Below are 138,863 nucleotides of genomic sequence, written 5' to 3'. Positions count from 1 at the left end.
ACGCTGTGTCCCGGACTCCTGTTCGATGCACTTGGGTCTCGTTTTATGACCAGCTTAGAATTTTCCTCTCAGAGCCTCTGGGAAAGGCTGTCTTTCTGCTGACTTGGGAGCCATAATCCCACATAATAAAAGGCTAATATGCAAATCAACCAAACAGCGGAAGGACTGGTCGCTATGACACTCACTGACCAGGAAGGGGCAGATGCTCAATGCAGGAGCTGCCCCCTGGTGGTCAGTGCACTCCCACAGGGGGAGTGCCACTGTCAGAAGCAGGGCTCATGGCTGGCAAGTGCAGTGGTGGTGACAGGAGCCTCTCCTGCCTCCGTGGCAGCGCTAAGGAGCAGTGAGCCAAACAGGCAGTAAGGAGTGAGGTGTCCTGGACTGTGAGAGGGATGTCCGACTGATGGCTTAGGCCCGCTCCCTATGGGCCTAAGCCATCAGTTGGACATCCCCCAAGGGCTTCTGGAGTGCGAGAGGGCACAGGCCAGGCTGAGGGAACCCCCTCCCCAACCCCCCTGAGTGCATGAATTTCATGCACCGGGCCTCTAGTTACTGTATAAACTCGAGAAGACCTTGGGATTTTACTGGGGCCCATAAAAGGTAGAGGCAGGCACTGGCATGGAGGGCCTGGGGTCAAGGAAAATGCCCTTTTCACTTGGAGACTAATGGAGCCCTTGGCTCAGGCACCTAAGTGGGGAGGAAATACTGACCCTGAACATCTGAGGTTAGAGGCCGAGCGCGCGGGATTCAGGCACTTGGAGAGGCAAGAGGAGGCTACGCACACGCTTGGCTCAGTGGAAAGGGGTAGTCCCGGCCGCACTGCCCATGCCCTGCGGTCAGAAGGCCTGGGGCCGAGGGGGCACTCTGCCTCCTGCTAGAGGAACGTAGGACATGGCCCAGCCCCCAGTCTGCCGGCGTGGATCTGGGTGAGCCCTTTGGGAAAGGGCTGACTAAGGGGGCAGGGAGAAACTACAGTTTAATGAGCACCTACTCTGTGCTCGGCCCTGCACGCGGATCGTGGCCAACCAGTTAAGCATGATTTGCCTCCTCTGCTCAGATAAGCAAGCAGAGGCTCAGCTAGGATGGGCTCTCCGCCCCAGATCCCACAGCTGGGCAGGGCGTGGGGGTTGTGGGATGTTTGGGGAGTCATGTGCCTCTCCCCCTCCCCCCAGGAGGGCCCCATTATCACAGGCAATCCTCGCTGGGGCTTAAGAAGTGTGGATTGGGGCGGCTCTGTGATTAGCCTAATTACATTGTTTACCTCTGCCCAGGTGTGAAGGGGACAAACAGGTGACAGGTGTCCCGTGCCCCCCACCTCCACCCCCACCCCACCCCACCCCAGCCCCACCCCACCCCAGCCCCACCCCCACCCCCACCCCACCCCCACCCCAGCCCCACCCCACCCCACCCCCACCCCCACCCCCACCCCAGCCCCAGCCCAGCCACAGCCCCACCCCCACCCCAGCCCCAGCCCCAGCCCAGCCCCAGCCCGGTTAAGCTGGCTTTGCTGTTAGCTGTGGAACTAACCCTATTTGGGCATCTCATTCAGCCCCTAATGGAAGCAGCCGCCTCTGCAGGGACGGGAAGTGAAAAAGGAAGGAAAGATTATACTGAGAATTGTATTAGGGAAGGGCTCTCGGGCCCATTCATAGTCCATCCATCTGTCCATCTATCCGTCCAGCCATTTGTTATCTCTTCAGCCATCTAGCCGGGTATGTGTCCATCCGTTCACCCACCCACCCCTTATCCATCCGCCCGTCCACCCACCATCCCTCCATCCCTGACCCACCTACTCTCCACCCACTTTCTGTCCCTCCACCTCTCCACCCACCATCCTCCCTCCCGGCAGGCTGGTGTGGGAGCGCTCCCCACTGACGTCTGAGGGCGCTGGGGGCCGCCCCGGGCTCTGCCACGTCCCTGCTGTGTGATTCTGGGCAACCGAAGCGACGCCTCTGTGCTTCCCTGCAGAGCAGAGCGGCAGCGCCTTCAGCAGGAGGGCGAGCGGCCTGCACGTGGCGAGGCTCAGACGAGCCCAGACAGTGCTCGCTGCACACCTGGCACCCGGTCCCCGTGGGTTTCCGCCCTCTGCCCTGCCCAGGACGCGGGCGCTCTGGCCCGGCGGGTGCGAGGCCCTCCCTGGAGCTTCGCCTCCGTGGCGCTCGCCGCCTGGCTGTGGCACAGAACCTGGCGGGACTCGGTGCCGGGCAGGCCTCCCTTACCCAGCCCGGATGTGTGTTTTGCTTGGCCAGCCGTGTGTTGACTTTTTAAAAGTAAGACTTTCTTTTTTAGGGCAGTTTTAGGTTCACAGCAAAACGGAGCAGAACGTACAGAGGTTTCCCACATGCCCGCTGCCACCCCCAGGCAGGTGTCCCCCACTATCAACAGCGCCCCCCCCCCCCGCCCCAGTGCTGCACTCATTACAACCAGTGAACTGACATGGACGTCATCTTGGTGGAGCACGTTCTGTGAGCTTGGCCGAATACGGCCCTTATGACACGTGAGGAAACTGAGGCACAGAGCAGCTACGTAAGGCGTCCGGGGTCATCCAGACAAGAGCCCGCGGTCAGGATCTGGGCCCGCGCGGGCGGCTCTTGAGCACTAAGCTCTGCATCTCGCAGGGGTGGCGGCAGAGACCAGGCCGGGAAAGGCTCGGTAACAATCCGAGACAAGCCACAGGGCAGCAGAGCCAGTAACCGGGAGGCCAGAGGGTGCGGGGAGCTCGGAGGAGAGGGGGCGCCACTCCGGGCTCTCCAAAGTGCCTGGCGTGGTGTGGCCGCCCGGGCGGTGCCGGGACACGGGCAGGCTTCCTGGGGGCAGCGTCCACCTGCTGTGCCTGAGCGTTGGGAAGAGCCCGAGAACTGCTCCGTGGCCAGGGCACGGGTCCCCTTGGACTCTCCTAGACTCGACAGGCCGCTCCTTGGACCCTGGGGCCTGGTCCCGCCCACCGGCAGACGCACAGGGTCTGCTGCCCCGCGAGTGCTGGTCGCTGGGAGAGGCAGGCGTCTCCCTGAGGGTCTCTGAGCAGATCGGGCTCACAGCACCGAGGGCAGCTCCCCGGGGTGGCCCGGCAGGGCGCTGGCCGGCAGGAGCAGCCAGGGCCGTGTCTGCGGCTGCACAGGAGCCAGGGACAAACACTCACGGGCTGTGAGCCTGGGGAACCTGCCTGGGAACCTGGGCCCTGGGACCAGAGTCTACACCCGGCAGCAGTGAGCTCTTCCGGGAGCCCCCAGCCTTAGCAAGGGAGAAGCGGGGGCCCAGGGAGAAGGCCAGCCTGGCCACACCGCTGTCTTAGAGCGCGGGGCCAGGAGAGAGTGAGACGCGCCCACTCGGCTGCGTGGCGGAGAGGGATGGGCCGGCCGGAGAGCCGCCCGCAGAATCCAAACAGGGGGCCGGAGGGGGCACTGGCCCGACCCCGACGGAGGCGGTTCTCTCTGACGGAGGTCCCGCCCGCGCTGGAGGCTGGAACCCGAGTGACGGTTTGGAGGGTTCCCATTGTGCTTTGTGCAGCTGCATGTGCGGGTGCCCTTCGACCTCATCCGGAAGCTCCTCCGGGCGTCCCTGGCTCAGGTGACCCCGGCCTCCTGGCTCTCAGCGCTGGGCGCTGGGAAGGTGGCAGCCTCGAGAGGAAACAGGGACTTCTGCAGAGTTACCGCCTGGCGGGGCCTGGGTGCTGGAGAAGGAGTAATAGTCATGCTAATGGAGCTGATATTATTATTTTTAAAAATATATTTTTTATTGATTTCAGAGAGGAAGGGAGAGGGAGAGAGAGAGAAACATCAATGATGAGAGAGAATCATGGGTCGGCTGCCTCCTGCACGCCCCACACTGGGGATGGAGCCCGAAACCTGGGCCTGTGCCCTGACTGACATGACTTCCTGGTTCATAGTTCGTCGTTCAATTACTGAGCCATGCTGGCCAGACAATGCTGATAATTATGATCTAACTAGAGGCCCAGTGCATGAAATTCATGCACCAGTAGGGTCCCTAGGCCTGGTTGGCGATCAGGGTGTCTATGGGGCAACTGGCAGGGCAATCCCCCCCCCCACACACACACCCGCCTTGGCTGGCCTGGGGCCTGGGGGCTGGGGACAGCTCCTGCGTTGAGCATCTGCCCCCTGGTGGTCAATGCATGTCATAGCGACCGGTCGTTCCGCCAATTGTTCCCCCTTCGGTTGAGTTGCATATTAGGCTTTTATTATATAGGATAATTATTATTGTGTGACTGTGTTCCACACACGCAGGTCTGTGCCAGCCCTCAGTTCCCCGTCCCTCCGGAAGCAGGGATCTGACACAGGCAGAGGGAGGGTGTGCTGGCGCCCCTCCCATCTGCAAAGTGGCTGCCTCCGCTGGGGAGCCGGTCTTGCCTCTGCCTCATGGGCCCCCCTCCTCCGTTTTCCACCATTTGTCTTCCGGACTTCCTGTAGGCGGCGATGGTGGAAGCTGTTTCTGCAGCCCCTGAGGCAGAGGCTGGGCTGAGGGACACCCCCCCCCCACACACACACACACACACCAGGTCACGCAGGGATCTCAGTGTGTTGGCGGTAAGGGACCTCCCATTTGCTCTGCGGCCCTGGGCAGTGACACCTCGGTCCCAGTCCCTGCAGTGACCTGGGGGGCCAGATGCCTCTGATGCCTGTGTGCACGCCTGCTCTGTGAAGCCCCCACAGGCACTTCTGACGTCCATGTGGCTTTTGTCTTCAAGCCTTTTTAGTGCCTTTTCCAGCCCAACGCATAAATGTGTCGGGAAGAGCAACTTGAAAAGTTCCTTGTTATAAACTGCAGGACACCCCAGTTGCCCTGAGCAATGTTTCCCAGGGGGAGGGGGCGGGGGCGGCTGCAGAGGGGGGCCTCCGGGCCGCCGGCTGCCTGTCTGTCTGCTGGCCCCTGGGGAGGCAGCGAGATGCCCGGGGGCCTGTGAACTGGGCTGCAAGGTGAGGGCCAGCCCAGGTCCCGCCTGGCCGGCCGGGAAGGTCTCCATCCCCGGGGGCAGGGGGAGGGCAGCAGGACCGCCCTTCTGCTGTGTCAGGTCCGGTCCCCCTGTGCTGCTCTGTCCTCCGTCCTGGCTGACAGATGCAGTCAGGGAGCTGGGGACCGAGGGCCTTTAGGTGCTTTAGGATGCGAAGGCGGCCCAGGAAGTCTGCCAGAGGCCTCTCATCTGCGGCCAGAGCTCTCTCCCGCCGGCCTTTTCCAGGCTCTTGGTTAGAAGCTCTGGATTGGGTCCACCGGCCCCTCCTGAGGCTCCCGCCCCAGCACCAGGACCCGGCCATAGGCGCTGCTCTGGCGCCCCCAAGTGGCCAGTGCGGTGAGTGCAGGGGGTCCTCGGCTCTTCCTGAGTTCTTCCTCGCGCTGAAACATAATGAGGGAACAGCCGTTTTCTCATCTATAAAACAGGAAGTGAAACTCAGGGATTCTGTTCAGTCTCTACGCACAAGGACCACGGTGGGTCTTGGTGACGCGGGGAAATGCTTCTGTTGAGCCCTAGGTGAGGATGTGGGACACAAACCCAGATTTCATCCACTGCGATGGAAATTACATGCGTTTTCGTTAGCATCACTTAATACATGTGTCATTTCTATGGGATATTATGGAAATGCAGTACATAGTGCAAGCATCTATACATATAAAAGCCTAAGCAGCAGGCCAACAGGCCGACCGTGGCATGCACTGACCACCACAGACGCCCAACGCACAGGCATGGCAACATGGAACAGACTGATGAATCTCAGAGGGAAGGCGGGAGGGGGAGGGCGGGAAGAGATTCACAGAAGATCTTACATGCATACTAGAAGCCCAGTGCACGGATTTGTGGGGTCCCTTGGCCTGGCCTGCGGGGATCGAGCCAAAACCAGTTCTCCGACATCCCCCGAGGGGTCCCGGATTGCGAGAGGGCACAGGCCAGACTAAGGGACACACCGGTGCATGGATTTTCAGAGGGCACAGGCCAGGCCGAGGGACCCACCGGTGCACGGATTTTTGGAGGGTGCAGGCCAGGCTGGGGGACCCACCGGTGCACGGATTTTTGGAGGGTGCAGGCCAGGCCGGGGGACCCACCGGTGCACGGATTTTCAGAGGGCACAGGCCAGGCTGAGGGCCTCGAGTGTAATGTAGTGTTCACACCCAGAGAGGTGGGCAGCAAGGACCACAGTGGTCAGGGCAGCAAGGACGGGGGATTTGGAACCAAAGGCTTTTAACTCTGAACTTGCCCTCAGGCAAGGTTGCTGGCAGGACGGCAGTGAGCTCCCCGTCCTGGGGCCTTTGCTCGCCAGGGGCCCTGCCCCGGCCTCGGCTGCAATTAGAATCACCTGAGAAGGTTTTTATGCATCCTGATGCCCAGGCCCCGCCCAGACCCATTACCTCAGAACGTCCGGCGTGTGTCCCACTGAGCGTGGACCCACGGCGACCAGAACGCCAGGCAGGAGAGCAGGCGTCCTACAGAAGCGTGGCTGCCCCTGACCGGAGGGCGCCAGTGTGGGCGTTTTCCTGGGGCTTCTGGCTCAGAGCTCCACTGGGCTCTGCGGATGCGTGTGTGTGCGTGTGTGCGCCATGTGCACACGTGGGAAGCACTGGAAGGCCATGCGTGAGTACTCACTGGCCATCAGCGTGTGCAGCATGTGTGTGTGTGTGCACGTCACTGCTGGGTCACCCAGAAGGCGCGCATCATATCCAGGCGCCGGTGAAGGGGGGGCAGCGGAGGGAGTGAGCAGATGGACAGACAGGCCAAGGCCTGGAAAGGCAATGCTTTCAAGCTGCAACCAGAACGACGCAGGAACAAGCTGCTTCACTTCCCAGCGCGCACGTGCGTTTTCTGATATTTCACAAACAGAGCCTTTTCGTTTACATGCCACCGGGGAGCAGGGCGTCTCCACGAGCTCTTCCATGCTTCGGGCCTGACCGGTGGCCTGTGACCCTGGCACACGCGGTGCTAGCACAGGCCTGAGCGTGCAGTGTGCACGTGATGGGTAGTCATGGGGCTGCCGGTACACTTGCACGTGGGTGTGCACGTGGGTGCAGGCAGGTGCGGGGCTCCATGTATCGCCGTGTGAACCTGGACACACACAGGGCTCTGCTGGCATTTCCGTGGTGTGTGTGCTGTAGGTACACACCTTTCGGCCCACAGAGAAGGGAGCTTTCATAACTCAGCCGCCATCTCTCACATGCAGTGCAGAGGGCAAACCCTGAATTCTGTAGAGTGCAAGGTCATACGCTTTTTAAAAATATTTATTTTTTATTGATTTCAGAGAGAGCTAGAAGCATCAGTGATGAGAGATTCAAGCCCCCCACTGGGGATCGAGCCCCCAACCCAGGCATGTGCCCTGACCCGGAGTCAAACCTGCGACCACCTGGCTCATGGGTTGACGCTCAACCACTGAGCCGCGCCAGCCGGGCTGCACGATCATCTTCCAAAGCGAAGTGTGTTCCTGACGCCTCACGGCTCAGGCTTGTCTGCGCCTTCCGTTGTCCGCAGCCTCATCCCTGGTCCAAACTCAGAGGCCAGTGAGCACGCACACGATGGGGAACCTGAAGCTGACCCGGTAGGTGGGAGCCAGCGCCCCCTCCTGCCTGAGGCCGGCACTCCAGACGGGTGGGACTGGGAATGTCTGAGACTTTGGAATGACCATAGCTAAGTGAAAGCGAGGCTACAGAACAGCCCAGCAGGTGCTTCCAGTGCGGCCAGCTGGTCACAAGGCCTGCGGAGGGGCGCGAGGGGAGCATTCGAGAGTGTTGTCACAGCCGCTAGGGTACCGCCTTCCCACCGCCTCGGGCCTTGCTGCGATGGTGCCTCTTCGCGCCCCCGGCTGATGGGTTCTGCCTCCTGCAGACAGACTGGGGAAAGGAGGGGAGAGCCGCTCCCTCGGGCACCACCTAGAAAAATACAGACTGTGAGATGCCCACCTGGCCAGGACAGTCATGTGACCTGCCCCAAGGCCCCTGGCCAGGGCGTCGAGGACAGGGCGCCCTTCTCTGGACCTGGCCGTGCTTGGCCACGCCCTCCCCCCCTCCATCCCGCTGTCCTGCCCACCTGGGTCCCCAGCCCGCGGGGAGCAGGAGCAGGAGCAGGCGCTCACTACCCTTTCAGGGTGTCTGCACCCCGGAACTGTCTGCTGTTTGTGTTCAGCCTGAGCAGGTCCCCGTTACAACGAAGCTTCCTGTGTCGAGTCAGCAGCACCTTCCGGAAGGGCTGGATGGTCGCTATCTTCGCTTTCAGGCCAGACGGCCTCTGCAGGGATGGCTTAGCCGCCGCTGTGGCGCGGAAGCCGCCTCGGGCCACCCGTCCGCGGGCGCGGCTGCTCTCCGCTTTATTCACGGGAACGAGAGTTGCATCTGGCCCCGGGACCCCGCGCGTTCAACCAGCTCCACGTAGCAGGCCTCTGCCCAGCGCATCCATTTCTGCTTCCTTTGGGAAAACAAGTCTCCCCTCTAAAGACTACCCTTCCTACCTGGCCGGTGTGGCTCAGTGGTTGGTGTCGACCTGTGACCCATGAGGTCATGGCTTTATCCCCAGTGTGGGGCGTGCAGGAGGCAGCCACCCAATGATTCTCTCTCATCGTGGATGTTTCCATCTCTCTCTCCCTCTCCTTCCTCTCTGAAATCAATAAATATATATATATATTTTTAAAAAGGATCACCCTTCCCCATGTCCAGTGTATGGTATTTGTGAAGCTGGCCTTCAGCTGCCCACTTGGCCAAGTTAATCAGTGTGTGCTTCCCTCTCACCAGCACCTCAAATGCTAGTTTGTTCAAGGACAAGCACCTGACCCAATGGCGGCCACTGAGGGTTGGGGTCTTGGTTCAACGCCAGGGGAAGAGACACAGGCCCTGAGGCCGTGAGGGCTGGAGCTGGGGCAGCAATCCCGCTTCTCGAGGGAGAAACCCTGTGGGCACTGGAGCGAAGGTGGAAGGCAGCGAGAGACCGTGGGAGATGCCTTCTCCCTGGTGACATCATGGAGCCCCTGGATCAAGCCTCACCTGAAGCTCAGCCAACCTTGGACTTTGCAGTTAAGAGAGCCAATAAATTCCCTTTATGGTTTAAGCTCTTTGACCTCGGTTTGCTGTTACTCGCAGCCCACCTCCCTCACCGATAAATCATCCCGTGCTCTCAGGGGCCTCTGCCGGCCAGCCTCCCGCGCGACCAGGGCCTCCGCAGGCGTGCGGTGCTTGGAGGTTGCCTCGGAGATGCTGGACACAGCCCCTGACGCCCTCTGCTCTCCAGGGCGGCCTGCGCACGGCCTCTCCTGGGCCCCAGGGCCGGAGCCAAGGCTCTGCCTTTGGCCTCCAACCAGGGCTGAACTTGGCCGTAGCCGCTGGGAAGCCTGGATTCTCTCTCCAGCCTGTGAACTCGAAAATGTTCCATAACGGAAACATCTGGGCGCTCCTCGGCCCCAGGGTGCACCCCTCACACTGCCGTAAGTCACCGCGGCGCGCCAGGGTTTTATTGGGGCTATGAGTTATGGATATGGCCCGGGCTGTGCACTTTTCATTATTTTTTTCCCCTGCTGCAATCAAGCCACAAATCATACTTGAGAAATGGGAGGGTGACCACATTAGTCCGGATTCGCTCATAACAGGCCGACCCTGGGAAAGTCACCCGGGAGGGGCGGTGTCCGTCAGTCCCGGAGCTCGGCCGGGAGACGACCGCGTCTCCTCGCCCAGGTCGCAGCTCATGGCCTCGTGCTCCGGAGGCTCCCGCCGCCTGGCCCTCATGTGACCCAGGCGGTGCTTTCTTTTGGCCTCAGGAAAGGAGAAGGGCCCCGCGGAGAACGGCGGGCGGGTCCTGCCCCTTGACCGTCAGACTGAGGAGCAGTGACCTCCCCTACGTGATCGATGAGGGGGATGGGACGGACCGGAGCTCTGAGATGCTGGGGTAAGAGGGACTGTACCCTGCTGAGGTGTGATTCCTTACCTTCTTAAATTAGCTTTTTAAAATAGATATTGATTTCAGAGAGGAAGGGAGAGGGAGAGAGAGAAACATCAGTGAGAGAGAGTCATTGATCAGCTGTCTCCTGCACGCCCCTCACTGGGGATCAAGCCCGCAACCCAGGCATGAGCCCTGACTAGGAATCCAACTCTAACCTCCTGGTTCATAGGTCGACACGCAACCACTGAGCAACACTGGCTGGGCTAAATTAGCCTTTTTATTGAAATACTAGAGACCCGGTGCACAAAATTTGTGCACGAGGGGGTGGGGGTGTGGGGGGTTGTCCTTCAGCCCGGCCTGCATCCTCTCGCACTCCGGGACCCCTCAAGTGGGGTCCCTAGGCCTGGCTGGTGATCAGGGCCTATCAGGGCTTTCCTTCCTCCAGCTGCCGACAGCTGGCCCCGCCCCTGCCCCTGCCACTGCTTGCCATCTGTGAGGCGCTGCCCCCCCTCCCCTGCCACTGGTCACCTCCCTCTGTGGGCAACAGGTGTGGGGTGCAATCTCTTGGCTGGCCTGGGCCTCCCGCTGTTGGGTGATTGCTGGCCAGCCCTCACACCCGCCACAGCATCGACTCCTGACCAATCGCCCTGCTGGCTGATGGCCTGGGCCTCCCTCTTTGGGGAAATTGATTGTGTTGTACCCCAACCAACTGCATTGCACCTGCCTTGCCTGGCCTGGCGCCAGTGTGTCATAGCGTGGTCATCCAGAAGGTCGTCCGGACGGTTGTTCTGCTGTTCAGTCATTCGGTCGATTTGCATATTATGCTTTTATTATTATAGACTAGAGGCCCAGTGCACAAATTTGTGCATGGAGGGGCGAGGGGGTGGGGGGCCGCGGGATGTTAGCTGGCCTGGGGGGAGGGACCAGGGGAGCTTGGCCGACTGTGGGAGGTTGGCTGTGGGAGCGCACTGACCACCAGGGGGCAGCTCCTGCATTGAGTGTCTGCCCCTGGTAGTCAGTGTGTGTCATAGAGACTGGTTGACTGGTCATTCGGTCGTAATGGTCACTAAGGTTTGTAGATATACTAGAGGCCCGGTACACGAATTTGTGCATCGGTGGATTCCCTCTGGGTGGCCTACAGGGATGGGGCTGAAACCCTCAGTCCAAAGCCGCCTGCAGCTCCTACCTGCTGCTCCCGCTCATCCCAGCCCCATGTGCCTGCCTCGGGCTCACGCCCAATTGGTCCCGATCAGGAGAGGCTTGCGCTGCCACAGCAGCACTCCCCATCTATGAGCTCTGTGTCTGGTGCCCTCCCAAGGGGAGTGGCTTGCGGATCAGGCTGAAACCGGCTCTCCAACATCCCCTGAGGAGTCCCAGATTGCGAGAGGGTGCAGGCCAGACTGACGGGCCCCATCGGTGCACAATCGGGCCCGGGAGGGACCACAGGAGGGCTCCAGGGTGTGTCCGGCCCAACTCACTCAGTCCCGATCGGCCGGACCCCAGCAGCAAGCTAACCTACCAGTCAAGCATCTGTCCCCTGGTGGTCAGTGCACGTCATAGTGAGAGGTTGAGCAGCCTTAGCATATCATTAGCATATTATGCTTTGATTGGTTGTTCGGTTGTTCTGCTGTTCAGTCTATTTGCATATTACCCTTTTATTATATAGGATAGTGTACACACAGTAAAAGTGCAAGGTTTGCTGAACTATCAGCCCAGATCAATGCGAGGATCGGCACGACAGAGAAGAGTGGGGCGGGCTTTTGGCCTTTGAGGAGCTCAGCGTGAGGCAAAGAGAAGGATGCACCAGTAGCTCACAATCTCTCTAACCAACACAGAGTCGAGGCACAGGGTCCAGCACACTGCTCTCCAGCAGGACACACTGTGGTATCTACTGCTGCTCCCAGGAGCCACCTCTCTCCCCCCCAGGCGTGTGGCTGAGCTTCCTGCCCCTGTGCAGTCGGGTGGGTCAGGTGACTGGTTCTGGCCAGTGTGAGTGGACATAACCCTTGTCACTCGTGGACGAAAGATCGAATTGCTGGCCCGAGATTCTCCAAAGCTGCCTTTCCCTCTCTGATGACCAGTGACGACAACTGGGATGGGGCCACAGGAGGGCTTGACTCCTGTCCTCACTCTCCCCTCCCCCACAGCCCTGACCCTGTCCTCACTCTCCCCTCCCCCACAGCCCTGACCCTGTCCTCACTCTCCCCTCCCCCACAGCCCTGACCCTGTCCTCACTCTCCCCTCCCCCACAGCCCTGACCCTGTCCTCACTCTCTCCCCTCCCCCACAGCCCTGACCCTGTCCTCACTCTCTCCCCTCCCCCACAGCCCTGACCCTGTCCTCACTCTCCCCTCCCCCACAGCCCTGACCCTGTCCTCACTCTCCCCTCCCCCACAGCCCTGACCCTGTCCTCACTCTCTCCCCTCCCCCACAGCCCTGACCCTGTCCTCACTCTCCCCTCCCCCACAGCCCTGACCCTGTCCTCACTCTCCCCTCCCCCACAGCCCTGACCCTGTCCTCACTCTCTCCCCTCCCCCACAGCCCTGACCCTGTCCTCACTCTCCCCTCCCCCACAGCCCTGACCCTGTCCTCACTCTCCCCTCCCCCACAGCCCTGACCCTGTCCTCACTCTCCCCTCCCCCACAGCCCTGACCCTGTCCTCACTCTCCCCTCCCCCACAGCCCTGACCCTGTCCTCACTCTCCCCTCCCCCACAGCCCTGACCCTGTCCTCACTCTCTCCCCTGCCCCTCTTCACTCCCCCACTGAAACCCTTCAGTGACTCTCTGTGGTTCATAACTGGGCTTTTCAAGCAAGGCAGCATATTGCTGTGGTGGCATGGACTGCCTCTAAAGGCAGACGGTCTGTGCTTGAATCTCTGCTGTGCCACTAGCCATCTGTGTGTCCCTGAGCAAGTTACTCAACCTCTCTGTGCCTCAGCTACTTCACTGATAAAAGTGGGGAGAATGAGACTAATGGGTGATGACGTCACCTACCCCGAGGATTGTGGTGAATATGAAATGAGTCAGTATGTTGCTCAGCTCAGTGCATTCCTGTACCCGCAGCTGCAGTAATGAACACTCCGATGTGTAGCAGCTGGAGATGACTGTTATTTCATCAGCATCGCTCACATACTGGGGGATTGACTGGGCTCAGCAGGGCGGTTCTCTGGGTCTCTCCCGAGGTTTTAGTCTGATGCTGGAGGGGGCTGGAATCCTCTCTTGCCTTCCTCTCTCATCTGCCTGGCAGGTGATGCCGGCTGCCGCCGGGGCCTCAGCTGGGGCTGCTGGGGCTGCTGGGGCTGCTGGGGCTGCTGGGGCTGCTGGGGCTGCTGGGGCTGGCGGCTGGGGCCTCGGCCGGGGCTGCTGGGGCTGCTGAGGCTGCTGGGGCTGCCGGCTGGGGTCTCGGCTGGGGCTGCTGGGGCTGCTGGGGCTGCTGGGGCTGCCGGCTGGGGTCTCGGCTGGGGCTGCTGGGGCTGCTGAGGCTGCTGGGGCTGCCGGCTGGGGTCTCGGCCAGGGCTGCAGGCCGCCTCAGCCACCCCGCACCGGCTTCCTCACAGCCAGTGGCCGGGTTCTGAGACTAGAAGCCCAGAGAACCGGGTGGAAGCCGCATCAGCTTTTGGCATTGGAAGTCACGTGATGGCACTTCTGCAGCAGTCAGAAGCCTTTCCGGATTCAGGGGGATGGAGATAGATGCCCGGGGCGGAGGGAGGACTGCTCAGGTCGCACTGCCAGGAGTGAATGTGAGGCAGAAGCTTCTATTTGGCATCTCGGGAATCCGATCTTCCACACAGGGCCCCAAAGTAGCAAGTGCTCAAGTGTGAGGTGCTGTTCTTACTGTTGTTGTTAGTTTTCTTTAATTTTAGAAATCATGTTATTAATAAATTATTTTTTTCCATAAAGATACACATGCACAATCTTTGGAAATACGCATCTAAATATCAGATTTTATTTGGATTTATGGACTATGTTCTGTGGTTTAGATTTTTTTTTTAATTTTTAATTTTTTTTGCTGCAAACAGCTTTATTGTTTCCATTTGGTCCAATGCATGGGAGAGGGCTCTAAGGTGGTTAAAATAATGGCTAGTAGTTTCGGGAAGAGGCGCAGGCAAAAAGCCAGACACCAGGGGATGCAGAGGGGCCCCTCAGAGGCCTCTGGGCTCCACAGGCTCCTAGTCCTGCTTGAGGGTGAGCCTTTCGAAGAGATCCTCGCCCCGCCCCGCCCAGCCCGGGCCGCAGCCTGCGGAGGTGAGTCAGGTGTCGCCCCTCTTCTTGCTGAGTCTCACCTGCTCATCCGGGACGTGGCTCTCCCGGAAGCCACGGAGCTGAGAGTCTGCGGGGGGAGCGCAGTGCATGTGGACCCACAAGGGCCTGGCGCAGGTGCCTCTCCAAGGCCAGGGAGGCCTCCCTGGGGCCCGAGTTCCACCCGCCCCCCCATCTTGGGAAGGCGTCAGCGAGTCGGCGCCCCGTGCTCTCCTCGTCACCGTGTGGAAGAAGTGGCCCACGCCCTCCAGAGCCACGTTGTCAAGGTCGACATAGAAGCCCCGAGAGAGGCAGGTGCGGATGCTGCAGGCGCAGCTTGTTGTTGTTTTATGAATACGACACTACGACCTTCATTTGGAAGCTCAGTGTGTGAAAGAGATAAAGGCAGAGCACTGGGGGTCGGGCCGGGGCGGGGGAGGGGAGGTGGCACAGAGGGCCTTGCACCAGCCCCGAGGAAGCTCCTCGAAGTTGCAAGGCCCTGCGGAGCCCGGCGGAAAGCCACTGGGTGGTGCGGATCAGAGTTCTAGGTCGTAAGCAAAGCGCGCACCCTAGAAAGAGAAGAGGGGGCTGTGAGAGGAAGTGGGCAGCTGACAGCATCTGCAGGAGGGTCGGGGTGCAGGCGCGGAGGCTCATGGCAGGAGCAATGTGGCCACATGTCTCCCGGGGGCGGGCCCAGTCCCAGAACAGACAAAAAGCGGGGCAATGCTGGGCACTGATTCCCCCTCTCTCATCATTACCACTGGCTTCCAAACAAAGCCTCCCACGGCTGCATCTGATTGGTGGATCAAGGTCATGTGGTTGTGCCCTAGCTGCAAGGGAGGCTGGGAAAGAGACTTGCTGGCTTTTACCTTGGGAAGACTAGGATTCCTAAGGGGGACATTCTTAAACTTAGCGGGAGTGTTCAACCGTTCTGGGACGTTAAGGAGCCCCCCACTCCCCTGCCCACACACACACCCTACATCCTCCCTATCCACGTTGGCTCTTCTCCAGGCCCATGAACTTTCTGGCAGCTCTTCATGCCCCACGCCCTCTCAAGGCTCCTTGACCTTGTTTCCTGCAGATCTCTGACCTCGCTCCCACCAGAGCTTTTCCCGCTGCCTCCCCCTGCCTCCCTGTTTGGGCCCGGAGTGCCTTCAGCAGCCACGGGGCCAGCTGCTCTGGTGGCTTTTCATGTCTGCGTCCCCCCTGGCCTGAGTTTCTGGGACGGGGCCGTATATTTCCAGCGCTGACTGCAGCGCAGCAGCGAGCTGACTGCCGTGCACGTGTGTGAAGGACAGAACGAATGCATAGCCCGCGGCTCTGGTTCACGCCGCCCCAGCAAAGGCATCGGAGGCCCTTGCTGCTCGGACATCTGAGGCTTCTACCTGCGCCCACACTCACAGGCAGATTTTCTCCCCGCCCCCAAAGAAAACGGATTCTGGGGGTTCTTTCCACCTCGGGTAATCCTGGAGGCTAGAACCAAAGGGGAAGAGCTGGCAGGAAAGGGCTGCTCTCCGGGGAGTGGCGACCCCGCCTTCTGGCCGAGCAGGGAGCGGGGTGCAGGCGCCCTCACGGGGTTCCTCGCGACCCCCTCCGCCCAGGAGAAAGGCCGCGCGCTGCAGGGCGAGGGCTCCGCGTGCACTAAGCGGGGGATTCAACGCGAGGCCCCAACATCTGCGTGATGAGCTGAGAGTCTTTCCCACGAAGCTGCCACGCAGGTTCTTTCGTCAACGTTGTCTTCACATTTAAGGGCAAGTGGCAGTGTTTACAGCACAGAAAGGAGAGAAGGCAATGGACCCCCGGCCCGGCCGGCTCCCCTGCAGCCCCCCCCCGACTTTCCCTCCCTCAGCCCTCGCTGCCGGGCTGGGCCGAGGCCAACCAGACTGCTCGATGGGAGCAAAGGCTTCTGGGATGGTTCCAGAGCCAGTTCCAGCTCAGGTGGGGTCAGGGCCAAAGAGCAAAGGTCGGCCTTTAAGGGGAAAACACATACAGTGCGTGTGCGTGTGCGTGTGCATGCGAGTATGTGTGTGTGTGTGTGTGTGTGTGTGTGTTCTTATAAACTGTTCTGTAATTCCTCCATTGGTACGCGCCTATGCAGTCATTCCCCAAATACAGAAGCACCTAGAGTCAGAGAGCTGTAGATCCCTTTACCGCCCCTGCCCCTGCCGTCCCCACTCCCCCCTGTTTCTGCACAGGGATGTGCCCTTGCAGCAGGAGGGCTCCTTGGGGGTAACCCCGAAGCTTCTGGATCCCCTCCCAGCGGCAGTCCCCTGTCTCCCCCGGTGTGGTCTCGGGCCCGTCCCGCCTCAGCTGCCCTGACCCTGGATAAATCGACCTCCTCTGCCGGCTGTAGCTCACAGAGCAAGGCCTTTGCTTACTTCCCTGGTGTCACAGTGAGAACATGGCACTCCACCCAGAGGCGAACGTCTCTGCACCCCCACTCCAGAGCAGGCCCCGGGGGTGGGTGCCCCTCCCCTCTCCTCAGCCAGAGCCTCCCGGCCTCACCAGGCGTCCTGCCTGCCTGGGGCCGAGGGCAGAGTGGGGGAGGCGGGCGGGGAAGGTGCCCTGGGTGGGCAGTGTGGTCGGGCCCAGGGTGACACCCAACCCACTGAGCCACACCAGCAGGGCCTGCTCCTCTCTTCGGCAGCAGCCTGGTTTCTCCAGCAAAAGTGGAGGCGTTCAGAGCGCCGGCCACGCTGATAAATTACCTACTTGGAGCTAAAGGTGCTTGCAGCACGGCAAATTCGAGGAGCACCCTGACCCGCCTCCTTTCTCTTAAAAGCAGACGAGCGAGCCGTAGGAAGGGGCCTCTCTGCACCGAAGAGAGCGAGGCACTAAGGTCCCCGAGAGCGAGGCGCTGAGGCCCCCGAGAGCGAGGCGCCGAGGTCCCCGAGATCGAGGCGCCGAGGCCCCCGAGAGCGAGGCGCTGAGGCCCAGAGCCTCCTGCACACACGGCCCCGGGAAGGGCTCTCCTCGTCCGCTCGCTCCTCCGCCCGGGCCCTGCTCAGGGCCGCCCGCCCTCTGTCCTGGCTGGTGCGTCAGGGGCACCGTGGCCTTGGGCACCTCTGTCACAGAGCTGCCAGCTGCTGAGCTCCGAGACTTTTAACCGCCTTTCGGATGCTCGCTCAGGTTTCCTTGCTACATTGTTCCATCTACAAAGGCCTGACTTCATGTCCCCCTCGCCCCCCGAAATGACGTCTGTGTCTCCCCTGTATAGAGGCTTGCCGCGGGTGAAGGCGGAGAGCCGCGAGGGCAGCCAGAGAGGCCCGGCTCCCCTTCCTGGCCCGGTGGTGGCGACCTCGGCGACACTCCACCACGAAAGGGAAGGTGGGGTGCCATGTTCTGTTCCTCCCAACTTTCTAAAATATTTCAGAGAATCAGCCTCCACGGTTCCCAAGCGCCTTCGCCGCGGCGTCCTGACGGCGGTGCCGGTCAGTGGTCAGTGACTGTCGCTGCGCGAGCAGGGCAGCTCCTGCGAACACCCGGCCCTCGGCCCGCGCACATCGTCACCAACGATAGGATTCGGGGCTCGCGATGAGTATTGCTCCTCCGCTCCCCTTGGGAGGAATAAGTGTGTGTCCCCAGGTCTGCGGGTGAGACGGGGATGACACGACAGGCGGAGGCCGGGTCCGAGTATAGAGGACCCTGCACGCCACGTGCCTAACATTTAACAGTTGTGGCGCCCTCCCTCCAGGGGGGACGTCCTGCCTGCCCTCCCTTCCCCTCCCTCCTCCCCTCCCCCTCCTCCCCTCCCCCTCCTCCCCTTCCTCCCCTCCCCCTCCCCCCTCCCTCCCCTCCCCCTCCTCCCCTCTCCCTCCCCAGGCACGTTGCCCTGAGCGTCCTCACTGCCCGCTCCACCGGCCCTCCCTTGGCCTCCTAACTCACCTCCTCAGCCTTCCTCCTTGAAGTCCTTTTTCTACCTCTGAGATTTGCCCCATAAATGTTCTCTTAACAACAACAACAACAAACGTTATAAACCAAACTTATAAACCACTAAATAGCACATATTCTATCCTGCCTGTTCAAATATGCCCGTACAAGGACAAAACACATCACCTATACAGCTATGGTGTTTTATGATTAAAAGTTGGCAAAATATCTCAGAAAGATCTGAGCGACTAGAGGGCCCGTGTGTGTGTTCTGAAGACGGGCGTCTGGGTTGGATGCTGATGCAAGAGGCAAAGACAAAACCCTTAAACTGCCGTGTGCTTAGTTCCAAACTGTCTTTGTTCCCTCGCTCATTCCTTCAGTTCAGCAAAATCGGTGATTCTATTGCTATGACCAGCTTATCACACAGTATTTCCTACTGACAGTAATGAGCTAAAGTACTAAAAAATAAACGTAACTCAATCCGAAGCATACAAAACGTGAGTGTGCTTTCGGAATGATGTAATGAGAACGCGTAGAGGACAGAAAATGAAAGGCTGTTCATGATTTCCACTCGTGGCTTTTTCTTCTGAAATGTTTACAATGATCTTTTATTCAGGGCGGAATGCAAATGACCATCCATGCAAAATTTTAAATTATAATTGCTCAAATATGGCACAATTCATTTCATTTAAAACGTCGTATTATGAAATACTTCGGTAAGTGGAAAACCCTTTGCAATGCCAGCATGATTGGCGACGTGCAAAATCCATCTTAAGCTTCATGTGGGTTTGTCTAGACCTGTGTCATGCAAATTGGGGAGCACTGGGAAGTGTGTAAAACGGAGAATATTCTGCAGCCGCCACGGACAATGCTCGGGAACGTCGTGCTGACCCGGGAGCACCGCCCGCAGCATAGATTGTAACACGGAAAGGAGCGGAGGGCGACGGCTGGTACTCCCGAAAAGGGTGCTTCGCTGGGCCAGGCCTGCGGCACGCTTGCTGCCGAGAGGACAGGTGGACGCATGCGCCTTCCCTCCGGCCAGGCGCTCAGACCCCCCACCTTCAGAGGCGGCTCCGCTCCAAGGCCAGCAGGGACGCAGCCGCAACCCTTCCCAGCATCTGGACACACAGTCCCCTGTTTGACGCCACGGAGCGAAGAGCGCAGAGGCACCTTTCTGTCTCCTGGGGCCTGCGCACGTTCACCGAGAGAGCAGACGTTTAGGCTCGCACCCCGCACCCACCCCGGAGTCTGGGGCCTGCCTGGGTGTTCCTTCATATCTGCAGCTGTGTGTGCTTGCTCACGTGTGTGCAAGTGTATATGTACATGTGTGTATGTGTGTCTTGATGTCTGCAACTTACTTCCAAATGGATTGGCAAAGCCCGGCCGGTGTGGCTCAGTGGTTGAGCGTCAGCCTATGAACCAGGAGGTCAGGGTTCGATTCCCGGTCAAGGCACTTGCCCCGTTGCAGGCTCGGTCCGCATGGGGGGCATGCAGGTGGCTGTAAAGGCATCACTAGTCATTATGGGGGGATGGGTGTGGTGGGCACCCCTCTTCTAGGTAGCTGACTACAGGGCATGGGGGGGCGCGTTAAACTGTAGACTGTCCTCGGGTCTTCTGTCCTGAGGATGCCTCTGCGTCGCTCACTGTCGAACCGGCGTTGTCACGGTCCCGGTGCCTGCCTCCAGCACACGTGCCAGTGGGAATCATGGTGTCATCTCAGCGTCCCGCCAGGAGGCTTTGGAATCAAGGTCATCCTGGCTCTGAAGCTCCTCCTCCTGCTGACTCTACGCCCACGTCCTGAGGGTGGGCAGCGTAGGGTGGGTGGGTCTCTGAGCCGGAAGCCCCATTAGGCCCCCCAGCCCTATTGCAGCCCACAGCCCCTGCTGGGTCATCACCACACCTCCTGGCGTCTGGCTGGTACTTCTCACGCGAAGTCGGAGGTTTAGGTGGATATAAACGTCTCCATCTGGGCAGAGGCCTTTATGGCCTTCCCCATTAGAAGGAAGCTGTGCTCGGCCAGCGTGGCCCAGTGGTTGAGCATCAACCTATGAACCAGGAGGTCAGGGTTCGATTCCCGGTCAAGGCACTTGCCCCGTTGCAGGTTCTGATCCCTAGTGGGGGGCGTGCAGGAGGCACCCAATCAATGATTCTCTCTCATCATTGATGTTTCTATCTTTCTCTTCCTCTCTGAAATCAATCCTCTATATTAAAACCCTAATATGCAAATAGACCGAGCAGCAGAATGACCAGTTGCTATGATGCGCACTGACCAGCAGGGGGCAGACACTCAACACAGGAGCTGCTCCCTGGTGGTCAGTGCACTCCCACAGGGGGAGCACCACTCAGCCAGAAGCCGGGCTCATGGCTGGCGAGCGCAGCAGTGGTGGCAGGAGCCTCTCCCGCCTCTGTGGCAGCGCTAAGGATGTCCGACTGCTGGCTTAGACCCACTCCCCACAGGGAGCAGGACTAAACCATCAGTCGGGCATCCCCCAAGGGCTCCCGGACTGCGAGAGGGTGCAGGCCGGCCTGAGGGACACCCCCCACCCCTGAGTGCACAAATTTCATGCGCTGGGCCTCTAGTAAAAATATATTTTTTAAAAAAGGAAGGAAGCTGTAAGTGCACTCTTCATGGGAATTTCATCCAAGATAAGAAGATCAAAACCACACTGGACATTCAGGAGGTATTTGATGGCTTTAGTTAGAAAAACAGTCCCTTAGCTGAAATGGAATTAGAGTTGGCCTTTAAACACACCGGCGTTCGTTTTTCTGAAGAAACATCTCCCAGTGCTGCAGCATACAAGCCTCCGCGCAGCAGGGAAATTGTGACGAATGGCCTGGACCTTCCCGGCATGAGAGCCAGAGGCATCTGGGGTCACATCATTGTTTCCGACGCGCGGAAGCCTAGAAAAACCACTTGCGTTGTTGGAAGGGTCTTAGCTGAGGTCTTGCCTGGCAAACCCCAGCAAACCAGTTATGAAAGAGAGTGTCCCTTCTCCCTCTTGTTTAGAACTGTTTTATTTTTTTAAATATATTTTATTGATTTTTTACAGAGAGGAAGGGAGAGGGAAAGGGATAGAGAGTGAGAAACATCGATGAGAGAGAAACATTGATCAGCTGCCTCCTGCACATCCCTACTGGGGATGTGCCTGCAACCAAGGTACATGCCCTCGACCGGAATCGAACCCGGGACCATTGAGTCTGCAGGCAGATGCTCTATCCATTGAGCCAAACCAGTTAGGGCTAGAACTGTTTTATTTCTGAAGAGGTAGCATTCCATGGTTCAAAGTTCACAATGGATAAAGAAATACAGTGAAACCCTCCTTCACACCTCGCCCAGCACCCGGTCCCTTTCCCAGAGACGGACGCATAGTAAGCAACTGGAACGTTTCCCCCAGAACTACTTTACTCACACCTTGTTCTTTCCGGGTACTTAACAACATAACGGGGAGATTTCCCCAGATCCGTTCCCCAAAAGTCACGAAGAGTTTACTCATCCTTTGTGTCTGCATCATATTCATTGTATGCACGGACTGTTGTTTATGTAGACTGTCATTTGTCGATGGGTATTCATTTTTTACACTGAAATCTGTAATGTCTGTGAAGTTGATCCTGGTGTGTGCTGTGAAGGCAATAGTCAGGATAAGCAGGTGTGTGCTGCAGTAACAAAGAAATCCAAGTCCCAGTCGTTGAGGCCAATCAAAGCTAATTCTTACTCATACTGCAGGTTTATTTGGGGTTGGCTGGGGACTCCAGGCCTCCGGCTGACAGAGCACGCTGTTGGGAACACCGGGGGGGCTCACTGTAGCAGGAACCCAGAGTCACAGGGACTCCCCCCTGGCTGTGCAGGGCGTCCTCTTGGGAGGGAAATGCTTGTGCTCACATTTCGTGGATGAAAGCAAATCACATGGTTGGAAGGAGAGGAAAAGTGGGAAATGTTTGAACAGAACCAGCGATTATTACAAAAACGTGGGATCCAACTTTTTAGCTCCAGATGGCGACTTTGTGGTCTTGGCTCAATTTAATGACAAATCCACGTTTTCTCCATTAATTTGAAATACCTTCTTTATCAGAGTCCAAATTCCATTAGGTATCTGGGACTATTTGCAGATTTTCTATTTTGTTCCGTTGATTAGTCTGTCTGTTCACATACCATATGGTTTTAGTTATATGTTCTATAATTAATAATTATACTTTTATCATTGGAGTTGGAAATGTTATAATATGTTTTCCTATCTGGTGAGGCGAGTCCTCCCCACACCTTCCTTATTTTTTCATAACTTTAACAACATTCTTTGAAGCAGGGCGTCCCTTGGGGGTGAGGACGACGGAGCCCCAACGTGCTAGGGCGTCTGCATGCACGACTCCGGAGACCAGGTTTGGTGATGCAGATCCGTTTTATTGTGGAACTACAGGGGTATATATAGCATGAGGGGACCAATCAGAGGAGACACGTTGCTACAGGCGACCAATGGCTGAAAGGCTGGGGTACTGTGCACGTGGCTCTAGGAGTTCGTTCAGGCGGCGTTGCTACTTCCTGGTGTGCCGAGGAAGCGTGTCATGGTGGAGGTGCTCACACCATTGCATCAGCCGCAGCGCTGGGACACACTTCCCGAGCTCGACATATAATTCTTGCTTATTTATTTCTTCATATGGATTTTAGAATCTTGCCGAGTCCCTGTTAAAGTCATACCTCAGCGTGGGAAGGGCTGACACCCTTAGGGGCCGAGTCCTCCTGTTGGAGTCCCTGGTGCATCTTCCCATTTGTCTGAGTCGCCTTCATGTTCCTCAGCAGCTGTGACGCGCCCTCCTCCATCTGCAGCTCGCACTTTTCTCAAGTGCGTCCCCGACTAACCTGTGGGTCATAACTTCGGCTACTGCGCGGAAAGGAGCCCTCCTCCCTTCCCCCTCGCTCTCCTCCCTCCCCCTCCCCTTCCTCTCCCTTCTGTGCCACATGGAAGCTGTTGGCTTCTCCAACCCCCTTTGGAATCATTAAACTGGGGCAGAGGCCTCGCAGGGCAGGACCGAGGCGAGCACAGGCTGGGCTGGAGCTGCGCACAGCGTTGTGTCTCCCTTCCCCGACGTGTGTGGTCACGGGACAGTGAAGGTGAGCGCTGCAGGGAGGTTGGGTGGCAACATGGCGCAGGTTGATATCAAGGGAAAACTGTGCTTGGAAACTCGCAGCTGAAGGCACCTCCCGCGTGGCCCTCCCTGGCCTAACGCTGAGCCCCCAGCTGACCGCCCTGTCCGGTGTTGTCGGCATAAAGCTGAGTCCAGGCGAGAGCCGTGGGGCCAGAGGAGGCTGGAGGAGGGCGAGCAGGGGGCTGAACCCGGCTGCACACTGGAGTCCTCAGCGACCTGCAGGCCAGCGGTCAGACACCCCCGGGGAGTCAGGCCCGGAGGCAACACTGGCTACGGCTTTTCCAGATGGGGCTGCTGTGCAGCCAGGGGCGGCCACCCTGTGCATTCTCCTCTCCCCAGCAGGCGAGGGGAGAGCGGGAAGGGAGAGGAGGTGAGTCCTGGTGGAGCTGAGACCAGAACTGGAGCAGGAACCCAGAGGCTGGGGCGGTGCCCTGAGTGCCTTCGGGTCGCAACTCAGTGCCCTGTCCAGCAGCCCACGGAGGAGGCACCATATTACCCTTTATTACGGGGGGTGGGGGGGTGAAGCCAATAGCAACTTGCCCTACGCTAGGCAGCTAAAAGGGGCAGGAGAGAGAGAGAGAGAGAGAGAGAGAGAAAACCCAGGGCTGCCTGACTCAGAACCCTTATCCCCTTCAGCCGAGACCCTGGGACATCACCAGCCACTTTCCCTTCCTGGGGAAATAATAAAATTATAGAATTTGATGTCATTAGGAATTGTTTACATTTTAAGTATTTTTAGCAGCGTAACCTCTTTCTCGGTGGAAATCTTACTTCAACAGCAGGAGCAGAACCGCCCCATTGCAGCAGGACAGGAACCCCAGAGCGCCACCTGCCAGCCCTTCACCGCCCTCGCCCGCTGGTCCCTCTGCCCCTGGCCCTGCCCTCCCCGCTCAGAGAAGCGCTGTTTGAAAAGCACAGGAGAACCGCGCGAGGACCGCCTCCTGCGGGAACATGTGAGGAACAGCGGAAAGGAAGGAGCGAGAGGAGTTTATCGTCTGCTCATTCCTCCGTGACACCGCGCTGGCCTCCGCCTCTTGGCCATGTGCACAGGCTGCCGTGGGCATGGCGTGCAGGCCTCGCTCCCAGATCTTGGTTTTAACTCTTTGGGTAAATATACCCAGAGTGGGATTGCTGGGCCCAATGCTAATTCTATTTAAAAAAAAATTTTTTTTATTGATTTCAGAGATGGAGAGAGGGATAGAAACATCAATGATGAGCGGGAATCATGGATCGGCTGCCTCCTGCACGCCCCACACTGGGGATGGAGCCCACAACCAGGGCATGTGCCCTGACCAGGAATCGAACCGTGAGCTCCTGGTTCATAGGTTGACGCTCAGCCCCTGAGCCATGCCGGCCGGGCTCTATTTTTAAATTATTGAGAGTCCTCCATACTGTTCTCCATGGCGGCTGCACCACTCAGCGTCCTGGCCAGCAGGGCACGGGGTTCCGATGGCTCCACATTCGTGCCAACACTTCCCTTTTGCTTTCTTGCTGGGGTCCAACCCCAGCAGGTCCAGGGGTCCCCAAAGGTGTGGACGGAGTCGGCGAAGAAGGAATGTCACAGAGACAGCGTTCAGTTTATCAGCAGCCTAGCCAGGATCTCTAGCCAAGTTCTGGTCAGGATCTCCAGCGAAGTTCTGGTTAGGATCTCCAGCCAGGTTCTGTGTCCATGTTCTCTTGCTAGGTTCTCCAGCCAGGTTCTCCAGGTTCTTCAGCCAGGTTCTGTAGCCATGTTCCCTCGCTAGGTTCTCCAGCCAGGTTCTTTCTGTCCAGGATCTTCAGCCAGGTTCAGTCACCAGGTTCTAGTCAGGTTCTCTTGCCATGTTCTATCCAGGTTCTGTAGCCAGGTTCTGTCTCTAGGTTCTGTGGCCAGTTTCTGTCCAGGATCTTTTGCCATGTTCTCTCCAGCGAAGTTCTTCTGTCTCTAGGTTCTGTGTAGATTCTGTGTCTAGGTTCTGTGTCCTGTTGTTACATCTGTATTTATACCAGTTGATTCCAATCCTATCAATCTCTATTCCAAAGGTTAGGGCATTTCTTATCTCCATCCCAGGGAGTAAAGATTATGTAGCTTAAGCATGATTGTTCGTAGTTAAAGTGATTAATTACCCGCCTGGCACTTAGTTAAGGGGTTTCATTCCCTCCCTAACTTCAGGGGAAAATCCCTACTAGGGGAAACAACCTTTCTCAGAGAGGTGACCTTGGTTAAAACACATAGTGCCAAGAAGGTGAGCAAACATATTAAGAACAGTATGCCATATATGCCAGGTCCCTTGAAACAGCAAGGATGGACCAGTGTCCGGCACTTTCTGATGGGTGACCCTAACAGATGTGAGTGATGCCTCCTGTGGCTCTGGTGTGCATTCCCTGACGGTTAGCGGCACTGAGCACCTTCTCAGGTATCTGTTGGCCATTTGTGTGTCTTCTTTGGAGAAATGTCAACTCGAGTCCTTTGTCCATTTTTTAACAATAGAGCTAGTTGTGTGTGGGTTGTGGAGTTGTAGGAGTTCCCTCTATATTTTGGATGTTAACGTCTTATCAGATACATGGATTGCAAAAGTTGTCTCCTATTCTGTAGGGCTTCTGCGTGCTTTCTACACACAGTGGAGTATTAGTCAGCCTTAAAGAAGGAGGTGTGGGATATGTGGCCTGTGGTTGGCCCTGGAGGACACGCTGTGGAGTAAAGTCAGCCGGACAAAGACCGTACGTCCACTCCTATGAGGTCCCTGAAACAGCCAAGCTCAGCAAAGCCAGGAAAGGAGGGGGATTGCCAGGGCTGGGGAGGGAGAGGAGGAGGGGGATGGGGGCTACCAGGCTGGGGAGGGGGAGGGGGATGGGGTTGCCAGGGCTGGGGAGGGGGAGGGGGATGGGGGCTGCCAGGCTGGGGAGGAGGAGGGGGAGGGGTTGCCAGTGCTGGGGAGGGAGAGGGGGAATTGTGATTCAAGGGTTACACTTTAGTCACCCAAAATGAAAAGGTCCTGGGTTCTGTGTGCATGTTGTTCCTCTAGAGCAGTGGTTCTCAACCTTCTGGCCCTTTAAATACAGTTCCTCATGTTGTGACCCAACCATAAAATTATTTTCGTTGCTACTTCATAACTGTCATGTTGCTACTGTTATGAATCGTCATGTAAATATCTGATATGCAGGATGGTCTTAGGCGACCCCTGTGAAAGGGTCGTTCGACTGCCAAAGGGGTCGTGACCCACAGGTTGAGAACCGCTGCTCTAGAGCAAGCGTGTCAAACTCGCGGCCCACGGGCAGCATGCGGCCCACAATGAATATTTTTGCGGCCCCGGCAATATAACGGTCTGCAAGAAACGTTTTAATAAAAATTTCGTAACTTAATTTTTACAATATCCTGTTATACATAATTATTAATAACGAACTACAACGTTCGCTAATGGCTGATTGCTATCAGCGTGTTGCATTCATCTCCCTCATGCGCAGGCGCACCATTTCTCTCCACTAACACCAGCAGCGCGTATTTCAACAGCCGATGGCCACGTCATTAGTCTTGGACTGACTTGTTTGGTGTGCGCAACAGGAAATATTTCGCTTTCGGAGAACAAGAAAAATAGGTTTATTTGTGTGACGCTTATTAATTTGTGCAGTTATTCCGTGTCTGGTAAGTTAATGTTCAAGAAAAAATATTAATTTTTATTAAAATGTTCTATTATTTTATGTTAACGCTGACACATTTATTTCAGCCCTTTGTATTCAGCATGTCTCTATCGAAATAAACCTACGTTTCTATGAAAATTGAAGCCTTTGGTTTTTTGTGGCCACAGACACTTAAACCTTGTTTATTTGGCCCGTGTGAGCCTTTGAGTTTGACATGCTTGCTCTAGGTAATAATACAGAATTGTACACTTAAAAACATGTTTAAAAGCCCTAGCTGGTTTGGCTCAATGGCTAGAGCGTCGGCCTGTGGACGGAAGGGTCCCAGGTTCGATTCCTGGTCAAGGGCACGTACTTCCGTTGCAGGCTATATCCCTCGCCCTGGTCAGGGCGGGTGCAGGAGGCAACCAATCGCTGTGTCTCTCTCACATCCGTGTGTCTCTCTCCGTCTTTCCCTCCCCCTTCCACTCTCTCTAAAAATCAATGGAGGAAATATCCTCTGGTGAGGAGGAACAGCAACAACAACAAAACGTGAGTTAAAGGGGAGGCGCCCCTGAATGATTTACTGCAGGAAAGGGGGGCAGGGAGGGATTCAGCGGGGTCCCGGCCTTCGCTGCGTTTCCTCCCAGCTTCGCCGGGCCTTCGTGTGTTGGGTTTGCAGCCCCAGGTCCGGCAGGCAGGCCCTGCTCAGGGACGCCTGGCTGCAAGGGCTCACCCTCGGGCTCTCAGGTCCCCCACGGCCTCGCCACGAGCAGATGGGCATCTGGGGTGGGTGTGGACCCACCATCTTGGACCACTTTTCCCGGCCACCCCTCCCCCCGGCGCAGGGCAGTCAGAGCGGACGCCAAGCCTGGTTTGGGGAGATTTTCTCCAGAGGCCCGTCCTGGTCCCCCCTCCTCCTGGTCCCGGCAGCGGCCAGGGGACCTCTAGCCCCGCTGAGTGACGGCCGGGGCCGGGCCAAGGCGCCTCTGGAAGCAATTTCTCCTCTGCCTGGGCCTGTGGAATGTTCTCCGCCTTGCTCTGCGGCCTTCCCCGGGCTCTGCTCTCCCTCCTGCCCCGGCCTGCTGCGTGTGTGTGCGTGTGTGTGTGCACGTGTGTGTGCGCGTGTGCGTGTGCGCGCGCGAGAGAGAGAGAGAGAGAGAGAGAGAGAGAGAGAGAGAGAGAGAAAGGCTGAGTCTGTGCTAACACCTCTCTCCTCGACCTCCATCTCTCTGTCCTCTGCTCTGCTCTCCTGTGGGGACAGCAGCCCAGGTCTGCTAGGGCCCCAGCCAGCACCCCGACCGCCCAGCCCGGCCCAGGCAGCCAGCACCCCGACCGCCCAGCCCGGCCCGGGCACCCAGCACCCCGACCGCCCAGCCCGGCCCGGGCACCCAGCACCCCGACCGCCCAGCCCGGCCCGGGCACCCAGCACCCCGACCGCCAGCCCGGCCCGGGCACCCAGCACTCCGACCGCCAGCCCAGCCCAGGCGCTGCCTCGGGCCCTGAAAGACGGCTTAGGTGCGGTTCCTTCTGCTGTCGGAGAGACAGACACTAAAGCCAGGAGGGTGGGCGCAGGGCTCCGTGGATGTGGGGGACACACTGAGGGCTTTGGGGCAGACGTGGCTTCCATTCGGGGACTCAGGGGGGACGTTCCTGAGCCTCCGTCCTTATCACATCCCGGGAGCCCCTCGCTCGCAGGGCAGCAGAAAGGACTGGACGGAGATGTCAGCTTCGGAAACAGCGCCTCGCGGGCTCAGCGTCGTCATAGGCCCCACTTTACAGCCACAACTGCTGGGGGTCGCACAGCTGGAGGCTGCCCCGAGCTGCCACCGAGGACCCCGGCCCCCGGGGTCTTCCCGCAGGGCCACCCGCCTTCCCCTTCCTCCTCCGGCTAAATCTGTCTTAGTCCCCCTTCACAGCCGCGATTGCCGCATCGCCCCGCTGAGCCCGCGGCACCGTGAGCTCCGCCAGGGAGGGGCTGTGGGCCCGTGTGGGCAGGACCATCGGACCCAGCGGGACCCGCGCCGCTGCCCGGCCTGCTCGCCAGGGGCTGACACGTCTTCGAGCTTCATTGTCGCAGGACTGTGGGTCTCAGGATCGAGAGCCACGTCGCCAGACCAGGCGGCCAGAGGCCCCCACGGCGGTGGGAATGTGGATGCCTGAGGGTCATCTGAGGATGGAGGCAGGTGGTGACAGCTCAGAGGGACAAGCAGCAGGAGCCCCTGACACCCAAAAAGGGGGGCACTGAGCAGGACACCAGCACGCCACTCCCTCCAGAGGCCGGGGGTGCCTGGGCCCTGAGAAGGGCCACTCAGGGAAGGGTGGGAACGGCCGGAAATGGGGTCCCCAGAAGGACAGATGGGCAGCCATTGCCTCCTCGCTGGGCCCACCAGGAGCAAAGCACCAGAGGAGGCCGCTTTCCATCTGCGTCCAGCGACGGGCACGCTGTCAGTTAAGCTATAAAACCAGCTGCCGATGGAGTTCGTCCTAGGAAAACAATTCAAAACTCTAGACCCGGAGGTCCTGTCACAGTGCAGTCGCCTGCTCCTGAAAACCAGCAGAATGCCACAGGCGGCGAGTGTCATGTCAGTGCGGAGTCCGGACCAACCACGCTGGCGTGAGAGAGAAGATAAAGACAAGGGTAAGTCGCAAGTCCATGTATGTTCGCCATAACGTTTATGGTTCTTGTCTTCATCGCAGCAAAGTCACTGGCATTGTCATCGTCACTCACATCCGTTGGCAGAAATGGCCTAAAGGATGAGTCTTGCGGTTTCAGTAAATTGTGGTCAAACATTTCGGAAGCGGTGGGCCCTCCCGTGCGGTAAGCGGCTTCGTAGCTGCCACCTTCTCTCTGCGGGACAGTCTCACGTGTGCCTGGGATTTCAATGCCAGTCACACCCCAGGGCTCCTGGTTGAACCAAGGCGCCCAGCCCCTTGCCTTGGGGCCCGTCCTAGGGACCTGCAGCCCGCCCTCCACTCTGCCCAGCTGCCTCCCGGGCCCTCTACATGCTCCGTTTATCCAATGATGTTGGCTGCTTGGTTGTACTTTTTAAATCTGCACGTGTTGTCAACATTAAAAGATGCAAACACTTTTTACATAAAAACATGACACCTTAGTTTCTCTCAAAACGCACACAGCCAGCAACCTTTAGACACTTTTCTGCAAGGTAACATCCACCTGAGGCTGGCAGGAGCTCAAGCTGTGGGGGTGGGGTCCCCAATAGTCAACCATCCCTTCTTCTAAACTAGGAGAACCCCCGATTTGGGCCTGGGCACATGGTCACCCAAGACAGAAACAACATTGCTCTGCCTCTCTTGCAGCTAGGTGCACCATGTGACTAGATTCTGGCCAATAGGAGATGAGCTGGAGAGATGTGTGTGATCTGCGGGTTGTACCTCTAAAGTGTTTGCTCTCCCTTTCCCTGTGCCCCTTCCTGTGGTCTGGAAGGTGGAGAGGCTGGCCCGTGGTCTTCAAACATCCAGAAGAAGACACGCCCTCAGATGGCAGTCCCACCGTGCAGGAGAGCCTGGCTCCCCAATGCCTGGGTGAGCTGAGCCACGTGCCCACTCACACTCACGGAGGTCACGGTTTGCATGTCTATGTCATCTAAGCCACTGCCACAGGCAGGCCACCACCGGGCGCCCCATAGATGGAGCCCCTCTCCAGTTCACCACAGTCCCCACCCCTCCCTTTGTCTCCCCAGCTCCACGGCCTGTGGGTACCTGCTACTGAACCTGTGCTGTTATTCCCCCCTAATCTCCGCCTACTGCCCACCTGGCCCCTTAGGCATTTGAGCTGGGGACTCCCACTGTCAATCCTCAAAAGATAACATTAAGACACCCATTTTCCAGGACTTTGGGGCTGCTCACCTCTCTTTTTAGGGGTCATTCTCTGTGACTCTGGGGCTCCCCTTCTGGAGAGGCCAACCTTACCGCCGCCCTGGTGCTCTGTTGGGCACCTTCTCGCATGAGGAGAGATCAGTATGTTTTCTCTCTGGCAGCAAATGTGAAGTGAAGGTTAAATGAGATCACGCGGGGCAGCCCCTGGGCCGGCCTCAGCCAGGCTCCTGTGTCTGCCTGCTGCTCCCCGTGGGCATCGAGAGGGAATCCGGGTGGGATTTGGTCCTGGGTGGGTCTGGCCCCAAAGCCTGTGACTCCCTCCCGTGCAGCTGGAGACGCAGGGCCAGGAGCCAGGCGACAGCCTAGGTCCCGGTCGCCATGACTGACATGGAGCAGAGCCGAGAATGGGCCCAAGCGCCTGTGTTCAGGACACTTATTTCCCCCAAAAAGCTCATGAGTAGGCGGCCCTAAACCCAGCTTCGTCAGCGGCTTCGAGCGGTATTGCCCAGCCTGCTCAGCCCCGCGGAGCACTGGGGCCGGGGCCACGCCCGCCTGCTGCCCACGCCAGCCTCGCCCTCCCTGGGTCACGGGCAGAGCAGCTGCACCTGCTCCAGGTGGGCACTGGCCAGGTTGGCATCCGGGGCCTGGGGAGGAGGGCCGGACCGCAGGCCCAGCCCAGACCCGCTGAGTCCAAACCGGCGGGTTGTTTCTCACAGCTGCCAGGGGATTCGTGCACGCAGCACGCTGGAGAATCAGCGATGTAGCCACATGGATGGAAATGGAAGGAGTCCGGGCTTCGAAATTAAACAACCTGAATCCCAGCCGCGCTACCTGCTCGCCGAGTGACCTTGGGCCTGTGTCCTAAGTCCCAAGCCTCAGCCGCACGAAGGGAGACGCAGTATTCCATCGGTGAGACCATCCGAAGGCCACACAGAATCACACCGAACACTTGTCTTATTAGGTGGATGTGGGAATTAATTTTAAAATGAGTTCAAACACACGGTGCCCCTGGCACATAGCAGCTGTTCACTCAGGGCACAGCCTGCTCCCCGCCCTCCCCTCACCCCATGGGCCCCACGAAACCCACACACAGAACCCGGTGTCGTCGTCTCAGAACCAGGGTTCTGCAACAGGAGCTCCCGGCCTATGGGCCGGGGGCGATTTCGCGGCTGCACGAAGCCTGTCCCAGGGGACCTGCCGCCGCCACCCTGCCGAGTTGAGACAGTCCCATTGCCCTTCCAGACGAAGAAGGGACCGCCGCCTCCCCCCCGCCCCCCCCCCCCACCGCGCCCCGTGACATGGCAAGACCTGATGTGCTGGAAACCAAGATCAACAGTAATTAATATAAATGCGGGGAGACGTCCATCAGTCCATCAGAAAGCTGACCTGGACTCTTTTGATATTCACAGGGTGAGTATTTGCATTTTATTACCTCCTAGCGATTCAATGGCCTAAAGCAAACTCCCCCAACCTGACAATCTTACTGTTCACTAAACGATCACCATGGATATGTCTGTTTGCATCCCTAAAAGACAGTTGTGTGTGCTAGTAAATAAAAGCAGACCAAACGGAGATTTAGAGGAACTTGACTATACAGCTGAGCTTTCCCTGGCTTCCCCCCCTAATTTCAAAATCATTATTTCTTGTCTTGTGTGTTAATTTGTGCGGCAGCTCTTTCTCTGAGCCTTTGAACCCGGCAGCCACGCTGGCCGTGGCCTTTCACACGGATGCTGACTCGGCCCGCTCTCGGGGTCACCCGGCGCAGCACCCCAGCGGGTTCACAACCCGCCCCAGGAGAAGCATGCTCCCCGTGTCCGTGTGGAAGGTCATCACCAGGAAGGGCCGGTTGAACTCCGTGTCTGGAGCGGGCGAGGCGTGGAGGTCGTGGTCGGGGCGGGGCCCCCGCGTGAGCTGGATGCTGGTGGCGGCAGCCACCTCTGTGCCCCCCTCATCCAGAGTCATCGCAGCCTTGTGTGCAACCTGCAAGGAAAATTCTGGAATCGCCAACTGACCCCATAAGGAGGGATCAACCAGACCTTTATTTTTATTTTTTTAAATATGTTTTTATTGATATCAGAGAGGGAGGGAGATGGAGAGAGATAGAACCATCAATGATGAGAGAGAATCACTGGTTGGCTGCCTCCTGCACACCCCACACTGGGGATGAGCCTGCAACCTGGGCCTGTGCCCTGACCAGGAATTGAACCAGGTCCTCCTGGCTCATAGGTCGATGCTCAACCACTGAGCCACACCGGCTGGGCTCTCGGTCCCACGGGCCCACGATCAGGAGGGAGCCCAGAGCGTCCTCCGCAGTCCAGCCCTGATGGTGTGGACCCACCCGGCCTTCCCTGTCTGGGCTGTCACCCAAGGGCAGGGGTGGGGCCTGACCCCCGGCCCCGGTGCCTGTGGGGCGGGTGTGCACGAATGGGGGCACACGCGGAGCACAGATGGCGGTGTGCCGAGCTGTGGAAAACAGCCGCTCCGCGTGTGAGGAGGTGCGGGCGCCTTCCTCCCACAGCGGCCCACAGGCACGGAGACCCCCCGCTGACCCGGACCCCAGGTTACCTTCGAGAGGTTCAGTCCGGGCTCAGGGAGGCCTCCGCCCACAGCCGCCCCTGGCAGCAGCAGCTCCAGCCTGGCGCTGCTGGAGATGGAGAACTTGGGGAAGTAGAAATCGAGTTCTCTGCGGGGACAGATGGTTTGCTGCTGAGACCCCAGAAGCGGCTGCATGTGTCCCAGGTGACTCCGCAGGCTCCAGCCTCGGCCCCAAAGCGGCTCCAGGCCTGCAGCTTCTCACCCCATCGCCCTCTGGTCTCCCTGCCCTCCCAGCCCCTCCTCTCCATTCAACATCTGTCCAGGGCCCTCCGTCCTCCATTCAACATCCGTCCAGGGCCCTCCGTCCTCCATTCAACATCCGTCCAGGGCCCTCCGTCCTCCATTCAACATCCGTCCAGGGCCCTCCGTCCCCCATTCAACATCTGTCCAGGGCCCACTGTCCCCCATTCAACATCTGTCCAGGGCCCTCCGTCCCCCATTCAACATCTGTCCAGGGCCCTCCGTCCCCCATTCAACATCTGTCCAGGGCCCACTGTCCTCCATTCAACATCTGTCCAGGGCCCTCCATCCTCCATTCAACATCTGTCCAGGGCCCTCTGTCCCCCATTCAACATCTGTCCAGGGCCCTCCGTCCCCCATTCAACATCTGTCCAGGGCCCTCCATCCTCCATTCAACATCTGTCCAGGGCCCTCTGTCCTCCATTCAACATCCGCCCAGGGCCCACTGTCCTCCATTCAACATCTGTCCAGGGCCCTCCGTCCCCCATTCAACATCTGTCCAGGGCCCTCTGTCCTCCATTCAACATCTGTCCAGGGCCCTCCGTCCCCCATTCAACATCTGTCCAGGGCCCTCCGTCCCCCATTCAACATCTGTCCAGGGCCCTCAGTCCCCCATTCAACATCTGTCCAGGGCCCTCCGTCCCCCATTCAACATCTGTCCAGGGCCCTCTGTCCTCCATTCAACATCCGCCCAGGGCCCACTGTCCTCCATTCAACATCTGTCCAGGGCCCTCCGTCCCCCATTCAACATCTGTCCAGGGCCCTCTGTCCCCCATTCAACATCTGTCCAGGGCCCTCCGTCCCCCATTCAACATCTGTCCAGGGCCCACTGTCCTCCATTCAACATCTGTCCAGGGCCCACTGTCCTCCATTCAACATCTGTCCAGGGCCCTCCGTCCCCCATTCAACATCTGTCCAGGGCCCACTGTCCTCCATTCAACATCTGTCCAGGGCCCTCCATCCTCCATTCAACATCTGTCCAGGGCCCTCTGTCCTCCATTCAACATCCGCCCAGGGCCCACTGTCCTCCATTCAACATCTGTCCAGGGCCCTCCGTCCTCCATTCAACATCTGTCCAGGGCCCACTGTCCTCCATTCAACATCTGTCCAGGGCCCTCCGTCCCCCATTCAACATCTGTCCAGGGCCCTCCGTCCCCCATTCAACATCTGTCCAGGGCCCTCCGTCCCCCATTCAACATCTGTCCAGGGCCCTCCGTCCCCCATTCAACATCTGTCCAGGGCCCTCCGTCCCCCATTCAACATCTGTCCAGGGCCCTCTGTCCTCCATTCAACATCCGCCCAGGGCCCACTGTCCTCCATTCAACATCTGTCCAGGGCCCTCCGTCCTCCATTCAACATCTGTCCAGGGCCCTCCGTCCCCCATTCAACATCCGCCCAGGGCCCTCCGTCCTCCATTCAACATCTGTCCAGGGCCCTCCGTCCCCCATTCAACATCTGTCCAGGGCCCTCCGTCCTCCATTCAACATCTGTCCAGGGCCCTCTGTCCTCCATTCAACATCCGCCCAGGGCCCACTGTCCTCCATTCAACATCTGTCCAGGGCCCTCCGTCCCCCATTCAACATCTGTCCAGGGCCCTCCATCCTCCATTCAACATCTGTCCAGGGCCCTCCGTCCCCCATTCAACATCTGTCCAGGGCCCTCCATCCTCCATTCAACATCTGTCCAGGGCCCTCTGTCCTCCATTCAACATCCGCCCAGGGCCCACTGTCCTCCATTCAACATCTGTCCAGGGCCCTCCGTCCTCCATTCAACATCTGTCCAGGGCCCACTGTCCTCCATTCAACATCTGTCCAGGGCCCTCCGTCCCCCATTCAACATCTGTCCAGGGCCCTCCGTCCCCCATTCAACATCTGTCCAGGGCCCTCCGTCCCCCATTCAACATCTGTCCAGGGCCCACTGTCCTCCATTCAACATCTGTCCAGGGCCCTCCGTCCCCCATTCAACATCTGTCCAGGGCCCACTGTCCTCCATTCAACATCTGCCCAGGGCCCTCCGTCCCCCATTCAACATCTGTCCAGGGCCCACTGTCCTCCATTCAACATCTGTCCAGGGCCCTCCGTCCCCCATTCAACATCTGTCCAGGGCCCACTGTCCTCCATTCAACATCCGTCCAGGGCCCTCCATCCTCATCCATTCAACATCTGTCCAGGGCCCACTGTCCTCCATTCAACATCTGTCCTGGACCTGCCATCCTCCATTCAACATCTGTCCAGGGCCCATTGTCCTCCATTCAACATCTGTCCAGGGCCCACTGTCCTCCATTCAACATCTGACCTGGGCCCTCCATCCTCATCCATTCAACATCTGTCCTGGGCCCTCTTTCCTGCCCCCACTGCTTAAGGGCTGGAACTCTGTGCATCATGGGGTCACTCAGGTTGGCACCAGAGCTGAGATTAGAACCAGCCTCCAGACACCAACTGACCAGGCCCCATCCTGACACTTACAGGGAGGCCAAGGACAGTGCCCTGGGGGGACAGTGCCCTGGGGGGGACATTGCCCTGGGGGGCAGTGCCCTGGGGGGGACAGTGCCCTGGGGGGGACATTGCCCTGGGGGGCAGTGCCCTGGGGGACAGTGCCCTGGGGTGAGGACAGTGCCCTGGGGGGACAGTGCCATGGGGGACAGTGCGCTGGGGGGGCAGTGCCCTGGGGGACAGTGCCCTGGGGGGGCAGTGCCCTGGGGGGACAGTGCCCTGGGGGGCAGTGCCCTGGGGGACAGTGCGCTGGGGGGACCATCACTGAGGGGCACTGACTGAGCGAGGAGCTGAGTCCCCGGCCCTGCTGTGCGCGCTACCTGGTCCTGAGCTGACTGTCCCACTTGATCAGCGTCTCGGGCAGCAGGGCGTCCTCCAGCTGCCGCAGCCGGCCCCGCCGGGGGAAGACGAAGAAGGTGGTGGCGCTGGCGGCGTGCTCCATCTGCAGCACTGTGCACTGCAGCTCGGGGTCGTGCAGAAAGCGGTGGCGAGCCTTCTGCCGCATCATGGGCACCTGCACGGCCCTGTGCTCGTCCACAAAGAACTCCTTCAGGCTGGTGGCTCTCGGGTCAAAGGGTCGCGCCCACCCGGCTGAGGGGACGAGAACAGCGAGGTTGCCGTGCAGAGAATGGAGAATGGGCTCCGGGCCACCCATCGGGCAGCGACTGGGTGGGGGGTCCACAGTGGACGCCAAGCCCAGCCCCGTGACCGCCTCTTGGCCTGTCCCTCGTTCCCTGTGCAGCCCGGGGGCCGAGCCCTCGCCTGCCCTGCGCTTGCGTCTCCTGTTTGGGACACGGGGTAAGTGCTGTCTCAGCGACAGAGCAGTGCCCGCCAGTGAGGGCAGCTTTGCTCTCTGGTCTCCTTACTCTCTTTGGGGTGGTTAATTAAAAAAATGGTTTCAAAATATATTCTTATTGATTTCAGAGAGAAAGGGGGAGGAAGAGAGATAGAACCATCAATGATGAGAGAGAATCCTTGATCGGCTGCCTCCTGCACGCCCCCTACTGGGGATTGAGCCCGCAACCCTGGCATGTGCCCTTGGCCGGAATCAAACCCAGGCCCCTTTAGTCCGCAGGCCGACGCTCTATTCACTGAGCCACACCAGCTGGGGCCAGAGGTGGTTAAGTTTAAAGGAAAAAAAAATCCATCATGTGGCACCAGCTGCTCTAAAATGTGTGTGGCTCCGAGGGCTCGGCTCAGCCTGGCCGGCAGGCCTAAGGCAAGGCCCTGACACGGCCTCAGTCTTACCGTCTCTCAAGTGGACACAATAAAGCCGCCTTGTCGGGCTGTGGAGAGAATTCAGTAAAAATCAGACACGCGCAGTGACTGGCATGACAGTATTCAGAGTGTGTGTGTGTGCAAACAGGCTTGCATACACCAGGCGAGAACTATTCCCAGGATGTAGCTGAGTCATGCGTTAGGGGCTCAGGCCAATCACTTCTTCTTTTAAAACCGATCTGTCTCCTCATGTGTGAAAAGGAAACATGAGCCATAGCCTCTGTGCTTCATCCAGGTGAGACGGTCAGATGAGAGTGGGTGTGACTTCCCTGGAGCCCCACAAAGCACTCACTGTGCAAGGACGAGAAGGACCGGACTCATCCGCTGAGTGAAGGAGTGTGATTAAGGAGCGAGGCACGTGATTGCATCGCTCTCCTGGGAAAATAAAGGCTCTCCCCGCGCCGGGGCTCTCCCCGCTCTCATCCATGCCTCCTGGACCTGCCCGAGGAAGGGGCTCATGCTCCGTGACTCAGCGCTGCCCACAGTTACTAACGTGGAGATCACAGCCCTCCTGCAGCAGCCTCCCCGCGGGGGGAGGACGGGGACCGCCCTCAAATGCAGGGTCTTGGGTCCCTGACTGACCTGCCCCCTAAATCAGAATCTTCTGGGGACAAGCGCAAGATACCTGCATTGTAAGCGAGTTCCCCAGGGAGTGCTATGCACACTAAAGTTGGAAAAATCCTTCTTTGAAAAAACTCAACAGTAGTATTAAAATGTGACGGGTGATGAGTTCCCCGTCACTGGGGGTATGCAAGCAGAAGCATCAAGGATTCCTGGAGCTCCTACATCTCAGTCAGCAGGGGAGGCTCTGGAGGCTGTGAGGAGCGGGGCTGTGGTGTGACTGGGGCCCCGAGGGAGGGTCCTGGGATAGACCCCTCTTACCTCTGAGGAGCAGGTGACTCACCAGGACCTCCGCGGTGGCATCGCTGAGTCCCTCCACCCAGGCGCCAAGCTGCCCCCGAGTCTGCTTCTCTACGTACTCCCGGATGCCGTGCTGGGCTCCCGCCGGGTCCTGGGCAGCCCCCGGGCCCAGGCCGCTGAACCTGCGCTGGCCCAGCGTCAGGAGGAGCTGGGGGCCCTGCACGGGGAGCCTGCGCAGCAGGTCCCGGAAGCCCTCCTGGATCTCGGCCTCGGAAACCAGGGTGAGGTTGAAGCCCAGGCCCTCCAGGAGGTGGGCCCTGCTGGCGGCGGGCGCTTCGAGGAAGAGCGTGGCCAAGGCCCAGGAGATGCTCACGGGGGAGAAGAGGACGTTCTCTCCGGGGGCCTCCGAGGCCAGCTGTCGGTAGAGGTCGAAGGCAAAGTCTATGTTGCTCACGGAGAGCTTGTGGCAGGGCAGGGCCGGCCCGGGAGGGACGTCCAGGGGGCCGGGGTCCATGGGGCCAGAATCCTCCTGGTTGGCCAGGGCCAGGCAATGGCCCACAGTCAGGAGCGCAGGGACCAGCAGCCACCACCGGGGGGCCTCCATCCTCTGGAGTCCTTGGTCAAGATTCTAGAAGCAGGGGTGCGGGAGGACAACAACAACAACAACGGTAATAGTAATCCTATCTAATAAAAGACAAAAAGGGTAATTAACCGTACCTCCGCTACGCTTCCCATTGGCTAATTAGGGCGATATGCAAATTAACTGCCAACAAAGATGGTGGTTAATTTGCATACGTAGGCACAATGATGGGAGGTGAAAGAGAAAGGACGGAAGAACAGTGATCGGAAACCCAGGCAGCAGGCAAGAGCCAGGTGATCGCCATTGGAAAGCCGGGCTGCAGGCAAGGTGGCATCCCCGGGGGCCCAGAGGTGCCGCCTGGCCTGCACCCTGTGGTCACCATGGTGATCGGAGGGAGAGAGAGCCGCATCGGGGCCGGAGAGCCGGGGCACAGGTGAGGCGGCACCCCGGCACCCCAGCACCTGACATGCAAAGGTCGGGATGAAATGACTTTTCCCAACCACATCTGCAAATATCCTGGGGAAGGCATCACTGAAGAGTTCACAACAACTCCCTAACTTGGCAAGGAAGAAAACATTGGCAAGAGAAACAATCCCTTACATCAAAGTTAAGGTCCCTCTGGGTAAAAAAGAATATTTCCAACATAAAGGAGGGAGCAGGCAAAATAATAGGTTCTCATGACTTCCACTGAAGTCTGAGCATATGACAGAGTCAAAACGAACATACAAGTTAAAACAGACAGTGGACATTCAAATGACCCGCATCAACTGTCAATGTTTGTCCCAATAGCAGCAATGCTTATGCGATAATATAGTTTAACAAACATACAAAACAAGTCACCTCATGATAAGAGAGGTTCAGCTTCTAAAGTAAATTGAATATGTTCTTTAAAAATTCTCATGTCCTCCCCTCTGACTATAATTCTTAATTTTCCAATCAGAAAATTACCCCAGGTGATCCAGTAACATGTAGAACTCCAGTAACCTAACTTACTTAAAAAAACAAACATCCCAACCATTTTTAAAATATTTAAATTGATATTTTAGGGTTAAAATTATAGAAGATACTTAGATCCAAATATATTTTCTGAATAGAAAATATTTCAGTTTTTGATTAAAAAAAACATTAAAAAATATATAAGTGACACATTTTCCCAAGGAACTCTGAATTAGTACCTTTCCCTCTAACTTTCTTCAAATTAAGAGAATCTATGGAGTTCCCTATACTGCACAAGTTTTAATGAAAGAAAATAAGACTTTCTAAGAGCATCAAATACATGTTTTCTTATTTACAAACATATATACTCTCCTCTCTCTCTCTCTCTCTCTCTCTCTCTTTCTCTCTCTCTCATATATTCTTACTGATTCAGAGAGGAAGAGAGAGGGAGAGAGATAGAAGCATCAATGATGAGAGAGAATCATTGATCGGCTGCCTCCTACACGCCCCGTACTGGGGATCAAGCCCACAACCCGGGCATGTGGCCTGACCTGGAATCAAACTGTGACCTCCTGGTTCATAGGTTGATGCTAAACCACTGAGTCACACCGGCCGGGCTCAATTCTTATTTATAAATTCATTCCAAGGACATATACAGCTTGAAAAGCTCTGGAAGTAGTTTCAAAAAAACTAGCTTTCAAGTAACAAGAAAACAGCTATAGAAGAAAGTTTAAATTAAAAGAAAAAAATTGTTTTAATTTATTCAAGAGTGGGAACACCCTCCATGAAAATGTGTGCCTTGACTGTGGATGGCTGGGTGGCCTTATCACACCTTAGGAATTCAAATGCTTTCTACAATGAAAAGAGAGTTTCATCTCATTTCTCTCCCAGGGTAGATGTCTGTCAACAGAAGGTGGACATCAATAAAAGGAGGGGCTTGCACAATTAATCCAGAAAGTCAGCAATCTATGAATAATCCAGAACCCAGTATTTATCTCCTCTGCCTCACACCCTCCCTCCCAGCCAGTGAGCAAGATAATTACCCTCAAGTCAAGCTAAGTGCCCCCCAGTCACAGAGGCCCAATGCTGACATACAAAGCATACAAATAATTCTCACTCTGGCATAAAAGTGACAACTTTCTTGGAAGAAAAGCAGATACTGTAAATTTCTCAAAGTCTTCCTGAAACATTTTTTAAAGTAATTTTTAGTTCTTTAGAAAAAATGCATACATGGCAAACCATCTGTAATAAAAGGCCCATTCTATAAAATTTTACCTGGTCCTACTCATACCTGCAATCATAACCATATTTACAGACAAATATATCTATACTAATAAAAGAGTAATATGCTAATTGGACTGGGAGACCTTCCAGGAGACCTTCCCGATGTTCTTCTGGACAAAGCCATGGTGGCGGGGCCGAGGTAGAGGCGGTTAGAGGCCAAGAGGGGAGGGCAGTTGTGGGTGATCAGGCTGGTGGGGGGCGGGGCTGTTGGGGGTAAGCAGACCAGCAGGGGGGCCAGTTGGGGGCAAGCAGGCCACCAGTGGGAGTCAGTTGGAGGTGATCAGGACAGCAGGGCGGGGGGGGGGGGCAGTTTGGAGTGAGCAGGCCAGCAGGGGGACAGTTGGGGATGAGCACGCTGGCGGGGGGGGGGCATTTGGGGGCGAGCAGGCAGGCACCAGGGGGGGCAGGCCAGCAGGCAGAGTGGTTAGAGGCAATCAGGCAGGCAGGTAGGCAGGTGAGCGGTTAGGAGCCAGCAGTCCCAGATTGCGAGAGGGCTCCCCCCTAGTGATTCTGACTCAGCAGATTCCTGGGGCCCCCAGACTTTATGTTAGTGAGGGCCAGAGCGGGCCCCAGGGGCGCACCCGGGTGTGGGTAGGAATAGCCACCGTCACACCCCTGCCCTGCCTCTGGCTCTCCCATGGGACCCTGGGCAGCCCGAGCCTTTTAACCCGAGTCCCCTTGTCTGTAAGGGGGGAAGAACGGGAGCTCAGCCCCGAGGGTAAAACCGGCTCCATTTTGTCTATCAGCAGGGAACACTGGTGAATATCTTGGCTTTAATGAAAAGTTCATTCCCTTGTTCATTCATTCATTCGTTCATTCATTCATCCATTCACCACACAAACATCGGCTGGAAGCCTGTCGGGACTTGAGCTGGGCGCTGGGGAAGCGGATGGATGGGACACGGGTGCCCGGGCTCACGGGGGACAGGCACGCGGAATTCACTCGGAACAGTGTGCGGGCAGGTCCCCCAGACCATAGAGCTTTCGAGCTGCCTGGATGCCATGATCCAATCCGAGCGCTGCACAGATGGGGAAACCGAGGCCCAGAGAGACGCTGGCTCGTTCACTTGCCGACTCATTCAGCAAACATGCATCCGGGGCCCTGTCCGGAAGAAGCTCACCAGCCACCGGGAGAGACGCAGTGCAGGGCTGGTGACAGCTCCCTGAGCCATGGCAGTGGGAGGGGAGCCTGCAGGAGGCAGGGAGCTCCTGGAGGGCTCCCCGGAGGAGGGAGCCCTGACCTGAGACTGGAAATGAGTCAGGAGAAGGGTTTCAGCAGAGGGAAGAGCGTGCTCAAGGCCATGGAGGCAGAGTGAGCCAGCGCCACTCCAAGCTGCTGTCTGTACAGACAGCTCTGGGAGCAGGAGGGGTGCATGTGTGTGTACATGTGTGTTCACATGTGTGCCTGCTCCTGTGTGTGCCTGCTCCTGTGTGACTCGTGAGGTGACCTGTGGCAGGTCCACCACGCTGGCTGGGGGCCGTGGCTCCCGCTCCAGCCCCACCCGCAGTTCCCACTCACCTGAACCTGCCAAAGAGCTGAGGGGCTCCGCAGTCGTGGCCCAGGACACAGAAGCCTGTCGTGGGAGGACGGAGGCTGGACTGTGGGACTAGCAGGCTGTCCCGAGGCTGCCCGTGGTCCACGTCGCCCGCAGCACCCGGCAGGAGGCAAACTGCCCGCCCGCGTTCAGGCTGTGCGAGGTCCACGAGGGGCAGAGCTTGGCGGGCGGGCCTGGTGCCCGGGGGCTCAGTCCATCACTGTTTGCAGCCTGCCCCTCCCCCAGGCTCGGTTCCTCCTCTGCCCCTCCCACTCCAGGTGGCCAGGAAGTTCAATGTAGTGACGCCCGTGGGCTTCGAATCCAGGGAGAGGCTGAGTTCACTGGGGCCGCCTGCAGCCGCTCCGGCTCCATTCCTGCCGGACACGCTCTGCGGCCACCCACCCCGTGCCCACGCCGTGCGCCCCCGGTCTGGCCTCCCGGGGGTGTGGGCTCCGACTCTTGAACAGCGTCTTTCAAATCGCAACGCCCAGCTCTCGGGACGTCAGCAGGCCCGGCCACTCAGAGCGGCATAAACAAAGGTTAATGTGTGCCCAGCAGAGAGAGTGTTTGCGAAACCTTTCAGCCCAAACACCTTCTCCGTCCTGGCGGGTGGCGGGAAGGGACAAAGGGGGCCTGGCGACAGGGCGAGGGGCAGGTGGGCGTGGGCTCATGGGTGGGAGCAGGCTTCCTTCCTCCCGGGTTTGCTCATTCCGACTTCATTTTTCTTCTCCGCACCCACCGCCTGGACCTAAACACCCACACAGCCACTTCTTCTTTTTCAAATCCTCACCCGAGGACATTTTTCTTGATTTTAGAGAGACAAGAAGGAAGAGAGAGAGAAAGAAATATCGAGAGAAATATGAGAGAGGAACATCAATTGGTTGTCCCCTATACACACCCCAACCGGAGATCAAACCCGCAACCTAGACTCGAACCCACAACCCTTTTGGCATACGGACAACGCTCCAACCAACGGAGCCATTGGCCGGGGCTGCCCCTACTGCTGCCTCAGGATTTTCAATTCTTTCTCTTGATATTCAGTCAAGGGAGCAGACAGGGGAGTCCGTCATCCACCACCCACTCATTCATCCAGTGCTGGGACTAAGGCACAGCCCTGCTCTCAGGGACTTTCCTGTCCGCTCCAGGTTTGGTGACGGGAGAATTCTAACGGGTAATGGAGAGGATGCCCTGGCGAAGCCCACGTCCCCATCGGCAGCTTCCGTCCCATGTCACCAACTTGAGGACAGGATCACTCCCTGCCCCAACCCCGTCCCCTTGGGAATGTTCTGAAGCAAATCCTAAACACCCCTTCATCTGTAAGAGTTTTAAAACATCCTAGCCACAATAGTATATGTCACATCCTACAAAACCAGTAAACTCCTTAAAATCAGTGCTCAGGTCATTGTTTCCCTAATTGGTTCCCCAATTTATTTATTATTTTTTTAAAAATATTTTTATTGATTTCAGAGAGAAAGGGAGAGGGAGAGAGATAGATGAGAAACATTGATCAGCTGGCTTCTGCACGCCCCCGACTGGGGATCAAGCCTGCAACCGGGCATGTACCCTGACGGGGAATCGAACCGTGACCTCCTGGTTCATAGGTGGACGCTCAACCACTGAGCCACGCCGGCCAGGCCCCAATTTATTTTTACACTTGGTTTGTTTAAATGATGATCCAAACCAGGTGTACACATAGCACTTATTAATACAGCAGGCGCCCCCCTATCCACGGGGACACGTCCAAGGCCCCCCCTGGAGCCGGAAGCCACAGTACTGACCCCATGCTGTGTTTTCTCCTGCGCATCCCACCGGTGATGGAGTTCGCTGATAAATTAATCAATAACTAATGATGGAAGAGAGCGAGGAGGCCCATGGGCTGTCCTAAAAGTGGCGTGAGCGTGGTCTCCTCCGTGCCTCAGTGGCCGGCCGCACCCCCCCTCCCGTGCCGACGGTGCAGGGTGGCAGCGAGCCGGCGCACTGCTCTCCCCTCTCACTTTCACGGTGGGAGAGTCCTTCTCCCTCAGGTCTTAGCGTGACTGTTTCCTTCTTACGTTGAGAGCTTTCACTTTCCCCTCAAGGAGGGACTTGGGGTTCTCCCTGGCACCTCCGAATTGCCCAAGTCATGGAAGTGAGAGGACCTGGCACTGGGGTGCAGGGAGCCGCCGCTGCAGCCCAGGCCCCACTCGCTCACGCCCTGGCCCCTCCTGGCCCCTTGGTTACCTTCTGCAGGTCCTGGGGGGACACCTTCCCCTCGGCCCCTCCCGGCCCCCCACTCGCTGGAGAGCTGCCTGTAAACGACCCCTCGGAGGAGCATGCCCTTCTCTGCACACCTGGGACTGGGGGTGGGGCCTCGACGGCTCACTTGCCCACCCCGGGGCGTCCTGCTGCTCCCTCCAGCCTCGACCTCCCTCCTGACTCCTGACAACGTCCTGTCTGTCTCCCAGGAACTGAGGGCGCGGCTGTGTCCAGACCTGACATGTCACTTCCCTCCGCACACTGCTCCCCGGTCCGTCTCGGGGAAGCTGTCCTCGCCAGGAGCCACACCCACATGGGTTGTCCTCCTTCCTCCCCTCACGCCTCACACCGGCTCCCCACAGCCTTCGAGCGTCCCCTCTCCCTCGTCAGCGGCCCCATCTCTGCCTCAGTGCGGCCCACAGCCCCGTCCGGGCCCCGGGCCCTTCCACGCAGCAGCCGCAGCCTCTTTCTCCGACGCAAGTCTGCTCACTCCCACTCTCTGTCTGAACTCCGTTAAAGCTGCCTGCGGCTCTAAGTAGCCATGGCGGCATCCTTACTGAGCTGCCCGGCCCCGAGCGCCCAGCGGCTCCACGGGGGCCCCTGCCGCCCCTCAGGCCTCCATCCGGCCCTACTCCAGGCCTGCCCAATTCTTTCGGTTTCTTAAAAATCCTCCCATCACTCTTTCTCTTGCCTGGAACATTCTCCTCGCTGTTCACTTACCCATCCTCTACTCTCCCTCTGATCGCAGGGCAGAAGCCTCCTCCTCCAGGGAGCCCTCCGTGGCTTCCCCGGCGGAGTTGGGTGCTCTCGAGTCTCAGCTTCCAGAGCCTCGTCTCACCACCTGTCTTGCCCATCACAGTCCGAGTCCGGGGAGAGTCGTCACTGTGGAAATCGTTCAGGGCAGAATCGCTTTGTGGTTTAGAGTGTGTGTGTGACGCCGAGCAAGTTGGGAGAGCATCCTGCCCGCCATCATCACCCGCTGTGCGGCCTGGGGGAGCTCTCTGAGCCTCTGCTCCTCGGTCTCCTCATCCATACAATGGGAGCAAGACCAGCATCTACTTCACAGGCCCCCACAGGGGCTGGGTGAGGCCTGGCAGCTGGATCTCAAGCCCGTGTTCGATGTTGGTGACCTCATCACAATGCCTGGTGACCCCTGGGGCCCAGAGCTTCCGCCCTCCCCGCATCGTGACGGGTGATGGCTTTTACTGCTGTGGGTGCTCACGCTCCGCTGCCCCCCGACCTTCGTTCTGTTTGCCGGGGGGCCCTCTGGCAGGGGCAGGGCTCAGGACCTCACTTCTGAAACGTGGCCACTCTCCCCGGGTTGGGGTGCTGCATGTCTCTGGTGTGGGGGGCTGGGCGGGAGATTCTAGGACAAGAAGGGCCTGGCTCAGCTGCAGGAGCCAGGGGTCTGGCTGTGCCAGGTGAGGTCAGGTCTGGAGCCCCCACAGGGTGGCCACGTGGGCAGACCTTGGGGAGGGAGAGTGACACCGGGACTGGGACCAGCGAGCCTTCGGGAGGCGACACCCGGCAGCAGGTCCCTCCTGGCCCTGGGCCTGAGGTCCAGGCTGGCTTGTCCGGGCCGGGCTGCTGGGGGTGAAGGCAGAGCCCAGGGCCTGGCAGGGGGCGGAGCCTACTTGGCAGCCTGGGGTCCCCGGGTTCTTCTGTCTCTCAGAGCAGCGGTCGCCAACCTTTCGAATCTCAGGGAGCACCAGGGGTCCGCGGAGCACCGGTTGGCGACCGCTATCTTAGTGTATCTTCACCGCAGTCGCCCGTAGCCATGGTTACTGCCTAGCACCTCTTACCTGCTCTGCTGGGCGCTGCGCAGTAGCCCAGACCTGTCACCCCTTCACCAGGGAAAATCCCAAGGGAAAGGACTCTCACTGCGGACGGCCACAGCGCGTGGGGTCGGGCAGATCCAGGAAAGGCACAGGGACACGCTGAGCCGAGGCCCCTGGTTTACTGCTGTCGGAGGTCACGGAGCCTCGGAGGCACGCGTGGGAGCCACCAGCAGTCACGGGCGCTTCCCCAGGAGGGGCAGGCAGGGCGAGGCCCAGCAGCCCACGGTGCACGGGGCCAGGCTGCCCCGGACACAGGTGCCTCCACGGCCAGGGCACGGGGGGGAGGGAGCCCTAGGCTGCCCTGGGGGTGGCCACTTTGCGGCAGAAGAGGATGCTCTGGGTGCCTTCGGAGAGGATGGCGAACAGGAAGGGCCTGTTGAACGTCATGAGAGAAGCCCGTGGGATTGATTCTCACGGATTTACGCATCTTTCTGACTCCCGTGGCGGCGGCGGCTTCGGGCCCGTCTCGGCCATGTCCATCAGGCTCTTGTGCGCCACCTGTGAGGACCGGGGCCGCCCCGAGACGGTGAGCAGGAGGCCGCAGCCCGCCCGCCCACGGGGCTCTCGGGGGCTGGCATTTACCCACCGCTGACTGCCACGCTGCCGCCAACCTGCTCAGCTGGTCCGCTCCTCCCGGCACCCTGGTGTGCGGAGCCCTGATGCGCACATGTGCACGTGAGGCTCGGGGCTGGGAGGGGCCTGCTGGGTGCAGGGCAGGGCCACCCTGGGTGGGTCCCCCACCTGAGCCCAGAGACGGTGCTGCCCCCACGCCCCCTCTTGTGGGGGACACTCAGGAGGGCGTTTCCCACAGGCTCCTGGGCAGGCAGCTGGTGCAGAGCGTTCGGACCCACAGACAGCGGGCCCTGCATCAGCATCCCTCCTGCCCCAGCCCCATGTCCTTGGGCTTCGGCGATGTCGCAGGGGGTGTGAATTCACATCCCTGGGCCCTGCAGCTGCCCCACCCCCACCCCTGCACTTGACCTTCCATTGCCACACCCTTTGGGAGGTGAGGTGCAGATGAGGGTGGAGGGCTTCCCAGCAGCTCCCCATTCTCTGACTACTCTGCTTCTAGGCACGCAGTGCAGGGTCCCCGGGATCTCCCATCTCTTCGTGCCCCTTCATCACAATCGCCCCCGAGCCGTGGGGCAGGGGCACTGGGCAAGACCTCTCCCCCCATTTACCGGTGGAAAAGCTGAGGGGACAGGCCTCGAGCCATGGGCTCTGCAGCCAGTAAGGGGAGGAGCATGGGGGTGTCCTCTGCTGATTGCACCCCAGGATCTCCCCTATGCCCGGCTCTGTCCCATGAGACTGCAGGGAGGGGCCCGCCCGTGCCTCAGCACCCAGCTCCTGGGGGCGACTGGGCATGAGGAGGGCGGCTCTGTGTGGGGATGGGAGACTCCCTGGCCTCTGCCCGGCCTGGCTGTTCCCAGCTCCACGCGGAGGCCGATGTCCACGCTGTCGACTCACCTGAGAGGCCGCCAGGGTCTCGGCGCCTGTGATCCCCGCAAGGTCGGCCTTCTTGCTGAAGACCCTCCTCACGCCAGCCGGGGAGGACGCCTTCCAGGTGACGGAGGCTGGAGAGGGAGGGGAGGACGCCTTCCAGGTGACGGAGGCTGGAGAGGGAGGGGAGGACGCCTTCCAGGTGACGGAGGCTGGAGAGGGAGGACTCGGCAGGTGGAGCACCATCGGCCTAGGAGGGGAGGAGAGAACAGACCTGAGTGCTGCTTGGTCGTGGCCTCCCTCCTCACAGCTGTCCTGCTGGCGTCCCTCCCACAAGCCCTGCAGCTGCAGAGGAGCCTTTCCTGCCTCACTTTCTTTGTTGTTGTTGTTAATCCTCGCCTGAGGATATTTTTCCATTGAATTTTAGGGAGAATGGAAGAGAGAAGGAAAGACAGAGAGAAACATGGATGTGAGAGAAACACACCAATTGGTTGCCTCCTGCACGAGCCTCAACCAGGGCTTGGGCCAGGGAGGAGCCTGCCACCAAGGTATATGCCCTTGACTGGAATCAAACCCGGGACCCTTTGGTCCACAGGCTGACGCTCTATCTACTGAGCCAAACCGGCCAGGCATTCCTCACTTTCTTTATATATATATACACTAGAGGCCCGGTGCATAAAGATTCATGCAAGAATAGGCCTTCCTTCCCTGGGTGCCGGCACTGGCTTCCCTCCAGCACCCGGGACCCAGGCCTTTGCTCTGGCCGCCACCTTCCGCTTTCACTCCGGCCTGGAGCTGTCTCCTGCCCACTCCAGCCGGCTCCGTGGCTGCCGCCCACAGGCCGGCCCTCGGTGGGAGGCTTGGCTTCCTTCATTGCTGGGGTGACAAAAAAAGCCAAGCGTCCCACCTGAAGGAAGCCAAGTGTCCTGCCTGTTCCGCCGGCTCCATGGCTTCAGCTGGCACCGCCATCTTTGTGGCTATGGGCGCCACCATTTTGTCGTGGACTGACAGTTAATTTGCATATTACCCTTTTATTAGTATAGATGCTAGAGGCCCGGTACACGAAATTCATGCGGGGGGGGGGGGAGGGGGGAGTCCCTCAGCTCAGCCTGCACCCTCTCATAATCTGGGACTCCTAGGGGGAATCCTGCTAGTTTAGGCCCATTCCCACATCTGCCTGCCTGATTGCCCCTAACCACTCGCCTGCCTGATTGCCCCTAACCACCTCTGCCTCAGCCCCCACCACTGTGGCTTTGTCCGGAATGACGTCCAGAAGGTCATTTGGCTGTCCAGTCTAATTAGCATATTATGCTTTTACTATTATAGATTGGTTTCACAGAGGAAGGGAGAGGGAGTGAGAGATAGAAACATCAATGATGAGAGAGAATCATTGATCAGCTGCCTCCTGCACACCCCACACTGGGGGTCAAGCCTGCAACCCAGGCGTGTGCCCTGACCGGGAATCAAACTGTGACCCCTGGTTCATAGGCCGATGCTCATCCACGGAGCCCCACCAGATGGGCTCCTTCCTCACTGTCTTGACCCTGGTGCTTACTTTTTTTTTCCTCCTTTTTAAAAACATGCATTCCATTTATTTTAGAAAGAGCGGAAGAAACATCCCAAGAGAGAAACATGGATCCGCTGCCTCCTGCACGCCCCCTGCTGAGCATCGAGCCAGGAGCCTTGGAGCATGGGACAGCCCTCCACCATCGGAGTCACACCGGCCGGCCGCTCTCTTAATTCACTCTTTATCGTTCATGTCAGCGCATGCCGGCTGGGTCTGGGGCCCTGCCCTTCCCTTGCAAACCAGTGGTGCAGGGGGAACCCTTCATGCCCACGGAGGTTCGCAGGCCCTGGGAGGCTGCCCCAGGCAGGCGGCTTCCTGCACCGAGGTGACAGCGAGCCTGATCCCTCCTGAAGGAGGCGAAGGGCCAGCTGGGTGGAAGAGGCAGGAGGCAGCGCACGGGCCACAGAGCAAAGCTGCTTCTCAGCCCGACTCAGCTCAGGCCTCAGCCAGTCCCCATGCCTCGGCCCCTCACCCTCAGGAGGCTGGCAAGGAAGGGACGGGCACAAGGCTGGGGCTGTGATGAGGACCCGCGACTTGAATGATGTAAGAGTCAGAGGCAGCCGGAGCCCCTGACAAGTCTGATATTTTCATCTCATAGAAGAAAACATTCAGGCCGAAGCCACACGGAGGACACGGGCCAGGAGCTGTCCCAGCACCGCACGCCCACCCGGGACCTCAGGGAGGCTGTGCCCACGTGGGGGGGGGGGAACGGGGGAAGCGTGGGGGTGAGCGAGGATGGCCGCCGCCCCCGGCCTGGGGTAGTCACCTGGTCCGCAGTCAGTCTCTCCACCTGCGCAGGGTCTCAGGCCTCAGCGCGGCCTCCACCGCCTTCATCTTGCCCTTTGAGGAAGATGTAGTTGACCAGGACCATGGCCGTCTCTGCGTCCAGGCCGCCGACCAGGTCCAGCAGTTTCCCCTGGGTCTTCTCCCTCACGTAGTGGTTGATGAGCCGCTGGGCCGCGGGGCGTCCCGGAAGTCAGTGGAGAGCGCCTCGGAGGCGTACGGCGCCTCGGCCTCGGCCCTGAACTCGTCCAGCACCTTCAGCTGCCCGCTGACGAACATGGCGTTGCCCACGCTCAGCCCCAGCTGGCCACGGGGCCGGCCCAGGGCGCGCAGGAGACGCTGGAAGCCCTGGTGGATTCCCGTCCCCGAGGTCCCCGTGAGGTTGACCTTGAGGCCCTTGTGGATTTCCATCAGGGTGCGGCTGCGGGCCCCAGGGACAGGAAGGCTAACGCGGTGGAGACACTCGTCGGGGAGAAGAGCACATTCTTATTGGGGTTCTTCTGAGCCAACTGCCTGTAGAGGCTGAAGGCAAAGTCGGCGTTGCTGGAGGCCAGTCGGAGGTTGTCCACCGGCGTCTCGTTGCCCGGGGTCACCTTCTGGTCCGGCGTGTCCCCTGGGAGGCCGTGGGCAGTGGGGCAGAGCCCAGCCGCCAGGAGCCCCAGCACCAGGAGGACTGACATCCCTTCTGCCCTCAACTCTGAAAAGCGAAGCTGCTCTAAGTCTCAGCGGGCCAGGGGGGCCCGGACCGCCTCCCAGGGCCCCCACATGGCCTGCTTTCTGCTGCCCCCCCCGCCCCCCCCCAGCTAGCTTTGTGGCCTCCCAGGGTGGCAACCTCCTAGGCACCCGCCAGACATAATTATGCTCTGTGCTCCTTCTCATATTTGTAGGTTAGCGCTGAAATTGTGGCCATTTTCCCCCGGGGAGAAACGGCACAGAGAGGTGAAGGGGCTTGCCCAGGCCGTACAGCAAGGACAGGGCAGAGTGGAGGCAAGAGCCGGGTGGGGAGCTTGTGATGGGCGCAAGGTGCATCCTCCCCACGTGCTAGGCGAGCGGACACCAGCTGGAGGGGATCGGGTGCACGCACTTGCTTGGCGTGTGTCCCCTCCTGTCCACCCCCAAGTAGGGCCCAGGAAGGGGCACCGGGGGAGTCAGCGACCACAGCGCTGCTCCCGCCTCTCGCTGACTCGCTGGCAGGTGCTGACTGCGGTGCCTGGGAGCACTCAGGGCTCACGCAGACACTGGCCCGGCTGGTGTGGCTCAGTGGGTGAGCATTGGCCCAGGCACCAGGAGGTCACGGCTCGGTTCCCGGCCAGGGCCCAGGCCCAGGTTGCAGGCTCGATCCCCAATGTGGGGCCTGCAGGAGGCAGCCGACCCATGATCCTCTCTCCTCACTGATGTTTCCATCGCTCTCTCCCTCTCCCTTCCTCTCTGAAATCAATAAAAACATATTAGAGAGAATGATAATAAGGGGAAACAGAGAGACACAGATTTCAGAGCCAGTTGCTGCAGCAAACAGGACCAATCACCTTCCTCTGCCCACTCAGCCCCAAGCCCCAAGGGGACAGGGCAGCTGGGCTGGTGGCAGAGAGGGCAAGAGGAGGAAGAGGAGGAGGAGGGAGAGGAGGAGGAGGAGGAGGAGGAGGAGGAGGAGGAGGAGGAGGAGGAGGAAGGGGGAGAGGGGGGAGACAGAGCTGAGCTGATGACCATCCCACACACAGTGGCATCACCTTTGGACAAGCCAGGAACAGAGGCAGTTCAATTGCCCCCTGTGTACTCTCTGCTTATGTAACCATTTCTTTGAAAAATAGTTGAACTTTTCCCCAAAAACATTGCTTCAGGAGAAAAAAGGCTTACTGTTTGGGCAAGTTGGCGGCCGGCCCTGTCTCTAAGCAGCCTGCCTGTCTGCTTGGCTGGAGGTGGAGTGGGAGGTGGGGGAATGGCTGGCGCCCAGGGACAGCCCCCATGGAGTCCCTATGGCCTCTGCCCAGGGTGCATTGCAATCGTTCTGTCTGCACCACCTTGAGAGCTGCCCCTGCACCAGGCGAGGGGAGCACCCCGGGCCCCTCGGGGAGTCCTCATGGGGGGGGGGATGCACAGCTCTGTGGGGGGCACAGCTGACTCCAAGCAGAAGCCCAGTGCCAGGGGCAGAAGTGACTCCAGACCCCTCGTGGCGCGTCCACCCCTTTGCAGGTGTCCAGCTCAGGCCCAGACAGAGGCCTGTCCTCAGCAGCCAGGCCCGCCCGGCGCTGCCACACTCCTCCTGGCCCCTCCTGCACACAGTCCACGGCTCCAGGCAGAGCCTGGAACCCCCCGGGGAAGTGGGTTCCGTGGCGCCCCGTAGCTCGGCGCCGTGGATTACCTGCCTCGGAGAGCTGAGTGCCGTGCGTGGTGCAGCCGCGGGCGCTGGTGCTCACTTATCCTGCAGGGGGCTCCGCCCCGGTTTGGGAAATGCTGGCGGGACACCCGGTGTCCAGATGTCTGACTGGAAAGGGAGCACGGAGCGTTTCTGGTGACGGATTTGCTAGAACGACCCGAATCATCCAGTCTCAGGAACATCTGAGTTTTTGTCTCTTAAGCACAAACCAGGACCTTGCCTCAGCTCGTGTTGTCCTTGTTGTGAAATACTCATTGAGGAACACGTAAAACTCAGAAACGCATAAGGAGGGACATTGAAAAATACCCCGATTCTTGTTCTTCAGAAAACAAACAAACAGAAACACAGCCCTGGGCTCTGTGGCTCAGAGAGGTGGGCGTCATCCTGTGCCGCAAGCGTTGCCCATCAGGACGCGGGCCTGGGTTTTGAGCTCTGTCCCCAGTTGGGGGCCTGCAGGAGGCAGCCGATTGATGTTTCACTTTTTTTTCTTCTTTTTTTTTAATATATTTTATTGATTTTTCACAGAGAGGAAGGGAGAGGGATAGAGAGTTAGAAACATCGATGAGAGAGAAACATCGATCAGCTGCCTCCTGCACACCTCCCACTGAGGATGTGCCTGCAACCAAGGTACATGCCCTTGACTGGAATCGAACCTGGGACCCCTCAGTCCGCAGGCCGACGCTCTATCCACTGAGCCAAACCAGTCAGGGCTGATGTTTCACTTTCACATTGACCTTTCTCTCCCCTCTTCTTTCTCTAAAAAGCAATAAAAAAAAAATCTTAAAAAAAAAGAACAGTTCGTGGTCCCGGCAGGCAGCACCCTGTCACTCACTCTCGTTAGGAGTTTTCAGGAGTGAGGAGGCAGCACCAACCCTGGGCCCAGGAACAGTCTGTGCGGCTCCGATACGAGCCCGGGGATCCCAGGTGCCGTGTGAGAAAGCAGGAGATGCTGGAGACCCTGCTTCCCACAAACACAAGCAGAAACGTGGCAGGAGCATGAACTACCCACCAACTGCCACCCAGCCGATGAGTGCAGGCCCACGGCCGGAAGGTCATCTCTGTCAAAGTACCCTGTGGAGGTCCAAGATGGCATGGATCGGGTGGTCCTCCCAGGACCAAACTGGAATCACAATTAAATTATAGAAGAATCATCCTGAATAGCCAAATGGAGACTCGTGAAGAGAAGCCTTATAACCGAGGACTTACGAAGAAGCCACATGGAGACCAGTAGGGCATGCGGAGGGGCGAGAGGGCGGGCCCTGCTCCCAGAGGCCGCTGCTGAGGTTCTGGAGGGATATCTCAGCTATGAGGGGTTTCCCCTGAGAAGTGTGGGAGCCGGGAAAAGGTGCCCACTTAGCATCTGCCTGTGTAAAGCAATGGGGTTTCTGACGGCCAGGAGAGATGGCTAGGGACACAGGCATCCTCGTAAAGGCCCAACACAAAATTTCATTCTCAGCCACTCACCCTGGGCTCCATTGGAGGGAGGGCGGAGCGAACTAGAACCGCATGCGGAGATTCTGGGGTTGGTGGCTCTGGGGAGAGAGCTGAAGGGTCAGCCACGGGGATCCCTTTGCTGTGTCATCTCCCCATTTCTCAGAAGTCATCTTTCTTGGGCGGTGCACTCCCCTTTGCGCCACATCAGCCGAGGGGGGAGGGGAGGAGTAGCCACACCCTCTGGAATCCCTCTCGCCCCACCCTGCAGCACTCACGCCCTGCTGAGGAGTACAGCCAGCAGGTCTTTCAGTGACTGGGCCGAACAGACAGCCCGCAGGCAGAGCTGATCTCTGGGGATGGGGAATTTTGCTGACCTGCCCCCAAGGGCCTGGTGCTGGTAAAAGTACCAGGGGCAGCTTGGTCCCTTCCACACCCACCCAGGCCCAGCAGAGGCAGCCAAAAACCGTGGGTCACCGATAGCTCCAAACAGATTGCCCAGGGCCAGTCAGAGAAAGACAAGTGCTAGATGACCTCGCTCATCTGGAATCTGATGGACAAAATGAACTCACAAAATAGAGACAGACGCAGAGAGCAGGCAGACAGCTGTTGGAGGAGGACTGGGTGATTGGGGGTGCGGGATGGAGGGACTGAGAAAAAAGAAAAAAGAGAAAACAACTCACTGACACTGATAACAGAGTGGTAATGGGGTGGGGGGAGTGGAGGTAGAAGAGGGGTAGGGAGATAAGTGGTGATGGGGAGAAAAAGAACAGCCCTCCTTAGTTGGTTCATGTTGATGAAATGCTCATTGAGAAGCATGTACAAACCCAGGAAAATATAGAGAAGGACATTGGAAAATATCCCAGAGTCTTCCCACCCAGGGAAAGTCCCTGCTAACATTTGTGGAAGTTTCTGTCATTGTTTTGTGTCTGTATGTGCAAGATGTGAATCTCCATACAGAAACTCAGACATACTTTTTAAAAATGCAACACTCGCCCGGCTGGGTGGCTCAGTAGTTGAGCGCCGACCTTTGAACCAGGAGGTCACAGTTCAATTCCCGGTCAGGGCATATGCCCGGGTTGCAGGCTCGATCCCCAGTGTGGGGCATGCAGGAGGCAACCAATCCATGATTCCCTCTCATCACTGATGTTTCTCTCTCTCTCTCCCTCTCCCTTCTCTCTGACATCAATAAAATATATATATTTTTCAACGCAACACTCTATTTCCTTCTAGCTCGGTTTGCATTCTGTGGCGCCTCTCCCCGTTCCTGGAGGCGGGGTGTTCATTGAGGGCCCCGAGCCTACGGAGAGCACAGGTGTCCTGGCCTCTGGTCTCGGCACCATCTGTCTTCGGGGGCTTCTCCCCACTACAGCTTCACCCTACGCGCTGGCTGCCCCTCATGCTGACCGGGAGGTCTCCTCAGCTCTCTCTCTGAGCTAAGGAGAGGCCTTTCTTGGGCTCCTAGGAAGAGCCTTCCCCTTGGTCCCTCATCACCACAGCCCTCCGTCCATGACAGCCTCGGACACAGAGCAGTCTGGGAACACTGGATGCTGAGTGCACCCTCACAGCAGTGACCTCAAGCAAGTCCCTGGAAGTCCCTCACCCTTAGTTCCTCCTCTATAAAACCCCGGGGACATTTCCCCGACAGGGTGGCTGTAACGACTACGTGAAACAATACCAGGGTGAGGGAGAAGATGGCAGCCAAACAGGCAGACCCCGCTGGCACCTCCCCCCAGGGTCCGACTGGAAATAAAACTAAATTGGCAATGAACGTGTACGCATAGATGCATAACCCGTGGACACAGACACACAGACAATGGGGCAGTGAGAGCCCGGGGGTGGGGCCGGGGCGAGAATGGGCTGCAGGAGGTTAATGGGGGACAAGGAGGACCTATGTAATACTTTCAATGATAAAGATTTTTTTAGAAAGAAAAGAAAGAAGAAAGAAGGAAGGAAGGAAGGGAGGAAGGAAGGAAGGGAGGGAGGGAGGGAGGGAGGGAGGGAGGGAGGAAGGAAGGAAGGGAGAAAGAAAAGCTAACTTGGGGAACATTCATCTGGAATTACCAGCTGAGGTCCGGCTGAGGAGGAGGCGTGTCAGGAAGGACAGCCACCTGGAGACGGGGAGGAAGGGCGCGGTGGCTACGGGTGGGCAGCAGCAGAGAGCAGGGGGGTCTCTCAGCCACGGGAGGGTTTTTCCTGAGAAGATCGTGGCCGGAACCCAGGCTGGGCTCCACAGCTCAGAGCCCCGGAGCCGAGAGCAGGCGCATCCAGCAGGAAAGGCCCACAGGTCTTCTGGCCGCTGGAGACCAGAGCCATCAGAGATAAAAGCCTGTTTCTGGGGTTTTTAAACCCAGAGGACAGAATTTTCATTTGCAGTTACTGACCCAGGAGGAGGGAAGGCAGTGCAGACTGCAGGTGCCGAGGACGGGCAGGTGGGAAGTGTTGGAGAGACAGTGGCCAGGAGACTCGCACTGACTGGTACCTTCCCAAACCAAAGCGGCCGCTTTCCTGAGAGGCACTGGCCCCTCCCAGAAGCCACAGCTCAGGAAAAGGGAAAGACCCGCCCCAGAGGTGCAGCCGCCCACCCTCAGCAGCCCTGCCTGCCGCCCCCGGCACCCCGGCCTCTGCAGGGGAGGCAGCAGCAGGGGCCAAGCCTGCAGGTCCCAACAGTCTCGGGGGGCTGCCGGGGCTGACTTGGGGTTGGGCTGTCCACCCCACCCTCCTGGGAACCTGACTGGTGCTCCCCCCTCACTGGAGAGCTGACAGAACTCCAGGTTTCCAGCCAATCCTACTGGACTGCATCCGAGGATCTCCATCCGGCCGAGGGCAGGGAAATATTCTGGGTCATTCTCAGAGGAGTAGTGCTGGGATGGGGAAACACACCCACTGCCCCTCCCGGGAGACTCAGAGTCTGGACTCCAGATTCTATCGAAAGCCCTTTCAGAAAGAGCACAGGTGGGCAGTTGGCTGGCAGGCAAAGGCAGGTGGATGCAGCGCCATGGCAACCTGGGAAGGTGGCTGACCCATCCCTGGGCCCCATGGTGCTGACAAACTGGCCTTAGAGGGCAGCGTGGCCCCTCCCAGGCACAGCCAAGGCCTGTGGAGAAAGACAGACTGTGGTCTTGAACCTTCACACAGGGGACGGAGCCCAAGGAGGACCATCTCTGACAGAGGTTCGCACCCAGGTACCGCCCGGGAAGCCCAGAACTGGCGAAGAGAACAGCCAGCCGCAGTCATCAGGGGGCAGGGTCCAAAGGGTCCTGGGAGGCACTGCATCTGCTAGACAAACACCACCTCACTCTTTTCTTTATCTTCATTCTTTATGGATTTGTTATGATTTCATCTCTTTTTTTTCCTTTCACTTATCTAACTTTTATTTCCCATTTCTTACTCTCTTTTTTCTTCTTTCTCCCGCCTTCTCTGTTTTTCCTGTTCTCATTTTTTGTCCGTTTCCTCCTCTGTTTTCCTTTTCATAATTGTTTTCTTTCTCTTTCCTTTTATACAGATTTCCTTCCCCTAATCTTTATTCTTATTTTCTTTCTTTCATCTCTGCCCTTTCATATTTCTTTTTCTCCCCCGTTTTTTCTCCTCATTTTCTTCCTTTTCTTCTATTATTGTTCTCTTTTCTCCTTCCTAATTCTCTCTTCATTTGTGGTTGCTTTTCTTCTTGTTGTTGGAATCTTGTGTATGTTTTGTTTGTTTGTTTTCGTTCTGTCAGCACTTGCACAACAGCCTGAATGACATGGTCAGGGGTGAGCCTCATAGTCAGCCAGCCTGAGAGGAGATTTCACCCGCAATGGGACAATAACATTTAAGGCTCAATTACAATAGGAGAGCTCAAATAACTCACACAGGGACATTCCTAGAGCACCCAGCTCAGAAGATCTAAGAGACTGCACCACTGGCGTCCAAAAGAAACTTACTACATACAGCCATTCCACAAAGACTGGGAGGCATAGCAGTTTGTCTAATACAGTGGTCAGCAAACTGCAGCCCCTTGAGTGTGGCTCTTCTACAAAATACCACGTGTGGGCACACACGTACTGTGCGATTGAAACTTTGTGGCCACACACAAGGGGCCAAAGAGCCGCATGTGGCTCACGAGCCACAGTTTGCCGACCACTGGTCTAATACATAGAAACCAATCCAAAGGAACAGCAAAAATGGGGTGACAAAGAAACAAACCCCAAATGAAAGAAAAGGAGAAAACTCCAGAAAGAGAGCTAAACAAAATGGAGGGAAGCAATTTATCAAAGTAATGGTTTTAAGGACGCTCAAGGAACTTAGTGACAATTTCAAGAAACTCCATGGGAACTACAATAATATGAAACAAGAAATAGAGATCATAAATAAGAATCAGTTGTAAATAAAGAATAACATATCTGACATCAAGAATACACTGGAAGAAATAAAAAATAGATTAGATGAGGCAAAAGACAGAATCAGTGACTTGGAAGACAAGGTAGAAAAAAAAAACACCCAATTAGAGCAGCAAAAAGAAAAAAAAGAATTAAATATCAGGAGGATAGTTTAGGGAACTTTGGGACACCATGAAATATAACAACATCCACATTATAGGAGTACTAGAGGAAGAAGAAAGTGAGCAGGGAATAGAGAACCTGCTTAAAGAAATAATGACAGAAAATTTCCCCGACCTGGTGAAGGAAAAAGTAACACAAGTTCAGGAAGCACAGAGAATTCCAATTATGATGAGCCTAAAGAGACCAACTCCAAGACACATCATAATCAAAATGACAAACATTGAGGACAAAATAAGAACCTTAAAGGAAGCAAGAGAGAGACAGAAAATCACCTACAGGGGAGTACCCAATAGAATGTCAGCTGATTTGAAAACGTTTTTAAAAAATCTAGCCACTGATTAAAAATGGCAGCGGAGTAAGTGGAAGCTATACTGACACTCTCTTAGGACCAAACTGGAAATACAACTAAGATACAGAAAAACACCTTGAAAAATCAACTGAAAACTAGCTGGAGAGAACCCTTATAACCAAGACAGAAAGTGGAGACTGCATGGAGACTGGTAGGAAGTGCGGAGATACAAAGGGGCTGGCCCAGCTCCCACAGACAGCAGCTGAAGGTCGGGAGGCTACATGTCCTTGCCTGAGCTCCTTCTGGGGCTGGAGTTAGATCCTGGTGCACATCTTGGTCCCTTCCAAGGGCACCCAGCCCCAGAAGAGGGAGCCATAAGCTGTGGACTACTGATTGCCCCAAACAGCATATTCAGGGCCAATCAGAAACAGCGTTAGATATTGTCCTGCACTAGAGATTGGGAGTTTTAGCAGATCTACCTAATACATAAACACAGACACAAACAGGCCACCAAAATGGGGAGATAAAAAACAACAACCCCCAAATGAAAGAATAAGAGAACTGTCCAGAAGAAGAGAAAAATGAAATGGAGATGAGAAATTTATCTGACATAGAGTTCAGAATAACAGTGAGAAGAGATATAGTAAATACTATGAACAACTATGTGCCAACAAACTGGACAATGTGGATAAAATGGACAAATTCCTAGAAAAATACAATCTCTCAGAACGGAATCAGGAAGAATCAGAAAACCTGAATAGGCCAATAACAACTGATGACGTTGAAGCAGCAATAAAAAACACTCCTAGGAAACAAAAGCTGGAGTCTGGACGGCTTCACAAGGGAGTTTTACCAAACATTCAAAGAAGAACTAACACCTATACTCCTCAGACTATTCCAAAAAAATCCAAGAGGAAGGAATACTTTAAGCTCTTTTTATGAGGCCAGCATTATCCTAATTTCAAAACCATATAAAGACACTACAAAGAAAGAGAATTACAGGCCAATATCCCTGATGACCATAGATGTTAAAATCCTCAACAAAATATTAGCAAATCGGATCCAGCAGTACATCGGAAAGATCATACACCATGACCAAGTGGGATTTATTCAAGGGATGCAAGGATGGTACAATATTTGCAAATCAATAAATGTGATACATCACATAAACAAATTAAAAGACAAAAATCACATGATCATATCATTAGACACAGAAAAAGCATTCAACAAAATCCAACACCCATTTTTGATAAAAACTCTCAGCAAAGTGGGAATAGAGGGAGCATATCTCAACATGATAAAGGTCATATATGACAAACCTACAGCCAACAGCATACTCAATGGGCAAAAACTAAAAACTTTTCCTCTAAGAACAGGAACAAGACAGGGATGCCCACTTTCACCACTCTTATTCAAGATAGTACTGGAAGTCCTTGTCACAGTGATCAGACAAGAAGAAGAAATAAAAGGCATCCAAATTGGAAAGGGGGAAATAGAACTCTCATTATTCGCAGATGACATGATATTGTACATAAAAAACCCTAAAGACTCCACCAAAAAACTACTAGATTTAATAAATGAATTTGACAATGTAGCAGGATATGAAATTAACACCCATAAATCAATGGCATTTTTATACACCAGTAATGAACCCTCAGAAAGAGAAATGAAACAAACAATCCCATTTACCATTGCAACAAAAAAATTAAGGTACTTCGGGAATAAACTAAACCAAGGAGGTAAAAGACTTGGAAAACTACAGGACGTTGAAAAAAGAGATAGAGGAAGATATAAACAAGTGGAACAATATACCATGTTCATGGATTTGTAGAATCAATATCATTAAAATGTCCATACTACCCAAAGCAATCTACAGATTCAATGCAATCCCCATTAAGATACCAACAGCATATTTCACAGATCTAGACTACTCCAAAAATATATATGGAACCAAAAAAGACCTTGAGTAGCCCTAGCAATCTTGAGACAGAAGAACAAAGTTGGAAGAATCACAATACCAGATATCAAGTTATACTACAAAGCCACTATAATCAAAATAGCCTGGAACTGGCACAAGAACAGGCATCTAGGTCAATGGAATAGATAGGGACCCCAGAAATCAACCCAAGCCATTATGCTCAATTAATATCTGACAAAGGAGGTAAAAATATACAATGGAGTAAAGACAGTCTCTTCAATAAATGGCGTTGGGAAAATTGGACAGATATATGCAAAAAATGAGTTTATACACAAAAATAAACTAAAAATGGATAAAAGACTTAAATGTAAGTCATGAAACCATAAAAATTCTACAAGAAACCATAGAAAGCAAAATCTCAGATATCTCTTGTAGCAATATATTTATGGATACATCTCCTAGGACAAAGGAAATAAAGGAGAAAATAAACAAATGGGACTACATCAAAATAAAAAGCTTCTGCACGGCAAAGAAAACCATCAACAAAACAAAAAGGGAGCCCACTGCATGGGAGAACATATTTGGCAACGATACATCTGATAAAGGGTTAATATCCAAAATATATAAGGAACTCATACAACTTAATAAAAGGAAGACAAACAACCCAATTAAAAAACGGGCAAAGGGCCTAGACACTTCTCCAAAGCAGACATACAGATGGCCAAGAGATGTATGAACAAAAGCTCAAAGTCACGGATCATCCCAGAAATGCATATTAAAATGACAATGAGGTACCACCTCACACCTGTCAGAATGGCCACCAACAACAAATCAACAAACGACAAGTGCCGGCGAGGACGCAGAGAAAAGGGAACCCTCGTGCACTGCTGGTGGGGATGCAGGCTGGGGCAGCCGCTGTGGAGAACAGTATGGCGTTTTCCCAGAAAGATGAACTGAGGCGCTGCCATTGACCCATGGCTGCTGCTAAGCCACCCGGTCTGGGCCACTTTGTCATGACAGCCCTCGGAAACCACTACCAGTGGCTAAGACAGCAGGCCCCGAGGGGGACCGTCACCTGCAGACCCAGCACCTTTGCCCCAGGTGGGACCATGAGGTCCATCAGGGGCACGGCCAGCAGGGCATTGAAGCAAAGGGGCACCTACCCCTTAGGAGTCGGGGAGGGAGCGCCCCTTAGAGGATTGAGAGGAGACGTCTACTGATGTGCAGAAGGGACCGGGAGGGCCTATTAGGGGTCCGGGGGTGCGCGGGGTGTGGCATGATGGCCATACTACTCTGACGTCAGGCACAGACACGCCACCAGGTGAGCTCAGGTCCCTGTCGCTGGGCTGCAGGCAGGGCCCCTCCTTCCCCCACACGGGTCCAGAGGGAGGTGTGGGTTCCGGTTCACACCGCAGCCACTCAGCGTCATGCTCTCCTCCAGCCACCGTTCCCTGGGCCTCAAAGCCCCTTCCTGCTCCCAAACTGCTGTCCGTCGAGGTCCCACTGATTCTTCAGGGCAGCTCGTGCCACCTCTCCCGCCAACGTCTTCCCGAACCCCAGAAGTTCTTTCCGTCTCTGTCTCTCTGTCTCTCTCTCTGGGCTGCTATATGCTTTTGTTCACCCCAGAATCACATGCCAATGGAGTTACACAGCCCGCCAGGACCCCAGGGGGCGCTGGAGGGCGTGCCATGCAGCCTGGGCTCCCGCCTTGGCACCCTGAGCCCACCCGCCCTGATCGCGCACACAGTGGCTGCTTTGCCACCATTTGCCCAGGAAATGTTAGACACGCTGGGCCGTGGCCTTCCGCATGCCACAGGCCAGAGCCTCCTGGCCTTGGACTGGCTGGGTCAACAACGGAGAAATGTTTGCCGAAGCAGATGAGGCATTTCGCAAGGGAGACGCGCACGGGGGCGGCTCTGGCCCCGTGAGGAGGCCCAGTCCCAAACTCGAATCACAGATACAGGCAAGCTGTCTGGCTGGGGTGCAGCCATCTGCCCTGCCACCAGCCAACATGTGCCATCTGGGTCCCAGAGCCAGGGCCTCGCACTGTCATCAGCTGCGGGCTATGGGCAAGCATTAGGTTCCCCTCTGTGAAATGGGTACAAGCCGGCTGGGTTGGTCAGGGATTAATGAGGTCGGTCACAGATGCAAAGGGTCCCCTCTGGCTGGCAAGAGTAGGTGCTTAGGACTGTGGGGAATGGTCAAAGCATGGGGTTCCAACCTCGTTAGTTCTAAGGGGCACCCTTCTGTGATGCAGTCCAGACCCGGGTCAGCCCAGGGCATGCCTTCAGGCCAGGGTGCACAGACTCTGGGGGTGGGGGCAGAGCTGGGGGCAGCAAGTGCAGGGGATGGTGTGAGACTGAGCAAATGAGCGTTTGTTTATTCATCCACGGGCCCTTTAAGGCGATGGACAGGGAAATGGGTGGGTTTCGTAAAGGAGAGTGCGGCTGCCTGGGTCATGGGGGAGCTCATGGCCCAGGTGCGCCTGACTCGGGCTTCTGCTTCCCGCTCACGTCTGCTCTACACGGAGCGCAGCGCTGAAGGTGAGGCCGGGGCCAGGACTCAGGGGCAGACCCCGCCGCCACCGCCTAGGAGCTGTGTGCTGGGTAAGCCCCCGCTCTCGGCAAGCCTCGCCATCCCTGTCTGTAAAATGGGGATAATACGCCCTTCACCCTTCGTAAGGGATGTTGGGTGAAGAGCTAGCACCTCGCCGGACGAGCTGGTTCCGCAGGACAAGACACCAGTGTCTGCAAAAAGCTTTATTGCTCCGCCTGGCACTACAGTCCACACCCAGTCAGCAGTGTCTCCAAACGACAGCCACTGTTGGCACCTGGCCTCCATGCTTCCGCCGCCAGCCACTCCCATGGGACTGTAACTTCCCCCAAAGGATGGTATGACCCCGGGTGGGCCATTTCCACCCTGCGGTTCCCTCGCTTCTCTCAGAGGATGAGTGGTGATATCAGCTGTGACTGGCAGGTGACACTCCAGTCTTTTTACCTGATTTCAGGAAACTTCTATCCTTGGCCTGAGCCCTCAGTGCATCCGTGGAGAAACCAGAGTCCAGAGGGGGAGGGCATGAGCCAACGTCACACAGCCGGTGGTGAGCCGGGACAGCTCCCCACGACAGACTCCACTCCAGTGCCCCCGCTCAACCATCAGGATTGACGGCTGGTGTTGCTGACGGGGAAGGGAGGGGGGGCTTGGACACATGCTTCCTGGCGGGATGTCTACTGGAACCACCTTCCTAGGGAGCCGGTGGCGCTGGGCTGGGAATCAGGGGTCGGGTCCTGGGCTTGGACAAGACGATCCAGCTCTCGGGGCCTCAGTGCGAATTGCCACTGGTGAGCGGTGAGGGCGTGACCATGTGTCCTCCGGCCTCTCCCAGGTGCCTGGCCTCGCCTGGTGTGGGAGGAAGCCATCCTGGTGGCCGGTGCTGCTACTGTTACTCGCTAAAGTCTCACTCGTCACTAAGCCTGCGCGTCTCACTAGGTCTCCGCAGACGGATGGCCGCAGAGCGCCCGCATCTCGGCCGGGGAGGCCGCGGCTCAGGAGAAGTGCCCCCCCGCGGGGCGGGCCACCTTGCCCAGGAAGAGGACGCCCTCCGGGTTCACGATCGCCATCAGGAACGGCCTGTTGAACACCACCAGCTGAGAGCCCATTCGGGCCGACCGGAACCCCAACACCATGCCCGTGGCTGCGGCCGCTTGGGTCCCCGACTCGTCCACCTCCACCACGGCTTTGTGCACCATCTGCAGGGAGACACACACACCAGCTCACCGGGGCTGGGAGAGGCCGGCCCGAGGGCAGAGCCGCCGCCCGTGGCGTCCCTGTCCAAGGCTCTGCACAACCAAGCCTCGGAGCAGGTGGGAAGCAACGCGATGGCGCAGCCGCTGTGCGCCAGGCCCAGGTGCACTCCTGTGTTTCAGCGAATTCTCGCGGCGTCTCGCAGCAAGGGTGGACGCTCCGACTTCACAGAGGGAGAGGGGGCTCAGAGTGGTCAGGTCATCGTTGGAGGCCACACAGCTAATGAGGGGAGGAGTTGCCACCTGGTTTTGAGTTTTGATGGTTTAATCCTTCCCCAGAGGCAGTGCTGGGTGTGGCTTCTCATTGCACAGAGGGTATGAGACACTGAAACTTGGCTTCTTGAAGAAAAAGAGGAGAGAGAAAGAATACGGAATGTGGAGTGGAATGGAATAGGATGGGATGGATGGGATGAGATAGAATAGAATAGAATAGAATAGAATAGAATAGAACAGAATAGGAATAGAATACCAGTAGAATAGAATAGAATAGAATAGAATAGAATAGAATAGAATAGAATAGAATAGAACAGAAAGAATAGAATGTCTCTGGATGCAGATGCTAGGACCCCCTGCTCACCTCAGACACCTGGATGTTGGAGTGGTTGGTGAACCCTCCTAGGTCAGCGTGGGAGGTGAAGAGGTCCCGGATGCCCAGCGTGGGGAGGATCTTCTCCAGCTGGTAGGAGCCCTCGATGGAGAACTTGGGAAGGTAAAGCTGGAGCTTCCTGGAAAGAGAAGAGGACCTTTCTAGACTCTTCCAGAGCACCGGGTCTCAGCTCCCATCCCCACCGTCTCCCCGCAGCTCCACGTGACCCTCAGCCCCTGGCCTAGGGAGAGTCCGTGCCACTCTGGACTCGGACTGGACAGCCCGGAGCTCACTGCCCATTCCGACAGCACCGCCAGGAAAGCAGGCGCCCAGCCCCAACCCTGCCTCCCGGCTAGGCCCCGGGGCCGGGACTGCCCTGATGCCTCTGGGCTCAGAGGCAGCTCCTGGGCTGGGTGAGTCCTTCGCGCTCCCCCCCCCCCCCACCACCACCCCGTGGTGGCCCCAGGGACACGGTCTCCCTGGTGGGGAGCAGGGCGAGGCTGGCCCAGTGCCGCCTGAAGATACCTCTTTGTGAACTTTTTGAGCCACTTGGTCAGGGTCTCCTGGTCCAGGCCGGCCTCCGCCTTCTGCATCCTGCCCTCGCTGGGGAGAATGAAGAGGGCCGTGGCGTTGCCCTGGTAGCGGAGCCCCACCACCCTGCAGTAGAGTCTCCGGTCCAGGAGGTAGTCATACTCGTCCTCGCGCTTCATCATGGGCACCTGCACCACTGTCTCCGGGGTCACGTGGAAGTCCTGCTTGCCGGTGCTCTGGGGGTCGAAGCGAGTCTCCCACTTGGCTAGAGGCAAACGGACAGAAACGGGAATTCTCAGCTGCCGGTAAAAGCGCGGACAAGGAGCCCATTCACCAGAGATCACCCTTTAGAGCCACCTGGTCGGTAGCAGTGGCTGCTGAGCCCCTGCGCCCCTTTATTATCTGGGGGCTTGAGCTTTCCATGGGCCTTCTGCGACATCTGCAACACAAGGAAGTCAGTGTTCGCGTCCTCAGGGCCCTCAAACCCCTAATGTTTGCTTGATTTTCCGATGCAGCTGAAGGTCCAATGTCCAAGGAGAGAGGGGAGAAGGGAGGCCGGCTGGTGAGGCCACGCTCTAGCTACACATTCCATTTCTCTCGTTCCCCGACATGAGCTGTGCATCGAAGTTTGGGGCGAAGGTTTGTAAGGTTTCCTACTGGGAAGTCCTCCATTAGCTCCTGCTCAGCCTGCTTCCTGGAGGGGGTGGTGATCAGAGTGAGATGGACAATAGTCATGGGCACCTTCTTCCTAGTTATCCAATGTGGCCCCCACCCCAACACCCCTTCGTTCAGTTCACAGGTGTCCTCTGCATCCTGTTGGAAAGGAATGGCCCCGGGCGGGGGCCAAGCTTAGACTCCAAGCTCGATACCCACTCTCCGTGGCCACAGGAAGGGGGAGGTGGTTTACATTTAACTCCTTTTCTCCCTTCCCTTCTCCCCTCCGCGCCCTGCCCTCCCCTTCCCTTCCCTCTCCCCTCTTCATCTCTCCCTCCCGCCCTCAGCCAGCCCCACCCAGGGCACCGATCTTCAACCCTTTTCACCTCACGGGCACACACAGAGACAGACTCACACCCTGCGAGGCTCACCAAGGAAAACGCAATGTTGCCGATCCGACACAGGAAACAAAAGTGCCATTTGATGCGCTCGCAGCGGGTGGCTGCTGCTGTGTTGGCTGTTGTTATTTTTTATTTGACACTCGAAGGGAGAAGAGGTCTGTGCCCTGACTGGGTATCAGGGGCTGCATGTGCTAAACATTCTCTTGGCCCAGCCGCTAGAAATGGCTGGTTTAGAAGCAGCGGGGGGGAGGCGGGGGGGCACGGGAGTGGGAGCTGAGATGCGGAGGGACCCCTGAGAACTGTCAGGGTTGAGGCTGGGGCTTCGCTTTTGGGGAGGGGGAGACTCCAGAGGAGCAGGCTCTTGTCCCGGGATTTCTTGGCAAAGGAAGGAGCCCCTATAGGGCCGTGAGGATCGGGGGAAAGGCCCTCTAAGCCCTCCCCAGGCCCGCGGTCCTGCCCCGCGTAGCCAGGGGTCCGTTTCTCTGGCACCGTGGCCACGACCCACTCACGCTTCAGCAGCTGTGACTTCAGGGGTCCCCAGGGGCCCCCAGGCAGGGAGAGCTCTTCCCCAGCAGAGAAAACTGCGCCGGGTCATGAGCACCCCTACAGTCAGAGGCACCGCCTGCCCACGGTTGCCGGCCGCTGCGTTCCACCCACAGGCACCGGAAGGACCGACCTACGCCGCCCTCTGTGTGGGCGGGATGGAGCGTTCTCTTTGTTTGCTTGTTTTCCTGTTAACCTTCACCCAAGGATATTTTCCCCTTGACTTTTAGGGAGCGTGGAAGCGAGAGGGAAGGACAGAGAGAAACATCGATGTGAGAGAAACACATCAATTGGTTGCCTCCTGCATGAGCCCCGACCAGGGCCTGGGCCGGGGAGGAGCCTGCAACCGAGGTCCGTGCCCTTGACCGGAATCGAGCCCAGGACCTTTTGGTCCGCAGGCCGACACTCCATCCACGGAGCCAAACCAGCCAGGGCTGGAGCCTTCTTTTAAGAAAAGCAGCTGAACAGAAAGAGGAAGCTCAGGTTGGAGCCCGAGGGCCTTACCTTTAAAGAAGATGTAGTTCACCATGACCATGACCTCGGAGCTGTCCAAGTCCTTCACCAGGTCCACGATCTTGCCTTTCGTTTCCTTTGCCACGTAATCGTTGATCTGCTTTTGGGCCGCTTCAGGGTCCTGGAAGTTGGTGGGGACAGCGTCTGCCAGGTACAGCGTCCTCATGGCGCTCAGGAAGGCGTCCTGGATGTGCACCGCCGGCCTGATGAACAGCGCGTTGCCCAGGCTCAGCTGCAGGTCCTCCCGGGGCCGGCGCACCTCCTGCAGCAGCCGGTGGAAGCCCTGGTGGAGTTCGTCCTCCTCGGGGCCCCCCTGGGTGCTGAGGCCCAGCCCCTCCAGGATCTGCGCCTTCGTGCTGGCCCGCGCCCCCAGGGAGATCATGGCCAGCGGCATGGAGACGCTCAGGGGAGAGAAGAAGATGTTCTGGTTGGGGTTGGCGGCCACCAAGGCCCTGAAGAGGTCAAAGGTGAAGTTCCTGTGAGCGGGGGTGGCCGTGGTGGGGGTGGCCGTGGTGGGGGTGGCCGTGGCCGTGACCGTGGCCGTGGCCGTGGCCGTGGGTGGCAGCTCCCTGGCCCTCTTCCTGGTCCGCCAGGAGTGCTGGTGGTGGAGACCGGAGCCCTGCGGGCTGAAGAGCACCAGGCAGAGGAGCAGGCGGAGCTGCATGGCGGCGCCTCTGGTTCTGGAAGGGAGAGCGAGAGGAAGCGCTCAGGAGGCCGTGCGGCCAGCGGGGCTTCTCAGGGGAGAGGCCCGGTGGGCGTGTGCAGGCTGACTCCCAGAGAACTCACCGCCCCAATGCTGGGGGCTCATTCCAGCAGGGCATAATAAATGCAAGAAGTTCATCAAAAGGTTGGTGGGCCTGGGGCTTCAGCAGGGCTGAGTCCTGTTACCTGCTGCTGGAATAGCTGAAAGCATTTCCCCAGACCTGAAGATCGGCATCTATGATCGCCTGCTGCCTGACAGCCGAGGGCAGTTCCCCAACCTGACAATCTTACTGCCCACCAAACCTTACCTTGGGTATGTGTATCCGCTTTGCTCTCGGGCAAATTGTGTTGATAAAAAGCTAAGGGGTCCGGGGATTCAGAGAACTTAGTTACTAAAGCTAAGCTTTCCCTGGCTCCCCCGAAAAATGCCTTCCAAACTTATATTTCATATCATTTATTTAATTTACTCACAGCCCCTTCTCCAGATTCCTGAACCCTTCTAGAGGCGGATGCTACCCCGGCATTGCCCAAGAGCGGCCTCCAAGAGAAAGGATGGGCCCGGCTGGCGTGGCTCAGTGGTTGAGCGTCAATCTGTGAACCAGGAGGTCATGGTTCGAATCCTAGTCAAGGGCACATGCCCAGGTTGTGGGCCTGATCCCCACTGTGGGGTTTTCAAGGAGGCAGCCGATCCATGATTCTCTCTCATCGCTGATGTTTCTCTCTCTCTATCCCTCTCCCTTCCTCTCTGAAATCAATAAAAATATATATATATTTTTTAAAAGTGAGTCAAATGCAGGCATAGACCTGGAGCTCAAGGAGTGTGAGCTGTGGGTGGGGCAGCACCTGGCCAGGGCGACCTGTGAGACCCCATTTCCTCGGCTGTTCTGTGGGGTGCGTGCTCTCTAGCGCTCTCTCTCTCTCTCTCTCTCTCTCTCTCTCTCTCTTTCTCTCGTGAGCCTGGACGCAGCCAAGCAAAGGATACCACCCGGCTGGGGGTCTGCCCCACTGGAAGCTTGTGCTTGTGTGAACTCCCTTCACCTGGGCACCCGACCCCGCCACGGACCCTCCTCATCAGGCCCCCAGCCCAGCACCAGCGCTGCCAGAGCCACGTGACCCACGCAAAACCACACTCCTCAGGGCCCTGGACAGGGCACTGGGCATTGCTGCAGAGCGGCCCTGCAGGGGAGGTTGGGGTGTGCGAGGGGAGTGGAGGGGGCGGAGGGGAGCAGGGTGGGGGCGGAGGGGGCACAGATACCAACGAGCTCAGCAGTCAGGCAGCGCCGGGCTGCAGTCCTGTCTCTGAGCCAAACGGAGGGATTCCACACAGGTCACAGCCACTGGCCCGCAGACCGCACCTGAGCTCACAAAGGAGGCCCATCTGAGTGTTCTGTCCGCAGAACCTTGGGCTCCCCAGAACCACATGCGGGCCTCGGCCCTGGCCGCACGCACTGCTGGGCGCTGCCCTGTCCTCACGTGGATCGGCTCCTTTAGGCTCGCCCACCCGAGGAGGCTAGTTCCTCCGCTCGCCCCTCCACGATGGGTCATCGAGGCTCAGAGAGGCTGAGTCTTGCTAGCAGCGGCGAAGCTTGGGCTCGGACCGGTTCTGACTGTTAAAGGCCGCACTCTAACCGGCCTCACCTTTGACCCCCCCCCTTCCCCCTCCCCCCACCCCCCCCCCCCTGCCTCTCCTCTGTTTCTGCGTCACAGCCCTAGGTTCCGGTTCCATGTCCCAGGCATCTGGGCAGAGCCAGTCCCTAATCTGCAGATAACACCCCTCCCCCGCCCCCTCTGCCCCCCGCCTGTCCCTGAGAGCTCCTCGGGTGGCCTTGGAAAGACAGGCACTGTGTCATCTCCGAGCCACCGAAGCTGGTCTGTTTCACGGCCCCGTGGGCGCCTCCTGCCAAGGGGGACAACCACGTGGGCCGGACGCTGCTGAGAAGCAGGCGCTGGACACCGCCCCTGCCACCCACTTGAGGGAGTTCCTGCTTGGACAGAACCCAGAGGCAGCGGGCGGGGGAGCAGGAGTGACCGCTTCGGGCCTCCCCTCCTCCCCTCCTGCTCCCCTGACCTTGGCCCAGGCCTCCCTTCCCCTCTCCGGGCCTCAGTTCAACCCCAAACAACGGCAGGTCTGTCCCTGTGGCAGCCAGTAGCCCTTCTCCCTACAGTCCCACCCCCCGAAACACCAGAGATCCGATGGGCCCAAGCCACTTCTCCACGCGCCCACGGGGTCTCCCCAGGAGCCGGCTCTCCTGGGAGAGGCCCCCCTCCTCAGGCTCCCGGGATGCGGGTTTGGGGCCCAGAACCCCTGCTCCATGTGGGCCCCTCCTGCATTAAAGCCACTGCTCACTGAGCCTACTAGGACCCTCTGTGAAGGTCACGCCATCTAATCTTCACCAAAGCACCGCCGACCTCACTTCGCAGGCAGGAGGCTGAAGCCCAGCGGCAGGGCCTTGCTTGTCCCAGCCAGTGGGTGAGGGCGCTGGACTAAACCCAGGTGCCTCTGGCGGGTGTCGGCGCTGCGCCCGCCGTGGCTCCCTGCACGGCCTGAGGAATGGCATGTGTTCCTCCCCCGTCACCCCCACCCCCATAGCTCCCGGTGCGCACCCCGGTCTCTCCAAGCTGTTCGCCCGCGTTAGCTCCTGTTACAGTCCTCCACGGAGCTGGTGTCTTATCATCGGCACCGAAGAGGAAACAGAGGGTCCGAGAGCCCCCCTGCGACCCGCCTCCCCACCCCGAATGTGGAAGCCTCGGGCACGTTTCCAGTTTCAACGCCCAGGCTTTGCCGTCACACTTCGGGGCCTCTGATGGAAACACACAGCCTTGACCGCTGTGTGCCACTTTGAGCCGGGGCGAGCCTGCGCCAGGCCCTGTGAGCTTGGCACCCAGGAGAGCAGCACCCAGAGTGCCCGCAGAGCCTGCCTGGCGACTCGCCCCTGGGCTCCCGAGGCCGCGTGTCTGCAGAAATGCCCCCACGTGTCCGAGGGAAGACAGCAGAGCAATCGGGCTCACGTGGGCTCCCTGGCCAGAGTGACCGGAGGCAGCTGGAGGACAGACTCCAACATCCAGGGGCACCGAATCTGCTGGCGTTTACTCCAAATGTTAGGCAACCGAGTCCCACCAGCTCAGTTTGCGGCTCCCCTGAGGCAGGTGTGTGGCGGGGCGGGTCTGTCTGCCTTGTGCTAAGTCCAGAAGGAAAGGTGCCCCAGATCCCACATGAGAGGGAAAGCCAGGACCCCAACTTCCCTCGGGCCCTGACGACCCAGGGGCCGCGCTTCCAGAGAGCAGTGGCCTGGGGAACGACCCCACCCCCTCCCCATCTCCTGACCATCGGAAAGGCTGCTCAGTTCCTGCCACCTCTTAAAGAAAGCCCCTTCCGTTTGTCCCCTGGCCACCCCCCCTCCTGCTTGGGGGCCGCTCGCCACAGCGTCCGACTGTCCAATCACAAACAAGGTCACCCTGCACCCCAGCCTGCGAGGTGCTGCCATTCATGGGGTAAAATTTAACTCTGATTGTGGGCTGGCCCACAAGGCACCTGTGGCCTTGCTCAGCCTGCCCCGCTCCGACCTCAGCCGGTGTGTCCTCCGCATGCCCCCCGGGCGCACGTCTTCTCTTAATCCCTCAGACGCAGCGAGCCCATCCCAGCCCCGGGCCCCTCTCTCCGCCTTCCTCGCCAGCAGCCTCTCCTGGACCTCAGGCCTCCCTGCCGTCCTGTATAACCGCCTCCCATTGCGTCTTCGTCCCGCCAGTCACACAGGTGCAGTTACTCTGCACTCGGCTGCCCCCCTCGTTGCGGCTGCTCTCGCCCAGGAGCGCAGGTGCTCTCCGTGGACAGGGCCCACCAGTCAGGGGAGGGCTGAGAAGCCTCTGAGACAGCGGTTCCCAACCTGGGCTGCATATTAGAATCACCTGGGACTCTTTTTAAAATCCTGATTTCTGGGCCTCCTCCTCCGGAAATTCGGTTTCTTTGTTCTGGGGTGGGGCCACAACATTAGTAACAAACAAACAGAATTTCCGGAGGGTGAGGCCCAGAAATCAGGATTTTAAAAAGATCCCCAGGTGATTCTAATGTGCAGCCCAGGCTGAGAACCACTGTTTGAGGAATGAACAAGTGAGTGAGTGAGTGAATGAACGGATCCCCCTTCCCCCCCCTCCCCGTTCTCTGTAAGGCAGGTGTCGGACCACACCTGGGCGCGGCGGGAGCAGTGTATCCAGAGCGAGTGCCCACGCGCTGGGCTCATGGCCAGGTGCCCTTGAACCCTCCCCCACGACAGCCCAGCTTCAGTTTCTTGTCTCTTTTTAAAAACCACTTCCTTAAGGCAGGACCACACCAAAGGCCTGCACTTCAATGTACTACTTGGTGAGTTCACACCGAGAAGCCATCACCACCACCAGGGCCCAGCCCACATCCATCACCTTCCAGACCCCCAGACCCCCAGACCCCCAGGACCCCAGACCCCCAGGACCCTCGCCTCTCGCCCAGGTCTCCAGGCTGCATCCGTGGAGGATGGTGTTGGCCCCGGGGAGCGTCTCCCTCTCATGGCTGCATTTCTTGCCTCTAGTTTCCTCAGAAAAACTAAAAGTTCCTCCCACTGTGAGTCTCGGTTTTGTTTATTTAACACGTGGCCCGAAGGCGCCGGCAGCTCCAGCGGCTGCAGCTGCGTGGGCACCTCCCGCCGCAGCCTTATCCCAGGGAAACGGTTACACTGGTCACTTTCCTGCTTCTGAAGGCCAGAGGGCCTCCTGTGCACCGACATCATCCCGCTCCCGTGTCCGGCTCTCGGCCTGGGCCACTGGCCTTTGGAGGGGCCGCTCTGTGTGGCGGGAGGCGGCTGCTCTGGGCGCTGTGGGGTGGTCCGCAGCCTCCTGCTCTCCGCTCACTGGATGTCAGGGAGTGGAGACCCCCCCTCCAGTGTGACACCTAAAGGCCCAGGTGTGGCCAGATGTGCCCTGGGGGTGAAACCAGGCCTGGGTGAGAGCCATCCCCTTAATCAATGGTAATTGATCCTCACAGTCACCGCCCAGAGGGAGCTGTACGTTGCATCTCACCAAGAGAAACTGAGGCTCGGCCACACTTGGTGTCACGCCCAAGGTCACCTCCGCTGCCCAGAGCCTGCGCCCTTCCCCACACTGCGGGCTCCCTGCTCATCCGGGCACCTCCCAAGTGCCAAAGCCCTCCAGCCCCGCAACCGCCGGGCCCATCCCCTGACCCTCCTCACGGCCCCCGAGCCCACGGCCCCCGCGTTCCTTACCCTGTGCCGGGCGAGGGTGCAGCAGGGGAGGTGACAGCCTGGCTCTGGCCGGAGTGGAGCCAGTACTTGCCACTGACCTAGTGGGGCTGTGGCCCCGCCCCTCTCTGGCCCCGCCCCTCCCCGGCCCCGCCCCACCAGCCCGGCCCCGCCCTGTCCCTGCAGCCTCCAGCCAACAGGTTTCTGGCAAAGCCACCTGGCTCTGACGGGGTCACCTACCCACTGCCGGGCGAGCCCCTGGAGGGGCTGGGGAGGCCCAACAAAGGACCGGTGGTGTCTCCCGACACCCAGAACATGCCCCTTTGGGGAAGCTGATGCTTTAGTCGGGTTAATGTTTGTTTTTTTTAATCCTCACCCGAGGTATTTTTCCACTGATTTTTAGAGAGAGTGGAAGAGAGAGGGAAAGACAGAGAGGAATAGTGATGACATCGATTGGTTGCCTCCTGCACACGCCCGACCAGGGCCGGGGCCGGAAAGGAGCCTGGAACCCACGTACACGCCCTTGACCAGAATCGAACCCAGACCCTTCGGTCCGCAGGCCGACACTCTATCCACTGAGCAACACCGGCCAGGGCCAGTCTGGTTAGTGTTAAGAAGCAGCCCCCAGGGGGAAGCCCAGAACCCCGGCCTGCAAAGGAAACCTCCATCTGTGAGTGGACCGGCCGCCTCCCCACCAAGGGCAGGGGTGGGCCCCGCGGAGGCCTGGCCCTGGGTACGGGCTTCCGGTCACCTTGGTCTTGCCTGACGGTGGCCTCGGAGGTGGTGGCTGCAGCTCTGGGGAGAGGAGGCTGGACGGCACAGGGAGGGGCAGCCGCCCCCACGGGCTGGTTCCTGGCTCTGCAGCCACTTTGCTGTGGTGGCGGCTACAGACACACACTCCTACCCCCACCCGCACAGCGTCTCCGCTCTTCCCCCTGGACTAATAATCAAATTAGCAAAAGCAGACGAACAGGAGAAAATCGTGTTTTAATGTCTCGCATGGGCATTCTGTGAACATGGAAAGTCCATACGTGAGGCCACACATTTAGGACAAAGGAGGAAGGGAGGCAGGAGGGAGTGGGGAAGCTCAGGGAGCTGGTGAAGAGCGGGCCCAGGCCGCGGAGACCCTGGCGAGGGACAGAGATAATGGGGGCGGGGGTTTGGCTAAGGCCCGGCCTGAAGCCCTCCTGCTCCCCACACTCCATCGGCGGGCGGGCGTGGCAGACACCCCCAGAGCTCCTTCCGGAAGCGGGTTTTTCTGCCTGAATCTCGGGCAGGAAATGGGGGAAGGGTCAAAGGTCCTTACTGTCTGGTCTCCTTTTTAAAAACTCTGTTAGTTTCAGGGGGACCGCACAGCGGGAAGGCAGCCATACACTGCACGCAGCGCTCCCCGATAATCCCAGGCCCAGCCTGGCGCCGTACGGCGCTGACCGCCCGCAGGCCCGTCCTGTGACTGCCCGCCCTCTGCACTTCTCAGGCCCTCCGCCTTCCCCACCCCGTCCCCTCACCCGTCTCTGCTGGCAGCCACTGACCTGTTCTCTGTGCCCATGAGTCCCTTTTGTTTTCATTGCTCTTGATTCCACGTCTAAATGGAATCACAAGATGTTTGTCTTTCCCGACCGAAGGACTTCACTCAGCACAACACCCTCCAGTCCATCGCTGACGTCACAAGCGGTCAGACTTCATTCCCTTTACGGCCGAGGGCGCTCCCTCGTGTGAATGGCCGCCGGCCTTGTTAGCCGCGTGTCCATGGTGGAGCCCTGGGCTGCGTCCAGAGCTGGGCTGTTGTAAGTGACGCTGCGACGGACAGAGGGTGCCCCGCATGTTCTTTCCAATGGTTGTTTTGGCTTCTTCAGATACGGACCCAGAAGCGGGGTCACTGGGTCATAAGGCAGTTCCGTCCCGGGGTGTGAGGACACTCCATGCTGCTGTCCACAGTGGCCGCACCGTCGGCGTCCCCTCGCCCCCCCCCCCCGCCCAGTGCTCCAGGCCCCCTTTGCCCCACCTCCGCGCCAGCACCTGTTTGGGGACGTATTGGTGACGCAGGATGAACAGCTGACAATCAGCTCCCCAAAGCCAGCGGCAGGCCGGCCGGACCTCGGTACCCTGCGCTGCAGCCACGTGTTCTCGCAGCCACGGGCCACCGGCCAGGGTCTGGCGGAAACTCGAGGGATTCGGTCCCACTGGGCCTGTGGTGAGGAGCCTTGACCAGCCCCCCTGCTGCACCTGTCACCGAACGAGCCTCCGAAGCGCGAGGGGACTTTTCCGAGCTGCGATGCGTAGGGACAGAGTGGCCGTGTCCGGGCGGCCGGCAGGAGGGCCGGGCCCGTGAAGAGCAGGCCGGTCTGAGCCTCCACTGCTCTGCCATCTGCCTGGCCCCACACTTCCAAGAACACTTCCAAGACGCTGCTGCTGGCTCGAGCCTTGTTTTCATTTTATTTTATTTTATTTTACTTTATTTTATTTTATTTTATTTTATTTTATTATATATATTGATTTCAGAGGGGAAGGGAGAGGGGGAGAGAGATAGATCAATGAGGCGAGAGAATCATTGATCGGCTGCCTCCTGCACGCCCCATACTGGGGATTGAACCCACAACCCGGGCCTGTGCCCTGACCAGGAATCAAACCATAACCTCTTGGTTCCTGCTCAATCAATGTCAGGAGCTCCCCTCCCCCGGGAGGCCCCCCAGCTTCCTGGTTAACGGCAGTCCCGCGAGGAACTGTCTGTGGGACGAGAGCGAACAACCGAGGGAAACCATGATGCCCGCTCCCCCCCCCAGCGAGGGCCATCGCTCTCCCCGCTCTGCAGGCAGCTGGGGTGCAGGCTGCACCCCCGGTGCTCAGAGCTCGCTGCCTCCCTCTGCCTGCCTCCGAGGACAGACTGTCTCCTGCTGGCGGGAGCTCTGAGTGACGGACACCCCGCCCTGCGAGCACGGGGCGCGGGGCCCCCAGAAGCAGCCTCCCGGGCGGCGTCACGCAGGCCCCACACGTGCGACCCCGGGGGAGGGCCGCGGCGCAACGAGGGGCCCGGCCCGCTCACGGGGACAGCGTGTCCCGCACGGGGCCGCCTCGTTTATTTACTTTCCAGTGTTCCACAGGCGCCTGCAATCCGAGGAGCGGAACTAAATATTTACTCCGTCGATCAGGGCCTGGCAGGTGCAGCGGAGCCACAGCTCGGCCCTGCTCAGACACAGCCTTCCCACTCGCTCATTCACGGGTTCACCCACTGGCTCATCCGCCAGAGAGCCACTGGGCCTCAGCCACGTGTCAGATCCTGAGATCAGCCCGAGGACCAGGAAGGGGGTGAGCGGCCCAGGTAGTGGGGTGACAGGGCCAGGTAGTGGGTGACAGGGCCAGGTAGTGGGGTGAGCAGGGCCCAGGTAGTGGGGTGACAGGGCCCAGGTAGTGGGGTGACAGGGCCAGGTAGTGGGGTGACAGGCCCAGGTAGTGGGGTGAGCAGGCCCCGGGTAGTGGGGTGACAGGGCCCAGGTAGTGGGGTGACAGGGCCAGGTAGTGGGGTGACAGGGCCCTGTCTTCGAGATGCTCCATGTAATGAGGCCCCAGGACTGTTTGATGGAGAGTGACAGTTTGCCTGGAAGAGAGGAGGCATGAAAGGGCCCCTGGCGGGATGCAGACCTCAGAGGCGGGAAGAAGCCGTGTGGGTGACAGGGTCTCGGGGACGGTGTGGGAGACGGGGTCTGGGGGACGGTGTGGGAGGTGGGGTCTGGGGGACGGTGTGGGTGACAGGGTCTGGGGGACGGGGTGGGAAACGGGTTCTGGGGGACGGGGTGGGAGACGGGGTCTGGGGGACGGGGTGGGAGGTGAGACGCTCTGGGTCCCCAGTCTTTCCGTGACGGAGGCCATGGGACTCATGGGGCGGGAGAGGCCGGCAGGGCCAGACCAGGGCGGCCTGAGAGCAGAGAGGGGTCCAAGCTGTGTCTGGTCGGCAACAGGGGCCATTGAGCGCTTTTGAACGGGGGAGAGAGGAGCCCAGTCAGCACGAGGAGGCAGCACTCTCGAGGCTGAACTGGGGGTGACTGTTCCCCCCTTTCTCCCCTCCATCGCACCAGGACCGCACCTTAACACATCCATCGCCCCAGGGGACGTTGCCACGGTAACCCCCGGCCTGGGACTCCTTTCTGGCTCCTGGGAGACTCCTGAATCCACCCGCCCACCCGCTCTGCAGGCCAAGCCGGGCCCATCAGCCTGACTCTCGCTCGCCTGGCCGTTGGACGCACCCCCAACCCCAGCAGGCGCAGGGCAATGGCGATAGGTTCGGGAGGACTCGCTTTCCAGACAGCAAGCCCAGGGGAGGGAAGGGTGAGCGCTCCTTCAAGCCCTGGAGGCCGGAGGCCGGGGCACTTCCTAGCCTCCGTCCCTGCAGCCGGGCGAGCGGTCAGCACACGCCGTCCGCTCAGCCGTGTCCTCCTGGGGCCTCCTTTGTCGCCCTCCCGGAGGCCGTCCCGTCCAGCTCAGCTGTTTTATTTATTCTTCTTACTGTTTTGTTAATCCTCACCTGAGGATATTTTCCCATTGATTTTTAGAGAGAGTGGAAGAGAGAGGGAAAGGCAGAGAGAAATATTGATGTGAGAAACACATCGATTGGTTGCCTCCTGCAGGCACCCCAACCTCAGGGCCAGGGAGGAGCCTGCAACCGAGGTACATGCCCTTAACCAGAATCAAACCCGGGACCCTTCGGTCCGCAAGCCGACGCTATCCACGGAGCCACACCGGCCCAGGCTCAGCGCTGTTTTGGAGGCAGGGAGGGCAAATCCCCCGTCCTCCCGGCCTCTCCCTTTCCTGTGTCCTGTCTCCTGCTGTGGACATGGCCTCCCAGGATCCGGTCTCCCAGCTCCGGCCTCCCAGGATCTGGCCTCCCAGGATCTGGCCTCCCAGGATCTGGCCTCCCATGATCCGGTCTCCCAGGATCCGGCCTCCCAGCTCCGGCCTCCCAGGATCTGGCCTCCCAGGATCTGGCCTCCCATGATCCGGTCTCCCAGGATCCGGCCTCCCAGCTCCGGCCTCCCAGGATCCGGTCTCCCAGGATCCGGCCTCCCAGGATCTGGCCTCCCAGGATCTGGCCTCCCATGATCCGGTCTCCCAGGATCCGGCCTCCCAGCTCCGGCCTCCCAGGTTCCGGTCTCCCAGGATCCGGCCTCCCAGCTCCGGCCTCCCAGGATCTGGCCTCCCATGATCCGGTCTCCTAGGATCCGGCCTCCCAGCTCTGGCCTCCCAGGATCCAGCCTCCCAGGATCCGGCCTCCCAGGATCCGGCCTCCCAGGATCCGTCCTGCCCTTCACGCTGTGGCACTGCCTGGTCCAGACAGCCCGCCATGTGGTCCCTGGACACCGCGACTCGAACAGCGGTCGGTGCTGGAGGTGTCTTCGCAGCCCCTGAGTCACGTGAAACCCTGGGGGGTGCCTGAGACCCCGTCTCTGACGCACTGACCGCCGAGAAACCCAGAGGCCCGCCCAGAGCGGCTGGTTTGCAGGAATTCCTGGGGTTTGGGACAAACCATGGGAGGGTCCAGGTTTCTTCTCTAGATTCTGGGTGGACCCTCCTGAGCGAGTTCGCCCACATCCTCAGAGACAGTCCGAGCTGGACCGCCGGGGCCAGCTCAGACCCCCCTGCTAGGGAAACTGAGGCCTCAAGGGGAGGGATTGGCCCGAGGCCCCAGAGCACGTCAGGGCAGAGCAGGGCTGTGAGGACAGCCCCCGACTTGAACCCCTGCTCCTCCTCTCGGCGGAGCACCCCGGGACCCCCATCGTCTGGGGGAGAAAGGCTGGGCCCCTCCACGGCCACGGCGGGGGCGGAGCCTGCGCAGCTGCCTCCCACGCTGGCTTCCTAACCAGGTCGCGGTGGCAACTACTTGGTTGCTGTTCTCCCTTCCAAGGCCTGTGGAGTCCCCCCTCACCCCCCAGGCCCCCCTTCCGGAACGAGGCACCCACCTGCTGGGGGTGGCTGGCTGCCCACTCCCCTTCCTCCCCCACACACACTGCACCCAGCCCCTGGCCCTTGGAGCACCTGGGCCCTGTGTCTGGGACCAGCTACACCAGGGAGTGCGGGGCTGACCCAGAGGGACGGGAAAGGCGTGCATTTATTAAGCTGTGTACAAGGCACTGGACCAGGCTCCTCGCTATCAGGCTGTTTAATTCACACACCACCCTCAGGGCAGGGCGAGGCGGGGCGGGGGGGGGGGTCTCCCGCCTTCCGGGGCAGACACTTCCTAAAGGGGTTGCAGGGGTGCGGGGCTGCACAGCCGTGTGGGGCCGCGTGTCGAGTCCACACCCGTCTTGTACCCCCACATCCCTTCCCGTCTCCAGCAGCTTCTGCCCGGACCCCTGGCATCTCTGCAGCCCCGGCCACGCCCTGCGCACAGCAGCTCCGGCTAGGGCTTTGTGGGGTTGACGACCTTGCCCAGAAAGAGGATGCTCTGGGTGTCGGTGGAGAGGATGGCCACGAGGAAGGGCCGGTTGAACTTGAGGACGCCGGGATTGTGCACCGCGGAGAAGAAGGTGACGGAGAGGCTGGTGGCCGCCGCAGCCTCGGTGCCAGCCTCGTCCACGTCCAGCACGGCCTTGTGGACACTCTGGGGGGGGAATCACAGGTGTTACTGTGAGAGGACCGAGTGGGGGCTGAGGGGAGGCCGAGGGAGCCAGAGATCCCCGGAGAGCAGGGCTGAGCTCCCTGCACCGAGCCCCCCGGGACCGCACAGCAGGAATTTCTACGGGCCAGGCGGCAGAGCTGATGGCCTCTTAGTGACACAACCAGGCAGTGTCCTTCGCTGAGCACTTCCTGTCCCCTGCACTTGCTAATCTTTTTCTTTTTTGTTGTTGTTAATCTTCACCTGAGGATGTTTTCCCATTGATTCTTAGAGAGTGGAAGCGAGGGGAGAGGCAGAGAGGAAAACATCCGTGTGAGAGACACATCGGCTGGTTGCCTCCCACATGAGCCCCGACCGGGTACATGCCCTTGACCAAACTCGAACCCGGGACCTTTCAGTCCGGAGGCTGACGCTCTATCCACTGAGCCAAGCCGGCCAGGGCTCTTTCTAACCTTCTAAGCCACCCCTCGAGGAAGACACCAGAGCCCAGTAATCCTGTAACATAAGAGGCGGGACCGGGATTCTAGCCCTCAAGTCCAAGGCCCTGCCCTCCAGCGCACTCGCGTCTCACGTCGCTGAAGCCACAGGCCCTTCTCTCGTCTGCGAAAGCTCCCTGGCACACAGGCGCCCAGCCCGCCTCCTGCACCCTCCTGCTCCTGGCACTGAATTTCCGCTGCCCGTTGCTGTGACTACGAAGGTGCGGAGGCCACTGACCACTGACCTTGGACACCATCAGGTTCTCCCGTGCGGAGATGCCGGACAGGTTGGCCTGCTGGGAGAACAGGTCCCGGATGCCCAGCCGCGGCAGCAGCTCGTCTAAGCTGTAGGAGCCCGAGATGGAGAACTTGGGGAGGTACAGCCAGAGCTTCCGGGCATAGGACCTGAAAGAGGCACGGGGTGAACGCCCTGGACGGCCCAGCCGGGCCCTCCCCCGAGGGTCACACCGCGTGCGCCCGCCCGTCACCCCAGGGCTCCCGGCAGCCCCGCCAGGCTCCTTTGCAAAGGGGACTGTCGCCTGGGGGCCCTCCCCTACCCCGGGGGCTCCTCTCCGACAGAGGCCGCTTTCTGTGGGGCCAGGCGCCCAGGGAGAGGTGAGACCCCTCCGGGCAGCCCTGCCGGGCTCTGTTGGGCCCAGGGTCTCACTACTTTGGGACCTGATGATGTCATTGGGCCGCATCCCGGCCACAGGAACGGGGAAGGTCTCCATCACACAGGCCTCCTGGAGGCCCTTCGCTTCCACTCACAGCCCCGGGCAACGGGAACCTCCCTGATGGCTGCTGGGTGGAAACGGGGTTTCCTTACACCCCGAGGGGCCAGGTCAGCCCTCTGTGGCACAGGGCTGGGCCCCCCGAGGGCTGGCGTCTCCTCCCCCCAGGCTGGTACAGGGCAGAGCTGCGGGTAGAGCGAGGCCTCCACCCCTCGCCCGCGTCCCGTGTCACTGTGAGGACAGTCATGTGCTGAGGCAGCAGGAGAGGTCACTGCTTAAAGACCCACCCAGGGGGTCTCCGAGCGAAGGGGGCCGCGCTCAGAGCTGGGCACTGGCCCCATCCTGGGCACTGGCTTCTACTCGAAGGCCCGCAGGGGCGCTGCCCGCTCGGCACCCGCCGCCGGTTACCTCTTCTCCAGCAAACTGCTCCACCTGCGGAGCATCTCGGGCGTCAGGACCTCCTCCACCTGCGCCATCTTCCCGGGGTCGGGCAGGATGAAGAGGGCCCGGGCGCCGCCCTTGTAGTCCAGCCGGAGCACGGAGCAGGGCACGTGCTTGTCGTGCAGGTACCGCTGGTTGTCCTGGTCCTGAAACATCATCGGCACCTTGACAACCGTGTTCTCATCCACGTGGAAGTCTTGGGGTTTGGTGACGTAGCGGCCGAACGGGTTCTTCCACCGACCTGAGGGGAGACGGAGAGAAGGCGCAGGGCGTCCACGGGCCAGCGGCCCCTCCTCCCGCCGGGGAGCGGCCCCCCAGTCGCTCAGACCCCCACCTTCCGGCTCCTCAGGGACACAGACTAGAGCAGGGGTGGGCAAACTTTTTGACTCGAGGGCCACAGTGGGTTCTTAAACTGGACCGGAGGGCCGGAACAAAAGCATGGATGGAGTGTTTGTGTGAACTAATATAAACTCAAAGTAAACATCATTACATAAAAAGGGACGGTCTTTTTTTTTTTTTTTTTTAGTTTTATTCATTTCAAACGGGCCGGATCCGGCCCGCGGGCCGTAGTTTGCCCACGGCTGGCCTAGATCCTTCACAACCGGCTGGGCCTGGGGAATGGACCGCCCATGGCTCATTCGGCATCGACGTTGGGAGACACCCGTGGCTACCGGCCAAGTTGTCTCATGTCTTCACCAGCTCCCTGGACCTGCTGCACGTATATATTTTGCCAACCCGAGGCTTGCAGAGCCCAAGCTCGCCGTGGCTCTGACGTGCACTTTCTTGGTTTAAAATAAGTGAGCCCAGCCTGTGTGGCTCAGTGGTTGAGCATCTACCCATGAGCCAAGGGGTCACCGGTTCGATTCCCGGTCAGGACACAGGCCCGGGTTTCGGGCTCCATCCCGTCGGGGGCGTGCAGGAGGCAGCAGATCGATGTTTCTCTCTTGACTCTCTCACTGATGTTTCTGTCCCTCTCTCCCTCTCTCTTCCACTCTCTCTCTTAAAAAAAAAAAAAGGCTGAGAAAGCGTTCGCACGTTCATGGACCAAGTAGATGCCCTTGGTTCTCAGTGGGGTGCCAGCTCGGGATGTGACCCCGCATTTCAGAGGCTGCTTCTCGGAGTTGAGGGCTCCTCTGAGCACTAGTTGTGCGCCGTCGTGCGTGCCGCCAACACCGCCTCCCCCTCACCGACCGGTCCCTCCACTCGCCTCCGCGGCTACTGAGCCCTGAGCGCAGTGGGCACAGCAGTCTCCCCTCCAGGCGCGTCTTCCGTGTCTCGTTGGGAAAAGGGCCCCACCCACGTTCGTGCGGACACTCGCCTACAGCGTCTGCCAGAAGCTTGCGTTTTACTTTTGCATTCGGGACCTTCTCGACCTGGAACACGTATCTATGCCGGGCAGGAAGGAGGGGCCCACACCACCATTTCACCCTATGGGTGCCCAGCTGTCCCCGGAGCGATTTCTGGTTTTTAAACCCATCCTTCCCCAGGGTTCCCTCACGCCAGCTTCTGCAAATATCAAGGTCCCATCTATCCTGGGCCCGTTTCTGGCCTCCCTCTATCCATGCCATTGGCCTGTTGGTACCTCGTGGTCTAAATTAATACAGAGCACTCTGGCCAGTGTGGTTCTGTGGATAGAGTGTCGGCTGGTGGACGGAAGGGTCCTGGGTTCGATTCTGGTCAAGGGCAGGTACCTCGGTTGCGAGCTCCATCCCCGGCCCTGGTCGGGGTGCAGGTGGGAGACAACTCAATGATGTGTCTCTCTCGCATCGATGTTTCTCTCTGTGTCTCTCCCCCTCCCTTCCACTCTCTCTAAAGTTCAATGCAAAAATAGCCTCAGGTGAGGATTAACCAACATTAATAATTAATACAGAGTAATAATAGGTCTTGCTCTCAGACGGGACAGTCTTCTCATCTTAGTGATTCTTGACCCTTTGTACTCTCATGTACATTTTAAAATCAGCTCGTTACCTGCCACCAAAAAGGAAAAAAGAAAAAAACCTGCTAGGGTTTTAATTGGCATCACATTAAATATTTAGGTTAATTGGGGGAGCACGCCATCTCTACCATCCTCGTCATGCATGCAGCTTACGTGTTTTATTTAAGTTGACTTAGTATCTCTCACAGCATCTTGCCAGCAGAGACCCCGCACAGCTGGTTGGATTCGTCTACAGACTTTGCGTTTTTGAAGATGAGCCACGATGTCCCGCTGCCTCACCAAGTGCCCACACTGAGGTCTGGGCGGCATTTACATCCCCGGAGTCCGGGACATGTCAGAGGGCAGGGTGTGCCTACCCCGCTTTCTTTTCTCTTTTTTAAAATATATTTTATTGATTTCAGAGAGGAAGGCAGGGGAAGAGAGGGATAGAAACATCAATGATGAGAGAGAATCATTGATCGGCCGCCTCCTGCACGCCCCCTGCTAGGGAGGGAGCCCGCGACCCAGACACGGGAATCGAACCGTGACCTCCTGGCTCATAGGTGGTCGCTCAACCACTGAGCTACTCCGGCCAGGCTACTTCTCTTCCTTATGCCAAGGACACTAACCCAGCTAGAATTAGGTCTTTTTCAGGAATTAAACACCAAAAACCTTCATTGTTTCTGTCCAGAGTTTTAGGTGGAGTGATGGTGTACACTATACATTTAAATGATGCTTTAAAGGGAACAGTCAGTATAATTTTGTGCAGCCACTAAAACAAGATCTAAATAAAGTTTTCCATAGCATAAAACCACACATGTGCGTGCACACACACACACACACACACACACACACGTGCGTGCAAAACCCAGCAAAAGCTGAATAAAGCCTGTCGATTGCACCCGTGTCTGCCTCCTGGTGTTACTAATGCACTGACATGTATGTAACATGTGATCGAGGGGAATCTGGGTGAAAGGTCCATGGAGCACTCTGTACTCCTGCTGCAACTTGCTATGAATTTCCAGCTTTTGCAGAATTTGAACGATGTTTTAAGTTTTCAGCAGTGCATGAACCTTCTCGTGTGCAATGCACGTGATGCCCGGTTGGGCGGGCCTGGCAGCCGGGACTGCTTCCTGAGCCGGTGTGCGTGCTTTGCATTTAGACTCGTCCCAGCTGCCTGTGAGCGTGAGGCAGAGGCAGAGACCCAGCGACCCCACCCCCCCCTCCTCGTGAAGGTCTCCGCGGGCAGATGGACAGCGACCAGACCAGAGGAGCCCTTGTCTCCAGCTTGTCCACGCGCTCCCCCACGCGTGTCCCAACTCCAGCCCTGCTGGCCAAGAGTGTCCCCGAGTCCCCGCAAGCTCCCTCAAAGCGGGCCCCTCGGGGGGCGGGTGTGCCTGGTCTCGGGGTTCCTGATACGCTCTAACTCGTCCTGCACCGGTGACTTCTCCGCCCCTCCACCTCCCCCTTCCTCCAGCCGCGCATCCCCCCACCCCCCGCCTCCCTCCTAATCCTGCAAGCTCTCATTCCCCCACCCCTCCCGGGGCTGAGCCCCACGGAGGGAACCTGCCTGACGCACACTGCACAACAGTCTCCCCACACGGGGATTCCAACCGTGTTCGTGTGTGTGTGTGTGTGTGTGCGCGCGTGCGCGCGCGCGCGCGCACGCGCGCGTGTGCTTGCGCACCCAAGACGGGGAACAATTATGCTAAAGTGTTAACATTCGTTGCCTCAGGGTGGTACAGGGCTAGGCAATTCTTATTTTCTCTTTTAGTTTACGTTCCTGTGTTTTTAAAAATATTTATATTGATTTCAGAGAGAGAGGGAGAGGGAGAGAGAGATAGAAACATCCATGATGAGAGAGAACCACTGATCAGCTGCCTCCTGCACGCCCCCTACTGGGGATATGCCCGCAACCAAGGTACATGCCCTTGCCCAGAATTGAACCTGGGACCTTTCAGTCCGCAGGCCGACGCTCTATCCACTGAGCAAACCAGTTAGGGCTCAATACAAATTTAGACATTCAACTCGCGATCCTTGGCGACAAAGCCTTTCATCAATTACTGTCATTCAAAGAAAAAGAAAATAAGTCTAAAGGCATGAAGAGATGGAAACCACAATACTCCACAATCTTAACTATAGGACAAAACCAAGAAATCTTCTAAGGGCCGCTTGGCCCTATCAGACCTAACCCATCCACTTTCTTTTACCTAATGTATCGTCTAAACCAGGAAGGCACGGTTGGATTCCCCATCAGGGCACATGCCCAGGTTGCAGGCTCAATCCCCAGGAGGGGGCATACAGGAGGCAGCCGATCAGTGATTCTCTCTCGTCATTGATGTTTTTCTCTCTCACTCTCCCTTCCTCTCTGAAATCAATAAAAATGTATTTAAGAAACAGACTGTATTAATAACGTAACGGGGGGCATAGGATCTCCCAACGGACTGGCTGACCTTTGAAGAAAATGTAGTTCACCAGCACCATCACCGTGTCGGGGCTGAGCCTGCTGACCAAGTTGTCAATCTTCCCGCGGGTCTCCTTCTTGACGTGGTTGTTGATCAGCTGGGTGGTGCCCTCGGAGTCCAGGAAGTCGGCGGGGAACAGGCTGGCCCCGTAGAAGGCGGCCGTGTCATTCAGGAACTGCGGCCGGAGCGGCAGGTCCTTGCTCAGGAAGAGGGCGCTGCCCACGCGCGTCTCCAGCTTGTCGTGGGGGCGGTTGAGCGTGCGCAGCAGGTCCTGGAAGCCCTGGTGGATGTCCGGCTCCGACGTGTCTGTGAGGTTGAAGGCCAGGCCCTGCAGGATCTGGGCCCACGTGTCCTCGCGGGCCCCCAGGGCCAGCATGGCGTAGGCGGCCGAGATGCTCAGCGGGGAGAAGAAGATGTTGCTCCCGGGGTTGAGGGAAGCCACGAGGTGGTAGAAGTTGAAGGCGAAGGCTGCGTTGCTCGGGGCGATCTGGAGGCTGGGGGAGACCTCCTCAGCGCCCGGACCCTCCTGGGGGCCGTCGGCTTGACCCCGGCCACCGTGGGAAAGGGCCAGCAGTCCCAGCAGGACGAGGAGCAGGCGGTCTGCACGCTGCATCTTCTGCGGTTTCAGGTCTGCAGGAGGGAAGAGGGCGTCCAGGACTGAGACCCAACCCCACTGAGAAGTCTGCCAGGGCAGGTGGGCGTAAGACAGCCCTGGCTGGTATGGCTCAGTGGATAGAGCATGGGTCCTTGGACTGAGGGGCCCCGGGTTCGATTCCCATCAAGGGCACATGCCCTGGTTGTGGGCTCAATCCCCAGTGTGGGGCGTGCAGGAGGCAGCCAAACAATGATTCTCTCTCATCATTGATGTTTCTAGCTCTCTCTCTCTCTCTCTCTCTCTCTTTCTCTCTCTCTCCCTCTCTCTTCCTCTGAAATCAATAAAAACAAAGACAGGTTAGCGAACACCCCGTGTGAGGGGCCGATGCTCCTGCCAGCACCCTCCTGCGTCCACCGCCTCCTTCCCTTCGCCGTGAGCTCCGCGGGCGCCGACCACAGAGAGGGTCCCACACCGGCAGCCGGTCACCCGCCGGGACTACCGAGCTGGGACAGGTCGCCCACTCTCCCCGGCGCCTTCCTCGGCCCGGCGCCCCCACAGCCCCGAGGGTGCCGATCGCCAGCGGCTATTCTAGCACCTACTCCGCCCGCCACGGTGTGCTGGGCGCCCCGGTGACCTGTTCTGTCCCGCCTCTTGCCCGGGGAGGCCCGCAGACTCGATGAGAGCGCGGCCGCTGCTGCGAGGAAATGATGTGCTCAGAGTCAGGGAGGACTGGCTCCTCCCTCTCATGAGCTCCTCCTGGCCAAGGCGGGGGCCTGGTTTTCACCCCCAAAGCCTCCAGGTGGCCCCACCATTATCTGGTTCTCAGCCCCGCAAACCCAGTCGTCATCTCTGACCTCAGTCTGGCCGCCCATCCACCCACCTGCACCGCCCGCCGGGCCCACGCTGCCTGCTCCCACCCCTCAGCCCTGCGCGCCAGGACCCCGTGCCCGTCTCCAGCCTCCTTCACCGGGAGCCCGGGAGCCGGGCCCCAAACGCGTCCAGGGCAGACGTCCGTGCCGGCTTCGTGGGCCACAGAATCACCACTCAGCTACCCAACTGGGAACCGGCCAGAGAGGGCCGCTGGGGGCCGTGACTGTCCCGTGCGGTTGACTTATGGGCAGAGACCTGATTGCATGGACTTTTGATAACGTACAAAGTAATGTCCTTCTCGCCCCGGCCGATTTGGCTCAGTGGATAGAGCGTCGGCCTGCGGACTCAAGGGTCCCAGGTTCGATTCCGGTCAAGGGCATGTACGTACCTTGGTTGCGGGCACATCCCCAGTAGGGGGTGTGCAGGAGGAGGCAGCTGATCAATGCCTCTTCTCTCTCATCGATGTTTCTAACTCTCTATCCCTCTCCCTTCCTCTCTGTAAAAAAGCAATAAAATATATTAAAAATAAAAAAATAATGTCCTCTGACTTCTCAGCGGTTTACTGCTTTTGTATCTGCATTGTCTGTCCTGTTCTTAGCGCCTGCGGGACGGAAGTGGACGGCGGGCCCTGGCGGCCCCCTCGCTGGCCTGGCCGCCCTCGGCTTGCCCACAGCCGCGGGAGCGTCACCTCAGATCGCACGTCTCCCGGCTGCCCCCCGCCCAGCGCCTCACCCCACGGGGCTTCCTCGCAGCCCATCGCACTCCTCCCGGCCCGACCCTCACACAGAGCTCCGCGGCCTGACAGGGGTGACCCAGCGTGGCCCTCGGCAGGACCCCCCCAAACATCGGGATCGGGAGCCGGGAGACCTGGCCCCTGCGTGCAGCCCGGGAGGCTGCCTGGGGTGTGGGCAGGAGCCCCACCGTGAGGGCCGGTGCACATGGGGAGGCTTCCCAGCCCCCGGCTCTGCCACCCCCAGGGAGGGCAAACCATCGCCGCCTTCCCGGGACTCCTCAGCGTTAGCTGTGGACAAAGAAGGGGCGATGGCGACAGGAAGTGTCTTCACAGGCGGGTACCCCTAAATTCCTCACGGGCAGGTTGTGGTGGTGGTCACAGCCCCGACGCATGACTTCTTTTGTGCAAGGCTAACCTCTCCTCGGCCGCCCGCCCGCCGTGGTCTCTGCGCCTCTGTGAACGCCTCTGAGAGCCTCTCAGACCCTCCTGCGAAGGCGAGACCCCCCCAACTACCTCCTCAACTCCACACGCACCCCAGAGGCTGCGAGCTCCATTCCCCCAAGCAGTTTTCTGTCTGCTGAGAGCTCGCTTTCCGGTTTGGCTCAAATAAATTCTTATAAAATGTTCCTGCAGGTCTGTGCGCTCTCACATCCACGGCGCTGAGAACCGCGTCCCCAGCCCGTCCTCCCCCCTCCCTCTCCCTCTGTCTGTCCATCCGTCCGGGGTGGCCGCAGGGGTTACCTACCGCTGTCAGCTCTGCCAGTCTCTGCCCTGTCCCGCTCCAGAGCAGTGCGGCTGGTGCACCCCCGGAGATAAAGAAGCTCCTAGCACCCCCCCCCCCATGAGCTAATTATTAATCAGCAGACGGGAGAGTCGCCTGGAGTCCTGACAGGGAAACCTCACTGAGGTGGCTCCCCTCCTCCCCCTTTCCCCCCTCCTCCCCCCTCCCCTCCCCGGGGAGATGCCAGGAGGGCTGGCCCTTCCTGGCCGCTATGCTGCCAGGTGTGCCTGGTCCAGCCTCCCTGAGGCTCAGGGAGCCCCTGTGGGTCCCCCCTCTCGGGAGTTTGTCCCCCGCCCCCCACTTTCTCCTCCTTTCCCTGCAGAATAGGAGTGGGGCCGGACTGGCAGCAGCGAACTCGTGTCTTCGCAAAGGAAGCCGTTTCCGGGGGAACGTGGGGGGATGTGGGGTGACGGCGGGCCTTGTGCCTGGGAAGCTGGGCTCTGAGCCGGCGGGGTGGGACCCTGGAGCCTCCAGGGCCTCCGGCCGCAGTTCCGGGCTCTGGGGCCCCAAGCCGTCCAGCTGCCCGTTGCGAGGCTCTGAGACGGGACCCACGGGAAGCTGCGCGCTGGCCTTGGAGGACCGCGCACCCCAGGGTCCCGGGGCCCGAGGCCAATTGCACGTCCTCTTCACGGAGCTCGGCGCCGCTCGCTCTCCCCAGCCCTCGGTGAGCTCCGCTCCCTTGGCCGAGGCCGATGCTGATGCCAGGGCAGCTGGATGCTCCCCAGCCCTTGGGGGAAGGACGGGAGGGAGGCAGCCCTCAATGCACCGCGGGTGTGAATGAGATGCCCGCGGCCCTCCCCCTCCCCCGGAGACTTTTCTGAATGGCCTTCGGGTCCTGAACTTGAGTGAAACAGCACCACTGAGCAGCAAGGCGGCTGGGAGCCGACAGGGCAGAGGGCAGAGGGCGGAGGGCAGGGCGGAGGGCAGAGGGCGGAGGGCAGAGGGCGGAGGGCAGGGCGGAGGGCAGGTCCAGCTCAGGCCTGGACCCAGCTGGCCTGGGCCCGAATCGCAGACCTGCGGCTGGACTCAAAGAAGTTCAAGGTGTGGATGAAAACAGGCTTCTCTGGGAAGTAGCCTCAGGGCGACCGTGACTTCCCACCCGGCCAGAGCCTGGGGCTTCTTCAGCCAGAGGAGGGTCTGCCTCGGGCGAGCCCCCGCTCCGGGCGTCCAGGGGGCAGGCCTTTGAATGACTCTTTGCCCCCCGCCCCCCCCCGCCCCCCCCCCCCGTCTGCCACGACCTTGCTTCCAGGCGTATCCTCTGTTTGACTCAAATTTTTTAAAAAATATCTCTTTATTGATTTCAGAGAGGAAGGGAGAGGGAGGGAGAGCTAGAAACACCCATGATGACAGAGAATCATGGGTCGGCTGCCTCCTGCACGCCCCACACCAGGGATTGAGCCCACAATCCAGGCACGTGCCCTGGCCGGGAATCGAACCTCCTGGTTCATAGGTCAATGCTCAGTCACTGAGCCACACCGGCTGGGCTGATTCTAATTTTTATACGAATTCTCTTCGGGTTTGGACATTCCTATGTCAACAAAGGGCATGTCCAAGTTCCAGGGCAAGGCTGGGACTTGATGTACCAGATACGAGCCCCCCTCCTCCCTCCCCCTCTCTCTCCCTCACACACCCACACACACACACACACCATCCCCACACACACATACACACGCACATACACACACCCACACACACACCATCCCCACACACGCATACACACGCACACACCCACACACACACACCCCCACACACATACACACACACCCACACACATACACACACATACACACACACCCACACACACACACCATCCCCACACACGCACATACACCCCCCACACACACCCATACACACCCATACACACACACACACCATCCCCACACACGCATACACACGCACATACACCCCCCCACACACACCCATACACACACATACACACACACCCCCACACACATACACATATACACACACCCCCACACACACATACACACACACATACACACACACACACACGAGGGGTGTATCCTTATCCCATTTACAGATGAGAAAACTAATCTGTTAGCTCAGATTCTCAGTCGGGACTCGCACCCCAGACAAGTCTTTCTCTGCACAACAAGCCCACCCCCCACTCGAACGTGGCTCCGGTCTGCTCCCCGCGGGGACCGCAGCTCAGGCTGATGTACCCCCCGCCCCTTCCCGGCTTCCCCCGCTGCTCCCGCGAGGCTCAGGCTGATGCAACACCCCCGGGTCAGCGTGTGCTTGGTGGCCGCTGGAAGGACAGGTGCTCAACCCACCTGCTGTGAGTTCACAGCCACTGCCCTTTGGTTCCTGGCGCCGGCCCCTGAGGCGCCCTGGACGGAGGCTGAGCTTTGGAGTCAGGCAGGACCTGTCACCACTGAGCTGTGTGGCCTCGGGAGAGTCGCTGCACCTCTCTGAACCTCATGTTCCCCATCAGATTAGGGTGACTTCTAACTGGAAGGGCTGGTCTGAAGGGGTGGGTGGCATCCTCAGAGTGCCTGGCTGTATGTCAGGCTCCAAGGGGCTTCCTTCTCCCCCTTCCTCTCCCCCCCCCCCCCAACACACACACTTGCTGCTGCTCTGGAGGCGAGACTCAGGGTTCACGCTGCCGGGCCCACCACTGCACGAGCCACCGACTGGCTTCAGCGTCCTCACCGGTGAGCGGCGGCTAATAATTGCTCCTACAGCTCATGGCTGCCACGAGGGGTCAGGGAACTCGCATCCACAGAGCGCTGGACTGAGGGTTGCCCCAGGAAGTGCAGTGCGGATGTGAGTGATTGTACTGTCCTATGCGGACGCTGTCCACCGTTCCCTCACCCAACACTGCCGCTATGGTCCCGCCAGCGTCTCCAGCTGCTTCGCCCTGAGGTCCCCGTAGAGGCTCCGGAAGCTCTGCCGCTCCCTGCTGTGCACACACACTGTCCAGTGGCAGAGATCTGAGGCCCAGGGGCCCCGTGGTGAGGAGATGGCAGTGACCTTCAGCTCTGCAAAGGGAGCCAGGGCCGGGGGTGTGGAGGGAGGGGCTGATGGCCATCACCGGGGCAGGCTGGGCTCAGCCCCAGCTCGGGGCTCTCTCCCGCCCAGCACTGGCCGCTCCTTAGCCTCGGGCCGCTGGGAGGGCTCACGGAGGAGGAAGACCTTGCAGGTTCCATCTTGAATGCCACACGTTTCTCGTTCATCATCGTTGAGGCCCAAGCGGGCACCGAACCAAGAAACCAGGGAAGCATTTCAGCCATGGTCCTCCCTGTGCCCCCTCCCCCGCTTAGATCCTGCTGAGGTCACGCGGCCAGGAAGCCGGAGAGGCTGGGATTTCAGCCCGGGAGTCACTGGTCCAAAGTCTAAGGTCAGAGCCTCCGTTCTGTTACTGTTAGAAAGGGGGCGACCTGACCTCAGCCTATTGGCCAGACGCCGCCACAACCCACATTTCCCCCCAAAGGGGTGGGTGGGGCCCTTTGCCCAGGAGCAGCATTCCTCAGCATGTGGTCCTGGGGTCCTTCGTAAGCAGGTCCTTCCTAGCAGCGGAGAATCAGACTTCCCCCCCGTCAAGCTTCTTGAACCAGAATCACGGAGGTGACGTAGGGTGGGTCCTGGGATCTGAGCTTTAATGAGACCCCCAAAGGCGTCTGGAGACGTCACCCCTATTGGCAGAGCAAGCGCTCTGTGGGGCTTGGTCCCTGCAGTTCTCCATGTCCCCGGCAGAGGGCGCGCCGCCGCCGCTGATCCGCACAGGCGTCTCCCACGCGGACCTGTGTCCTCACCCCTTTGCCTGGAGACATGGGGGCCCGCGGCGGGGTGTGCGGAGAGAGCACCCTGGCTCTCTGCTGCTCGGGGAGGGTGCAAAGCGGCGCCCACAGAGCGGGAGGCGGGCATTCTGTGCCTGTGTTTGTTCTGGGCGTGGGCTGCTGGGCAGAGCGGAGTTCGCATCGGAGGCGGCGGAGCCGTGCGCTTTCCCTTGGGGAACCTGCCCCGCCGCAGCCGGAGGGGCTCTCCCAGCTCTGCACCCGCCGCCTCGCGAGCCTAACACAGGGCCCGGCACCGAGACCGTCAAGGAGTCAATGGCCCCAGAGGGTTGGCTCAGTGGATAGAGCATCGGCCTGTGGGCTGAAGGGTCCCGGGTTCAATTCCGGTCAAGGGCACATGCCCGGGTTGTGGGCTCCATCCCAGCAGGGGGGGGTGGGGGTGCAGGGGGCAGCTGACATGGCGAGGTTAGCTCCCGCCAGACACCACCGCTGATAGGTCCCACCAGAGGGCGAACCGGGCCGGGCCGGGCGTCCCACACTCCCTGTGCGGTGCTCGCTGGTCAGGGCCTCCTGCGCCCCCTTCTCTCCGGCGCTTAGAGGCGACGGCAGTGCCATCGCGCGCCTGTGCCCGCTCCCCGAGATCGCCAGGCGCCCGGGAGTTGGCTGAGCTCACCGGCCGTCACTGCGCCCCCCGCGGCCAGGAGGCTCAGACCCCCCGGGCTTCACTCCCACCCGTTCCGCCGGCCGCTCACCTGAGCCGTCTCGGGCCGCGGGGGCGCACAGTCCACGCTGCGAGGCCCCTGGAGACTTAGGGCGGCCCCAGGCCCTCCCCGCCCGGCTGAGGTCCCGCGGCATCTGGAGGCCGGCTCCCAGCGCTGCACCTGCTCTCCTTCCCCTGAAACTGGCAGGCGCCGCGCCAGAACCAGCCAGAACCAGCCAGAACCAGCCACGGCCCAGACACTGGGCTTTCTTCTCAGGTCTGGGGACCCACGCAGCCCAGGGAGAAAGGCAAACCTCCCGAGATGGGGGGTGGGGGCGGGGGGGCAAGGGGGGAGCGGGGAGGGCAGAATCAATCCGTGTGTGCAAAAGGCAACAACCACTTACACACAGGACGTGGCAGCCAGGCATGTGGAAGCACGGGGCAGGGATGGGCAGGGACTCCCAGGGTCGGCCGCACGAGGCTGTGGCTCATGTCCTCCATGCCCACTGGTGGGTCCCAATGCCCAGGACACAGTCGGTGCCCAATCCTGTCTGCGAATGAGTGGAGTGGAGCTGACGCGGGGCTAACGAGAAAGCTGGGGGGTCCCTGCGGGAGGAGGTAGGAGCTGAGCCCCGGCACGATGCCGAGCACACCGGGTCCTCCGTGCTTCCTGCCACGGCAGGTGCGCCTGGGGTGCCGACGTGTTAGCATCGCCCCTGCTCTGATGCCCGCGCCAAGGAGGGAGGGAGACACACACACACACACACACACACACACACACACACACACGCTGGGCGCTGTGGGACCTCATCTGGTCAGTCTCCTTCCTCGTCAGGCCCTTGGCCTGTCTCCAGCCACCAGCTGCCACCACCTCAGAAGCCCCTTGGCCTCCCACGTCCCTCGGGCCCCTGGATGCCTGCATCGGCCCAGGTCAGTGGCTGGGATCAGACCCACTCGCCCCGAGAACGTCGGGGCGCCCTGCCGGCCCCTCGCTGGACACCCACATGGACACACATCTCCCGCAGCCCAGCCCAGCCCAGCCCCAACCCTGCCCAAAGCAAGCTTCTGAGCTGCCTCCCAGGCCCGCCCAGGCCCCAGCACCCTGCACTGAGTTCTGAACATTGCTCTCCCACCGCCACCAGCATAGCTGACAGGTGAGTCACAGGCACCCGCAGCCGGCCCACAGGGCCTGCCTGGTGGCTCTGGCATCCAGCTCTGCCCACATGCCCATGAGACGGCTCCTGCCCAGCCTGGCATGTCCACGGCCACCAGAGTGTGCCAGGCAGGAGACAGCTGTGACTGGGAGGCAGGCCGGGTGGGGTGGGGCGCTGGGGACAGAGCTGCCTTCCATGGAAATGCTCTGCCTTCTGTGACTCCATCCCATTGCCAGTGTCATCATAAAATAATAATTAAAGCGATGTGCAACGACGACAGCGACGGTAATAAAACAATTAGAGCAGCTCCCGTGCGGCGCCATGTGCCAGGCCTTGGCACGCAGACTCTCCCAACCTTTCAACAGTGCAGAGGTGGGCACGATCGCGCCCATTTCACAGGTGGACAAGTGGAGGCGTGGGGACGTGATGAGAAGTGGGGTGGCACCAGGCGGGAGCCTTCCAGGCAGGGAGTCTCCCAAGGGGCCAGCAGGACAATGCGCTGGTCACGGAGGAGGGCGACCATCTCTGGTCTCGGCAGATACACACGGGGCGGATGGAGTCCCCGCCACGCTGCTCTGGGGTTCCTGGGCCGACGGGAGGACGCTGGTGGTTGTGTGGTGCGAAGGTTTTAATCCTTATACCACACAGACTTTGAGCTGAACACATTGTAATTTTTTTAAAAATTCACCCCTAAAAGGAAGAGCCTGAAAGCTGCTGGCCTGGCCGCAGGGACCTGCAAAATCACAACGTCACGGACCAGCCTGTGCCGGGGGACAGCGCCCAGAAACCCCCTCGGGCTCTCGTTCCAGGGCCCCTCCCGGCGAGTTCTCAAGCCTTTCCCACTTGGTGGACGAGGAAACGACGGTCCTGGGAGATGAAGCACGTGGGAGGGTGAGCCGCTGGGAAGTGGACCCCGATGTGCCCACTCCAGGCGGCCCCTGCGGCCCCAGCCCCCGGCCCTGGCCTTGTCGCCTTTCCTGGCCCTAAGGTCCTTCCTCTCATCAGAGTCCCGGCTCCCACTGCTTCTCCCCTGGCCCTTAAAGGCATCTGATGCCCGTCGCGTACGTACGTCTGAGTGTGAGTCTCAATCAACGCACCCTCTCTCCGAAGTGACTGCCTGGGTGGCAGAGCCCGGCCCGTGAAGGGGCGTCCGGTGTGAGGAGACAGGCGGTGGCCGCTCAGTGCCCCGCGGGAGGAGGGACGGGCACAGTGCACACGGGGCCCTCCCACCGCTCGCCATCGCGTCCTGCAGGAGTGCTGGGTCCGAGGCTGGCTGGAGGGAACCCCCCGCCCACAGTCCTGGGGGGCCTGCGGGGAGCCGGCGTCACCCCTTCCTGCTTCCGCGGCTGGCAGCTGGGCCGGGCCTGTTGGGGTTGCTGGGGCCATCCCTGGGGAATGGCTGCATCGTGTCGGTGTTTTCTCAGCACTTCCTCCCGCACGGCCCGCCCCCGCCCTGGACTTGACCCCTTCCCGGGCCTGAGGTAGACGGGCAGCCATGCTGCTCCCTGGTCCCTGCTCACCATCCACAGGACCCAGCCGCTACTCAGGGGGCGGCTTTCCCTGCCCAGCGGGTTAGCTGCAGACCGACCAGCCCCCACGGCAGCGGTTCTCAACCTCCCTAACGCCGCGGCCCTTTCATACAGCTCCTCATGCTGTGGTGACCCCCAGCCATAAAGTTACTTTCGTTGCTACTTCATAACTGTAATTTTGCTACTGTTATGAATCGTAAATATCTGATATGCAGGATGTATGTTCATTGTTACAAATTGAACATAATTAAAGCATAGTGATTAATCACAAAAACAATATGTAATTATATATGTGTTTTCCGATGGTCTTAGGCGACCCCTGTGAAAGGGTCGTTCGACCCCCAAAGGGGTTGCGACCCACAGGTTGAGAACCGCTGCCCTACAGGCTATTCTTGTGGTCGGCCGGCTGTTTATGGCGCCGATTGCACTTGCTGGGAAGGAGTCGCCCAGCCAGGGCCCCACACACTCTCTAGATGCGGGGGGTGAAACGATGAACCGGAGTGACCTGGGTGAGCAGAACCAGCATCTCATGTTCGCTGTCAACAGCTTCGTTGTTACCAATGGTTCCTCATCTGCCACCTTCACGTGGCCCGTGGCAGCTGACAGCTGACAGCACCGCTAGGGACTTGGTGACCCTCTGAACCCACTGAACAGAGGGAAACGGAAGCACAGAGTGGGCTGTGGCCTGGGGGAGGCGGCCCAGCTGGCCCCCGGCTGGCATAGGACCAGCGCCCAGGCCTGCAGCTTCAGGACGTGGGTCCCACCTCGGCATCACCACAGCCTCTGAGACGGGGGCAGGGGCTGGACGGGGGCAGGGGCGGGTGGGGGAGCAGGTGCTGCTTTGTTCGGAGGCCTTGACTTGATTCAGTGTGCACCTCTGACAGGTACCGGGAGCCCTGAGGCACCCGTCCCACAGCCGCGGCCCATCCTGTCTGCCCTCCTTCCGTCCCCTGGCCCGTGCACCCACCGCTCAGGCCCTGCCGCAGGAGAGGCTGGGGTCGGGCCAGGTGGGACCCTCTGCTTCTCTGCCTTCCTCACCTGCCCGCCCACCGACGGTCCAACACCTGGTAGGGTCCTTCTTGCTCCTGCGGGTCCAGGCGGGTGGGAGATGTACAGTTACATGTGCAGAGGAGCCCACGGAGGCTCGGTGAGGAGTCAGGGACAGGAAGCGGCCGCGAGGAGCCTGCGGTGTGAGGCCTGCAGTCCCACCTGGCTGGCTGTGCGCACCTGGGAGGAGGAGATTCCTGGGCCACCTTTCACCGGGGCGCACCCCCCAGCCTCCTGTGGCCTGGGGAGGGCCACCCTTTCTCCAGCTGCAACTGTGCTGGGGCCACTGGAATGAAGCAGGGAAGCCTCAAACTTCACTTAGAAAGTCAGACACCACCCACTCCAGGAAGCCTTCCTGGATTTCCTGGGAGGCTAAGAAGCACCTCCCCTCTGGGAAGCCCAAGGCTCTGGCCAGGCCTCTGTCCCTGCCCTGGCCTGTGCGCGCAGGAAGGGGGGCTGGGGGGCCTTCTCCCGCTCGGCACCTGGCTGGCTGCGGGCCACCTTGGACACCCGTCTGTGTGTCGGCCCAAACTCTGCCAGCCGGGGACAGGCAGGAGGCGGCTTTAAAAGAAGGCAGATGAGCAGCACAGCAACGGCTCAGCCTCCTGCTCCCGTGGCCGCGTGGAACCGCCGGACTGGAGGAGCGGGCGACCCGTCTGGAGGCGCCGCAGGCCGCAGGGGGCTCCCCGCGAGCTCTGGACACGAGCCAGCTGCCCGTTTCTCCCTCCATGCGACGCGACGCCAGGCTCTGCGCTCCCTCTCCCGCTGCAGCAAGGCCACCTTCTGAGGCGGCACGTCCCCTCAGCCACCGGCAGCTCCGCGCCCGGCCCGCCCGGCCTCCGCTCCCTGTCTGTACGGTGGGAGCCGCGAGCGTTCCTCCTCGCAGGCCTGCGAGAATGACTTGGTGCGAGTGCTCGTGTGTGTGTGTGTGTGTGTGTGTGCGTGCGTGCATGTGCGTGTACATGTGCATGTGTGTGTGCATGTGCATGTGCGTGTGCGTGTGTGTGTGCTTGTGCATGTGCTTGTGCACGTGCGTGTGCGTGTGCACGTGTGCGCACGTGTGTGCTTGTGCATGTGTGTGCGTGTGCTTGTGTGTGTGCGCGTGTGCACGTGCGTGTGCGTGTGCACGTGTGTGTGCGTGTGTGCGTGCGCATGTGCGTGTGTGCTTGTGCGTGTGTGTGTGTTCTTGCGTGTGTGTGCGTGTGCGCGCGTGTTCTTGTGCGTGTGTGTGTATGTGTGTGTTCTTGTGCGTGTGTGTGCGTGTGCATGTGTGCGCGCGTGTGCGCGCGTGTGCATGTGTGTGTGCGTGTGCATGTGCGTGTGCGCACAAAGCTGAAGTCAAAGGGTGGCCTTATGCAGGAGAACCACGCACACTACATTGGGGACATTTTTTACAACTTGCAGGTGTCCTCCCGTCACGACTTGGCTGACCCCGGCTCCTGTGCCCTCCGCTCTCCCGCGGCCACGCGGCCCGAGTCCTGGCTGGAGCGGCGTTCGGCAGACGTGGTCTGGATCGTCTCAAGTGGAGTGGGTCACGGCGTGACTTACGAGTGCTTGGCCCTCTGGGGCCACCTTAGGTCCACCCATCCCCGTCCCCAGTGAGCCAGCGGGTGACCCGAGACTCGGGGCGAGGGGTGGCTTCCCTGGTCCCCTGGTGCATTGTGGGTCACCTACGTCGGGACCCCAGAACACAGGCCCAGGCCGTGTTCCAGACCTGAGCTCAGGGAGGGCTGGGGGTGCCTGCTCCCAGCCTGCACCTGGGCAGTGGGCATGGGCCCCATGGACATCTGTGTGTGTGGCTGGTGCCCTACAGGGGGCCAGGGCCCCAACACCCGCTCCTCTCTTGCCCCAGGGAAGGAGTCTGGGGGAGATTCTACCCAAAGACATCACAGACATTGGGCTGTGGAAGCAGGGACGGAAGGCAGCAGGTCACCCTGATTCTGGGCAGCATGCCCCCCCTTTCTCTCTGAGCTTGACTTGGAGCCAAGTGGAGGGATGGGCAGAGCTCGGCATGAGCCTGGCACAGTGTGGTGGGGGTGGGGGTGGGGAGGGAAGCAGGCCTGAGCTTGTCCGGCTGAGGAGGGAACTCCCAGACACCCTGCGCTCTGGCTGTGGGACCAGGCCGACCCGGGAAAGGGTGGAGGTGGGGGGCCGGCCCGGCAGATTCTGGGCAGAAGCCCGCCAAGTTTGCAGATGGGGCTGGTGGGGCGGGGAGACTGGGGGACCCCACATGTAAACTGGGGCTGCAGGAGGAACGGGACAGAAAAGGGCCAGGAGGCTGGGAGCAGCAAGGCCTGGGGAAGGCCAAAGAAGGCTCACCCACCGAGGGGGCGGGAGGGGCAGGAGGCCAATCCAAGGAGAGTGTGTGTGTGTGTGTGCGTGCATGCGTGTGGTGTGCGTGTGTTCATGTGTTTTAGGGGAGATGACCAAGGCCCAGGTGCCCACTCACATAAACATCCTGCCCCTCCCCCGGGCCTGGTTGTAGGGCTGGCCCCAGTCTGGGCTCGGCTCCAGAGGTCACTGTACGAAGACGGTGGCCACCGATTCCGTGTGTGGCTTCCAGGGCTGTCCACAGAACAGGGATTAGGAACCAGAGGCTGGATTCTTGATTCCTGGGTCTGCTAGTTACCTGGCTATAGGAGGCTCAGTTTTTCTATATGTAGAATGGGTCTAACGGCACCTAATTTACAAAGTTGGTGTGGAAAGTACGCAATATCTATCCATATGTGTCCCTAGTGATAGAGTGTCTAGAAGCGCTTTGTCCGGCAGAGGCGAAGGGGAAGAAGGAAACAAGACAGGGAGTGAGATGAGAGCCAGGCAAAGGCTGGCCGCCTGCTGCCCACACCCCCACCTGCCCGTGAGCACACCCGCGGGCACCGCCGACCAGCAGGAGCTCTCGGTAAGGACAGGAGCCGCCACCGCACACACGTGTCCGCTAGTGCTTGGCCCTCGCTCTCCCTGCGCTGAGTTCTAATACATTAGATCACAACATGCTCCTTGTTCTGATCATTCTTCTTCTTCTGGCTTTGCATGTTTCATGCGTGTGAAGTTCTTGCTTACTCTGATAGGGTAAAAAGGCACTCCTCCAATATTTTGTTTTAATTTTTTAAAATTTAAATAGTTAACATTTTCTTTTCAAAATTACTTGATTTCCCGATAACGTTTATAGAATTGTTTGCCTTTCCCCCATGGCTTTGACGTGCCATCTTGGATGTAATGACTTTTTGTTACTTGGAGAATGCGTTCTACAGTCTATGACTTACACTTCTATTTCTCGTTTTCTCTCACTTGCTTAGATTTTTCTGTGGAAAGACTTTCGACCTTTTTTTACTGGACCCTCCTTGGGGGCCTCCGGTATGTTGGCGGCTGCTTTGAAAGCGCTAGTTTTCTCTGGAAGCCGTTGATGGTGCACTGAGTGGGACTGATTTAATGAGGAAGGCTGTGTTTGCATGAACTCTGCCTTTGCCTTATCCTTGGAGGCCATTTCATTTGCTCTAATGGGCCCCTCAGTGCCTCCCATCGCTGGCCATAGGCTCCGGGGCTGCCTGTCACAAGCACTAACAGAGTTGTGGGGTCACCTTGGAAATGGAGATTGCGACCTGGGGTGGTGGCTGAAACCTTTTTTTTTTTTTCATTTACTGTCAATAGGCATTCAAGTCGTTTCCACTTTGGGGTGATCACATAAAGCTGCTGTGGACACCCCAAGTGCCTGTCTTTTGTGAACCCCCCAGCACACATTTCTGGGTCTACATTCCGGGGTACGATGCAGACAGAGGTCAAAGGGTAAGCAGAGGTTTTGCTTTCATGGATCTTGCCAAGAAATCCCGTGTGTGCGCCAGCTACACGCCCACCAGCCGCGTGTGCGAGTTCCACTGGCCCCACCCCTGGGAACTGTCGGCCCTTTTTAATGAGAGCTATTCTGTCACCGGGGAAGTGAAAAACCCACAATGAGACACCACCTCACACCTGTGAGAATGGCTGTTCCCAAAAAGACAACAAACAACAGGTGCCGGCGAGGATGGGGAGAAAAGGAGCCTTGTGCACCGCAGGGGGGAATGCGGATTGGCACAGCCACTGCGGACAACAGGGTGGAGGGGCCTGAGAAAACCAAGAATAGAAGTGCCATTCAACCCCGCAATTCCGCTTCTGGGTATCCATCCAAAGAAAGCAGAACCAACAACTCCCCTTATGTCCACTGCAGCATCGTTTACAATAGCCAAAATACGGAATCGACCTGGGTGTCCCTCAGGGGACGGGTGGATAAAGACGTTGTGGAATATTACTCAGCCACAGAAAGGCCGAATCTTGCCATTTGTGACAACATAGATGGCCCGAGAGGGTATTGTGCTAAGTGAAAGAAGTCAGACAGAGAGAGACAAATGCATAGGATTTCACTTAAATCTGGGCTAAAACCCAAAACAAATGAACAAACAGAAAGAAACAAATGAACTCATAGATACAGAGAACAAACTGACGGTTGCCAGAGGGGAGGGGGCGGGGAGATGGACGGAAAAGGGGGAGGGGATTAAGGAGTACAAACTTCCAGTTAAAAATAACCCTGAGGACGTAATGACCAGCATAAGGAGCAGAGTCAGTCACACCGACACTGTTGAACCAGCTGGTGATTAATAACAGGAGAGGAGCAGAGGGGGAGCCAGCCATGATGGGCATGGCATGTGGGCAGCTTCACCAGGAAGCTGCAGCTTTGCACCCTCCAGGGGTCCAGCCAAGGGGAGACAGACGCGTGCCCAGTAAAGGTGGGGCGACACAGGGAAGGTGCGTGCTGCCAGTCACACCTGAGAACAAAGGCTACTGGCCAGCGTGCACGTGGCCACTGCAAGGGCCGGGCATTTGGGGTATTTCTTTAATCCCCTGAACAAAGAACTTCGCTCTCTTGTGCCCTGGCTGCTCTTGGGACTTGGGGACGCGTGTGACTCTGGGCTGGTGGGGCTCCCGTGAGGCCGCCCACACCACACAGCTCACAGCCATGCCGATGCCAGATGCAATAGACCGATGGGCTGCAACTAGCCCGGTGCTGAACGGGGCCCAGCCATTGTCACCGTAACTAAAAATCGATTTTAAAAATTAACAAATGTGCCCAGCAGGGTGGCACCCGTGGCTTCTGTGAAGGGACCTCCTGCAGATAGGTGGCGGCTTTTCGGCCTGGCATACCCTGGTGGCCTGGGCAGGTTCACGGGCGTTCTTGCAGTGAGCACGGAGATTTGAACCTCTGGACTTGCATGACGTTGTGGGGGTTTCTGGGTCAAGTGAAAAGCGAACCCCTCTCAGAGGTCACCTCTGGCTGCTCTCGGGAAGAGAGCGATTTGCAGAAATGTTCAACATCAGCATCGCCCCTTCTCACACGCCTTCCGAGCACCCTCTGCATCTGGTCCCCGCATCCTCCTAGGGGGCTGTGGATGCACAGAAGTTCTCAATGAGGCTCGATGATCAGTTCTCGCGGTTAGGACTCTGTGCTGCTTAAGAAGTCCTTCCTATCTCGAGGCCATGGAGGTATTCTACTATATTTTCTTCCAGAAGCTTTATGGATTTGATCATGTGAATTTTGAGGCCCCCCCAAAAAATCATTGAATATCAGCAGTTTCATATGGTTCATTCTCATACCTCCCACATGTGGGCCTGTGGTTTCTTCACTTTTGTGTGTGGAGCGAGCGGGGGTTAAGGTTCCCTTCCCCGCAGTGGACGCCCGTGTTTCCCGCACATTGGAGAGGCCGCCTCTGCCCACTGGACGCAGGGCGCTCTGCCCCGGCAGGTGGCTCTTCTTGGGTGGGTTTCCCGGGTCCTAGTCTGTTCCCGGATCAATGTATCTATTTCTATGCAGATGCCTCCTGGTCTCCGTGGCCACAGCCTAGGAAATTCCCCGCATCCGGTGGTGCAAGGGAGCCAAGGCTTGGGGGGCGGGGGGACTGGCTGCTTGAGAGCAGATATTGTCAACCCAGGACGCTCATCTGCCCTCAGGAGCGGCTCCCACAAGCGCCCGACCCAGCCTTTGCCCTGGGCCAGCTGCGCAGACGCTCTGCAGGGCGTGCAGGAAATGGGTTTTTTCAAGCTCCCAGATGGTCCTAATGTGCTCCCCGGGCTGAGATGCTGCGTGAGAGGCAGGGGAGCCCCCTTTTCAGAGGAGGAGCCTGAAGCTCACCAGCATCCTGTCTAGAGGCGTCCGATGGGTCTCGCGCTCTCTTCACCTGCAGGTGCTCTGCTGTGCTCCTCGTGCCCTCACTGTTTACCTAGAGAACTCCTACTCACCCTTCAGAACCCAGATCGAGTGCCCGCCTGTGAGGCTGTCCCAAACCCTTCAGTGGGATAAGGTGCCTCTTGCATGTCCTTCTCTCCCAGAGACAGCTCTGCCTCCGCCTTTAGCAAACGCAGCCGTGTCTGCGAACTCCCCTGTGCGCCCAGCCACCTGGCTCTGGAGTCAGGACACGGCACATTCACACGTCCCTCGGCCTCTCACCGCCCAGCATCTGGGAGAGCCAAAGGCCAGGGTGAAACTGGACGCTCCTGTCACGCCTACACACGGCCAGGCTGCAGGCATGCCCACGCCTCTCCCCTGGCGGCCACGGCCCTGTCCGTCAGCTGCCCGCAATGTCCCCGGACCGGAAAATCTCCTTCTCCCTCCAGCCCTCCAGCCCTCCAGGACACCAGGCCCCACTCCACGGGCCTTGGGCCCTCCCAGCTACAGGTGGTCAGGCAGCCTCTGGTCGAGGCTGTGCCCACGATGGGCGCTGGGAGGGACTGGTCCTCCAACCACCTGCTCCCACTGCTCCCCATGTGGGTTCCCCACTGTGGGCTCCCCTGGCTGAGGCGAGACTCGAGGACTCTTGGCCCTGATGGGCGGCGGCTCCAGCCACCTGTGGCACCTTCCTCATGGCCCCCGGGCTCTGGGCCCTGTCTGCGCCCAGGCCTCCCCAGGGCAGCCCCTCCCGCTGAAGCGACCCTCCCGCAAGCTGCCCTGGGAGTGTGCCTGCCACTGAGTGTGCCCGGGCCGGGCCGCGGGTGTGGCCCACAGACTCGAAGGCCTCACCCAGTCATTAGCAGGCAGGGTTTTCCCCTCCAAACCAGGGCACAGGCCCAGATTCTGGGTCAGCGGCGGCTGGCTGCTCTCAGCTGCCGCCACCTCGGCTTGTCCTGTCGGGGGCGTCTGGCCACGTGCACCCTCAGTGACAGGGGCCCGGCCACGCGGCGCACCGGCCCAGGTGCATTCCGGGGCAGGCCTGCCTCCCCGGGGCAGGGAGCCTGGCAGCTCGGCCTCCTGCGGCGGCTCTCCCTGCTGCCGGCAGCGCTGGGCCCTGGGACCCACCGCGGGCTGGTGGGTCGGTGAGCGCAGGCTGGTGCCGTGAGCCTCTCCTTTCTCTCCTGCGGCTTTCCCTGCGTCCATCAGAGACTGCGGGGCTGAGAGGGGGGCGGGGGCTCATGGCGTCCATCCCAGGATCGGGGTGTTGGGAAGGTTCTCGGCCCCATCTCAGAGGGCCAAGAGCTCCATTTTACTTCCAGTCTTTTAAAAATGGATTCTAAAGTAATACCTGTTCCTTCAAGACAACTTGGACAACAGAAAGATGGGGGGGGGGGGGGGGGCGGCAACCCACTACTCCCTCCAGAACAACCCACTACTCCCTCCAGAACAACAAATACGCAATCAGAAACCAACTGGAAATTTTTGAACTTCGATGTGAATTTTTTGTTGTTAATCCTCACCAGGGGCTACTTTTCCATTGATTTTTAGAGAGGGCGTAAGAGAGAGGGAAAGACGGAGAGAAACATCCATGTGAGAGAAACACATCGGCTGGTTGCCTCCCACACTCGTCCTGACCAGGGCCTGGGCTGGGGAGAAGCCTGCAACCGAGGTATGTGCCCTTGGCCGGAATCGAACCCGGGCCCTTTTGTCTGCAGTCTGATGCTCTATCCACTGAGCCACACCAGCCAGGGCTGATGTGAATTTTTTATTCCTGTTACTCCTCACGAGACTTTGTACTTAATTGTCTACTCATCTCTTTTGTGTTCTCTTCCCCAGAAGATCCCCAGGTGAACTAAGGTAATCATTGGGAAATAACAGTCATTGCAAAAAAAAAAAAAAAAAAAAAAAAGGATGGACTTCATTAGGGAAGCCACCACCCAGCGGGTGCGGTCTGAATGCCACTCTGCCTGGGGAGTGAGGAGTCCGGAGGTGAGGGCCACTGCTGCCAGCTCCATCCCTGCCACCCGCAGGCACGGCCTCGTCTGCTGCTCCAGAGGCCATGGGCGTGTAGGGAGGACAGCCAGGACGCGGACCCACGGGCTGGCTCTGGGACGTCTCCGGAACGCACGGTGAGTCTGCCTTCCCTCTGAAGAGGTCGCGGGCTTCTCTGTGTCAAGGGGGGGCTCGGATCGCAGGAAGGCCCAGACCGACCGGGTGGGCTCCTGCAGAGCGTTCCGGGAGCCCCAAGTCTGGGAAGCAAGCCCCTCTCGTCTTCACGGCGCCTGGCTTCCCGGTGCCGCCCTCCAGTGCTTCTCCAGAGGACAGTCCTCGGTGGCTGTGGGGAACGGCCTGTCTGGGGAGACAAGGGGCCTCCCATCAGGTCTGCCCTGCCCCACGGCTGTGGCCACGCCAGCCTTGTCTGGGGGCTGCCCGCGTCGGCTTGCCTCCCTGGGGGGGAGGCTGGTTACTCCCCCTGGGAAGGGAGGCTCGCTCCTTGCACTTGTGCAGAATCGCTGGGTGCCTCGGTTCCCACTCCATCTCCCGACATGCTGGGTGGGCGCAGATCGCGCCTTTGTCCTCCCTGGGACTCAGTGTCCCCTTCAGAGCGCAAGTGGCCCTGAAGTTGATGCTCACCGGCCCTTGCACACCCACGTGTTCCCTCGCCCTAGGACAGTGCTGGCAAACCTGAGCTCGGCGTGTCAGCATTTTGGAAAACCCTAACTTAACTCTGGTGCCGTGTCACATATAGAAATGTTTGGATATTTGCAACCATAGTAAAACAAAGACATATATTTTTGATATTTATTTTATATATTTAAATGCCATTTAACAAAGAAAAATCAACCAAAAAAGAGTTCGCGTGTCACCTCTGACACGCGTGTCATAGGTTCTGCCCTAGGATAAGTCATGAGGGCGGGAGACACGGCCAGGCAGAGAGCTGACCTCGAGGGAGGGTTTGGAGAGGCCCGTGGGCTGGGGGGACGCTGCCTCAGGAGAGCACCGTGTTGGGGCTCCGAAGGCCGCGGGTCGGTCGGCAGCATCGGCACAGACCAGTCCTCCGGCCTGGCTCACGGCCCGGCGCCTGGCACCAAACAGCAAGGGCTCAGAATGGTCCTTAAAGAATGAAGCAGGGGTCTCCGGGCCAGATTCGAGGAGGCGATGTGTCTGTGTTGGGTCGCAGGAGGGAGGACCACGTGCGCCAGTGGTCAGGAGGTGGAGCTCCCGGTCTTCTCTCGCCTCCAGCAGAGTTAGGAAGGTAGGACTGACCATCACTCACTCTACAAAACAAGAACCGCCCGGCCAGCGTGGCCCAGTGGTTGAGCGTCGACCTATAAAGCAGGTTGACTTTTGATTCCCAGTCAGGGCACAGGCCCGGGTTGCGGGCTCGGTCCCCAGTCGTGGGTGTGCGGGAGGCCGCCGATCTATGATGCTCTCTCATCATTGATGTTTCTATGTCTCTCTCCTTCCCTCTCTGAAATCAGTAAAAGTATTTTAAAAATCAGTAATAACCACTAATGTGTCTAGCGTGATCTCCGCTTAAAACAACGTCGATGCCTTAGAATAGCGGGCCACAGACACGCCCGAGGTCTCCAGCCCAGGGCTTCCTGCTGGTCTCCGCGGCCAGTGCCCGTCGCTGGGAAGGACCGGGCGTCACGCGGGTAAAGGCAGCTAGGTCACCCACGTGCTGACGCTCCGGGAACTCCGGGAAGGACGGGGGAGGGCTGGTCTCCGAGGGCCGGGGCCTTTCGGGGCAGGAAAGGGCCCGGCAGTGAGCGGCACTCCAGCTGGCACAGGATGGGACCGCGTCCGCAGCATCCTGAACTCGCAGACTCATTCACTCGTGAGGACGGACACACGTCACCTTTCCTGCCCATCAGCCTCACGGCGGGGCTGTCCCGGAGGGGCGGGCGGGCTGTGCGGTCCCTGCTCGCTGAGGATGAGGCTCTGAGCCGCTCGGCCTGAGCACCTGTGTCCCGTGCGCTCCGCGTGAGGAGTGGGTTCTCCGCAGGCTTCTGGCGATGACGAGTGTGAAAGGGCTTTTTAAATATATATATACATATACATTATTGTTGATGCTATTACAGATGTATCCCATTTCCCTCCCCTCCCCCTCCTCCCCGCTCCCACCTACCCCTCCAGGTCACCACCCGACGGCCCGTGTCCATGGCTGTGCACATAAGTCTATGAGTTCTTTGGTTTATCGCTCCTCACCCCTGCCCCCCTCGAGGTATGCCAGTCTGCTCCAGGCTGCAAGTGCTTCCTAACATCAGTCCCTGTTGTTAAAGGTGTTATCACATCTCACTGTCCCCACCCCTTCGGGGCTTTGATTGGCGGATCCCAATTGCTAAGCTCATCGGGAGCTGCCCCCCTGAGAGCCCTCCAGTGGGCAAGCCCTCCTGCGCAGACGGGGCACCGAGCTCAGGCCCGGCTCCCGGTTTGCGGGGCGCCGGCTTGGAGCTGTCCGCAGGCGGAGTGCCTCCTGAGCCCGTCTTCTTCTCTCCAGACGGGAAGGAAGTCATCCCCGGGCCGGGGAGGAGCGTGGCCGGAGAGTCAGAGCTGCAGTCCTGCCCACGGGCTCGGTTTCTGTTTTCTTCTTCATTTGTTTACTTACTTTATCTAGAGACAGGCCGGCCCCTCACCCTCCCACCCACCCACGCCCTCCAAAATAAAAGCCAGGAGAGAGTTGCTCAACTTGGGCGTCTATCCATCTCTTGGGAAATAACCAGGCGCTCAGCTATTTTAATTGATGGAATAAACAAAAACGAGCCTCGGGCATCTGGGACGGGACCCACCCACCGGACACGTTTGGGTCAGTGTAGGGCCTGCGATGACGGATGGGAAGGCCAGGCTGTGGGCACTCGGGGGCCTGGGCAGGAGGCCCGGGCTCAGATCCAATGCTTAGAGGTGGGGGCAGCTGAGACCTGGCAGGTGCAGACCATGTCCCAGGGCTGGGAGCTGTGGAGCAGCATCGAGGGGGAGGAGGCCGAAGTCGTCCTCCCCCCCCCCCCCCCCCCCCATCTAGGAGATGACAGTTTGAAGCTCTGGAGGGCAAGGAGGCTGCCTGCCACCCTCCAGACCCTAAGCTGGAGAAGACCAACGTGCAGGCTCCTACGTCCATAATCAGTTCCTGTTCCTGAAACTCGGGGTGGGGTGGGGTGGGGGGGTGTCCGCCTGGGCATCGCTGTAAACCGTGTGGGTGTCTGCGCCAGAAAGTGCTCCTGGATGGAGCTCCGAGCAGTTTCCTCCCGGCTCCGGGCCGGGCTGGGCCGGGCCTGGCAGGGGCTCCGTGGCTTCGCCTCACCTGGCTGGTGAGCCCCCGCGAGGGTGCCCTCGGAGCTCCTCAGCAATGTCTGACCCCCTCCACCCTGGGCTCTGGGAGTGGTGCCCACGGAGGGCCATCCACCTGGCGAACGTGAGCTCCTGTTACCAACGCAGCCGACTCCTCCCCAGCCCAACCCACGCACCTGAGACCGAAGCCACCCCATCCTCTATGTCTGCTCCTTCCTGAAACACCCCGGGGCTACTAACCTTCTCTCCTCTAATCTATTCCCAGACCATCGCTGAGCCTTTGTTCATCACCAGCTATTTTTAATTTTTACTGTAAAATATGTGTCGTCGGGAGAGGAGGGTGCTTAGACATCACCAGGCTGGGGGCGTGTGGGGGGAGAGTTCTCCCCAGTGTCACACAGCAATCGGCGTACGGTCGGGGCCGGGCCTCCTGACTTCTAGGTGCATATACCAAGTGGCTCAATGGGTTGAGCATCGTCCAATGCACTGAAAGGTCGCTGGTTTGATTCCCGGTCAGGGCACATGCCCTGGTTGTGGGTTTGATGCCTGGTCGGGGTGCGTGTGGGAGGCAATTGATTGATTTTCTCACATCGATGTTTCTCTCTCTCTCTTCCCCTTTCTCTCTAAAAATCAATAAAGACATATTTATACTTGTATTTGTCAGGAATCTTTTGGCTTCAGTAACTGACCATGTAACTCACACCAGCGTCACTGGAAGCTAGAGGCAGGGGCTCAGGGTGGCCCAGCTCCAGGGTCTCTGCGGAGCCCTGACGTGCACCCTCTTCACATTCTGGCTCTGTCCCAGGGTCACTCTCTCCTTGGGCACATGGCTATGGAAGCCCCTGGCGTCTATACCTTCCTTCCCAGGACACCAGAGGCTAGAACAGGGCAGCGTCCCAACATCTCAGCAAAGAGCCTGAGATTCATGCCCCTGGTCACTCACATCACCCGCCCCCCCGGTCCGGTCAGGGTGGAACCCAGTGGGCTGACTGCATCCGGGCCAGCTCCTGACCAGTCACTAGAGGGGAGTGTGGTCACCCAGCCAGAGCCCCTTCGGTGCTGGGGACGGTCCTCTGTCCCTGGGCTGCCGGAGGGAGGGGGTGTGGGCATGGAGAGTGTATGCGCTAATATGCTCTTACTCCGCCATGAGCCTCTTACAGACCCATTTTGCTCTGATGATGGCTCCATCCACAGTACCCAGCGTAGAGGGTTTGGGGCACAACCCACTTGGGGAAATGGTGCTCCCCCATTCAGTCAATAGAAAGAGGCCCCTCCACTTAGCTTTGGGGGACCTGCCAGTGATGGGCCCATTCCCCCTCCCGTGGTCGGCAAACTGCAGCTCACGAGCCACATGCGGCTCTTTGGCCCCCTGAGTGTGGCTCTTCCTAAGCCTTAGGAGTACCCTAATTAAGTTAATAACAATGTACCTGCCTATATAGTTTAAGTTTAAAAAATTTGGCTCTCAAAAGAAATTTCAATCGTTGTACTGTTGATATTTGGCTCTGTTGACTAATGAGTTTGCCGACCACTGCCCTAGGCTGTGGTGTTGAGGTGGGCCGCTGCCCGCTCACTGCTGCCCTCCCCACTCCAGAAAACTGCCCTTGTCTGATAGCAAGTGACACCCTAGCCCTTGCACCCCGGGGCAGACACAGTCACTGACGGACGGATCCCCTCTGAAAAGCCAGAACCCTGCCTCATGGGCGCAATGCCGCCATGTGCTTTGGCTCCAGGGCCTGCCCCTGTGGATCAGGTCAAGGCTGGATGTAACCTGTAGCAGCCACATCCCCCTGGCTCCGTCCCTTTCCGGACCTGCTTCCCTCACTTCCCACTCCCCTAAGAGCACGCGCTCAATAAGTAACGCACGCTTGACTCCTCACCTCAGTTCTGCTTCTCAGGAGCTCACGCCAACACAGCACACACGGCCTTCGCTCTTCCCCACCAGCTCAGATCCAGGAAGATGTAAATTTCAGGAATAAAAACCACAGAGAGAACAGAGGACCAAGCAAAGAAATCTGCCCATAGCTGATGTACAAGTTGGTGTAAAGATCATTGATAGCAGCATGGCCAACTAGAGAAATCAGCAAGCTTTGGGGACGACCGTGCTCTTGGCAGCTCTATGCAGCATGAGAGCTCGAGGTGAAGGGAGAATAAAGCATGAAAAGCACGTCCCCCCGACGCTCACAGCCCTGTAGGGAGATGTCCACACTGAGGGGTGGTGAAAGGAGCAGCAGTCCTGCAGCCACCAGGACTTGTCCTCGTCATCACGCTGCCCCTTCTCTTCCCGGGAACAATACAGGGAAGAAGGTGTGATAGAGACCTGGGTTCTGGAGTGCACAGTCCCCACTTACAGGGGATCCCAGACCAAGGGCTGGACTTCGACAAATTAGTCAATACTCTTTTGGTTGTAAGGGAAAAAATCCAACTCATAGCAGCCAACCCTCAAAAGGAAATTTATTGGCTCATAACTTGGAAAATTAGAGGTTGTTGGTTTTTAGGTAGAGCTTGATCCAGGGACTCCAAAGATGTCACCAAGTATTTCTCCCCATTTCTCTCGCGCGCTCTCTTCTCTCCTTCTACACATGGAAGCCAGGGCCACATTAGGCTCCAGGGCTGCATCATTAAGCCAGACCCTCAGAGTTAAGGCGCCTGTACATTCCCAGGGGAAGACACTGACTGATCTGATTTGGGAAACACTCACACTTCTTTACCAATCAGTGTGGCAGGGGGTGAAGTACTATGGTGGCCTCACCTGGGTCACGTGGCCACGCTGTGGCGTTTCCTTCTTGTCATCCAGTAGAGTAGAGGGGGCAGTTCCTCAAAGGAATTGAGATTCTGTCACCCTACGATGGGGAAGATGGGGACACAAACAAGAGCTGTTTCCTCTGGTCAGGCCTCGCAGTTATGAAGGAGGACAGTCCTTTCTTGTCCGGGGGCGGCGGTCTGGGTGAAATGCTATAATGGACGCCAACGCGCTGACAAACCGCTGCGCACAGCACGCACGAGGCACTGCGCTGCTTCTCTCACGTCCTCCTCGTGGGTAAGACAGGGGCAGTGGGGCTCTTTTGTTCTTCTTCCCACTAACTGCAGGTCTACTCCTCCGCAGGACAATCTCCGAGGAAGATGAACTTCACGCTGGGCCTGGGCCTGCTGCTGGCTGGCCTCCTCGCTGTAGAAGGTCTTCGGAAACCCGGCTTTTCCCCAAAGAATCCTGGCGCCGTGAACCGGGACCAAGAGCAGCAGGGCAGGAGGGCAGCCCAGGAGCTCGCCGGGCGGAACGTGGGCTTTGGCTTCGAGCTGTACAAGAGGATGGCCGCCACTGGCCCCAGCAAGAACATCTTCTTCTCCCCCATGAGCATCTCCACCGCCTTCGCCATGCTGTGTCTGGGTGCCCAGAACGCCACGCTGGCCGAGATCAAGGAGGGCCTCAACTTCAGGAATATGCCGGAGGAAGACCTTCATGAGGGTTTCCATTACCTTATCCAGAGGCTGAACAAGAAGGCCGAGGGCCTCCAGCTGAGCCTCGAGAACACCTTGTTCCTGGACCGGAAGCTGCGGCCAGAGAAGAGGTTTATGGAAGACGCTAAGAACCTGTACAATGCAAATAGCATCCCCACCAACTTCCAGGACGTCAAAAAAGCTCAGAAGCAGATCAATGACTATGTCAGTCAGCAAACCCAGGGGAAAATCAATAACCTGGTCAAGGATATAGATCCTGGCACTGTGATGCTTCTTGTCAACTGCCTTTACTTTCGAGGTAAGGCTAGGGACAGCTTGGCATGGAAAAGAGAACATAACCAGTAGACTTGGATTGAAAACCAGGCTTGGCCACCTGCTTGCTCTGTGACCTTGAATTCATAAGTGATTAATCTCTCAAAGGCTCACTTTTCCTATCTGCAAAATGAGTACCTTGCTACATAACTCAGGGCAGTCATGGGTATTCGAAGCAAAAATGTACGCACAATGAACTCTGTGAAGTCTAAATACTCTCCATGTGCACTTTTCATCATTACTGATTATCCTAACACAACACTGGTTACAGGGATTGCAGTGACATTCTTTTCCTCATTTCTTAGAAAAGGAAAGTGAAATTTAGAGAGACATTAATTGACTTACTCAGTTACAAAGCCAGTCAATGGAAGTGAGAACTCAAACCTACTTCTCTTGGCCCAGGAGATGTGCACTTTCCATCATTCTAAGTAGATGCCCGGGATGGTGATCGTGTTGTTGGTGATGGTGATGATGACCACTTTGGTGGTTGCTTTGATCTCCTATCAAACCCTGTAGATTTTCAAGTCTCAGGGTAAGAGTGAAAAGGAAGGTGGAAGAATATTCCCAAATCCAAGCATCATCCCGCCCACCATACACATCTACACGTTCACACAAAGGTTGGCCAACATAGTTAAGAATCAGAGGCCAACAGCCCTCAGGCCACACAAGATTACTGCTGGGTTGTCAGCAGCATGGTTCTAAATATGGAAGTTCAATTCTCCCAAAATCCACAGGGAGATGAGTGGCAAGAGCGGGGAAGTGGGGAGGGAGTGAAAATGGCAGACTGAAATCTCAGTCATCCCAAAGCAGAGGAAGAAAGGGGAATCTGGAAATTCCTTTAGTCCCTGCATCCCCTAGATTACAAGAACCATGGTGATGATGATGCAGATGATGACTAGCATTCACTCAACACTTACTATACATAGTCACTACGCTGTGCAACCTTTTCCCAGGCTCTCAGCAGCCCTAGGAGGTCTCCATCAATATTCCCTTTCCATATAAGGACACTGAAGCCCAGGGAGGATAAGACACCTGCCCAAGGTTATCCATGTAGATAGAACAGTAAAGTGAGAATTTGAACGGTGGGTCTTTGAAGGTAGTGCAAAGACCCAGGTCTGGGTTTATGCCCAACAGCATCAAAGAATCCTCAGGATAGAAAAGGAGGGTCCAAACACCCAGCTCTGGGAGTTCACTCTCTTCAGCAGGCTCCCAAGGGCAGACTGTTCCATCACTGTGCTCAGTCCCGTGTGAGAACAGCAACCCCAGGGCTGACTTAGAATAAAGCTGGGCATTGTAACTCACTTCAGACCCAGATCACCCCACTCAGTATAATCTAGTCCCCTTTGCTGGGACACAGTCCATAGCCTTTCTCACCCTCAGGAGTACCTGGGCTTAGGGCTGCCAGAAGCTCTCCTCTTGGCTCAGCCGCCCCAGGCCTGGCTTCTATAGGAACCGGTAGTCAACTCCCAGCCCACCTCACTGGAAGTCTTGAGGGCATGTCATGAGAACAGGGACTCCTGAGGATATGTCCTGATATCCCAGAGCCTCCAAACCCATTCCCTGAACTTCAGCATGAGGGCAGAGACCAGTGCTTAGCGGGGTCCAGTCCCTTCTTCTCCTTCAGGACACTCACACCGCTTTGTTCTCCTTCCATCTGAAGCCAGGTGGCTACACGAGTTTGACCCAAAATCAACTAAAGAGGAAGACTTCTTTTTGGATGAAAACAGGCCCGTGAAGGTGCCCATGATGTTCCACGGGGGCATGTATGCAATGGGCTATGACGAGCAGCTCGGCTGCACCGTCCTGGAGATGCCCTACTTTCACAACATCTCGGCCACCTTCATTCTTCCCGACAAGGGCAACATGCGGCGGGTGGAGGAGGCCCTGACGCTGGACACTTTTGACAGATGGAAGAAGTTAATCACGCGGAGGTAAAGGGGGTCTGGTGTGTGCAGCTTCTTCCGTCCTCCTCCCTTCCCTCCTCCTCTCCCTCCTTGTTTTTCCGCCTACTCTCTCTACTTCTCTCCCAGGTGACTGGGCTCTTACCCTGTCCCTGTCTCCAGGGTCACACGTCTGTCTGCTCACCCAGGACCTCCCTGGATGCCTGAGACATCTCAGTCCCAACGTGTCCAGAAGGAACACCCCCATCTCCCCTTAGGGAACCTCCTCCAGCTTCCGTCTCCTCAGTGGTGACTCCATCCTCTTAGTTGCTCATGTTTAAAACCCTGGGGTCCTCCTTGACCACTTTCCTCCCCTGGCCCCTCAGTCTGCCAGGGACCCCGTCAGCCCCATTTGAAATATATCTGGAGCCTGATCCTTCCCACTTCTATGACCCGGACATCTTTCAAATGGTCTCCCAGCATCACCTCTGGGCCCTGCCCTTCACCATCAAGAGGATATTCCTAACAGAGCTGATGCAATGATCCTTTTAACCCTCAACAAGACCACGTTACATCTCTGTTCAGAACCCTCTGGCCAATCTTCATTTCACCCAGAAAAAAACACAAAACCATCTTGCCTCCTTTGCCTCCATGCAGTGCCCAAACCTGCCCTTTACTCCAGCGTTCCTGGCTCCTGTGAGTTCATCTGTGTTTTTCCCTATCATCCTGCCTTCTTATACGCAGGCTGCCTGTCTGCATCTCTGCCACGTTGGCTTGTTTTTAAATGTTATTGTTTAAAGTATTACAGAGAGTAGTGCATATGTCTCCTTTCTCCTCTGCTCATTTTATTGCCTGTCTTCCTGTGAGAGCACAAGCTTGGGGCCATGGGTTTTGCCCATTCCTCTCATAGATGCACCTCAGCAATGGGAACAGCAGCTGGTACACACAGGCACTGAATAGATACTTGAATGACTGGATGGGTGGGAAGGTAAGTTTGGGAGTCATTGAGCCTGTCTCTGGCATTTAAAGTGGTGACAATGCATGAGATCCCCAGGGAAGGAGAAGAGAGAAGAAGGAGACCAAGGGCTGAGACTTGAGCAATGCGACAGGTGACAAGGTGAAGGCACCCAAGGGCGAGAGGGGGTGGCTGCTGAAGGGAGGAGAGAGCTGGAGGATGTGGGCTCGGGTTGGAGTGCTTTGAGATGGAAAGATGGCCTGGCCAGTGTGGGTCAGTGGTTGAGCATCGACCTATGAACCAGGAAGTCAGGGTTTGATTCTCGGTCAGGGCACATGCCTGGGTTACGGACTCAATCCCCAGTGTGGGGCCTGCAGGACAGCCGATCAATGGTTCTCTCTCCTCATTGATGTTCCTATCCCTCCCTTTATCTCTCTGAATCAATAAAAACATATTTCTTAAAATATAGCTGTCTAGTCTGGCCCCTGAGAGCTCGCTGTTGGGCCCAGGAAGCGGAGGTCGGCAGCAACTCTGGGAAGAGCTGCTTTGGTAGCACGTGGAGGACACGCCTGATTACAGTGGGCTGGGGTGACGATGGGAGGACGTGGAGGAAGTGGTAGGTACAACTTCTGCTGTGAATGAAAGAAAAGATGTGGAAGCTGGAGAGGTGCCTCAGAGCCACAGGAGATGTTTTCTTTTCAATATGTTTTTCTTGATTTGAGAGAGAGAAGAAAGGAGAGAGAGAGAGAGAGAGAGAGAGAGAGAGAGAGAGAGAGAGAGAGAGAGAGAGAGAGAAACACTGATGTAAGAGAGAAACATCAACCGGCTGCCTCCTGCCACGCCCCTTCCTGGGGACTGAGCCTGCAACCTGGGCATGTGCCCCAACTGGGAATCAAACCAGCAACCCCTCGATGCATGCGATGATGCTCAACTAACTGAGCCACACCAGCCAGGCCCCAGCAGAGAAGTTCTGTTTTTTAGGACGGGGGTTATTACAGCAGGGGCTCTGCTCCTGAGAATGGTCAAGCCGACACCACTTATGAGGGTGCGGAGAGGAAGGAGACCAAGGCGGGCCTGGGTTCTTGGAGAGGCAAGCAGGAATGGGGCTCAGGGCCCGAGGACAGGGACCCAAGGCCCACCCTCGGAGGATGTGCAGCTGCTAACTCCTGGGCTGGGGTGAGCACGCGCTGGCCACCGACTGCCGAGCGCCCCCGCGCACGCGCATGAGCTGCCCTGGGTGCCATGGGCACCATCATGGTCGCACGGTGGCTGAGAGAGTGAGCGCATGAGCTCCGAGTGGCTGTGACCGGGGCCGCCTGCTGGGAGCTCAGGTCTTGCTGCCGCTGGTGTCAGGCCTGCCGGGTCGGGGCAGCTCGGGGCTGGGGCATGTGAAGGGTTGAGAAACCCCCTCATTCTGTGGGTAAGGAAACAGCCTGAGCTTCCACGTCTGGGAGGAATGTCTCGCTCACCACCTACCCTGGGGCCTGCCCTCACATTGTCACCTCACGCTCCCCAGGGTTGTGGACGTGTCCTTGCCCAGGTTCTCCATCACTGGCACCTACGACCTAAAGAAGACCCTCTCCTACTTGGGCATCACCAAAATCTTCCAGGAACATGGCGATCTCATCAGGATAGTCCCTAATCGAAGCCTGAAAGTGGGTGAGGTAAGCCTGCCTGGCCTGGGCATCGCCCCCTGGGGCACAGGCCCCCATCCTTCACCGAGCCCCCATCCCAGCCGCCGAACAAGCCAGAACGCCACCCACGGTCAGGCCGGGTTCGACTCCAGCCCTGCCCCTCCAGCCAAGTGCTCCCGGGGGATTGGGACCCTCCCCAGCCTCATGCTTTCAGGCTGTGAAATGAGCACCCGCTCCCGGTGCTGTTCTGGAAGTCGATTCAGTGCAACAAACACTTGCTCAAGGCCCGGAACACTGATGAGGCCTTAGAACGGGTCTGGGTCGGAGCTGGACCCTCACTCAAAGGCATCACCGGCCGGTGGGAGTAGGTCGTGCACATGGTCTGCATGATTAAGAGCTGAGCAAGCGAAGGGCCTGTGGCCTCCAGCAGGCTGAGCACCTGCCTGTCGGGGGCAAGCAGAGAGGCACACTTGGGGTAGGGTCCCCAGATTTAGCAGATGAAATACAGGGCACCCAGGTAAGTTTAAATTTCAGATAAGTGACGATTTTTTTTAGTGTAAGTATGTCCCAGATAGTACATGGGATATACTTACACAAAAACTCCATCATTTATCTAAAAGTAAAACGTAACTGGATGACCTGTATTTTATCTAGCAATCCTCCTATTAGGTTAAAAGGGAACTGAGGGGGGTAAGATTTCAACACCCAGAAGTCGGGGGTTGTGGGGGGGAGCTTCCAGGAGGGGAGCGCATGGCCCAAGGCTGGTCAGGTGGGGACTGTCTGTTGCTGAGTGTGAAGGTCAGGTCCATCGGGGAGGCATGGACCAGTTTGCAAAACGAAGAAAAAGCTAATAGAGTCTTCTCACCTTAAACTTGCCTGCGCAGACATCTTAGAAAGGGTCGCACCAGCCACCTCTCCTGCAGGCCTCACGGAGCCCAGCGCCCTGTCCTTCCGCAGCGGGGGAGCCCACAGCCGAGCCTGTGTGGGCACAGCTCCCGGCCCGCTGGGAGCGGTTCGGCTTCTGTGAAATGGAATGAAATGTGTCAGCGTTTCACAGAAGCCCATCCCTTTCCCAGTGTCGATCGCCTGGTCGCAGGTGCTGATGGTCCTGGGATGGATGTGGGGTCCCAGACATCTGGCTCCCTCGTAACCACCCACCACCCACCCACCGGGTGGCGGAGAAGAGTGAGGGGCCAGAGGCCTCAGGCAGGACACCACCTCCCGTCCATGGAGCTGAGGCTCAAAGACACTGTCTGCCACACAGCACTGGCTTCCCTGTAATCCCCAGGAGGACAGCACCCCCTCCACCCCCACCCCGGCCCCACAGGGATGCTCCCCGTGCCTGGTGCCCTCCGAGTACCCTTTAGTGTGACAGGTGACAGCGGGAGTTCGGGAGGCACACCAGGGTGACTGCTGAGCTGAGCAACTCCGGTCGCGGCCCCGCCCCGAGCCTCCGCTGTCCTTGGCTCACCTGGGTCTCCGAGTCGCGTGGCAACACTGACCTCGCTTCCGGTCCCCACAGGCGGTGCACAAGGCCAAGCTGAAGATTGACGAGAAGGGCGCGGAGGGGGCCGCGGGCTCCGGCATGCAGACGCTGCCCATGGAGAGGCCGCTAACCTTCAAGCTGAACAGAGCCTTCCTGCTGCTGATTGCGGAGAACCTCACGCCCACCATGCTCTTCATGGGGAAGGTCACTAACCCCACCGGCACGTAAGGAGGGGTGCAGTCTGCGCAGAGCCCGTGGCCCCGGGCTGCGACCACAGGGACACCGGCACCCGCTCCACCTCCTCATGAGCTCCCAGCACGCCCACGTAGGCGGCACTGCTGGCACCCAGGCTTCCGTCCTGCCCTCCCTGCCTTCACACCTGGGATTGGACCCCCCTGCCTCCCCCCTCCTCCTCCCTCCAGGCTGGCAGTAATCCCTATCCCCCTCTCTCCCCCTCCCACCCCCCGGCGGCAGAGGAGTGCTGTGATTTAATAAATACCTACAGTACTGGGTGTCTTTCAAATAGAAATTGAGTCCAAGCTCCAGCGGTTTATTCATTTTCCTTTTAAACTAACTTTATTCAAAAGGCGACTACTGCACATCTTAAATATTTTTCTGCTGAATTCCTACTTCACAGCCATACTTTCATTCTGAGAAAGAAATAAAAGGGGGGGGGGGGAGTTGGGTGGGGCAGAGGGAGACTCTACCAAGTAGAGGGAACGGCATGTGCAAAGGCCCTGGGGTGGGAAGGTGGCATGGACAGTGACCTGAAATGAGATTCATGTTGCCAGAGCAACAGGCTGAGGCAGGAGGGGTGGGAGCTGGGGAGGTGCTCGGGCCTGTGGGCCACAGGAGACTGCAGGCCTCACTGGAGACCCGGGACAGCTGCTGCCGGTGTTAGCTGGAGGGTGACCGAGGCAAACTCATCTGCTGTAAGGGTCCCTCGGACTGAGGCTGGGCTCCCTGTGTCCCCAGTGCCCAGAGCATGTCGTGGTGAGGGCTCAGTGGTGAGGGAAGACTGAGCTGCAAGCCCCATGTCCCAGCCCGCCAGCCCCTCCAGACCTCGGCTCTGCCCTGGGAGGGAAGCTAGGCCTGCTCTTCACCCGGGTCCGCAAGGCGCACCCTCTGTGTAGCCGCCTCCCGCTTCTGCTCAGGCCACCCTCCACCCCACCGGATGCTCTGCTCGCTCCCTCTCTCCCACACCACCCGTTCCCCTCAGGTGTCACTCACCCTTCTCCTTCCGTGAAGCCTTCGGGCCACATGCTTGCGGACTGACTGACCAGCAGGAATGAGTGGATCCTGACTTCTCGTCACCGGCTCACTGAATGCCTCTCCCAGCCGAGCCTGTGGAGGTGCGTTCTCCGACCCGCGCCCCGCCGGGCCTTCCAGTTAGTGACCATCCCATTCGGCGGATGAGGAAAGTGAGGCTCGGGAAGCAGCGAAGCAGCACAGAGCTGGGACACCTGTCCATTCATCCAGCAAATATTTGCTGAGTGTCACCCTGTGCCGTGAACAGCATGTACAGAGCTCCTGTTCTTGTGGATGCTGTGGGCAGATGGTAGGCCACAGGGCCCATAAACGAATCGGAACATTAAGTGGGGCAGGTCAGGGAGACCAGAGGCGCCGGCGGGGCTGCGGTGGGCAGGTCGGCCTTCCTGGGAGTGGCACTCCCTGCTGAGACAATGAGTCTTATGGTTCTGCTCTGCTGCATGGCCGGGCCTGGAGCCTCTGCCCAGGAGATGCCACTCAGGGGTGCTCTTGATGACAGGAGGGGCTCAGCCCCAACCAGGAATGGAAGTGCCCAATGCCAGGAAGCCAGGGTTCAAAGGCCCATCTGACAGGAGGCAGCTGGCGCCAAAGTGTCACCTCCATGTGCATCTTTCCATGCGTCCACTGAGTCACCGGGTGTTTCCTGAGCATCTACTACGTGCCAGGTGGTATGCCCAGCAGGGAAAAGCCAGGGAGAGCTCGGGGTCACATGGCTGGCTTCGTCCCAGCCAGGCCCAGAGGGGGAGCATTTCCAGGCTGTCAGCTTCGTCCCAGCCAGGCCCAGCGGGGGAGCAAGGCCAAGGCACCTTTCTCTTTGGGAAACACGCTCTCGGCTGCTGCTCGTTTCCCAGGTTTCATTCATTCCTGGACGGTTTCCACGACTGTGGCAGAAGCCTCGTCGATTCTGCACTATTATTTGCTCAAGGTTGACTTTTAAATCAGCTTTAGAAAAACAAAAGAAATGTGTTTAAATTGAAAAATTAATATGAAAACCCAGACAACCTGCCACAAAGAGAAGTTAACTGTAAACACACACACAAAACAAACCTCTGATTAAATTCCACCGAGACTGTCACCGCTGCAGCAGGGGCCGAGGCCTGCTCTGCTTTGTTAAATGGAATGTCAACTGTAACGGAGAAATAAATAATTCAAAAAATAAACTTTATTTGGATTTCAGCAGTTGTTCTCACTAGCACCCTCCGTCTATCCTGGGCTCAAGCCACGGCGCTGCATGCCGTGGCGCTTCCTGTGCGGACTGTGGCCGGGCCTCGGAGGGGCTGGAGTCGCTGGGAGGCCCCGGGGCCAGGCCGGCGGAAGGCCCCAGCCCCGCTCTGCCAGGGGTTTGGTTTGTGAGATTAGTTAAGACACTTAATCTCACCGAATCTGCTCCACAATCAACAGCAAATATAGGTGAAATTTTAAAATAATTTAAAAGAGAAAAATATGAAGATGTAGCCAGGTTTTAAAAGTGATATGAAGCTCTCCACAATCCAGCAGTGGGACAGAAGTGTGTGAGGCAGGCAGGGGATTCCAGAGTCAGGAAAAGCGGAGACGAGCCAGGGCTGCCCTGGCGGGGAGGTTCTGAGAAACAGGCGTGAGATGAGGCTCCGGGGTCTGCGCCTGCTCCCGCTGCGCCAATCAATTGAGCTGGGTGGGTCCAATCAACTGGGAGGCGGCCTTTCCCTTCCAGGAGGCCCTGAGGTCCCAGGAACAGGAGCTCCGAGCTGGGGGGAGTCCTGGGGAGCTGCTCTCGGGGGGCAAGGGCAGAGCTTGGGGGGCAGGAAGACCCAGGTCCCCTCACTCACAAGTCTGTTGGTCTTTCCCTGGAAAGTGACTCAGTAGCTCTTGGTGGGGCCTGGGAATCTGCACTTTAATGAGACCAGTTTCTCTGGACAATTAACCAAGCTTGGGAAACCCTAAACTCATTCAGACTGCCAGCTGCTTCAAGTACCGGGGGTGGGTGACTCAACAGAGCCTGGCCCTCAGGGTTCCAGCGTCCTCCCACACCCTCCCGGCATCTGCTCCCTCATCCCATCACTCGCTGATCACAGTCCCTGCTCTAGAGGAAGTCACACAGGTCCAGGCGATCTGATCGGGGACAGACACACAGGAAGGTAAACTGCAGTGGACGCTCAGGTGTGGTCTGCTCCGGGGAGGGGCGGCTTTCTGTGGGGCTCGGGAAGTCTCTGGAATGGGCGCTGCAGAAGGAGCGGCAGGATGGACAGGCCTGCCAGGTGGGTGAGTGAGGAGGGCCGTCTAGAGATGGAATCATGTGAGACCCAACAAGGGGGGTGGGCAGGGCCACATTCATTCCCTTTTATTGTGTTTGGTCTTTTTTATTAGATACAGTTTACACAGAATGAGTTACAAATGCCTCTGGTCATTATTTCTTCAAAAGTTTCTCTGGTCTCCCTGGCCCCTTTTAGCCTAGAACGCCAACTGCCCACGGTAGACTTCCTGCTTTTGTCCCGCAGGCAGCTGGGGCTCTGCTATTATTTTTTTTCCCCCAGTTCACTCTCTCCATAGATAGTTCCTATGGCTATGTCTTCAAGCTCACTGATCTTTTCTTCTATACCTTTTCTCTTAAACCTAGCCAGTGAGTTTTTCATTTTGGATATTGAAATTTTCATCTCTGAAAGTTTGATTTGATGCGTTTTCATAGTTTTGACTTTTCTCACATGATATTACAGTGTTCTTTACTTAAGCATATTTTAAGTAGATGTTTTACAGTCCTTGCCTGTTAGTTTCATAATCCCAGCTATATCTGGGTCTGTTTCTATTGACGGATTTTTCCATCTGGTCTGGGATCACATTTTTATATTTATTAAAACATCTAGCAATTTTGTATTGGATGCTGGTCATTGTGACATTCCCCTTTTTTGGTCTGGATTTTTTTACCTTTCTTTCTAGTGTGTTGACACCTGTTTTGACAGTCAACTAAATTACCAGGTACTTGCATGTTTTCAAGCCTTGTTAGTGCATCTAGAGCAGTGATGCGAACCTATGACATGCGTGTCAGAGGTGACACGCGAACTCATTTTTTTTCGTTGATTTTTCTTTGTTAAATGGCATTTAAATACATAAAATAAATATCAAAAATATAAATCTTTGCTTTACTATGGTTTGAAATAAAATTTCTATATGTGACATGGCACCAGAGTTAAGTTAGGGTTTTTCAAAATGCTAACATGCCGAGCTCAAAAGGTTCGCCATCACTGATCTAGAGTAACTTTTTTATTTATTTTTTTTAAATATATTTTTATTGATTTCAGAGAGGAAGGGAGAGGGGAGAGAGAGAGAGAGAAATATCCACGAGGAGAGAGAATCATGGATTGGCTGCCTCCTGCACACCCAGCACTGGGAATCGAGCCTGCAACCCGGGCATGTGTCCTGACTGGGAATCAAACCGTGACCTCCTGGTTCATAGGTCAGCGTTCAACCACTGAGCCACGCCAGCCGGACTAGAATAGCTTTTTAAAATTAAATATGTGTTTATTGATTTCAGAGAGGAAGGGAGAAGGGAGAGATAGAAACATCAATGATGGGCATCACTGATCCGCTGCCTCCTACACACCCCATACTGGGGATCAAGCCCACAACACAGGCTTGTGCCCAGACTGCAAATGCAACTGTGACCTCCAACCACTCAACCACTGAGCCACACCGGCCGGGCCAGAGTAGTTTTAAACCAGTCAGTTCAGCCCTAACGTCCAGAGGCAGCAAGTAGGCTCTGTCCTGAATGCCCCTGGTATCCAATGAGGTCTCCTCACCCCCGCTGACCATAATCTAAATATCTCCCCACGTTATGTGAACTCTGGGGGTTGTTCCGCGTACATCCAGCAGTTCCTTGTCTTGGTTTTGGGGCTTCGGGGATTCATTTTTTATTTTGGGGGCAGCCTCGGAGGGTTTATGGGGCAGAGCTCAGCTCCGGTTTGGTCTGAGGCTCACGCCCGCCTCCGCGGCTCAGCTGGGCTTCGGGGTCTCCTGGGCCCAGGGAGCCTGCCGCGCCTCGGCTCCTTCCCGGGCAGAAAGCGCCTGGGCAGCGACTGGGCGTTCACAGGGTCCCCCGCGCCTCCCTTCTCCGCCCGCGCTGCCCAACGTCTGATTGTTTCTTCTTGTTTTCTTCAGTGTCTCGATTGTCTTAGAACATTTTCTAATGATTTAAAAGTCCAAAGGCAGTTACTGTCTTGGCCAGAAGTGTAAGTCAACTTGAATTTCATACGTGTACGTACCTATCGCCTTCATTAGCACTAAGAGACCTTGAAAGAGTCTCTCTTGCTCATTTCCAGGCAGATCAACCCTCAGAGGTAAATTACTCACTTACATTCCCATACTCATTCGTTCACTCATCAAACACTCCCTGAGCCCTGCGCCTTGGCCATACAGCGATGTACAGGGAGAACAAGATAGGCAACCACCTTGGTTAAATTTCCAGTCACACAAATGAATGGGAGATTATGACAGTGGAGTTTCACTGAGGCGCATGGTACTAAAAAACATTTAATAGGAGGAATTTTCCTTTCCTGGGTGGTCAAAGAGAGCCTCCTTGAGGAATTCACACGAGCTAGGACCTAAACAATAAATAAAAATCAATTAGGGGGAACGTTTGAGGAGGGGGAGGAAGAACACTCCATGAGGAGGAAGTGCAAAGATCACGTGAGGATCATAAACACGGGCAGAATGGCTGGGCATAGCAGCCCAGCCCAGAGCAAGGGCCTCGGAGTTGGGTGATGAAGTTAGAGGGGCCAACGGAGGCCAGACCACGCAGGTCAGTGAGAGATGCCGCTGCCCACGGTAGGAAGGAGAGGAGAGGCTGCTGGGGCGCTGGGAGAGGCGTGCGTTGACATGGGAAGAAGGGGTGGAGGGGTGCGGATGAGTGGTGAGTGGTGGCGCCATGGAAGGAGATACTGAAAGAGGTGTCAGCGGTAGCTTTTGTGGCGAGATGGTGTTGGGGTAGGTGAGTTCGGCGTGGGTGATTCTGAGCTTAAGGTTTGTTTGCAACATCAGGAGGGTATACCAAGTCAGTGCGTACATATATGGCGTTCAGAGGAAAGGTCTGGGCTGGAGGTTCAAGGAAGTCATTTGCATTTTTAGTTACAGCGCAGTGGGTGGTGAGGGACGAGACCAGCGGCTGAGAGAGGGGAGATTAAAGTGAGCAGAGTGTGACCGAGCGCTGGGTGCTGAGCCCGTAAGGGCCTGGCAGGAGAGGAGACACCAGCAAAGGTGACCAAGGGGAGGAACCGAGAGAGAAATCCAGGCGAGCACAGTGTCATGGAGCCGAAGGGGGGACTGGGTAAGCAGCTGAGGGTGGTCTCCAGTGCCAAGTGCTACTGAGAAGTAAGACGGGAGCCTACACACGTCCATGGGCTGGGCCCATTTCTGTGCACTCAGAACCCAGAGTGGGGCGGGCCAGGGAGTGCTTGGGAGGCGAGGCCATGGCAGCCATGACCACGCAGCTCATGAAGATTTGGGCTGTGATGGGTGTGTGTGTGTGTGTGTGTGTGTGTGTGTGTGTGTGTGTGTGTGAAGATAGGGCAGAGTTTCCCTGGCCGGTGTGGCTCAGTTGGCTGGGTGCTGTCCCAGGCACCGAAAGGTTGCTGCTTCGATTCCCAGGCATGCCAGATGCCTGGGTTGCAGGCTCGATCCCGGTAGGGGGTGTGCAGGAGACAGGCGATCACTGTTTCACTCTCACATTGATGTTTCTCTCTCTCTTTCCCTCTCCCTTCTCTCTCTCTAAAAAAATAAAAAGAAATCTTAAAAATAGAAAAAAGATGGGGCAGTAGCGAGAGGGAGTGAGCTCTTTGCTGTGTCATTGGCGGTTGTCTTGATGGGCAAGACTTTAAAATCCATCGCAGGGAGCTGGTTGTGGGGAGTGTTAAACACTGGGGCGGTGGGAGTGGCCGGGGAGGGGTTGATGGGGGAAAAAGGAGACATCTGTGATACTTTAAACTATAAAACAAACAAACAAACAAATAAATGCGGACAAGAGAGGTGTAAGGGCCCTGAGGCGGAGATGAGGGCTGCTTCTGGTTCCAGGAGGAAGGTTGGTGGTGGGAGGGGAGGGAGTAGGAGGGTGGTGGAGGGAGGGGAGGGAGTAGGAGGGTGGTGGAGGGAGGGGAGGGGGGGAGGAGTGCCGGGGAAAGTAGGGTATGTCCTTGGTGGAGGAGGTTCCTTTTCTGAGGGGCTCTCTTCAATGGGGGTAAGAGGCAAGGCCACCTGGTGTGTATGTGTGTGTGTGTGGGGGGGGGGGACGGGTGTCGGTGTGCACACCCACGTAAGGGGGGAGCCCATGCTCAGGACATGGAAAGGGCTGCGATCCGCCCACAGGCAGTGGGCAGTGGGCACGGGGGCCATGGCAGCAGCAGAGGGAGACTGGAGCTTGGCGACCGCAGTGGACCAGACTGCCTGCCGAGGGCCTTGCCATTGTCACAGCCACCAAGGCCCCGGGTGTGGAGGGGTTTGGGATGGAGTGAAGCCTTTTGATACCCAAGCTGGACAGGAAGGTCCATGAAAGCAGGGGCGGGTGGACCTCGAAATGCCGCCTTCCCAGGAAATGGGATCCGCTCTGCCTGAGGGTGAGGCGGGACTACTCGGGGCCCAGGGAGAGGAACTGATGTGCCGGGTGCCTGGGTGCCCCTCCCAAGGCCAGTGGGAGCCACGGAGGAATCCGAGTGGGAGAGTGACACATGAGGTTTGCATCTGGAAAGCTCACCTGTCTGCAGGGCGGATGGGTGACTGGACCAGTGAGGAGCTGAGCAGGTGAGAGACAATGGCAGGTGGACCCGAGGAGTGGCAGCCGCAGGGAGGGGTGCAGATGGGGTGGGCACAGGGAGGACAAAGTGTCCCTGTCACCCTGATTGCAGAGCCTCAAGCCACAGGCAAGCCCTGGGAGACAGAAGGGGTGGCCCTGGGAGGCCAGAGCTCGGTGGGAGAGGCCGAGTATGGAAGCAGGTTGAGAGCTGCCTGGAGCCTGGGCTGAGCATGACCTCGGGAGTGTAAGGACCTGCCTCTGAGCCCACGGCTGTGGAACCCCAGCTGCCCAGGAAGGAAGCCCCTTAAGGCCGCCACCCTGAGGCCCAGAGAGCATCAGCCACTTGCCTGAGATCACATGGAGGCCAGGCCACGACAGGAGGACAGGACCAGCCATTCACCAGCTGAGCCCAGAAGGGCGACTGGTCCAGGCAGCGCCCCCCACCGCCCCTGCCGCCCCCGCAGCCCAGGCGTCCCACGCAGCAGGACTGGGCACAGAGCCAGATGTCCTCCAGCAAGGCCACGTCTGCTGATGGCAAGGGGGACGCTCTGGGAGGCAGAGCCGGTGTTAGCAGGTGCCCCGGGGTCCCCCACTCCCACCATGCCTCCCCAGAGAGGGGACAGGTGCTCTGTGATGCCCCACCCCAGGCCCGCGGGACTTCTCTGCCCCAGGGCACCGCTGGCCGTCTCTTCCCTCAACCTCGTCCCTGCTCACAGTTATGCACACCCAGGGCAGGCCTGTCCCTTCCCACCTCCCATGCCCACGGTGGGCATCACACAGACTGTCTCACTTTTCCTCAGAGCCACCCTCCTCTGCAGCTGGGGAAGTGGGGCGGAGGCGGCGACGCAGGGCACAGGCGACGGCACAGGCTGTTCCTCACACAGCACGTTGTGAGGTTGAGGAAATGCGTGGTCTTGCTTAGGCTCTGACTCTGGGTCGGCACCTGGTCCACTCACTCATGGTCAAGTGCTGTGATCAGTCATTACTATCCGCGTCGGCACAGCAGACCCCAGCCCACCACAGGGGTCCTGCAGGCCCACATTCCCGTATGGCTTCCCCAAGACCCCAGCTCACCAACAGAGACACTCGGGGCTTCGCACCGTGGTCCTCCCTCCTCACTGCCCTCCTCCCTGTGCAGACACGGGCCCAGGCTTTGCCAGCTCAGGTTCGTGCACCGGCACCCGGTGAGCTCCAATACTGCGCTCTGCTCGCCTCGGGCCACTCCAGGTGAGCAGCCCGCATCGTCCTTAAAAATGCCATTGGGGTTGAGGCGGGCTCCGCATCAACCTTCCGGCGGGCCCCAGAGACAGGAATCCAGCCACACGCTGCACAGCTGATTCTGCAGTCTGTCGTCCCCCCCGCCCCCCCCGACACGCCACCCCCTCCTGGGAGCTGCTAACTGTCCTGCTTGTCCCCATTCAATTGCTCCTGGTGTGGAAGGTTGCATGGCCTCTGATTCAGGAGCCAGACGCCTGCCTTACCTCCTCTCAATGTTCTTCCCTCTCTTGCAGGCTTACTTCGTTCCAAAATGGCATCTTCCTTTTATCAAGTATTCCTAGTTATTAGCCTCTGGGCTCCGATGTACTGTGTGTCCCCACCCAGTCCCCCCAGCAAAGGAGCCCCCCGCCCACCCTCCGCGAGGAGCACCCCTGCCTCCCAGGTGGCCGCCAGCAACACCGACTTCGCCTTCCGCCTGTACCGGAGGCTGGTGTTGAAGACCCCGAGTGAGAACATCTTCTTCTCCCCCGTGAGCGTCTCTGCTTCCCTGGCCATGCTCTCCCTCGGGGCCCGCTCGGCCACCAAGAGCCAGCTCCTCCAGAGCCTGGGGTTCAACCTTACGCGCATGCCCGAGTCCGCCGTGCAGCAAGGCTTCCAGCACCTGGTCCACGCGCTCGGCGTCCCCAGCGAGGACCTGGACCTGAGGATGGGGAGTGTCCTCTTCATCAAAAGGGAGCTGCAGCTGCAGACAAGCTTCCTGGACAACGCCAAGCGGCTGTACGGGTCGGAGGTCTCCTCCACGGATTTCTCCGACAGCTCCACCGCCCGGAAGAGGATCAACAGCTACGTGGAGAAGGAGACCAAAGGGAAGGTTGTAGACTTAATTCAGGACCTTGAACCTCAGACAGCCATGGTCCTGGTGAACTACATCTTCTTTGACGGTGAGACTCTGAGAGGTTGATTTTGATTTTAACATTGTTCCTCCCCAAGCCCAGGCAAGTAAGCAAGCTAGACAGACCCTGGACAGCGGGTGGAGCAGGAGAGGCCACGTTGGAACTAGCTCTGAAACTAGCTGGGTGCATGACCTTGGCCATCTCAGTTTATCAAGTGCAATGGGCTCATTCAGGTCTGTCCTTGTGTAGCCTGATTATGTGTCCTGAGGGGCTAACATCAGGCTCGGTGGGCAGCCCATAGGAAAATTTTTTTTCTAGAAATGACCTTGAGAGAAAGGATCGTATCTCTTGCCCCTGCCTGTAACTTTTTTGTTTTAAAAAGTTATTATTGTCAACTTCTTTAATAGATGTAGACTATTCACATTGTCTACTACTTCTTACGTGAGTTTTGGCAAATTGTGTCTTTCAAGGAATGGGACATTTCATCTAGGTTATCAACTTGGTGGGTAGAGTTGTTGATAATATTCCTTTATTTTCTTTTTCACGTCCATAGGATCTGTGGTGGTGTTCCTTCTTTCGTTTCTGGTATTAGTACATTGCTTTTATTCCTGGGTATGGTCCATACTTAGCTTCTCTTTATGCCAAAGATGTTTTGTGGTAAAGGCTGGATTTTTAAAATAATGTAATATGGCAGCTCTGAAATTCGCCCCCTGCCAAGGGTTTGTTCTCATTGCTTGTGGCAGTAGCTGTTTGTTTGGTGCTTTTTCTGAACTAAGTTTTAAAGTCTGTTCTTGGTCATGTGTGGCCACTGACGTCTCCTCTTGGTCATTTAAATGACTGGGCAGAGGTTTCTTAAAGGCCTGGCACACATAAGCAGAGGGCCCAGTCTTTGCAGAGGGCCTTTGTGTGTACGGTGGGGCATGCCATCCACACTCATCAAGGCAGTTTATAATTCTGAGTCCCCATTCAGTTTCTGTTTGTGCCGACCTTCAAGGTCCACTGGAGGGAAGAGCTTACAGCCTTCATGTATTTTTTTCAAACATCCACATCGCGTTACCCATGTGCACAGCATCTAAATGCCCAGGGTACACTGAGCTCTTCAGTCTCCATGACATCTCTTTCCTCAGCTTTTTCTTTTAGATTTTTTGATTAGTCTGTTGTTTGTCCCAGCTGTTATCCTGCGCCAGGCAACCAAGCAGCTAAAACACTTGCCTTTAATTGTTCCTGGCAAATATTCCCTGGACCTGGAGGAGACGTGCTTTTAGCTGAGTGAATGCCAATCAACTTGTCAGTGGCTCCAGGGAGGTGGTGGAACTGGCCCAGCATCGGGGTGTGAGCATGGGCCCCTGGTGGAACTCGCTGCGGGTGTCACCCTGGGTCATGCCGGGTGGGCAAGGGGAAGGAGCCAGAGCAGCCTGGCAGTGGGACTGTCCAGGAAACTATCAGTCAAATAACTATCAGTCCTTGGGAATGAGGCTTTGAAATGTCTCCATATCTGTTCCTCTCCCGCTGGTGCTGGGAATACAGTCTTCTATTTTTCAAAGCTACTGCTGAGCTAGAGAGAGAAGGAGGAGACGAATACTAGTTAAAATGCCACAAAGTTTACTGTTCTCATCGAAATTCAGCCATTTTTCTTGAATGGACTCTCCCCAGGTTACTAGGAGCCTTTGCTACATTCCCAGTGTTCTGAAAATGCTGGTTCTATTTCTGCCAGTTCTTCTTGTTGCCTTTATGAAAGGGTGACTACTCAGAGGTCCTTACTCTGTCATTTTTGCAAATACCACCTCCACCATCTGCCCTATTAAGCTTTTTGATTAATCAATTGTTATCTAAAGCCTCAGAAAGCTGCTCAATTTGTCAGTGCCTGTAACCATCTTTGACTAATTTTCCCCAAGGAAACGACAGGGCTTTTTGCATTGGTTGAGCTCCCAATCAGATCACATACAGACAGCTTTTCGAGTGATGCCTTCCAGGGAAGCGTGCGACAGCTCAAATGATGAGAGTTCTTTGAGAGTGAGTCTCTGAAAAGGTTCTGGCCCCATGTCTTTCCCTCCGTGGCTGTCAGGTGGCTGGATTTCACCACAAAGGCAGGCTGTTATTTGTCAAGGGTGTGGGCAGTGGAACTAGGGCAAGTTAAATACCACAAAGCTGACCATTCTGACCAAAATTTATGTTTTTCTTCAATGGATGGTTCTGTTTGCTGAAGGCATTTGGTTAACGTCCAGAGTTCTAGAACAGGCAATTTTAATCATTGTTGGGAGTTGCTCATTGTTTTTATGCTGGAGTGAGTTTTCAGAGATCCTTGGCTGTTCACCTCACTGTGACTCAAGACTTTCCTTCTCTCTTTGTGTAGCCAAGTGGGAGAAGCCCTTTAACCCGACGTATACGAGTAAAATGTACCCGTTTGTGGTGGGCAAGACCACGGTGAAGGTCCCTATGATGCACCAGGTGGAGCAGTTTGCTTTTGGAGTGGACCCAGAGCTGAACTGCTCTGTGCTACAGATGGACTACAAAGGAGGCAGCACGGCCCTCTTCGTCCTCCCCAGTCCAGGCAAGATGCAGCAGCTGGAGCAGGCCTTGTCCTCCAGGACCCTGAGGAAGTGGAGCCACTTACTCAAGAAGAGGTGGGCACCTGTGTCAATTTGCTGGGGCCTGAGGCAGGTGATGGTGAACATCCCAGGATGAGGAGAGGCCGCGACAGCAGCTGTGCGATCATCACTCCTGCAAGTGAGCACCAACTGCCTGCCAGGCAGGGAGCTCGGTGCTGTGTGTCAGCATTCTTTCTCACTCGAACCTCACAGTCACCTGGCAGATGAGGAGTGTTATCACCCCCACTCGCAGGCAAGGAAACAAGGCTCCAAGAGGGGAAATGAATTACCCAAGGTCACAACGCTACATGCCTCTGTGAAATTATTCTGTCACTGTAGCTATTCTGTGCTAGCTGAGCTTACTCCATCCACCACTGTGATGTTTAATGCCAGGGCAGGATTCCATAAAGACCAACACACACAGCACTGGTGCTCACCTACAAAATGAGGGTAATAATATCACTCAACTCATAGGACGTTGAAAAGATAAAACAAGTTCCTATTTATAAAGTGCTTAGAAGAATGCCAGGGAGATAGGAAGTGTCCAATAAATGTTCGCTAATAATAAAATTATTAGTTCTGTAATTATGGGTAGTATTGAAGGGATGTTAACCATAAGATAAAAAGGAGTCTTATGTCTGATCTCTTAGCAATATTGTCCTGGCATTGTGGGCATGGTCTAGGAGGAGAGAAAAGAAGGATCAGGGACAACATAGTTCAGAAAAGACAAAGATCAATGCCCAGGGGTGGGAGCAGGCGGAGTGCTGAGCCGCTTCTGAGCAAAGCGAGGTGACTTTCAGCTGGAATGATGGGAGCCTTCAAGGAGATGGTGGTTTGAGCCACAAGTATGAACAGAACATGAAGGCGTGGGTAGCTCACAGAGCTCGGAGAGGCATATTGGGCAAAGGAAACCGCACTACGGAAGATGTACAGTTGGGGATCAAGAGACACTGCAGGAGGTTTCTCAGGTTTCTTCTGTTCTTAGCTTGCAACCAGGGCTGGATGGAGGCAGAGGAGCCAGCATGGAGGTGGGGGTGGGGGTGTCTGTAAAGAGACAGAGCAGAGAGATGAAGATGGCCAAGCCAGTGCAAGACCCAAGGCAGGGAAGCGAGAGCTGTCCACTGTGCTTGATGTCAACAGGAGCCCATCAATGAGTAGCACCCACACTCTGAGCTTACATTTCTGTGACTTGTTAAGCACATGACTGGGCAAAGCGCTAAAATTAAGCTTTACCATCACTAAAATGGAGATAAGTTCATGAATGTGCCTGAGACAATGCCTGGCACATAGTAAATGCCCAATAAATGCGGGCTGTTCACTCTTGGTTCAGGGAAACTATTACCGAGGGGTCTGGGAAGTGCCAAATCCAGGGCTGTGTTGTCTAACATAGCAGCCAGCAGCCACAGGTGGTTATTTAAATTTAATTAAAATAAACTTAAAAATGAAGTTCCTTGTTGGCACTAGTTGCATTTCAATTGCTCGATCGCCACATGTGGCTGGTGGCTGCCATACTGGACACCACAGACAGAGACTATTTCCAACTTTGCAGAAAGTTCTATTGGACTGGGCTGCTCTTGAGGGTCAGCAGGGTTTGTCTCCAGAAGGGCTGGTGGGTGGCATCTGGCCCGGGGAGGCAGGCTCACTGCCGTCACTGCCCGTGGCCTCTGCCAGAGCGTCCCTGGTTGAGGCCCCTTCTCTGCTTTGCCCTCCCTCATTAGGGGCCTCTATTCCATCTCTGTCCTCCTCAGGGCTGGGCTTGCTCGTCCCGGAGGCTCCCCTCCAGCACAGCCTGGTTAGCCGACGGGCATGTGTTGGCCCTTCAGCAGCAACCAGCAGGGCCTCGCGGGAGCAGTCTCCTGAAACGTCACCTGGAAACAGCTGGGACCCAGGCCTGTGCCCTCACCTCTTCCTTTCCCTCCTCCCAGGTGGATAGAGGTGTTCATCCCTAAGTTTTCCACATCTACCTCCTATGACCTGGAAACCGTGCTCCCGAAGATGGGCATCCGGGACGCCTTTGACAAAAACGCCGATTTTTCTGGAATCACAAAGAAAGGCTTCCTGAAAGTTTCCAAAGTGAGTTGGTCAATGAGAATATTCGCATCTGAGCCTGAGTGGGAAGGGCCCGTAGAGACCGACCGATCGAGCACGCTCACCTCACGGACCCGGAAACAGAGTCCCCAGGAGGCGAAGAGACTTCTCTGTGGCAGAGACAGGGCCGCCTGGCATGGCGGCCAGGCCTGCTGCTCCGTGGCCATCACACCTCCCACACACCGTTATCCCTCGCCAGACAAGTGCTCCTAGAGTTCAACGGCAGTTTCCTGAGAACCCGGCACCGCCCACACCTGCTGCAGATGAGCAGGTGCCCCCTGGAGCCCAGGCCCTCACACTGGGCCCTAATGCGGCTGCCCATGGCCATTAGTGCCCTGTGGTGTACAACAAGAAAGCAAGGAAGCTAGGAAGAGAGGGAGCTGACTTCCACAATGTAGGGTATTGGACCTAAGCATTCAGATTTCCGATTCTCTCGAAACAAATCATCGAGCACAATTCCCAAGTAGCCAGGCCAAACCTCTACACAGTGGCCTCTGGCTGGGGCTGAGCCGGGAGCACCCCTTTTAGGCGGAGGGCACCCTCCAGGGTCCCCGTGGACCCCACACTCTACAACAGGTCTCCTCGTCCCACTGGGTCACCTGCCTAATGCCTGTCTGCGGGGGTTTCTGATCCCTGACCTAAAATTGGTTTTCGGAACAGAGTACAATGCTCCGAAGTGGCCCTGGGCCACGGAACGGGGCCTTTGTCACTGGTGTCCAGGGAAGGAGTACAGATTCCACAAGAACATGATGGGCAGCTCAGGCCAGGTGGTTCAGTGGGTTGGAGTGTTGTCCCATACACCAAAAAGGTTGTGGGTTTGATTCCTGTGCAGGGCATATACCTAGGTTGTGGGTTCAATTCCTGGTCAGGGGGTATATGGGAGGTAATCAGTCTCTCTCTCTCTCTCTCTCTCTCTCTCTCTCTCTCTCTCTCTCTCCTCCCCCCCATTCCTCTCTCTCTAAAATCAATAAACATATCCTTGAGTGAGGACAAAAAATATGATGAGCACTATGAACCCATGCGCACATATGAAAACAACGGCTGTGACTGCTGGGAGTCACAGGGCCCTGAGGCTGGCAGTGCGTGAGCCCAGCGTAAGGATCTTTCTTCCAGAAGACCAAGTAGGGTGCGACAGTCAGTAGTACCTGATGGCCGTGCCCCCGCCACGGCTGCGGCAATCACTCTGGTATGCACACTTCCTAGATCTCCTTCAGTTCGTCAAACAACCCCGTGGGATGCATGCAATTATTACCGGCCTTTCATCGATCTGGAAAGTGAAGCACGCGACCTCTAAATAACTTTTGCAACAATGAGTGGCGGAACTGGGACTCAAACCTAGGTCTTTCTGGGCTCTACTGGTAACCAGTCATCTCCATGTCTAAGAGCCAACTGATCAGCGGCAAGCCTCAGGCCAGGCACTTGGCCTCTGGGGGGTTGGGGGTGGGGGGTGGGGGTGGAGGTGTCCCCATTCCCAGGCAAAGCATCAAAGCTCGGGTTTTTTCAACCATGTCGGTGTCTGTTTTTCCCTCGGCAGGTCGCCCACCGGGCGGTGGTGGACGTCAGTGAGGCGGGCACCAAGGCCGCGGCGGCCACGGCCACCAAGCTCACCGCCCGCTCCAAAGACAGCTCCTCCCACACCGTCTGCTTCAACAGGCCCTTCCTGCTGCTGATCGTGGGCAGCGCCGCGCAGACCACGCTCTTCCTGGGCAAAGTGGAAGATCCCACCCAGTTCCCGGCGCGGAAAGGCCCTTCGCGGATGATGCGATAACAACGCACAGGAAATAAACAAACCGCGTGGCCTGCAGATCCCGGGGACAGGGGGACGGGCCTCTGTGTGAGGGTCCACCTGACCCCGCGGAGCTGCATGTGCTCCCCGAGGCTCAGTCACCCCAATCAGCAGAGATCCAGTCACAGACCAAGCCCCTGAGCCCCGGCACACCCCCTTCCATGCTCTCCCAGGCGGCTGGCTTGCTGGGGTGTGTCTGGGTTGGTATATTTCCATTCCTTAGCCGCTGGGGGTGGTGACATGCAGGCCAGTGGCCTGTACTTCAGAATCACAGCAATAAACCTAAAACGTGAGTCTGGCCGCACAGCGCTCCCACGCGCCTCCAGGGTGTGGATTTGAGAGCGGTCTGGTGGGTAAGTCACAGAGGCCAGGCTGTTGTTATGCGGCATTTCAGTGGCTGCCTGAATTCATCTATTCATTCAACAAAAACACACCGAGCACCTCATACGTGCCAGGAATGAATCAGGCCGACAGGCTCCGGTTTGGGGACACAGATGGGAGTGGTAGACCACCTCCGCCCTGAGGAAATGAAACCTGTAAATGCATGTGGCTGTACCGGCATGCGGAGTGCTGGGAAGGCCCTCACTAGGACGGTCGGATGAGGGGGGAAAGGCGGCGAGGGGGTGCTTCTGTGAGCACAGGCCCATCGGAGGGACAGAAAGAGGCGCTGTGGCTGTGGTGCTTGAACAAGGTCAGATGGCATCAGGCGTCGATGGCCAAGGAAAGGGGTCTGGGTTTGGTGGGAGGTGCCATTAAACCGGCTGAGTTTCTCCAACAGGAGGACGAGGGTTAGTGTCTGGGTTGGGAAGACCTTTCTGGGTGCTCACCTCGGGGTTCCATCCAGACTGGCCGCGGCAGCTGCCCTCTCGGCTCTGACACGGTCGCACGCGCACACAGGGCCCTCGGGTGCTCGGCCTCCTCCCTGTTGCTTGGAGGGACCGTGGCCTGCCCCTCCCGCTGACTCCTCAGCCCCATGCATGGGGCGAGGGGGCCAGGGGCCTCGGGGGTTCCCCGCACAGGCTTCTCCGCCCTCCTCTGCCCGTTGGCTGCTCTGGCTCCTTCCCCTCCCGCCCGGCATGACCCAGGGTGACACCGCAGCCTCCAGTGGAGCCCGGGGTTCCGGGGGCCCATGCCTACACCCCGATGTGTTGAGGGCCGCTTGGTGGCGTTTCCAAGCTCTTTTAGAAAGAAAGAAAGAAAGAAAGAAAGAGAGAGAGAGAGAGAGAGAGAGAGAGAGAGAAAGAAAAAAGAAAGAAAGAAAACGGAGTATGCTAAGAAGCTTCTAGAAATCGCTCCCCTCCACCACTCACAGGAAAGAGCAGCTGACCCAAGGCAGGCCTGGGCCCCGGACTGAAGCCCAGACGTGGGGCTGCCCACTGTCCCTCTCCTGGCTGCGGGGCCAAACCTCACTCCTGCACAGCGCTCGCCTCTGTTGACAGGATCATATGATTATTATGCTTCGTGGCCGCCGGGTGGGAGGGGTGTGGGCGATGGACGAAAAGATGAGGAGGGTTGAGAAGTACCCCTGCCAGGTATTACATTATTGATCACAAGGAGATTAACATTTCAATTGGTGGGTAAGGCTGACTGCCCTTCCATAATGTGGGTGGGCCTCATCCAATCAGTTGAAGGTCTTCATTGAGTAAAGACCGACCTGCCGGGAGCAAGAGGGAATCTACCAGCAGCGGCCTTGGGCCTTGAACTGCACCATCCTCTCTTCCTGGGCCTCCCGCCTGATGGCCATCCTCTGATATCAGAGAACCAGTTCCACACACCCATCTCTCTCCCTCTCTGCTCGCCCTGGCCGGGCACTGCACATCATGCTTTGTCCCCCCACAGCTCTGCGAGGTGGGCTGTGCAGAATCCAAAACACGCACCTCCCAGCGTCTTCTTCCCTGCCCCGTGGGAGGGTGTGCAAAGGGCCAGGTAATTTACGTGCCAGCCAAGAGTAACTGGTTTCTCCTCAGTGAATGCTCTCATTCATTCAAACAACAACCGGGTCTTCATGAAACCAGGCTCACAGCACTGCATGGACCCACAGGTGGGGTTTCAAACATTGGTAGGTGGAGCAGACCCCCTCGGGGCCTGGCCGGACGTCCTTGGGTCTGACCTTGAGCGTCCATGGCTCCCACCTGGGCTTTCTTGTGCCTCACACACCAGGCAGGCGGGAGGCGTGCAGCCCCCGCGGGCTCAGCCTCAGCCTGGGAGGGCAGGGAGCCTTTACGTCTCGCAAGTGCCTTGATTGGAGCCACTGCTCCAGCCCGACCAGCTTTCCTTTCGCTTCATGGGTGTGATTAAACACTTCTTCTTAACAGTGATTTGTTTTCATTATAAAGAAGATACATGCTCTTTGTGAGAAATTAGGAGCATCTAAATGTACACAAAGAAGAACATAAAAGTCACCTCCATCCCGTCACCTCAGGATTCACTCATAAACAACATGCATCTGGTTCTAGGCTTGGCTCTAGAACCGGGGACACGCGGTGCGCGGGTCCATGATCCACTTTACGGAGCTCTTAGGGGAGGGGAGGGGAGGGGAGGGGAAGAGGGGAGGGCAGGACACTTCGCTCTGTTTTCTGAGCTCCCTCCCAGGCTGTTCTCTGTGCTCGGACCCTGTTTATTTGAAGTCTTAGGAAGCACTGAGTGGTCAGAGGTAAGGGCTTTGGCTGGAGAGGCAGACCGCCTCTGAGTGGCCCCAGCACCCAGGTCACGGCATTCAGTTAAGTTCACAGCGCCTCAGTTTCCCCTCTGTGAAGTAGGGAACGATTGCGCCTCTCTCACATTCCTTTTTTCCAGCTGTACTGGGAAGCACTCGCCACGCATCGCTGTGTAAGTTTAAGGTGCGCGGCAGGATGGGCTGAGTCACACGTGCTACGCATGCCGACGGGCAGGCTGAGCTGGCATCTGGCGTTCCTAGGTGAGGGCGCTGCTTAAGGACCGCTGCCCGGAGCACACAGCACCCGTAAAGGATGGACAGCAATGTCCCCCGACCCCTGCCTTCAGCACCCTTGGCCGCCGGCAGCACCCATGTCAGAATCTCCGCCAACCCAGCGGGTCCAGATCATACTCGCTGTTTGCTGCTGGGCCGGCGGGATGGAGGCCCAGGAAGAGGTCCCTTCCTGTTTGCTAATCACCCAGGTCCCTTCCTGGTTCCAGGAACTGGCCAGACAAATATTGGCCTGGCTGCTGCGATCTGCAAACACTATTCTCCTGTGGTTGGAGGCCGCGCAGCACTGAAGACCAGGGCCCTCCTGGCGCCTCTCTGTGAGTCCCATATGCATGGGGAATGAAGGCAAGGGCCTCTCCCTCTCTCTCTCTCTCTCTCTCTCTCTCTCTCTCTCTCTCTATCTATCTATCTCTCTCTGGCTTTAGCAGCAGGATGGGAGGACCGAGTCCCCCTAAAGGAGAAAACGCCATGATGTACTCTTCTAAGGGTTGAAGGAGGAACCTCAGGTTTTAAATAACCTTTTATGAAAAACTTGGTCTTCAACATTTTCGAGAGAGGAACTCCCAGTAAGGCTGGCAGACAGAGGAGAAAACAGAACAATGCAG

At 58.0% G+C, this 138,863-nt stretch overlaps 5 protein-coding genes across 8 annotated transcripts; 2 read left to right on the top strand and 3 right to left on the bottom strand.

The window, feature by feature from the left end:
- Positions 1–31,935: 31,935 nt before the first annotated feature.
- On the bottom strand, positions 31,936–42,742 carry LOC308535551 (putative serpin A13). Its single transcript, XM_081114500.1, has 5 exons — positions 42,322–42,742; positions 38,025–38,631; positions 36,185–36,455; positions 33,103–33,220; positions 31,936–32,517 (listed from the first exon to the last, which is right to left on the bottom strand). Exons 2-5 carry the CDS (start codon positions 38,605–38,607, stop codon positions 32,290–32,292), a joined length of 1,200 nt encoding a protein of 399 aa, XP_080970626.1. The 5' UTR covers positions 38,608–38,631; positions 42,322–42,742; the 3' UTR covers positions 31,936–32,289.
- A 20,755-nt stretch (positions 42,743–63,497) lies between these two features.
- LOC308526436 (plasma serine protease inhibitor-like) lies at positions 63,498–73,808 on the bottom strand. 2 transcript variants are annotated; one of them, XM_081101546.1, is made up of 5 exons: positions 73,736–73,808; positions 67,776–68,464; positions 65,668–65,938; positions 65,134–65,281; positions 63,498–64,502 (listed from the first exon to the last, which is right to left on the bottom strand). In XM_081101546.1, exons 2-5 carry the CDS (start codon positions 68,446–68,448, stop codon positions 64,299–64,301), a joined length of 1,296 nt encoding a protein of 431 aa, XP_080957672.1. In that variant the 5' UTR covers positions 68,449–68,464; positions 73,736–73,808; the 3' UTR covers positions 63,498–64,298. The 2 variants fall into 2 exon arrangements, with proteins under 2 accessions (XP_080957672.1, XP_080957673.1); XM_081101547.1 differs by lacking the exon at positions 73,736–73,808 and adding an exon at positions 69,742–69,841.
- A 6,036-nt stretch (positions 73,809–79,844) lies between these two features.
- On the bottom strand, positions 79,845–89,656 carry LOC308526453 (kallistatin-like). Of its 3 annotated transcripts, none has more exons than XM_081101559.1 (5): positions 89,290–89,656; positions 86,335–86,976; positions 81,934–82,207; positions 81,040–81,199; positions 79,845–80,303 (listed from the first exon to the last, which is right to left on the bottom strand). In XM_081101559.1, the coding sequence occupies exons 2-5, from the start codon at positions 86,957–86,959 to the stop codon at positions 80,103–80,105; spliced, it is 1,260 nt and encodes a 419-aa protein (XP_080957685.1). In that variant the 5' UTR covers positions 86,960–86,976; positions 89,290–89,656; the 3' UTR covers positions 79,845–80,102. The 3 variants fall into 3 exon arrangements, with proteins under 3 accessions (XP_080957685.1, XP_080957686.1, XP_080957687.1); XM_081101560.1 differs by lacking the exon at positions 89,290–89,656 and adding an exon at positions 87,576–87,650; XM_081101561.1 differs by lacking the exon at positions 89,290–89,656 and adding an exon at positions 87,541–87,631.
- Positions 89,657–105,810: 16,154 nt separating this feature from the next.
- On the top strand, positions 105,811–118,946 carry LOC308521246 (serpin A12-like; the record flags this gene model as incomplete). The annotated part of the gene is made up of 5 exons (XM_081094166.1): positions 105,811–105,835; positions 112,099–112,749; positions 114,424–114,694; positions 117,115–117,262; positions 118,755–118,946. The coding sequence occupies exons 2-5, from the start codon at positions 112,116–112,118 to the stop codon at positions 118,944–118,946; spliced, it is 1,245 nt and encodes a 414-aa protein (XP_080950292.1). The 5' UTR covers positions 105,811–105,835; positions 112,099–112,115.
- Positions 118,947–128,266: 9,320 nt separating this feature from the next.
- Positions 128,267–135,293, top strand: LOC308513724 (serpin A9-like; the record flags this gene model as incomplete). The annotated part of the gene is made up of 4 exons (XM_081083888.1): positions 128,267–128,897; positions 131,203–131,473; positions 133,363–133,510; positions 135,060–135,293. 4 exons carry the CDS (start codon positions 128,267–128,269, stop codon positions 135,291–135,293), a joined length of 1,284 nt encoding a protein of 427 aa, XP_080940014.1.
- Between the last annotated feature and the right edge of the window lie 3,570 nt (positions 135,294–138,863).

This window comes from Myotis nattereri, assembly GCF_964212035.1.
Source record: "Myotis nattereri genome assembly, chromosome: 1".
Classification (NCBI taxonomy): domain Eukaryota; kingdom Metazoa; phylum Chordata; class Mammalia; order Chiroptera; family Vespertilionidae; genus Myotis; species Myotis nattereri.
This window is presented reverse-complemented; position numbering and strand designations above follow the sequence as displayed.

Excerpts from the sequence above, each read along its gene's own strand:
- LOC308535551 (XM_081114500.1), bottom strand. The coding sequence starts at position 38,607 with ATGGAGGCCCCCCGGTGGTGGCTGCTGGTCCCTGCGCTCCTGACTGTG. Across the intron at positions 33,221-36,184 it reads GACAGTCAGCTCAGGACCAG|AGAACTCGATTTCTACTTCC; the intron begins GTAGCGCGCACA and ends CTGTCCCCGCAG. Across the intron at positions 32,518-33,102 it reads CCGGACTGAACCTCTCGAAG|GTTGCACACAAGGCTGCGAT; the intron begins GTAACCTGGGGT and ends TTTTCCTTGCAG.
- LOC308526436 (XM_081101546.1), bottom strand. The coding sequence starts at position 68,448 with ATGCAGCTCCGCCTGCTCCTCTGCCTGGTGCTCTTCAGCCCGCAGGGC. Across the intron at positions 65,939-67,775 it reads GAACTACATCTTCTTTAAAG|CCAAGTGGGAGACTCGCTTC; the intron begins GTAAGGCCCTCG and ends GTTTGCCTCTAG. Across the intron at positions 65,282-65,667 it reads CTCAAAAAGTTCACAAAGAG|GAAGCTCCAGCTTTACCTTC; the intron begins GTATCTTCAGGC and ends TTCTCTTTCCAG.
- LOC308526453 (XM_081101559.1), bottom strand. The coding sequence starts at position 86,959 with ATGCAGCGTGCAGACCGCCTGCTCCTCGTCCTGCTGGGACTGCTGGCC. Across the intron at positions 82,208-86,334 it reads GAACTACATTTTCTTCAAAG|GTCGGTGGAAGAACCCGTTC; the intron begins GTCAGCCAGTCC and ends GTCTCCCCTCAG. Across the intron at positions 80,304-81,039 it reads AGAACCTGATGGTGTCCAAG|AGTGTCCACAAGGCCGTGCT; the intron begins GTCAGTGGTCAG and ends TTCCCCCCCCAG.